The sequence below is a fragment of the Rutilus rutilus genome (assembly GCF_951802725.1).
Source record: "Rutilus rutilus genome assembly, chromosome: 12".
NCBI classification, from domain to species: domain Eukaryota; kingdom Metazoa; phylum Chordata; class Actinopteri; order Cypriniformes; family Leuciscidae; genus Rutilus; species Rutilus rutilus.
In genome coordinates, this window is record NC_140217.1 from 33,731,507 (window position 1) to 33,875,685 (window position 144,179).

A 144,179-nucleotide genomic window follows, 5' to 3' on the forward strand; every position below is an offset into this window, starting at 1 on the left:
TCCTAGTCCTCCCTGATCTTGCACATAGTCCGTCCAAGAAGGCGCACTGGGGGAAATGCATACATTGCGGCCTGGTTTGACAGAAGTCCCGGGTCAGCACTGCCTCGGAGGCGAAGGCGGTCCACAGTGACATAGTGACAGAGAACATACAGACCATGGTCACTGCGCCAACGAGGGCAGTGGGGACTTCGGCAACCCAGTGGTGTCCTGATGCACGTCCGGGAAGAAAGGCACTGGGGGCGAGTGAGAGACGAGAAGAGAACTCATTTCGCTACACGCGCCGTCTGAGATGGTTTCCGAGCGCTGTCTGAGAGACGCAAGCACATGAAGACGCTGTTCATAGAGCGTGTGAGTACTGAATTAAGTTATTTTGCCACCAAATTGGGCTTCAACAAACGTATTTGTTAAAACGCCCGTCTTTGCAAGTATCCTCGTAAACACATTTATGTCTTAAGTGAAAGTAAACAGTTGAGAAAGATAACGCACGTAACAGTATGTTGGATCCGTGCATTTGTTCTTAAAGTGACAGCAGCCTAATATACATGCTGTCATCTGTCATTAATGTTAATTAAACAACAAAAAAGACAACATCTTTCAATGCTCTTGACTGAATCCCTTTTGTCTAATTCTAATAAGAATAAATGTATATTTAATTTAAGTTTTTCAGGTAGGTCTATTTCTTTGTTCTATTGAAGTTTGTGGTCCTATCGCTTGCAATTAGTTTATTTGTTCTTATTTTATCACTATCACTGTTCATTTCTTCAGTAAGCTTGAATTGTTGTTTTTTTACGTAGGCTAGTATTATATTTTGTGATACTGAAACTGGTGACAGGAATTATGAAATTTCAATGGTATAATTTTTTTTAAATATAAAAACCTTATTTAAAGCAAAAATAACTATATTGTGCTATTTATTGTTATCATGAAATAAAATTAATCATGTCGTGACATAAGATTTTGGTCATATTTCCCACCCCTACATATTCGCGGACAAAACTGTAAATTCTGCCTTGAGTTACTCTGTTCAAAAGTTTTGGGTTGGTAAGATTTTTTGTTTTTGATAGGGGGGGAAAAATCTATGAATGTGGCCTATTAGATCTCCCGCTTGTGATGTCATCAGTAATAATCAAACAGCAGAAAAGCAGAAAAAGAGAAAAATCACTCACTGCTCTTGACTGAAAAATATTCAGATACTTAAAGCGCTCTTTGTTTATTGCTTGTAATGTTTCTTTGTTCTTCTTTATTATTTACAATTCGATTGTATGTTTTGAAGCTATATTTAGTCAGTTAGCCAACCTGTAATTGTTTTAAATGAATTTTTTATTTTGTTTTTAAAGTAATTTAAGTAATTAAATAAAAATGTACTGTACAAATACATTTTAAATTTAAAATTGGTAAAAAGAAAAAATATTAGTCCGAAAAAATGTAGATCAAGAATCGCTTTGGAATTGGATTGTGACTCACAGAATCGGATCGGATCGGATCGTGAGATGCCTAAACATTCCCACCATTAGTTTTTGAAAGAAGGGTATTATGTTCACCAATGTCACATTTATTTGAGCAAAAATGAAGTAAAAACAGTAATATTGTGAAATATCTTTACAATTTAACATAACTGTTTTCAATTTTAATGTATCTTTCAAAATGTATTCCTGTGATGGCAAAGCTATATTTTCAGCATCATTATTCCAGTCTTCAGGGTCACATGATCCTTCAGAAATCATTCTAATATGCTCAATTGATGCACAAGAATAATTTCTTAGTATTATCAATTTTGAAAACAGTTGAGCTTCTTAATATTCTGTGGAAACCATGATAATTTTTGATTATTAATCAAAATTTTGATGATAAACTTTGATGAATATGAAGTTCAAAAGAACACCATTTATTTGAAATAGAAATCTTACATGAAATCAGTTTAATGCATTTTTTTCTGAATACAAATATTAATTTCTTTTCAAACTGTGCTTGTTAAAAAGTGCAAAGCTAATATTTCAATATCCTGTATAATATATATCAAAACGCAGTTCAGTTTATCTTTTATCACATTGTGCTATCAGTTGAACATAAGGCATCGACGGCCCTATTTCTGTTTCAACACCTAGGCTATATGACAATGATCAGCAGTGTGTTCCATCAACTTTGCTTGATGTATCACCATCTGTCTGCTTGTCTCTGATGACATGCTTGATAATTAGTAATAAACACGGCTAGATTTAGCATTGGCATTTCGAAGTGCAGACAGTGTGTGACAGTTCCTTTTTTTAGTCTATGGCTATCATAAGCAATTGTTCAAAACTTAGAAGCAAATGAAAGTTGTTTTGATTAGTGACCAATGAAAATCATATCAAATATTTTAAAATGATTACAAAAAAAAGGTCCCTTAATGCGTTTATCTACATATTTAACCAGAGAACATCAATAATCTTTTGGAGTGCATGGAAAGTGGCTCTCATGAGGGTTTAGGTTTCGTGCATGTGATGTTGATCAGTTTCGGCTGAAGCTTTTCTCTGACTGGCCAAATTCTGGCAGCCTGAATGAATCTGAAGTGCTTGTATTTTGCAGATAAGAAGATCAAAGGATGTGGAAATTGTCGCCCACTGACTTGCCGCTGGGGTTTGGGAAGGGTCTCTTTTGTATCTATTGGTCGCATGTGAGATCTTCAGGTGTGTTTTGCTGCATGTTCAACCATTCATCTGTGAGCAGCTTGTTCCTGGCAGCACGTAGTTAATGTTTTTTCACAATGCCGTCGCTAAATTTCTTTACACATCGCTGCTGTCCGTGGTGCTGAAAGATTGATTATATGGCCACCTGACATGCCTGTTACCCAGAGCAATTTATTTCTGGTCGATGGTCCCCATCATCAAGGCGACTGCCGTATTGGACCGTGCCATAACGTAGTGAAATGCTTTGAGCGAGATCTGTACTTTTAAAAAGACATAAAAGAAGTAAAGGATGGGAAACTGGCTTGGAGATAATTACTTTGAACTTGGAGTCGCCAGACAGCTGCAACAAGTAATGTTGAACCACACCAGACTGAGACTTGCATTTAATGAAAAGAAGATTTTGCCACCACCATCTTTCAGTTTCATAATATTTTGGTTTAGCAGCACCTATATGTCTCAATGTTTTTGGCATGACTCATTAAATGTGTGTATCACTGTTCTTTTGCCTCCCTCAGCAGTGTTGCAAGTCAGAAAAAAACTGTAATACAGAGTAAAACCATTTGAGTCAAATAATATCAGGTTCTTTGACAGGATCATTTATAATCCTCACCTCAGGAATATCATGTCAGATTACTTTCAAGGAAGATTTCCCTGATTGCTCTACGAACACTTTTAACCTCCGTTAGCAAATTCACTTTTGTTAACTCAGTTGAAACACCTGACAAGGAAAAAAGGAAGTTGTAAACTTTTTGAAATGGATACCGTTATTGTCTCTGTGTAAACTACAAAAATGTGAATTTGTGAAAATGGTGACGTCATGCGCAGGCGTATTACGTGTTCAGTCTATAGGCATGCGCGAGTACTTAAGAACCAAAACAACAATGGCGAACTACAGGACTGCGTTTGTGTTGCTCAAGAGACCGGGTTTATTCATGCTTCTCCAGCAAGGTGATTATTTATTGGACCACTAGAGCGGAGATGCATTATTTACATATGTCAAATTCTAACATCGTCAACTAATTGTAATTATGACATCGCCAACTACTGGCCAGGCATGCATAATACATGTTACGAGTTGAATACGAGTTTTTAGTTGTTTTAGTGGATCTGTGACAACGGGGATCGCTTTCCCCACATTGTCGTCTGTACACAAAACTTTACAAAAACGTTTACAAAAACTTTTTTTTAACGTTTTTAAGAACATTGTTGTCATGTCAACTTACCCTTAGTCTAGAGATTCTAATGGCACTGGAAGTCAATAAGGTTTTAGAAGAACAAATCAGTTAAACAATCATTTCTATTCATTAAGTCTGTGTCCGCGTCCTTTCTTGTCGAAAAAATTAACATATAAGGGTCTGAAATTGTATACACTACTGTTCAAAAGTTTTGAGTAAGAGTTTATGTTTTAGTTTTTTCCGTAAGAAATTATTACATTCTGCATGCACACATTATAGTAAATACCAGGGTTCGTAAACCTTTTCCAAGGTCAAATTCAAGCACTTTTCAAGCACTTTCAAGGTCCATTTAAAAGCTTTTTCCAGCACCTTACACCACTGTAAATTACATACCAATACATAGTCAAAATTATTATTTCGTGTTATCACATTAAAAGAGATAATGCTATAAACAGCCAAAATTGTGTTTCGTAATAGCAGAAGGATCAGATATTTAAGCAAATCACAAGTTTTATTTTTCAAAATGTATCACTGTCTAAAAGATAATGTCTATGAATGAATAATTCTATTATATTATATTAATGTCCAAATATTGCTTCCCAGATAATGTGATTTTCAGGCTGTAAAACTGAAGTAATTTCAAGGGCTGAAAATATGAAGACAGGATTTGAACAGAAATGTTTTACAGGCCTTGGTTTTGGGACACATTCTTGATATAGACAAGGTTTGAACAAAATCTGAGACAGTGCAACAACACCCTGTAATTCCATTTTAACCCAGAAGACTCTGACAGTGCACAGGCACCTGTCTGATAAATAGCCTATATTAATTGAAATTAAAAAATGTATTTCATTGCCAAGACATATACATTTATATACTGGAATAGAGCAGTGTAAATATTGCATAAGGCCATCCTCAACCTTACAGTAGGCTACTTGTATGATACTCCATCTGACACGATTTCTGTTCAGCAATCAACGATTGTTGGGCTAACGTTTGCAGGTTTTAATTTGCGGGTAGTTAACGTTACAGTTGCTGTGCTTTAACATTGGCTATGTTCACATATTCCACAAATGAACGTGCCATAACGGACATGCAATACTAACATTACATTATCACTGCTGTGCTATGACACCCATTTATTTCAATGGCTTGTGCGCCGCGCGAAGACGTTTTGTTGCTGTGTCGACCAAAGCGACAGAGCTTGCGTGCACGCCGCGGTCAAAGTAAAAAATAGTTCAACTTTTGCCGCTGGCTCTGAGACGATTACCCGCGCGGCCAATAAAAACGGGGCATCCAAAAAAAAAGCGGAAATCCAAATGAAAACTCTGCCTACTTTTGCTCTGGCCAGCGTAGCGCAAATCGCTCTGTATCTGAAGCGCTAGATTTAATTTCTCTTATTAATAAACAAACTATTCAGTCAGATAGGTATTTGTTGTGAAAGAAATACAGTAACAATTTCAAGCATTTTATCCAAAATTTAAGCACTTTTCAAACCTTGAAAACACAACATCAAAATTCAAGCATTTTCAAGGAATTCAAGCACCCGTACGAACCCTGAAATACAGATCAAAAGTAACAGAAAGTTCCAACTAAAAACTTGTATTCAAATCGTAACATGTATTATGCATGCCTGGCCAGTAGTTGGCGATGTCATAATTACAATTCACAAGTTCACACTTACATACAATTTGAGGGGGTAAAGTTTAATGCGTATTTGGCATGCCGTCCGGGGGAAGGGCTCCGAGCTCAGAGTTCGGCCCGAACCCAGAGTACTTGCTCCGTATGTAAGTGTTTAGGACTAGAAGCGTGGAGAAGGGGTGGTGGGGGGATGCTGCAAAACTGTCAATGGATTGAGGTGAGACTACTATACCTCTTACCATAATAGGCGTAATTTGCAGGTGGGACATGTCCCCACCACTTTTTGCCAGGGTCGATATTGTCCCACCACTTTTTGAAACATCTCGCGGCACGAATGTACCAATTCAACAAATAAATAAAACATCTCCAGTTAACTGGCAGAGCATTCATTTAGTTCGTTTTTTAAATAAGAGACGATCTAACGCTGAAATGTGTTTTTTTAAATCAAGTGATCAAAGTGCTCGTTGCCGCTGCGATCAGTGGCGCGGATACAGTGTTTTCTCGTGTGGCTCGCACACACGCCGCACTGTCTTCACTCGGACGCACGCTTCAATCCGTTGTGGATACTCTCTATTCATTCTGGTGAAATCACAAAACATAATGCACACAAACGTGTCCCTGCTTGATATACAACCACTGATGAACATAATAGGTTTTGATGAGAAAAAAAAAAACTATACGAGAAAAAAAACTATACGAGTGCAGATTTGAACCCAGAACCTCTGACACGCTTGACGAAAGTTCTACCACTGGACCATTAAGCAACACGATGGACAAATGGGCGGATCTATGTATTTATTCACACGAAAATTCTCGGCACTCACAACATATACTGGGCTACATCTCATTAAACAACAAATTAAACCCCATGTACTGTAGCCTACTATTTAAATCGATTGCTGGACATCATAATGTTATTGTACATATATCTGATTTAGCATTGTATTAGCAACCCCCACCCCACCTGTCCCACCCAACCTGTCCCACCCACTTTTTAAAACAAAGTTACGCCACTGCTTACCATTGATTGCTGAGTGCTCTCCACTTGTGTTAATTATCTAAATGTGCTCCTCCCAAACTTTGTTTATAAAACATCATTTAGTTGACGATGTTAGAATTTGACATATGTAAATAATGCATCTCCGCTCTAGTGGTCCAATAAATAATCACCTTGCTGGAGAAGCATGAATAAACCCGGTCTCTTGAGCAACACAAACACAGTCCTGTAGTTCGCCATTGTTGTTTTGGTTCTTAAGTACTCGTGCATGCCTATAGACTGAACGCGTAATATGCCTGCGCATGATGTCACCATTTTCACAAATTCACATTTTTGTAGTTTACACAAAGAAATGGTTTCAACAACAATATAAGTTTTCAACATTGACGATGAGAAATAAAATTCAACTGAAAATGCAACTTTTAATGATTTCTGCCATCTCAAAATTATTCAACCCCCTGAATAGTATCCCTCACAAAACCACAAATTTGCAAGGTCTCAAGCACAGCTCATGTAACTAATCAGGGGCTTCAGTGGTTACACTTCCTGGACGGGTCAAAAAAAGGAAGCTATCAATGACTGCAACCAGATTTCTCAGAAGGCAAGTTCAGAAAAACCCTCGAGTGACTGCAAAAGTTCTGCAGCAAAACTTGGTGGCAACAGGCACTGAGGTTTCAGCTTGCATAGGAAGGCGCATACCAAACGCATGCTAGAACACCACTACTGACCCAAAAGCACAAGGAAGTCGGCTCCAATTTGCTCAAAATCATATAAATAAGACACATAAGTTTAGGGATTCTGTTCTGTGGAGTGATGAAACAAAATTGGAACTTTTGGGCCCTATGGATCAGTGGTATGTCTGGAGAAAGAAGAATGAAGCATATGCTAAAAAGAACACTCTGCCTAAAGTTTAAGCATGTTGTGGCTCGGTGATGCTCTGGGGCTGCTTTACATCCTCTGGCACTATAAACCTGCAGCGTGTGGAAGGCAAGATGGATTCATTGAAGTATCAGGAAATCCTAGGAGAAAACATCATGCTATCAGTAAGGAAGCTGAAGCTTGGGCGTCATTGGACCTTCCAACAGGACAATGGTCCGAAGCATACCTCAAATTCTACCAAGGCTTGGTTGCAGAACAAGTCCTGGAAGATTCTACAGTGGTATCATAGTCACCTGACTTAACCGTAGAAGATCTCTGGTGGGATTTGAAGAAGGCGGTAGCAGCATGCAAACCCAAGAATATTACTGAACTGGAGGCCATTTTTCATGAGGAATGAGTGGCTATAAGATTCCTCAGAAACGCTGCCAGAAGATGGTGTCTGGTTATGCATCTCATTTGCAGAAGGTCATAACAGCAAAATTGTCTTCTACTAAGTACTAAAGATGCTTACCATGAAGGGGTTGAATAATTTTGAGACTGCAGAAGTCATTAAAAGTTGAATTTGGGGAAACCACTTGAAACATTAGTTGTGTTGAGCTATTTCAATTACTTTTGTCTGATTTGTTCTTTGCAAATAGCTGAAAGTCACACAATTTTGTCAATAAACCTGATGTGCAATGGGGGTTGAATAATTTTGATTACAACTGTATTAAATATTCCTCTGATTAAATTATAAATTTGTTTTAGATACTTTAGAACTTATTTAATTTTGTGTTCTTTATAATATATAAAGGGACATGGCGAAGAAAAAAATGAGATGGGAGAAAATATGGGAGAATGGGAGAATATTTGGCAATGCTTTTGTTTTCTCTCGCAAATGTTTTGTGTTCCCCGACAAACTTTGCGTTCGCACGCAAAATAATTGACTTTGAAGCATTACATTTTTTTCCACCACTATTTCCTCTTAGGGGCTCAGTATATATCAGTATATTTCACAATACACAGTATGAATGGGTCTTTATATACATTAAATTATATAAAGTAGCTGCATATTTAACAACAGGGTTTGTTACAAGAGGATTGTTATATGTGGAGGTCCTTAGCATTAAAAAGTTGAAAACTGAAAATCCCTGTTTTAACCTCAACCCACTGCAATGGACATTATAATGAATAGTATTTTCTCTTGAGAAATTGTGATATTCTGGAAGATCACGAACATTCATCATTGAACATATTTTGCGCAGTGGGTAGCCGCCTAGCCAAATGAAAAGTGGGGTGTTCCCGGGGTGCTGAGTGGCCCAGTTTACTCGCTTTCCATAATGATAGAGGAAACATTAGTCGAAACATACATCTTGTGTCATATTTTGTAATATTTGCTGTGCTTTATTTATTTACCACCAGTTATTTAGAGTCTTCTCACTCCTCTGAGAAAGCACCTCTCGTTCGGAGAGTTGTAAATGCTGACGGTGCATGTCAATAAAAACAGAAGGTACGCTTAATGACAGTTAATTCAGCCCAGAGTGACAAAGAAACGACCACAAAGAACAAAACGGCTTATAAAATCATTAAACGATGAACGAAAGTGGAGCAAATCATGTTCATGTTTGAAATTCAGGAACATTCGTTTCATATTCAGATTAGGGGCACTGCACAGCCCTCTTAATTACTTACAGCCAGATTCTCTTTTCAAGCCCCATTACCACCAGGGGAATGAAAATCATAACAGGCCTGGAAGTTTATCATCTCACTGCAACCTTGAGTAAGTGAGATGCACAGATAGATGTGACACTCGTAGGGCAAACCTCTACGTCGCATATACCGCGCGCACATCCATCTTTGCTAGCGCTGGTTGCACAAGCGAGTTGCATAGGCAAAAAAAGACAAAAGTTTTTGCAAGAATGTGGTGCATCATTCATGTTTTTTAGAAAGTAGGGCGACCCTGACATGTTCCCTACATTAAGGAGAGATCCTGTGGTTGTCCCACTGACACTCAGGGCAATTTCTTTCTATTTCATGTATGCAGAGTGGAACGAACATAATGAGACTCACTTGAGCTGCCACTATAGAGCGAGTCATGCTTTTTTCTTTTTGTTGTTAGGAGGATTCTCAGCATGCTTTTTGACTTCAAATCTCGCTTTTGCTTTGATGTATTTGCTGTTGCTTTTTCACATACATTTCTCTTTTTAAAGGACCTGATCCTTAAAGGTGCAGTTAATATTTATATATATATATATACACAATATATTCAGCTGCTATTGTGATGAATAGGAATGCTAATGTTATAGCTTTTTCTAGGTATTCCAGACCTCCTTTAGTGAACCGTGAATGTGTAACTCAGTGCACCTTGAAGTTATTGATTTAGTGTTTGTTAAAAGTCAAACAGACTTTGTTTTACTTAATTTAAAACTTATGTTTTATAAGTCATTGCTTGCATCAACTACAAAGTAATGCAACTTTGCAACTGCATACTATCATGAGGAATTAAAGCAATGTTTATTTTCGTAACGTTAATTAAAACTTGTTGCATTGTTATTAACAGTGCTGAGCATATCCGTTTGTATCTGGAGAGTAAACACATTGTTTTGCACCTTGATGTTCTCGCTCCTGAGTCAACAGGAACAAGTCTCACCTCCCTTAAATTGATTTGACTGAACAGACAGAGCAACATGGTGAAAAAAAGAAAAAAAAATCAATGCTGTCACACAAATTAAGAGACTAACTTGACTAAATTGCTATTCAGATTTAACTAAAACATTATTTATAGAATCATAAGACATAAGTATATTCTATTGTAATTAAGTTTTATTTATATATTTTTTTATATATATATATTATTTATTACTCATATATAATATAATGGTGCCATAACTAAATTTTTCTCCATTAATGCCTGGTCAAAAGTAGCATTTTTATTTATTCTTTATTTGATTTAAAATAAAATTGCAAACAATACATACACAGCATATATTTAATGGTATTTAAAAAAATTGGCTGTTATTATTGTTTTTCTTCACTGTGAAAATGACAATTTTCCTGCTTTATCAGAGCTCCGAATAGAAGGTCATGTTTAGTCACATGCCATTTAGGCTCAGCCAATAGAAATGGCATTATGTAGAAGGCTTCTATGATTCTGACTGCGAGCGAAAGTTTTGTTTCATCACAGCGCGCAGTTGGATTGTAATGCAGACGTGGTGGGACGGCATTTGCGTGTCGAATTGACACGTTTAATTAGCATGCAATGAGCAGTCCATGTTCGAAAATATGCAAGAACGCACTTCCTTTAAACAGCTCACTGCACGTGTCTGAGAGATTCAGTATCGCTGATTTACTCACACTATTTGTGAAATTGAAGTCTGAAGGGAAGATTTTAAATTATTATTATTATTTCCAGCATTATAATTGCTGAGCTTAAGGTAAATTAGTATGCACAATACTCACAATCCCAAGCAAAAATCCATGCCCTGAAAAGATTGATACTTGGCGCCCATGTATTGATAAACCTCCCCGCGCAAAATATCCCAATACTATGCTGTATCGATTTTTTTGCCCTCCCCTATAAAACAGGTGACCTGTGAAGAACTGTAGAAGTCCCAAATCTCTGTCTAAAATACAGTTGTTAGAAAACCATTGCAATTGGGCCTACAAATCACAGTGATGCACTGACCGGATTGCAGACAGCGAGTCTTTCCCAAGGCTGGGAATTATGGCTAAAAAGGTTAGGCTAGGTCACAGAAAGTTCTCTCTTGGTCAGCTCTAAAACTGGGTCATGGTTTATTTCACCTCACTTGAGAATCTTCTCCCAGTAGATGCAATTAGGAGAAAAGCAGTGTAGAAAGACTGAACTACTAGCTACTTCAGTAGAAGTATCTGCACCATGCCCTTTGGCCATTATAAATAGCCATTACAACATTTCACCATGGTTAAGTAGTAATGTTAGGCATCTGACGTGAATCCAGTCAGATTTCAGAGTTGGAACTATCTGCTTAATATGTTCAACCTAGCACGTTATTATAATATCCTTTTGAGATTATGGAGCATGAGGCTAGACAAAGTACTTGTGAAAAACTAGACAACCACATAGCCCAAATAACAATCAAAACTCAGCCCTCATGTCATGTAACTTTAAAAGGCCTTTTTGGAAATGATTGGTAAAATAGAGCTTCCTTAAGCTCCTTAAGAGAAGAAAAGGAGCTTCCTTTCTCTCTTGTGTGAGGTGGCATATATAGAGCTGGTTTGACATGTCAGGGGTCCGTCTCGAAGGCATTTACTTTCTCCAAACGGCACTGCTGCGTTCCCCTGTGAAGCAATTTGCAGTGGTAGCTCATAAATTACTGAGCGTGCCAGGGATGTCACTTATTAGCGACGGGTCAGTCTCTGATTGAAAAGTCCAGATGTGAAACGCAAAAGGTCGGTTTGTCTTATTTTTTTTACCGTTCAGAGACACCACTCTGAATGCAATGATTTCCATCTGTCTTTCTTTAGCACGTCTAACTGGAGATCCTGCAGTGCTATTTAGGAGGTATTCACTCCTTCACAGTGCAATTACTCTGTATTGTCCTATTGTAAAAACATTTACTGGTATGACCTATCTTTCTGGAAATATAAGGAAAATGATGGTTGCCAGCTAAATACCTTGATGTGCAGCAACAACAACAAAAACAACAAAAATGCCACAACAGGGGATGTGATTGGATAACTGGACTAACCAGTGGACCAATTTCATTGCACAGCATCTTAAATGTCAGTTTGGTCATTCCTGAGCCAAATGCCTGAGCCAAAGTCTGTCATCAAAATGGTTGGGATTAATTACCTCCCAGAACTGTCTTGAATATTTTCATTCGTAAACACCATCCGCTTCCGCACACAAGATAACATGACAAAAACATAAAAAAAAAAGAGCCAAAGTGGCTTCTCCGATTGTAGAAACGTTCATTTTTATTACCGATATTTTGCACCAATTTCCCACAAACTAAAGATTTTTGGATGCTTTATTTGCAAATGTTTTATGCTATATTCCAATTTTGCGCACAAGTTAAATTTGCAACTGTGGAAGGAAACATAGATATTGTCATTCTTCTCGTTATTTCCCTATAGTGAATTGGAAGTCTTAAAAAAAAAGTACTTCCGTGTAGCAAAATATGACCACTTATATATGGTTATTGTATTGCTGTCAGTGTAACCTGTTCAGTTCACTTTTGACTAGGACAAGTGAAGCGTCCTTTCACTATGCATTCACTTCTTCAATAACATCAAAGAAATGGCTAGAGACAGTAAGCTTTTGTGGTTTTATCTAGGAAGACACGATCACTCTCATGCACTCAAACATAGAAAGACAGGCAGGAACTCAGAATGTGAATTGCTTCTCCTACAATACAGTCCAGTGCATCTCCTACAATATCTCCCTGGCAGCAGGTAAGATGAAAGCAGTGTCTCTAGCAATAAATTTGAACCATGGTCAGACTTTATTTGGAGATGGCAGGCTACTAAAGGCCAGCGGTTCTCAAACTGGACATGACACATGGATATTACAATTTACAAATGTCTGTCCATGTACAAATTACAGTATACTTTATTTAAATTGGCATTTTTATTTTTTCATGTTTTATTTATAATTTCTGATAAATATACAATTTGAATTATACAATGTGTCTTAGACTTTAATACTTTGCACTACATTGCAATGATTTGAATAGGAATCTTAATGCACCACAATTGTATTCTGTATGCACATAAAACCAGCAAAAACTGATGTGATTATACAAAAAAATTGTATTCTACTTTCGCAATTATAAGAAATGTTTTTTTGAGCAGCAAATCAGCATATCAGAATGATTTCTGAAGGATCATGTGACTGAAGACTGGAGTAATGATGCAAATTCAGCTTTCATCACAGGAATAAATTACATTTTAAAATATATATAAATTTTTTTTTAAATAGATTTAAAATAGATTAAAACTGTTCTTTTAAATTGTAATAATATTTCACAATATTACTGTTTATACTGTATTTTTGACATTAAAAAGAATCTTACAGATCAAAAACCTTTGAATGGTAATGTATATTTATTATGTGTTTTAGACTCTAATGCATAGACTAAATTCTTACTTCGGCAATGCAGTTCATTTGAATAGGTCTCAAGATGTCCATGTGACAGTTGTGTCCGCATGCCTATAAAAAAACAGCTCAAATCTGATGTGATCGCCAAAAAGGATAATATTCCACTTACTCTCAAAATAAGCATCTATATGCTCAATTTAATTTCAATTGCTTTTAGAAGGCAGATTTTTAATAAACTACACGGCCCCAAATTATGAAATATATTTAGTGATTATGGGTTTAAATTAAAGAAATTTCAGCCAAAATTGCATATTAACAATGCAGATATTGCAATTATTTCTATTTGGCCACACTAGGACGGATTAGTGTTTTACGCATTCAGTTTAAGAACAGGAATATTGTTTTTATTCAAAATGTCTCTCATACAGTCCATAAGCTTTTGCTTTCAAGTTGAACAATGCTGGACAAAAATAGAGGGACGTTATTGTTACTATTGTTAACACCAATGATCTGAACGTTTGAGAACCACTGCTTTAAAAGTAGTATGCGTATAAAGCTGATGCTCAAAGTCATATCTGGAGCTGTATTATATACTGTGACATTTATACAAGGATGCATCTTGTCACATTAGGCAAAGAAAAGGTCAGTCTTTTTTTTTACTTTTTAACTGAGGCCCTTTTTCTCAGTAGGGAATGATTGTGTCAAGAGTGTGTTTGCCAAGCGACACGTAGGGTAGTTTGATGACAGGACACGTGACTCTATATGTGTCTGTGCTATACTGAGTGTAAATGAGGTACAGGAGAACAAAGGGGTGGTAATATGGCACTTTAAAAAAGTTAATGCACTAATTGGAGTACAGAGGGACAATGCAGTAATGATCGTTGCAAGCCTTAAAAAAAAGGCTTACCCTATAATAAAACCTACACCAAAATGTATTTAAAATACATTTATTTCATACTAAGTATACTACAAGTCCATTAACATTTTTACTGACACATTGCTTGAGGCTTACAGATAAAACAATTTTTTACTTTATTGTACAATGCACATTTCTTAATATTAAGCCTTAAAATGTGTTTAATATCACTATTAGTAAGGATAGTATGATATCTGTCTAATATCAGTCTTTAAATGCAAGATATTTAAAGTGTATACCTAAAGTTTATTTGCAATAGTTCCACTTTAGCACAATCAAATATACTAAAGTATATCTTTAGTTGGACCTCAGCACTATTTCCAGATAACTAAAGTACATTAAGTACAAAATTAGTACTAATTTAAGTATACCAAAAGTACAAGTGCAGGGTATTTATATTAAGTACATGATATGTAAATGTATTTAGTATACTTAGCATAAAATAAATGTATTTCAAATATATTTAGTAAAAAAAATTCACTAGGGTTATGATTTTTTTCTTTTCATCATTAATTGTGGACCAAATTGTGACAATAGTATGGCTTCAGAAGACTTGGCAAAATACACTACTGTTCGAAAGTTTGGGGTCAGTAAGATTTAGTAAAACGTTTTTGAAAATCTCTTATGCTCTCTTTTTAAAATTCTTTGATAAAAAAAGAACACTATTAATTTGAAATGGAAATCTTTTGTAACATTAGAAATGTCTTTACTGTCACTTTTGATCAATTTAATCCATCCTTGCTGAATAAAAGGACTCATTTCTTAAAAATCTTGTTGATAAATCATGGTGTTATATGGCACTATTTAGACATTTATGAGTTGACTATTCAAAATAAAAAGCGTCCATTGCCTCCCAATGGCAATTTGTACAACTCTGTAAACCCAGTGGCGAACAATAAAACGAGTCCCGGGCGGTTATTAAAATGTAGAACTTCGGTCAAAAGCGTTACAAAATCGCCCACTGACCAAAGCCTGTTCATCTCCACCCACCTCCAGCTGTCATTTTTAGTAACAGGCCAGATAGGCGATAAACATCATAGCGAAGTGAAATAATGTGCCTCATCATAGTCTGTGTAAAAGTCACTTTCACCCTCAACCTTCAGAATCATATAACACTCCTGAGCCAGTCATTCATCTGCAAGCTTCAGCAGTATCAGGAAGTTCATTGTGTAACGCTCGGTGTCCCACCGGAATTTGTGGTAATTACATGAAACGAATATCTTAATTGTATGAACGTGTCTGATAGCTGTATATTTGTCCTGGGTGTAGTTTATATTCCTGGAACTCTTGACACTCTCTCTCTTTCTCCCGTCTTTCCCTGTAGATAATGAAATCGAGCTTTGCGGTATCCTTGCCATATCCTTTCTATTTCCGTTGGTGTTTTTTTTCGCTTGGGAACTTGGAGTATTGATATGCGAACAGTCATGGCTCAAGTGATACCCTGCGGAGGACAGTTCTTTGCATACATGTCCCTTCAGGTTATAATCTGTTATGTTAATATTACTTTTATGTGCTTTTATACCTTGCCTTTGTAGCAAACACACTCACAAAAAAAGAATTAGCCAGCCATCTGCTTGCTTCCACACTTTTGGGAGATTGCAAGGGTCCTCATCTGTCTCCAGGAAAGGGTACAGAACCCATCAGAAAAGGTCACAATTACGGTGGAAGAAAGTACAAAAAAAAAAAAAAAAAGAGACAAATTCCCTCATGCCAGCTCTTTTCCTGCTATGAGGATTGAAAAGTACTAAAGAGAAATCTGTTTCTGACTTTGAGAGTGTGTTGCTAATGATGGTTGGGATTGAAAGACAATGAGGAAACCAGACAGCCTTGTAACTTCTTTTCGAGAGAATAAACCATGGAAAGGTAGTTTCATCATCTTGTGGGATGTGAGCAGCAAAGTTAAGACTTCTTTCAAATACAGGCCTATTAGTATATTTATATTAGATAACACTAAAATGAGTGAGTAACATAGGCAATGAACAGATCAGTATAAATACGTTTAATTTAAAATGTAGATTACATTTGAAACAAAATATAGACTAGCCTATATGAATATGCAGTGACCATTGCAGAGTATTTTTTGGATACTTAAGTCAGACCTAATGTCTGAATGTTATTACAATTGATGATAAACCTTTTCACACAACTAACTTTTGCAGTTACTTTTAACCAATGGTCCGAAGGTGATCTTTAGTGGATGTCTAAAGTCAGTTCACACAAGTGAAATGGTTTGCTTGAAAGTGTGTTTGTGCTATTTTTTCTTTAAAATAATTGTCACTTGGTTTGATTATTTTGTTATAAAGGGCAAAGACTTATATTGTATTTAAATATTGTCACCCAGTAAAATTATTATGAGTTATATGATATACTACTACTACTAATAATCTATATTTTTCATATACACATTTGAAAGTTTTGGGTTGGTAATATTTTTTTTTAAGTTTTTTAAGAAGTCTCTTATTGCTTACCAAGGCTGCATTTCTTTGATCAAAAATTCTATTTTAAATTTATACTAAAGTCACATGATCCTTCAGAAATAATGATATGCTGATTTGGTGCCCAAAACATATTTCTTATTATTAGGCTATCAATGTTTTTTTTTCTTCGATGAATATTAAGTTGTTCACCCAAAAATGAAAATTCTGTCTGTAATTACTCGCCCTCATGTTGTTCCAACCCCGTAAGAGTTTCGTTCATCTTCGGAACACAAATTAAGATATTTTTGGTGAAATCTGAGTGCTGTCTCACTCCTTCATAGGCTTCTAGATAATTTCATTCTGCCGGCACAGAAAAGTTAAAAACATCTTTAGTCCAAGTGACTACAGTGGCTCAACCTTAAGTTTATCAAGCGACGAGAATACTTTTTGTGCGCAAACGACTTCTGTGTGGGCCTCTGACGAGAGTTTACGAGAGCGCCATGACGCATGCGCGAGAACTGAGAAGATTGGGGTTGGAACCATAGACAGTATATAAACGGCTGGAACACGAGGGTGAGTAATTACAGTCAGAATTTTCATTTCTGGGTGAACTAACCCTTTAAGCAAACAGATTTTTTTTTTTTTTTTTTTTTTTTTGAAAAAAATCTTATTGACCTCAAACAGTATAGTAATCTGATCAAAAATCTGATCTAATTAAATGTTCACATGTCTAAGGAATTATTACACCTTTAGCAACTGCAAAAAAAATTGTATGGGGGTGTTTGCCAAATAAGAGCCACTTGCTACTTGGGCAAAGTTTATATGCATTTAAGGAGCCACTAATGTACACAGATATTATACAGTTTAACCTGCTATGGCTATGACTGAAATAAACCTCTTTTCAGAAAGATATTTTGTTGCAAAACATTGACCTCGTGAGTCGTGCCATATTTTGACACCGCAGCCCTGACAGATGTAAAAAAATTACATCAGGTTAAGACTAGCAAAACATCTCGACAGCACAGGTAATTCATTTAAGCATGGATTCGGACAAATTAATCCTTTCCCAAATACAATGTAGCTGAAAATATCATGTGTGAAGCAGGGGAGGGGTTTCGTTCAGTTAAGAATAGCTTACATGCGCTTTGAGAGGAGACAGGCAACAGTTCGGACAGCAGACCTCACTGTGTCTCCAGCAGACCACATCTCTCCCCACTGTCTCCGCTCACTGCCTTTACTGGAACCGAGCTTGAGGTAAGGTAAGACGACCCGCTTTCATCGGTGCAATGTGTTTATCCAGAGATAAATGATATGATCAGTACATCTAAATATTAAAAAAAAAGAAAAAAAAAAGCTGATTGGTTATGTTGTATGGTGCGGGAATACGGGGACGCGCCAAAGCACGCCAGGCGTCTTGTGCATTTGTATTAGTTCTCCTGCGAATCACTTACCTGAAGGACACTTATGTTCCTCACCTTACTCTATAGCATTAAATATCGTTGGATCTTGTGAATTATGAATCATGCATGGTCGAGTTTTTCCTAAGTTTTGTTCGATATGGCATTCTAAAATAATGTGACAGTGCTGTGCGCGCGTGTATCCGACATGGGATGCGTCACACACGGCGCATTCTTGCAGCAAGACGGCGCGCAACGTTCACAAGACGGGTTTTTAAAAGTTGAACTGTTTTTTACAGTTCTACTGTCTTAAAGGGACATGCCACCCCAAAATTAGATTTCTATTATCGTTTACTCAATCTCGCGTCGTTCCAAACCAGTATTAGCCTACTTTATTTGGAACACGCGCTGAATTGCATCCTCATTCTACTCACTTTCACAGTATGGTAAAAAAAAAGAATGATGAATTAGCTCCTTAAAAACGTGAATAGCGCGAGACGCGACGCACCTGCCAGAGACGTCTGGCTACATGATTAAAAGTAGAGCAGGTGGAACACGTCCTGTGTGAACGTCAGTATCTTATTTTGGGATATAATGTTCTGCTTTATGAGATCAGGTGGGTTGTTACACTTTGCTATTGAATGTTAGGGTGATTGCAGTGGTTACTTGTAACTCTGACCATAGAGTAACACATCTGTAGCTTGCGTCTATGTAAACATAATCTAAGAACATCACAGATGTGCATGTGTAATCATATTACAAAAGGTTTGTATTCACTGTTCCATTGTGTGAAATCATCAATGTATTGTATGTATTGAAAAGTGCTGCAACTCTCCCCATCAGCTATATTCCTAGTTACGCTTGGATGTTTTGTATCAAATTAAATAAGAGAACCTGCTGATTCGGATGATACCAGCTGTGTTATCCATTAATATGATAAATAAATAAATAAATAAATAAGCCAGATGTGATTTTTATGCTTCTAAAACCTACCCTTCATAGAGCACTTCCTGGCCTCCCTTAAAATGTTAGCTCTGAATACTTCTGAGAGAATACTTGAGATTCCCAGGAGTATAAATACCAGAAGCTGAATAAATAATGAATAGGACAAGGGAGTGTGCGCACTTGCTTTTTCTGTATGTCTGATGTCATTCTGTATGGTAGATTATTGAAGTACAGCAGCTTCCCTTGCCATGTCTCCAGATGGTGTTGAGTGTATAACCTTCTGCTAACATCTGCTAATAAAGCAACTTTCCAGAGAGATAACTCTTAACGTATCAGCCTCCCCCTACCAACGCACACGCTTTCCAAAGCTGTGATTTTAAACTGAGCATGCACTACACTGGGTTCCTTCTGTTGACTATTAGTACTGATATAGTGAACTGATCCTTAATGCCACTCTATAGTCATAAGACAATATACAGTGAAATCGTGATGCACTGAAAATCTAACACCTATTCCAAGGTTGTAGGTTTATACTTTAATATTACAATAACAGTGATCTTTTTTTTTTTATTTAAATTGTTTTTATTTATTGTAATGTCTTTTTATGGCATGGAAATCTTAAATTTAAAAACAAATTGTAATTTCCGATCATTACAGTACAGTGATTTCTGAGGTGAATATACATGTCTCTAGTTATGCTCAGCTGTAAAATATTTTATTAGAAATTGGTTGAGTGTCTTTTTGACTTGGTTATTGTTATCCAATAGCCTGTTCAGTGACGTGAGTGGAAAAGGAAAGTTATTTTAGAAGAAAACGAGTAGGGTTAATTTTGCTATCATGTCCTAAAGGCCTGTTCACACCAAGGACAATATCTATAACAATAACTATGACTATAAAGTTTTAATAATCTTCCTATATGAGAATAGCAAAGTCCACACCACTACTAATAAAAACAACAGAGGAACGATATCTTTTGATTCACTTTCAGAACAATTTTTTGTTTCCAGCTGATGAATGCTAAAAACATAATCAAAAACAAAATATCATTAAAAACACTCATTCAATCAGCACCACCCAACATTAAAGAGCTGGAGCGTTTAAAGCAGCAGACGACATAACTGCAGCGTGCCAGAATGTTATTGTTCATTGTTGTGGAGGCTAATTTAGTTAAAAATCTTTAAAGCTGATGTTCTTGGTGTGAACGATCTGTGAATGAATGACTGGCCTGGAAAGGTCGTAGAAGTTCATTGGTTAAAAGTGTGGAATTAGGATGAGATTTAAGCTCTGTAGTTTTATAAAAAAAAAATTGAAATATATGAAAATATTTGTCCGAAGAGAACTAAATAGTTTCATAATGAAGCAAAGTAGTTTTGGATGGCTGAAATCTTTGACTAAAAGAGTGACATTTAATTAGCGCTTCTCTGATGATGCATTTTGACTGTTTTAAGTGTATATTTCATGCACAAAATGGAGATACAGTAAACTACAACAGGTAGTTCATTAATAAGCCTGTCAGCAGTGTGGACGCACTTCACTGTGACCAAAAATGAAGCTCGTTATGTAAAATTGTTCGTCTGAAATATTGGTAGGCGACTTGCTGCCATATAGACTGGTTTCATTTATCACCTGAGAACCCTGCACAGAATAAAGAATTGAATTACCAAAACTTTATTTTGATTTAGCCTTTTCTGTAAAAATAACAAACAAAAAGAAGTGTTGCATCAATAGTTTTTCTACTCGTCTTTTTTTTTTTCTGTGTAGATTACAAGCCACTCCAGCGGTGGCATTGACTTATCAGGTCTTAGTCTCCAGCAATGTGATAGTCATCTTAGACCGCATTCACATTACATGGTTCAAGTGACCTAATTCCGATTTTTTTTTCCCACCCCTATGTGGCACTGATCGGATATGACCCACAAACGTGTAAACAGCAAAAAAGCACATTGATTCCGATATTCTTAGATCGGTCTCAGTCCTCATTCATATGTGGAAATAAATCTGATATGATTCGGATACATGCAATTGTGTCTTCCATTTAAGCAAAATGTTCCCGTCAATGTGAGTCATACGTCATTGGAAAAAGCGATGGTGGCGAATGACGTCAACTCAGGTGGACACCAACCACGATCACATGACTCTTTTCAATGGCGCAATGGAGAACGAAGGCTCAACCTAATGTTTTGCTGGCCTTTAAAGATGGTGCGGAAGATGGATTATCATTGTGTCTGCATTCATTGCAAATTGCTCCATTTTTACTTCCTTTTCAGCCTAAGCTTTTCCAGGTTAGAACCTGGGTTGTTTCGCCAAGTATATAGTGTAAATGCAGATATCGGACACGGGTCACCTTTTAAATATGTAAGATGGTCGTCAAAAAAATTGGATATAGTCAACAAATCGGAATTGGGCATCAAGACCTGCAGTGTAAATGCGGCCTTAGTGATAGATGACACATGCGCACAATGTTACGTAGGATCCTTAAATGTCAAAATGGGGGAGTCAGTGATTGTGTTTAATACACTGTTTACAATCAGCCAGATGTAGCAGCTGTCTTGAATATATTAACCCTTTAAAGCCTACTGTATTTGATTCACACATTTCTATGGCCTCTAAATGATCAACATCAAAAACCTGTTGTAAAAACTACTAAATGCTTTCTGTCATCTGGTTGATAGTTAATTGTTTTTATAATTCTAAAAACATCTCCCTTCAGGTTGTGGTTTGCTGTAAAATCTTTTAATGATTTTTATAAAGTATGCATAAGAATAACTTTTACATTTTTAGTAATATTTCAAGATGAATATTTCAACACTTAGTGGACTGAAGCAACTTAGGTTTTATTTAATTATGCATACAATTATACAATTAATTTAATTATGGCATTGCATTATATTTGTTACCACTCACAATAAAAACTACAGAACTTTGATTAAAAAAAGCATTTGAATATCAGCTAAGACATTATTCGAAGATATAGAGTTTCAATTGAAATATACGCATTTAAATAAGTAGTCTGCTATAATGTTATAAAGATCTGATTCATATTAAAAGCTATCAGAATTTCACCTTACTTTTTGGGCATTTAAATATCAGCAATTGCACCAAATAAAATCTTATTGCTCGCTTTTGTCCTTTTTTTTTTTTTTTTTTGGAGTATGAGCTCCATATTCTCACTATATCATACCATATGAGCCACAAAAGCCTGATGTATCAAAAATAACAAACATATATTTATTTGTTGTATTTTTTATTTATTTTATATTTTGTCTTAAGGTTAAATAAACTGTTCCATAAAAAAAAAAAAAAAGTATGACTATTATTTCATGTCAGGCGTTACAAGGTTAAGATAATTATGTATTAGATCCAGCATGTGTAGACGTGGACCCAGATATTCATGTTATGTGACATTTAGCAAGCATTTCCCATAGGCACTGATATGATATTCTTAAAGAGAACGTTTGAAGGTAGTTGAGAGGGCATTTGGCTAGTTTTGCAGGAGATGTGCTTCTGCTGTCTCAAAAGCCGAAATATTCAAATACACCTCTGAAAACACAAGTTATTATTGCTTGGTAAACAAGCTCAACATGATGATGAAAGACCTTAATACGGAGCACTTTCTTCAAAGAAAGGCGTTTCTATTTCTGCTACAAAGATTGGCACTCTCCAAAGTGTTTCCCAAGGTGAGTTTTGAAGAGGGAAATGCTTTGGTTCATGTTGAGACAAATAGTTTTTCCAGTAGAGTTATGGAGAGGGTGCATGTGGTGTCCACACCTTGGTTTGATTAGTTTTGAACCTGTAATTTGCTTTCCCCCCCCAACACACACAGACACACACACACACACACATTTCAGTCACATGCTCAGATTTAATGCTTCTTGGCAGTATGCGCAAGGTTCATGAATAAATCAAAGCCCTCACTGTCAATGCTTAGAGCAAGAGGGAATGGAATTATCATGTTCCGTACAGTTTTCATCCGAAAAGTACTTTCATCATTCTCCTCTTCCCTCCATGCTAAAAAATATTGCGAGCGGTTAATGCCACAGTGCGTTAGAGAAACATAGCTTATTGGCAGCTTTATAAATATTAACCCGTGTCATATTTTTATTCATCCAAATAATAGTATTCATTATCCATTAATAATCCAGGCCTTACGGTGAACCGAACACTATAACAGCAACTTTTTTGAGATGTCACACAATTTCTTTCCTTTGAGAAGGCTTTCGAATTGTCCTCTGCTAGTGGTATATTTTCAACTGTACATCCATTGAGATTACTGTGGTATCATCCTTTTCTGAAAAGGAAGGTTTGATTTATGGTCTTGAGGAAGAAAAGGAACTGGATAAAGGCTTGCCATTGTTCTTCCTAAACAATAGTACTACAATAGGACAGGTTTTACATTGCATTTTTAAATGGTTGCAAAATCTTCCCTGATATCTGGGAGTTTAATGCAGAACACAACTATTTAATTGGAATTATCGTGCGTAGAAATGGTCTACTAAATTAGCATGGAACCAGTGAAGTATGGGGAAAGAACCATGGCACCATAATCAAGTTTACAGCTGCGGGCTCGAGTGGATTTACTGTTCCAAAAATGCTTTTGAGGTCTTGCAACAGATTTGGTTTTGAATTTATAACCATATTCGCCATAATTTTGGTTTTGTATGGCCATTAAAGTCGGAAGAACTTGTAACTCCTCTCACACAATGGCCTCTCTTGCTTCAGGGGTCCATAAGTAAAGTTCAAGTTGAAGGATATACCCACAGAATGGTTCTAAGATTTGCATGCAAATTTCTCCCTCAAGCCTAATGATTTCGCTCTAACAACTATTCAGAGGCTTGCGAGGCTCATTTCAACCTTTAAAGAGTTTACCGGCTCATCTTTGGGATGCATAGCCGGCAGTGACAGCCGGAAGTGTGCCTTTGGAATTTTTTAAGAAAGACTTTCTTAATTATTTGTTGTGCACATAATGTTAAGAGGATTATAAAGTTTCCTGTTTAATTTACATTGCATTATCGGTGCATTATGAGTAGAAACGTTTATTTTTGTTATTAAACTTGGCAAATGGAAGTCATGTTGCATACAAATATACTTTAAAAATGTTAAGAAATTAATATATTGCATTTGTTTTATTGCTTCTAAGGAATTTTTTTTAGCAATCAATCTGAAAGGTTCTGTCCGGAAGCAGATACTACAGTATTTTGTGTTTGTTGGAAATGGCTGTTGGTTATACAGTTGACTCTCATCCATGGTGTTGTATGTGATACAGCAGTATGAATCACTCTGTATCTTTATTAAACATGCAAGTTCAACAACATAGACTCATAAATGTTTCAGTCCTCCATTTCTTGCGAATTTACTGGAACATGAAATCTGTTACTGAAATGTCCTTTGTGGCTGGGTTTTCTCTGACCCTTTTTAAACGTTATGCATGTTTTAGATGTATAACAAACAAAGGCCATTCATAATGTAATCCCATCAGAGTGTGCTTGTCACAAACTGCATGACACTGATTTGTATTGTTCTGTTTTTGTTAAGCGTTCTAACAAAGCACAATCCCTATGTCCCTCTGTACAAAAATCAAGTATGTGCCAGTCAAAATGTCATGCCAGTCAAAACGACTCATCGAGCTTAGCCACGTTTCAGGGGATCGGAATGGATATGTGCTATTTTTATGAGTAGGTTAATTCGCCCAACCTTTTTGTAATGCAGTCATCTTCAGCACAGGTATTAACATCACATTAACTCTGAACGAAATTTCTGAGCTTCACTCCACTGCGGAGCGACAGGGATGTAATTGAGAAAAATCCCACAGGAAACGGTTGGAAAACTGCTAGTCTCGTATTAACTTTTTTCATCTCTCGCCGCAAATAGCTTAATGTACCATTGCAAAAGGGAGGCTTCATTCATTTCAGAGATTCCCCCATGTTACCACTCGGCTCCAAATGTCCAAATTAATCAGCGTGGTGTGTGATGAAGACACTGAGCCTCTATTTGACATGCTTTATCGAGATAGAATCCGTATCCGTGGAGGTGAATTCTACCATCATCATGGGTTGAATTACAGAATCCATTCTGCAAAGTAGACTGATGCTAGTCTGGTCATGATTTGCTTTGCTGGTACTTTTTTCTTCTCTTTACTGATAAGTAGCCATTAGGGATGAGCAAACCATGTTTTCAAAATCGATTAGCCAGTGGGTTGCCTTGTCCACACCAATACGTTTTCTTTTAAAAACTCACCTTTTTCTCTCCGTTTTGGCCTTTCGTCCACACCGAGACAGTGTTTTTGTCTTGCGAAAACAACGTTTTTTGAAAACGCTCTCCCAAGTGGATAAATTTGAAAATGCAGTTTTTGCGTTTTAGTGTGGATTGTGAAAATAAAGGTATATGAAACCGATGATGCATGTTTAGTCGTGTGACGCATATTATTCTCTGTTTACACTGATATTGTGCCTGTTATGTGCTATTCACTATTACGATTCTTCATGCTCCCTCCCAACCCTGATGAATCTTGACATTTTCACCCTGGAATATGGCCATTATGTGTCTTCATACGTGGTTGTTTAAGAAATGAAAAGCTACACACTCCATCAATTAGGGTTTGAAGAACGTTTGCCAAATATATAACATGCTAGAAGCATAATAATCACTGCAATAATGATCCAATCATTGACTCTTAAGCATTTGACTATTTGAATCCAAACGGCGATTTTTGCCGGGCAGTGTATACACACACACACACACAATGTAAGATTGCAATGAAAAAGAAATGCATTATATTCCATCAACTTTTGTCTTTCCTTGGCTTATTACAGTTACTGCATTCAGCAAAAAAGCTGTGAACCCAATTAATGTGCATTGATAAGTCAGTTAAATAATGTGATTGAATGGAATGGTATAGACTCCATCTGATAATGCTCAACAGTGAGTGTATGAATTCTAATTACATGACTGTGACTGCTTGTTTTAGTTTTTTTTCTAAAAACCCAAGTTGCAAATAAATGAAACATTACACATGGCTCGAACAAACAGAATGCATTAGAGACACCCGTAAAGTAGGCTAAGCATTCTCGGGCTGTCTATAAGAATTGACGGTTACACTTTAATTTAGGGTCCAATTCTCACCATTAACTAATTGCTTATTAGCATGCATATTATTGCTGTTTATTAGTACTTTCAAAGCACATATGCCTTATTCTGCATGACCTTATTCTACATCCCTTAATCCTACCCAGTATCTAAACTTAACAACTACCTTACTAACGTAATAAGCAGTAATTGGCATTGAGGCAAAAGTCATAGTTAATAATAGTTAGTTAAATGGTGTGACCGAATTGGCATATTTTCTTTTTTCTTGTATTTTTATACTTTTTAAATCATCTTCTGTTTCAGATTTTTGGGAGTGCACATATAGTCAGCACTGTTGCTGTTGGTTTGTTGGGGTAAGATGTACCTCTTAAGCTAAAAATAAAGTAATGTGGTTTTAGGGGCTGTTTACACGACATTTTGAACTTTCAAGGTGAATGTTTTTTTAAAAAGTCTCCATGTAAACAACAAAAACGCGAATCTGAAGACGATGACGTCATGCACATGTGTATTAAGTGTTCAATCTATAGTGTTTCATCGCCATCTAATAGCCTGGCAGCAGAATACAGCATTTTCAGGTAGTTTTCGTGGATCCATGTGAACGGGGATCGTTTTGACAATGGTGTCATACTCAAAGGAAAAACGTCCCCATTTTAAGCATATCATTGTCGTGTAAACGTACCCTTAAAGTCAAAGCTGTTATTTTGTGTAGCATGGTGTGCATTAGATGTATCTGTTTTGCACATTTATTATATAAATCAAATAGCTGAAAGCCCTTAAAAAGCTAAAGCTGGCTTTCTAACTCAAACCTGGACGTAAACAGAAGCAATGTAAAAGTGAACAATGAATGAAAAAATAGAGACATATTTAATCATATTAATATCTACCATTTAACTTTCCAATTACATGTTTTGCAAAAATTATGTCTGGACACCAGACGTTTGAGGGCCTCCTGCTGGCCACAGGTGATTGAATGAATGTCTCTGTGTTCTGCACATCTTACTTAGCCAGCTAATCAGTGCTTATAATAAATCATGTCACAAATCCCTTGGTGGTTTACAGTCTACGGTTACCATATGACAAACAGAAAATACAGCGGAATTGGTTAATTTATTAAGTGAATTGGTGAATTTGAATCCATCTTCCGTCTTTTTGAAAGACGATGCAAATTAGCACTTATAGCGATGGACCGCGCTTATGGATCAATATCCACAGCCATTAAAGAGCCCACAAGAAATGAACTGCACGTATCCCTGTGTACTTAAATCAAAACTTTTGCTTGTGGCATCTGATAATGAGATATCAACAGGATGCTATCAAATTGACTTTTGCATGATATATTACATCATGTTAATTGGATGCTAAAATCTTATCAGTCCTGCCTGTTTAGTAGTGAAAAAAAAATATTAGATGATCTGATCAACTCAAATTTGGTTAGCATACAACATCTCAATCGATAGCTTTGGAAAAAGTCCTGAAACGCATGTTAGAGAGATATTTAAAGAGTCACTCTCATGATTAAAGCTGCACACTAAATAGATTTCTAATGAGCCGTTTCTCTGATAGACTGCTTACATCTGCAATAAACTGATGCCTGTCCCTCTTAGTGCTAATCATTCAATCAGTGAATTTGCACACTGAAACGCAGTAAGAGAGGATGGAGATGTGTGTGTGTGTGTGTGTGTGTGTGTGTGTGTGTGTGTGTGTGTGTGTGTGTGTGTGTGTGTGTGTGTGTGTGTGTGTGTGTGTGTGTGTGTGTGTGTTGGGATATGTGGTTTACACGGACAACACGCCGGACATTTCACCTGGGCTCCCCGGACCTAAGGGTAATACGGGGACTATGCCAAGGTCCTCATAAATCAAAGAGTGTAACTGCATCTGTTAGTGTCTGAACAACATAAATTCTCTTTTTCTTTGAAAGTCCTTATTTACCACTTGACCTGATTTTGAGTGTATCCCAGTGTATAGAACAGCGACCCCACAGCTGGGTTATATATTGCAGTTTCATACACATTTCTGATACACACGGGGCATTTTGGCGGGCCGTCTTGTGATTGGCTGGTTTGCGCACGTGGGCGGTAACAAACGGAAGTCAACGCGAAGCTCCGCCCAGAAGCATGGCCTAGAGCAGTCGCTAATTAAATGCCTAATGGACCACACCTCGGAAGTGTCAGCTCGACGTCATTGGATTTACTGGATTAAATACATACAGGTAATAATTATATTTATACATATAGTTGCATTTTTGCATGAAGTAGTGTTTCCTATTTGCAAGAAATTGTAACTTGTAAGTTACAATTACTGTAAAATGCTATATATTTACCACAATGTTAGCTGAGCTAGCTTGAGTGGCTATCAACATGTCCTGCTCATTAAGCCTCAGGCTAAAGAGGTGGAGGACAGCAGGTAGAGATGAGGACAGAAGTAACATTGCCAGCAGGTCAAATTTGTTAGTTTTGTTTTTAAAATGAAAGCTAGCTAGGTTAAGTTGAGCTGTGGCTACTGCATGGCTTAACGAGCAGGACGAAGCTACGTGGCCTGCTCGTTAAGCCTCGTTTAGCACGTGAAGTGGATGCCTGCAGAGAGGAGAGGAGGACTAGAAAGCAGCTAGTTGACAACTCTGTTTTTTTGGAATTGGAACAATAAAAGAACTAAGAGGATGTATTGATATCATCTTTGGTTTTCCTGGTCTGTAAGTAACTCAATAAGTTGATTAACAAGCTTATGTACTGCCTGTCTGTATCCACTTGTAGCTTTTGTAATTGATAAAGTCTGGACCTTTACTACAGACATTGTGTTTGTTTTATAGAATTAAATATTTTCTTAGTAGCCCAACATTATTGTATTTTTATGAAGTTGCAGTGACACAGGAAGGCTGTGATATCATTAATATGAGTACTTTCAGGCCATTAAATAAATGTAATGTGTTTATGATGTTTTGTTAGTGTACTAAACCTGTAAGATAAATTAATTGGTACCATAGTAACCAACCACAATGATCAATATACAAAACATGAGGGGCAACAGACCTGACAGGTATCTTGTGCAGTGTGTAGAGTGTTATTTAAAAAAAAAAAAAAAAAAAAAACAGTGTTTACTGTTACTGTTTACTGTTAGATCTTTACACTGTTCATTTAGTTAGCTGAGGAGGATAGAGGCAGTAGTATAAGCACCATAGTTTCTATAGCAACCAGCACATGCTTACTGAGCCTCCTGCATTTAGACTACTTTCCAAAGATATGACTATGTTGAATCTAGTAAACTTGTAGAGGGGATGGGACTGCCTTTTCTCTTGTAGTTTTACTTACTTTTGACCAGTCAGTTCAGTTGCATGTTAATTATTTGAGTAATTCTAAAACAGTTCTTATGCCAAAAGCATCAGAGTGATAACATTTCATGTCCTGGTTCTTTTTAATGTCATAATAATCTGTAATTCATACTGACCAAAGAAACCAAATTTAAAAGGACTTAAAAACACAATGTGAGTCCCATTACTGTCACATGAAGAAAGAGAAAAAGTAGAGAGTATGATATAAAGAGAAGAGAATCTGACAGAATATGTAGGCTATCAATTTAAGATTTTATCCTGGAAAACTAAACACAGCTGCTCTTAGTTAAAACTTTTTTTCTTGCTACCTGTCTGTTATTTTTGGATGATAACACTGAGCAAAATGGTCTATGAAGCCTACTAGAGATTCGCTCGATTTGGTTTTTGATTAGAGAAATTATCTTATGTGGTCAGTGACTTTCTAAAATCAGAAAACAAAATCAGTTGGAGGAAGGATGAAATTTAGTCTGAATGTGGTCCAGCACAGCTGTAGATTAAAGCTGTCATCCTCCTGTTATGTAGTACAGACTCCCACCAGCCTGTTACTTTGTGTGAAATATGCTGTTACACTTTTCAATGTATTCTTAAAAGAATCAATATAATATGCATGGTCCAGTTATGAGCACATAATTTGGCTTCTGGCCAGATACATAACTATGTACATTACCCAGACTTTTGTTTTCTGATCATGCTTGTCCCAGTGAACATTGTAATCCTGACAATAACTTTTTGTAATTTAGGCTGACACTTGTAAAGAGTAAACATGAAGCGGCGTAGACGCATTAATCCAAAGGATGATGCAAGATTTTATATTACTGCTGAAAGTGACAAAGTGGGACTTGACATCAAGTACATCAATGCTGAAAAGGGTAAGTTGAATCTTCTGATTGTTTAATCATGATTCGACTTTAATACATATAATTTTTTGCCACTTATTTGTTGTTTTGTCTTTGATGAATTAGGTCGCGGCATCTTCGCCTCTGTTCCATTTGAAAAAGGAGACTTTCTATTGGAATACAGAGGTGATCTAATAAGCAAGCAAGAATGTGAGAGGAGACAGAGAATTTACCATGACCTTCTTAAAGTGTTTATGTTCGAGTTCCATTTTAATGGAAAACTGTGGTGGTACGTATGTCACTGGTTAATCCAATCAGAATTATGACTCTCTTTCTCTTTTCTCACGTCAGGTTAATTTACATTGCATTAGTATAGAAACTGATTGTTTTGAAAATGTTACTTGTGTTTTTGTAGTGTTGATGCAGCAACAGAGAATTCGTCACTAGGCAGACTTGTCAATGATGACCATATTAATCCTAATGCCAAGATTAAGTACCTCACTGTGCAAGGGAAGCCCCATCTCTGTTTGTTTGCAGTTCGAGACATAAGTCCAGGAGAGGAGATCACCTATAATTATGGTGACTCAGACTGGCCATGGAGATCCAAGGTGGGCAAAATTTGACTTTGTGAAATTGATAGTTCTCATATAAGAAATACTTTAACCATAGAACATTTCACATACCAAAATACTGTATGTTTTCCATCAAGCTTCAGGTGGAACATGATTTTTATAGCTTTTGTTAGCAGTTTGTTAGCACCACCTAACCAGCACACCATAGATGATACTGACTATGGTGGATGATACAGACTGGTAGAACAAAAACAATGTTTGACAAGTCATCAAATGCTGTGTTCATCAAGAGTGTAGTTTTCATAGTCCACGGTCTACAATATATATATATATTTTTTTTTTTACAGGGCCTTGATGATGAAATGGCTCCAAAGATGTGTGGTACCACAAATCCCCCATCCACAACTGATGATACTGAAGAGGTATGTCCTCACAAAAGATAGATTTTTATAAATATCTTGCTCTGATTGTTAATATTAAATAAGTTGTCAGTGAGTTTTAAAGCAAGCTCTGTCTTTCTGTCAACAGTAGAAATGGTTAATTTTTTTTATTCAGATGTCAAATGTCCTCTCTAGTGTCACGCTCCCTGGACTTTCTCTTTATTGTCCTTTGTCTCTGTTTCATCTTCTACAGCTGACCACTGAGAGCAAGTGCACCCATACAGCCGTCAGCCACCCGAATCAGACTAGTCCAGAGCTCAGCCCACTCACCAAGGTTGGAGAGGTAAATTAGATCTGATGTACAACTTAGTGAAGTTATTTGTGGCAAAATGTTAAATCTACCAACCTATTTCAATATGTGTGTGTGTGTGTGTGTGTGTGTGTGTGTGGTCGCCTGAGTAGAACATGCTTTATGTGGACAGTCGCCTGAGTAGAACATGCTTTATGTGGACAATGGAATGGAAGGACAGTCAGTATAATATCTGAGTGTGTGTGTGTGTGTGTGGTCGCCTGAGTAGAACATGCTTTATGTGGACAATGGAATGGAAGGACATTTGTCTAAACATGCTTTTTCAAGCTTCAGTCAGTATAATATCTGAGTGTATGTGTATCAAACCCTGAACCCCACCCAAATATGACTTGGGAGGTCCATACAGTTTACAGGGTCCTGTCCCCAGAGGCATCACTTTGGTTTTTAAGACTGCCTGCATTGGATCTGTATGTTGGTTTAATGTGAATGCTAAGTTGTTTGGTTACATGTAATGGATAGGCACCCTATTAGTTATACTGGGCTACATGAAGTCAGCTCCAGACACTGAGGCTAACCACAAATTCCCCATCTACAATTTAAAAATATGAAGAAGGTATATCTTCATATAGGATATGCAAAAACTCAGATAATATCCACAAGGGCTGATTTCTGTACAAACCTTCAATCTCATCCAGTGACTTCCCCTGAATGCTGCAAAGGTTTCCTTTCTCCATTGACAAAAGGAGTTTGGAAATCTTAGCCAGTTGTGTTGTGGGAACTGGTAATCTGTAGAAGTCGTGGTGAACACAAATGTGTTCATCAGAGTGTAGTTTCCATAGTCCACGGTCTACAATATATATTATTATTTTTTTTTCCTTTTTACAGGGCCTTGATGATGAAATGTCTCCAAAGATGTGTTGTACCACAAATCCCCCATCCACAACTGATGATACTGAAGAGGTATGTCCTCACAAAAGATAGATTTTTTTTAAATTAATATCTTGCTCTTGATTGTTAATATCAAAGAAGTTGTCAGTGAGTTTTAAAGCAAGGTTTTCCTCTGTCTTTCTGTCAACAGTAGAAATGGTTAATTTTTTTCATTCAGATGTCAAATGTCCTCTCTAGTGTCACGCTCCCAGGACTTTCTCTTTATTGTCCTTTGTCTCTGTTTCATCTTCTACAGCTGACCACTGAGAGCAAGTGCACCCATACAGCCGTCAGCCACCCGAATCAGACTAGTCCAGAGCTCAGCCCACTCACCAAGGTTGGAGAGGTAAATTAGATCTGATGTACAACTTAGTGAAGTTATTTGTGGCAAAATGTTAAATCTACCAACCTATTTCAATATGTGTGTGTGTGTGTGTGTGGTCGCCTGAGTAGAACATGCTTTATGTGGACAGTCGCCTGAGTAGAACATGCTTTATGTGGACAATGGAATGGAAGGACAGTCAGTATAATATCTGAGTGTGTGTGTGTGTGTGTGGTCGCCTGAGTAGAACATGCTTTATGTGGACAATGGAATGGAAGGACATTTGTCTAAACATGCTTTTTCAAGCTTCAGTCAGTATAATATCTGAGTGTATGTGTATCAAACCCTGAACCCCACCCAAATATGACTTGGGAGGTCCATACAGTTTACAGGGTCCTGTCCCCAGAGGCATCACTTTGGTTTTTAAGACTGCCTGCATTGGATCTGTATGTTGGTTTAATGTGAATGCTAAGTTGTTTGGTTACATGTACTGGAAAGTCACCCATTCAACAGCACTGACGAAAATTCATGACAAGATGTCATTTAAAAAGAATCATAGCAAATCTAAGAACTATAAAAGGACTAACCCCTCACTCCATGTAAAAGCTTACAGTCAATTATTCTAGAAGTGCAATCATTCTAGGAAGTGGGCTGACAATAGATAAACAAGTCATCAAATGCTGTATTCATCAGTGTAGTTTTCATAGTCTACAGACTGTAGTCATGTGGCCTGTTCAGCGACTAAAGAACCGTTTCAGAGATGACATGTTTTCCACAAAACACTCACTGAAATACAGCCATGATATCTTTTCACTGAATGCTACACAGGGAACATCTTGTCTTCAAGATATTTATTATAATTTATCTTTTTTTTTTTTTTTTTTTACAGGGCCTTGATGATGAAATGGCTCCAAAGATGTGTGGTACCACAAATCCCCCTTCCACAACTGATGATACTGAAGAGGTATATCTTCATAAAAGATAGATTTTTATTAATATCTTGCTCTTGATTGTTAATATCAGAAAAGTTGTCTGTGTTTTAATCAAGGTTTTCCTCTATCTTTCTGTCAACAGTAGAATGGTTTATTTTATTTTTTTATTCAGATGTCAAATGTCCTCTCTAGTGTCACGCTCCCAGGACTTTCTCTTTATTGTCCTTTGTCTCTGTTTCATCTTCTACAGCTGACCACTGAGAGCAAGTGCACCCATACAGCCGTCAGCCACCCAAATCAGACTAGTCCAGAGCTCGGCCCACTCACCAAGGTTGGAGAGGTAAATTAAATCTCATGTACAACTTATTTGTGGCAAAATGTTAAATCTGCCAACCTATTTCAATATGTGTGTGTGTGTGTGTGTGTGTGTGTGTAGTCGCCTGAGTAGAACATGCTTTATGTGGACAGTCACCTGAGTAGAACATGCTTTATGTGGACAATGGAATGGAAGGACATTTGTCTAAACATGCTTTTTCAAGCTTCAGTCAGTATAATATCTGAGTGTATGTGTATCAAACCCTGAACCCCACCCAAATATGACATACAGTTTACAGGGTCCTGTCCCCAGAGGCATCACTTTGGTTTTTAAGACTGCCTGCATTGGATCTGTATGTTGGTTTAATGTGAATGCTAAGTTGTTTGGTTACATGTAATGGATAGGCACCCTATTAGTTATACTGGGCTACATGAAGTCAGCTCCAGACACTGAGGCTAACCACAAATTCCCCATCTACAATTTAAAAATATGAAGAACTTGGTATATCTTCATATAGGATATGCAAAAACTCAGATAATATCCACAAGGGCTGATTTCTGTACAAACCTTCAATCTCATCCAGTGACTTCCCCTGAATGCTGCAAAGGTTTCCTTTCTCCATTGACAAAAGGAGTTTGGAAATCTTAGCCAGTTGTGTTGTGGGAACTGGTAATCTGTAGAAGTCGTGGTGAACACGAATGTGTTCATCAGAGTGTAGTTTCCATAGTCCACGGTCTACAATATATATTATTATTTTTTTTTTCCTTTTTACAGGGCCTTGATGATGAAATGTCTCCAAAGATGTGTTGTACCACAAATCCCCCATCCACAACTGATGATACTGAAGAGGTATGTCCTCACAAAAGATAGATTTTTTTTTAATTAATATCTTGCTCTTGATTGTTAATATCAAAGAAGTTGTCAGTGAGTTTTAAAGCAAGGTTTTCCTCTGTCTTTCTGTCAACAGTAGAAATGGTTAATTTTTTTCATTCAGATGTCAAATGTCCTCTCTAGTGTCATGCTCCCAGGACTTTCTCTTTATTGTCCTTTGTCTCTGTTTGATCTTCTACAGCTGACCACTGAGAGCAAGTGCACCCATACAGCCGTCAGCCACCCGAATCAGACTAGTCCAGAGCTCAGCCCACTCACCAAGGTTGGAGAGGTAAATTAAATCTCATGTACAACTTAGTGAAGTTATTTGTGGCAAAATGTTAAATCTACCAACCTATTTCAATATGTGTGTGTGTGTGTGTGTGTGGTCGCCTGAGTAGAACATGCTTTATGTGGACAGTCACCTGAGTAGAACATGCTTTATGTGGACAATGGAATGGAAGGACATTTGTCTAAACATGCTTTTTCAAGCTTCAGTCAGTATAATATCTGAGTGTATGTGTATCAAACCCTGAACCCCACCCAAATATGACATACAGTTTACAGGGTCCTGTCCCCAGAGGCATCACTTTGGTTTTTAAGACTGCCTGCATTGGATCTGTATGTTGGTTTAATGTGAATGCTAAGTTGTTTGGTTACATGTAATGGATAGGCACCCTATTAGTTATACTGGGCTACAAGAAGTCAGCTCCTGGCACTGAGGCTAACTACATATTCCCCATCTACAATTTAAAAATATGAAGAAGGTATATCTTCATATAGGATATGCTTTAAATAAGCTGCATATAAATAAGATACGCTATAGATAACAAAATACAATGCAATAGAAGGGTAATCATATGTATGAGGTAAATTAAATGTCACATAGGTATTGGATTTAAAATGATTGGATATCGACATGTAAATATGAAATATCTTTGTCCAAACTATGTGGTATAAATAAATACTACAATTAAATTTTTCGCCAACAGTGTCAAAAACACCGCCTTGTGTGCGCAACAGTATCCTCCTTGGACAAGTGTGTTCGTTGTGTGGGACCCATATCTTCCTTCAAGTGGCTTGGCTATCGATGCACAGGTTAGATATTTAGTGAATTAGTATAGAGTGTATATGTGTTGTGCTCTAACCACTTAAATAGACCTGCAGTGTTAACATTATTTTATTCAAATGTGTTCCAGTTTGTTCAGGGGTCTGGCATAAATCCTGCCTCAAGCAAATTAAAAGAGATGACTTTAACAGCACAGCACAGGTGAGTATCTACTAAGTGAGTGTTGAACTTGAACTGTCTATAAGATACAATCACCATGTAAAATAATTTTGCTTTCTCACCAATTCAGTTGCAGCAGTCTCCTAAGGCTTCTGATGATGATCTGCTGTCAGATCAGGACAAAATTCCACATCCAGAATTGGACCAAATATCATCTGATGATGCTGAGGACATGTCTGACAAGGAATACATACCTGATTCGGAGTCAGAATATGAAGATGAATATGATTCAGATGCCAGCATACCCTTAATGTCAAGTGAGGCAAGCGCTGCACATATTCAAGTAAAACCAGTAGTACCTGATGTTGGAACATCTTTTGGGTCAGACACAGGCACCCCAGTTGTGCCCAGTATATCAAAATGTTGGCCACCCCTTAAAAATAAGATGATTCCCAATGCTGCTGACACATCTAATTCAGCAAATTCTATCAAAGACTCATCAAAGGAAAAGCTAGAGGATGAAGCTGTGACTCATGAACAAGAATTACCACATCTGTTTATGAGTAAAAAAAATTACTGTTTTGTTTGTGGTAAGCCACAAAGCAAAATTTCCCGCCACTTGAAAACACACAAGACACATACTGAAATTGTCCAAGCATTTTCCCTTCCTGAGGACTCAAAAGAGCGCAAGATATTATTAGAAAAAATGAGGAATAAGGGAAATTTTAAACATAATATTGCAGTTTTGCAAGATGGAACAGGGTCACTGAAAGTGAAGAGAAAGCCAAAAGCTAAAGCACTGGCAGGAAAGTTTATCCACTGTATGTATTGTCAAGGGATGTACATACGTAAGGAGCTTTGGAGACATGTCCGCAGATGCCCCTTTAGGCCAGAAAACGAAGATTTGGGTGAGACACCTGGGAGAACCAAAGTACTGGGCTTGGCTGCAACTCTGGAGTCTACATTCTGTCAGCAGATCTCAAGTGGAGTGTGGAAGCTCCTTAGTGTAATGAAACAAGATGAGGTGGCCTCAGTTGTGCGAAATGACTTCTCTATCATTCAGTTTGCCCAGTCACTCTACAACAAACATGGACAAGACCCTACAAAATATGAATACATTCGACAAAAGCTCCGTGAAGTTGGGCGTTTGTTGTTATGCCTGCGTACAGAATTCTCAGTACATAACCTAGAGGACGCTGTTAAACCTGCTAACTTCCAGAGAGTTGTGCAAGCAGTAAAGAAAGTTTCAGGTTTTGATGAACAAAAACACTCGTACCAGAAACCAAGCCTTGCGCTGAAACTGGGGCATACACTGAAGAAAATCGCGGACATTATTCATTGTAGGGCACTCATGGCAGAAGATGAAGAACTGATCAGGCACACTGACATATTCAAGAAGTTGTACACCTCCAGGTGGTCTGAGTTGGTGTCTCACAGTGCCCTGAACACACTGAGTGATGCCAAATACAATAAACCATCAACATTGCCCTTCACTGAAGATGTTCAGATCCTTCATCAGTACCTAGAGAAATCTGCAGAAAGTGCCTTCTGCAGCTTGAAAGAAGAGGCCACCACTCAGAACTATGCTCAACTTGCAAAACTCACACTTGCACAAATCATTGTCTTCAATCGAAGACGTGCTGGGGAAGTTTCGAAAATGCGCCTCAAAAGTTTTCATGAAAGGGACAACACAAAGCTCCATGAAGATGTTGCACTGGGGTTGTCGAAGACTGAACAGAAGCTTTGTAACTATTTCAGCCGAATTGAAATCATGGGGAAAAGGGGCAGAAAGGTTGCCGTTCTGCTCACACCAAGTCTGGTGGATGCTTTGTCACTACTTGCCAGTAGAAGAACTGAATGTGGCATTTGTGCCACAAATGTCTTCCTGTTTGCAAGACCAACGTCAATGAGCCACTACAGAGGACAGGACTGTTTGCGTGTTCATGCAAGCCAGTGTGGAGCAAAGCACCCTGAGTACCTTAGGTCAACGCAACTCAGGAAACATGTTGCCACACTCTCACAAGTCCTTAATTTAAAACACAATGAACTTGATCAGGTTGCAGATTTCCTGGGTCACGACATTCGTGTTCACCGCGACTTCTACAGATTACCAGTTCCCACAACACAACTGGCTAAGATTTCCAAACTCCTTTTGTCAATGGAGAAAGGAAACCTTTCCAGCATGCAGGGGAAGTCACTGGATGAGATTGAAATTGAAGGTTTGTACAGAAATTAGCCCTTGTAGATATTATCTGAGTTTTAGTTTTTTCCTTTGAATGTTAATTTATAATCATCTAGACTTGGCGTAGTCAGCCTCCTTTTCCAAGAAAAAAAAAAATCACCTTTCATGTCCAAATATGAGTCGAGGACTACTATTCAGAAATATAAACTTAAGTCTACAGTATGGCTGGACAGTAATTCAAAATTATGTTTGTGTAGGTGCAGTCGAATTACGTTAATTATTAACCTAATATCATATTGTGTAATCATTTTATCTTATGTGCTCATGGACCACATTAAACATAAATGGGTATAATAGCTCAAAACTACTCAAGTAAAAATAGTTACTTTGCAAAAAGTGGCAAGTACAAAACCAAGTACTATCTTTTCCCTAGGTCTTTTTATTTGATGTGGCTATTTCAACCACAGATTTTTATGTCCAGCTATTTGAGTGTTTTACCAGAGCTGTAAACTATTTGAATAAATGTAATTAGTAACTGTACTTGAGTATCTTTTTGGCTACTTTGTAGTTGGACTGAGTATCAAAGATATTAGCGACTTTTACTCTACTTGACTACATTTTTGGTTTACGTGTGGCCTTTTTGTGCACTTGAGCTTAACTGAGACTTGAGAGTTTGTAGACGCTTAAATAGATGGTTCACCCAAAAATAAAAATTCTGTCATTTACTCACCCTCAAGTTGTTCCAAACTTGTCTTTGTTCTGCTGTACTAGTCAATGGCTGGCAAGATCTGCTTGGTTACAAAAATATCTAAAATATCTATCTTTGTGTACAGCAGAACAAAGAAATGTATACAGGTTTGGAACAACTTGAGGTTGACTACATGAAGACAGAATTTTCATTTTTGGGTGAACAATCCCTTTAAGAGGCTGTTGTGTCGACCCTGATTTATTGCACTATTGAGGTGTTCAGTTTTATTTAGATTTTAGAAAATAAACATGACTTCTCATTTTACAAATCAATTGTTTCTTATTTTCACCTGCATGTCTCGGGTGTCAAGGACTAGTGCATCTTTGAGCCTTAATTTAGTACAAGTAAAATACTAAAGTACTGTTAAAATCACTTTTACTCAAGTCGTATTGGTATTGGTAACTTGTAATAGAGTAATTTATGCTGCAAGGTATCTGACTTTTTACTCAAGTATGGTTTTCAGGTACTCTTTCCACCTCTGAGTTTTACTAATGCCATTTTCCAGATGAGATTGCGTTAAGTGATGCTGAAGACAGTGGGAGCGAATCTGATGACAGCAACACAGATCTCACCGCATCAGAGCTTGGACCTGTGGAGCCTATGGTTTCTGACTCTACAACCACAGAGCAAGACCATGACATGGGAGACTTTGGTATGTTAACTCAATTCATAGTCACTGCTGATAAAATGTATTTTTTCCTGTGACAAAAGTAACTTGTTAAATTATGTTTTCAACAGGATCAGTGTCATTTGTGTCGTCCACAGTAAGTGAGAGTGTACCTCCCTCTGAAGGTAAGATTCAGATTCAAGAGGTTTATTGTCTATGCACAGAAGAAACACAGTGGTTTATACCCTACAATGAAATTCTTACTTTGCCCAACTCCCTTAAAGGGATACTTCACAATTTTTTCATATTAAACTATGCTATTCCCTTAACTAAAATGAGTTGATACATACCTCTCTTGTCTCAGTGCGTGCACTCAATCGCTCTGGCGCGCAGCGACACTTTGATAGCACTTAGCTTAGCCCAGTTCATTCATTAGGGACCAAACAGAGATGAAGCTGGAAGCGACCAAACACCTCCACGTTTTCCCTATTTAAATACAGTTACACGAGTAGTTACACGACCAAGTATGGTGACACAAAATAAAACGTGGCACTTTTCTAAGCGTTTCTGAGCCACGTTTTATTTTGTGTCACCATACTTGGTCGTGTAACTACTCGTGTAACTGTATTTAAATAGGGAAAATGTGGAGGTGTTTGGTCACTTCTAAATTCATTGCTGTTAGATACCATTGAATATACTGTGCTAAGCTAACTGCTATCAAAGTGTCGCTGCGCGCCAGAGCGAGTGCATGCACTGAGACGAGAGAGGTATGTATCAACTCGTCTTAGTTAAGGGAATAACATAGTTTAATATGAAAAAACGGTGAAGTATCCCTTTAACAGAAGGATTATTATGCACGTCTTTGTGTTGTTTCCTGTCTCTGAAGTTTTCAACCATCAAAATGCAAGAGTAATCTTAAAGAAAGAGATATAAATAAATAGCCCTGAATTTAACTGTACTGCATTTGTACAAAACATCTTGTCTGCAAGGGAGCATATACACTTTATTATCAGGAAATGTATACTGAATTTGAGATAAAAGTAAAGTTACCTCCTCCTCTTCACATGTTTTCTTGATTGCCCATGAGTAGGTTCTATTAATTCTCTTTTTAGCAAGTTGGTTAAAAGACTAAAAATTAATTGGTCTGGATGACAGTCACAACATGCCACAAAATCTGGAAGATTAAGAGGTTAAAAGTAGTATTAGGCTGATTGTTACGTACGGTTTTAATATCAAGACTAAACTTTCAGACCAAGTTCCAACACTATTTAGCTAACCTTATGAAATCAGATTTAAACTGAGAATCAGACCTTAAATCCCATAGTCTTTGTTTCATTTAAAATACGGTGTGTTGAAGTACAATGCCAAAATTACTTAAGACATGTTACTAATTGTAGTATTACTTACTGCAATTAATTCAAATATCAAAAGGTTTGGCCACATAAATAGATGAACAGCAAAGACATTCTAAAAATACACTCCATATTGTCCACACTCTAATGTGGGCTAGTAAAGTTGGTGAAATCACATCGAGTGAGCAACCAACTGATACCCAAAGTGAATTAAGAAAAGTAAACTGCAATTTCTTGTCAACTGTGGCATTAACCCTCTGGGGTCTGAGCTGTTTTCTGGGCCCTGGAGGTGTTCTGACATGCTCTGACATTTGTGCTTATTTCTGTTACTTGTGACATTTTCATGGCTAAAGTCTGATTACACTGTATTCAGCACAAACTCTGCTACAATAATATATCAGCAGCATGTATGTAAAAGTTTGTAGTTTTGAGATAATGACATTTTATGCGTGGTTTGTGAAAATACAAAAAAAAATTGTCACTGAAATAAGGTCATGAAACCCATACTGATTATTTCTTCACAAGACGTTTGAAAATTGTATCACGTAGCCTAGAATATTTGCTCCAAAACTATGTGAAAATCACCCTGACTGCTCATTCAGATAAGACAATATATTGATTTAAAAACTGTAAGACGTGTTTTGTGTGAGAAAGCTTTATGCGGGAGGTGTGATCATGTCATTAATATGTAAGCTTTTCACACCTGAGAAAGACAAAGTGGCCCTAATGGCCCTATGAGGAGCTATCAGGCCCTATCATTCTGAGCAACCTTGCACAAAGAATGAGGAGATTTAAAAAAGAATGGCTTTTTGATTGTTTGGATTTATTTACAACACACATAATCCAAATATACACAACAAATGACAAAAAAAGCACATTATTTAATACACTGAACTAAAGACAGAGACCTTTGTGCCATTCCTAAAAACATTGTACATACCTTTCATTTCCAAGGTGTTTGATTTTCACTTTACCATGTTCATATACAGAGACTCATGTGAATGTTGAAGTCAGCAGGACTCAGTGGCATCTGGGCCCTGAAAGAAAAAAAAAGTGAACATACTGATATCAAGAGAAACTATAGGGAATATAGTTCTAAAATTTATTGGAATAAATTTTAGAATTTTCTGGTTAAAATTGCTTTTTAAAATTCACAGAATACATACACACACAAATGTTTCCAACAATATATAATATAATGAACACCAGGTTTGTTGTGCCTTGTAAGCATAGGCTATGCACAGTGGTGCATAAAATAATAACAATAACCTATATAGCAGCATATAAATCTTCCAAAAGATTTCAGTAACAACTACGCTAGAGAAAAATATATTGATTATCATGTTACTTCAAATGTTTCCATTCGTTATGATGATATGAAATGAGATAATAGTAAAAACATGAAGCCGTTTGGTGCGTTTTGCTTTTCGAATGTATCAAATATGATACATTCAAACGCGATTGCGCTCAAATATAAAACATTATGGTTACCATATACATATCTAAGTTTGAGCAGATATCCACAAACACAGTAACCGTAAACACGGGTCTAAATATTATAATATTCACCATATATCTAGAGACAGTTCAACTGCAATGTGAAATTTATGCAACAATAACAAACTAATATGTAAGAATTTCTTACCTTACATCTTTGTCTTCAAATCGCGTTCTTCTTCTGAGGTAGCCTAAATCCAATGTAAGCTCACGGCGCGTCTTTCAAACTCGACGAAAAGCAGAGACTTGTGAAGTTTGTTGGTGCTTTGTTTTTGAGGTAATGAGCGCGTTCGCGTTCCTTGTGGAGATTTGCATGTGAATGTCTTTTGCGCGAGTAGGCGTGTTCAAATTAAAAATGATTAGGAAGCGTTTGAGAAGCTGGACATCTTGTTGGTTTTATACAAATTACTTAAACAGAGAATATTTGTTTTCAGTTTGAATCCGATCATTTAAAAGTACACACTTAAATGTTTATAAAGGTATATGGCTCATAAATGTGTGACAAGTATTCGCTGAGTTTTGTTTCAGTTTATAGACGTGCTCAAGAAAAAAAAGTTCACTGCGACGGAGAGGCAGAACGCACACCCTGTTTATTTTCTTTATTTTACAAAAGCACAATGTTTTGATTTGATTGTAAGTGGACACATACAAAAGTAGAAATATCACAGATTATTTTTTTATATTTCTTTTTTCTGTATGACCATAAATGACGGAGTAATTTAAGTTTATAGTTCTACAATGTGAAGAAAATCCAGCAAAACGCGGGGGCGCGTTTGCCGACCTCAGAGGGTTAACTGAACTCAAGTTTTGATGGCTTCAGCTGGACAACACATTTTGTGATCTATTCATTTTTGTTTGCCTATCTTCCAGGGAATTATGCTGATGAGGAACATGGATCCAGAAGAGTGGCAAAGAAAGTGTGGTCTAAGGCTGAGGTCGCTGCAGTAATGCGACACTTCAAAGGTCATATAAGCAGGGGAAAACTGGCCACCAAAACTGAATGCAGTCACTGCAAACTGGTGGAAGACCCCGTGTTGGCACAAAGAACAGTGCAAAATATAAGGGACTTTGTTCGAAATAGAGGAATAGCTGCAAAGAGGCAGTCAGAAAAAGAAAAGATTTAAATACACTAACACAAACATAGAAACACCACCACAATTGTCAAAGGAACACGCCGACCTATTGGGACATTAGCTTATTCCCCGTATCCCCCAGAGTTAGACAAGTCCATACATACCCTTTTCATCTCTGTGTGTGCCGTAACTCTGTCTGACGCACCCACCGCTAGCCTAGCTTAGCACAAAGACTGGAGGTAAATGGCTCCAGCTAGCATACTGCTCCCAGTAAGTGACACAATAACGCCAACATTCTCCTATTTACATGTTGTGAATTTATTTATTTTTTTAATAGTCACAGCGTGTACAAATAACAAGGTCACATTAGACACAGCCATCTTCTAACCGTTTACATACAGGGAACAATATTCTCATAGAATGTACTTCTATAGAAGGCGAAGCACTGCTGGCTGGAGTGATTAGCGCAACCCTCTGAGCGAACTCTCTGCCCCTCACCATAGGGCTTCTCAGGCGCTGCGAGCAAATCCCTCCGCAGAATTAGCAGTGCTTCGCCTTCTGAGAATATAGTTCCCAGTATGTATACGGTTAGAAGATGGCTGTGTCTCATGTGACCTTGTTATTTGTACATGCTGTGACTATACAAATCACAACATGTAAATAGGAAAATGTTGGCGTTATTTTGTCACTTATTGGGAGCAGTGTGCTAGCTGGAGCTGTTTACCTCCAGTCTTTGTGCTAAGCTAGGCTAGCGGTGGGTGCGTCAGACAGAGTTACGGCACACACGGAGATGAGAAGGGTATGTATGGACTTGTCTAACTCTGGGGGATACGGGATTAAGCTAATGTCCCAAAAGTCCAAAGTTCCTTTAATGTTTTAAAAAGTGTGGCTCTTGTGTTTTAAGTTGTTGTCTGCCTGTTATAGTTTGTAATGATGTGCAGTACAAAAACAGAAGTTCGAATGACAAAGAGGCCGTCACAAAAGCAAACTGTAAAACAGCTTTTATTTTTTTTACATTTTATTAATTTTTTGTTATGAGCAACCATGGGTCTTTTGAAGTTGGGTAAGAATAACTTTGACCTTTTTTGCTCAATTCTTATTGTCATGGCACTTGTGTTGTGTGACAATCTATTGTTTAGCTCTTACAGGCTGTTATCTGGCTGTTAGTCAGTGTCACCAACTAACACTGGTGATGTTAAGAGTTGTCCAATAAAATAATAATTCAAGTCCCATTAATGCTTGGTGGTGTCAGGTTAATGTGTATTTATGTTAATGTGTATTTATGTTAATGAGCAAGTGACGTCATTGTCCCTTTAAAGTCCCAATAATGTTTGTTTTGGTCCTTATAAGTCACATATTCTTCAAAAAGAGAACTGTCTCTATAAACCACAATAGTTTTAGGGTGGTGTGTATCACGCTCTGAAGGGTGTATCTGAAGTCTAAAGTGTCCTGAATTTTTTTCAAATTTTTTTGAGTGTTTTAATCTAACTCTCATAGCTCTAGGACCTCAGGAAAGGGTAGTCCATCTAAACCACCACCGGGCCTGTTTGGAGAAAAAGTCTGGCTAATCCACATAAACCAGTATGTGTGTGTGTGTGTGTGTGTGTTTGGAGGATTGTTGATTAGACTATTAGTGTCGCAGCAATGGTCTTGTGCTATTTTAACTTGACAGCTGAAAAGGAAACGGAGGAAAATTTCACCAAGAATGCGGTATTCATTTGGACATGCTGTTTGTGTTGTCTTAGCTCCAGATTCACTAAAAGAATTGAGCAAACCATGTTGCAAACACCGCTAAAAATGTACAGCTGATTTTGTTTATGTTGCGATTTAGCAAATGGATTTTGAAGGGGGACGTGTTGCAATAATGAATGACTGACTGTACATTTTGTAACAATGAAATATCAATTTGAGTTGGAAAACGGTTATTTTTCAGAAATATTTGACACTGAATGCCACAATTGACCGATCAGAATCAAGGTTTCCAGAGAACCCTTTCAAAAGTCCAGTTATATTGTTGTTCTTCAACATTTAGTTATGATTTGCATGCCACAATCTCTAGAATGTGTTTTTTGTTATTGTGTTATTTATTGTTATTTATAAATAACAGTTAAGTTAAGTTATAATTTAAGTTATAATTTTTTTATTTATTGCATGCTTTTCATATTTAGGAATTGTACAAGGCTAATTACACACAAAAGAAGCAAATAGTTCTGAAATGTGAGAATAAGGTCAAATCTAAGGGCGTCATTTATAATAAATATCTATAATAAGCCTAATTTACATAAAAAAATGAAGTATGTTTGTGCTAGAAAGAATAAAAGGTATCAAATTTAAAGGGATAGTTCTTCTGGAAATGGAAAAGGGAAATTAAGTCATCGTTTACTCAAAGCCTTTTTTTTTTCTTCTTCTGTGGAATACAAAAGAAAAAAAGAATTTGTGGAAAAAGCTTGTGTTTTTTTGTTGTTGTTGTTTTGTCCATACAATGAAAGCCAGTGGGTCCAGTGTTGTTTTGAACCCCTTTGACTTTCATTATATTCCAAAAATGAATGACATGAGGGTGCGCAAATCATAACATTATTTTCATTTTGTGGTGAACTATCCCTTTAAAATAGTCACTTTACAGCGTGATCTCTTGGTTAGACTGGTACATTCTCAACTTTTTATTGAAGTAAGGCTACATCTCATATGCCATATGGTCTTTGACATTTTCTCAAGTCTATCTCTCGCTGTCGCCTGTGTGTTCCATTCATCAGCACCCTCTTGTTCTATCGTCAAAACGTATCCACTCTTTATTTTCCGAGGCAACACAATGTTCTACCGAAGTGAAAAATAACTCATGGCATCTGTGATTATTCCAAACCTCTAAACTGTCTTTTTCTATTACACTTGCATTGGCGTGATTGATTTAACTTTATCTTCAGGGCCACAACGTGCCTTCGTTTTCTCCGCAGTCGGCTTGTTTATGTTTGTAGCGGTTTGAGAAAGCCTTTTTCTCTCTCTCTGCACTGGAATGGATTCATAATGTGGCCCAAAAGCATGACAGGCTTGGCTTTGCGAAAAGAAAAGGCTTTTCTTTCTCTTTCTGTTGCTGCCAGCACTTCTGGTTCAAGACCTTTGTAGTAGCCTTCATTCCTCTGATTTATGCATTGTGGTTTCATTGAGGTGTAATGAAAAAAAAGATCAACGCAAAGGCTTTGAAAGCTTGCAAAAATTGTTCTCCGGTAGAAACAGGCATATCTTTGGCAAAGCTTTGGGTTAGTAGAAAGTGTCCTGTAAACACGGGTAATTCTAAGGATCTACCGTCCTGCCATCTGCACCTTCACGTACATAAATCACAATCTGATCTTTTTTTGCTTAAGAGATAGTGGCCGTAATGCAGTCCCCAGCTGGTATTGAACCAGAACACAATGTTCTTGGCAAGGGAATCCTGATTTCCCAACATGGACCTACGATTGCAGTCCATAAATCATTTGGAGCGCCTAGTTGGAAGTGCCTCCTCCCTTTATTGGACACATTGGTTATTGTACACCAACTTTGTCATTGGTATTGTCCCTGAGAGAAGATGCACCGGCTTGTGGCGTTGCCTGAATATGTTCAACTATATTAAAGTTCTCTGAACATGGTAGTATGCTATTCGTCTTAGCATTGCACATATTGACTCATAACGTCCGCCCAACCTCTGGAGCTCATTTAGATTTGGCTCTCAAGAATTTTAATAACTGGCTTCTGGGTTGAGATCTTCTAGATCCCTGGTGAGATCCACGGTCTACTCCAGTAATAAAATCTGGGAAAGTTGCTGGATCCAGGATGGATTGTCCGTGAGCACAAGGTCTTGGAGACAATGGGTTCCAGTGGGGTGTAGAGATGATGGCTCATTTTCAGCATGGCTTCACAGAGTAGAAGCTCATTATTTTGTGCTTGAAAGAATATCACAGATGGAGACTCGTTCTCAGGTTTAATGTGGATGTACTAGGACGAGTCTCGTACCCGTGTGAGGGGGAGAAAATTATTAAATGAGGAGTTAAAGTGGCGAAGGGCCAGTGTAGAAACTGAGGCCTGAGGCGACAACACCACTTGTGCACTGATAACTAGATTGAAGATATCTCTAATAATAATCACTAATGAAACACTTACTTTTACCACTCTTCCGTTGTTACATTTCAGATTACTGTGCAATCCTTCCAGTTCTCAGATGGCCATAAACAGGTTTTTAGGACTTAAAATGGTGCTGGCAAATTTGAAAGAACCATAATTCCATCCATAGCAGAAACGTAATGGTAGTGTCCGAATTTCTACTCATCACATTTTATTTTTATAAACATAGAGACATAGAGACATATAATTACTCGACAGTTTTGGAATCAGTCACTGAGGTAAATTATTTATCTGGCAGATAAGTTATTAGTATGACTGCTATTGGATTTGATATTAAAAAAAAAAAAGGACACTTTCAAAAATATTCATAATTACAAAAAGGGTTAAATTAATTTAAAAATCCTAAAATAGACTAAAAATGATTAAATATCTAAAATTTACTTATTCTGATTACATAAAAAGAAATTATAATCACTATAATTGATATGGTGCTGGTAATATTGTGAATTCCTACTGTTTAGCACAAATTATCTTAAAATCCTTAAGCATTTGCTTAAGATTTAGAAGCAGAATGACATAACACAGGGTTTTCTAAACCGAACTCCTAGATGTAAGATACTGTATTTACTTGAAGTACCCCCTGAGATGATAATAATAATTCATATTATAATTAATAATTTGATAATTATAAATAACAATTTTATTTGACACTACAAGTAACAATTATATTATTTATGTCTCAAATTCTTCACTTTCAAACCCTCAAGATTTAAATATTCCAAATCCTCATGCTTTTATTTTGGCAAACTACTGATCTTGTGTTTTTGTGGGCAGGGGTTCGTAAGAAAAAAGTCAGTTCAGATGTTTCTAAGAGCAATTCAAAATGAGTCAGGCAGTAGTAAAACATATATTATTATATAATATAAAATAGTTTGTCACAATACACAGAAATGAGTGATTGTCAATAGAAAAACATGTTCTTCTGCCAGAATGTGTATTTCTGCCATCTACCAGCAGCGGCTAGCGGCTTTTTATAGAGCTGTGACCTGTTTCAATAGGAAATATGTCAATGAAAAGTCTTGGGGTGTACACTACATTGGACAGTCTATATATAGCTGTTTGAAGCTGCTACACTTTTGCCTTTTCAGGATTATGTTCTCAGCTTGAATACCAAGCTTTGAGTGAATCGTTGCTGGACTGTTAGACCCCACTATTAAATATTACAATATTTAAGAATCATGTATTCTTCATTTTCACCATTTTTATTACCAGTTTGAATGTAACTGTGAAAAGCTAATGATAGCTTGAGGGACTTCAGCTGTGAGCTTAGCCTGCTCTAGATTTAACAGTACATACCCTGCTGCTTTTATAAGAGCGGTTACTTTAATTTATTAGCACGAATGTATATTTTGCACTATATGTGTCTGCACATTTTGGGTGTTTAAATATGTATTATGTGATTCACAAAGCACTTAAAATGCTTACGAGCTTACATCGACCCTTCATCTATTGCTTCCTTGTGGGCTGTTACTGACAACAAGATAATTGAGGTTTTTAGCATTGGCTAAACCCCACCACCATTAATGGAGCAGAAATAAAAATGCTGTTTCAATTATATAATTGTCTGCCACCAATAATCCTTCCTCTCTGAGTAAATGAGTCTCATATAATGTTGATTTTAGACCTCATCTAATTCTAAGCGCTAAAATCTCATTCATCTTTTGTTGGTGTAAAACAGCAAGAGGATATGAATTATAAATACTGTCTCGACTTGAGCGAGTGCAATTTCGTCTACACACATATCAGTCCCATGTGCCCCAAACAAATATGCTTGTCACTTTGCATAATGTATAAGTTACAGGGCAGACTGGTTGTGTCTGTTAATGCAATGAGGAGGGTTACCTGAGCTCCCTCCTGCTAGCAGTGCAAAATCTGATGGTGGAAACTCAATCTCGTTGTTTGAGAATAGCAGGGTTAATTTGATTTCGGTTTATTGTCCAGAACCAGTTCATTTCAAGAACTAATTTGAAACCTTTGGAAGTGAAGAGCATGTGGTTTTCACTCGGCACTGTGCTGGTTATGTGTTTTTGAGTGCGCTGGTTTGTTACTTCATATTGTGGCTGATTAACTTTAAATTAAGTATTCAGAGTTGTTGTAGAAAGTCATGGCATGTGTCCAGAGACATTAGAGAGAAGATGGACCACTACTGTTTAAAAGTTTTTTGTTGTTGGTGTTGTTTTAAAGCTACACTGTGTAGGATTATCTCCCATCTAGCGGTGAAATTGTTTATGACTAGCAACTGAATATTACTTTCTAGCCCCTCCCATTCCGAGGCCTTTTTAACTCCTACGGTGGCCGTATTATTTCAAATCTGCCGGCAGTTGCGAGTAATCTCCCCCTCGCATCGCAGTGTCAAAACGCGAAAGGCGAAGCTTGAATTTCCAGGTATGTCCCTCTTTGGCTAATGTATTTTCAAGATGGAGGCGCAACATGGCTGCCGCCATTCGAGCGACTCGCTCGTATGTATTCTAAATTGCAGAATCTACGCTTACGAGAATACTTGATTAGTTGGTAGAAGTAATTACACATTAATGAGCACACATCATTTTGAAAGAACAAAGTGTTTTTTGCTAAGAATCAACTTAAAAAATTACACAGTGTAGCTTTAAAGAAATGAATACAGCAAGGATGCATTAAATTCATGAAAGTGCATTGTTAAAACAACACACAAAAAAAAGTGTACAAGAAGCAATCTCTCTGTTTTTACCATGTTAATCTGGTGCAAACTTGTGTGAATTTATTTGTATTTATTTTTCACACAGTGAAGGTAGTGAATGTAAGTCTGAATGAGTCTAAGAGCTGACCTTGCTGCTCAGATGCAGCCAGATGGTTAAGTGCAGTAAACACAGAGAGGGTCAGAGCACACAGAGTCCTCTGCCACATGGTGCAGTCAACACAGCGGGACTGCACGGATCAAGGCACGCACAGGTCTCTAATGCAGATGGTAATTCGTGTGGAAATTCACATCAGAGTTGAAGTTAAATACTGTCTGATCTGCCTGGCTTTGACAGGTGTTGAAGATTTGCAAACATTCGGTTTGTGCACCAAACAGGACTGAATTGAGAATGCCAATTCGTGAATTTGAGCAATCAGCAAACAGGATTCAGAATAATATTTTGAAAATGAATTTAAAGAATTAAAATTAAGTGCAATTCAAAAGAAATTAATTTCAATCGTGACAACTCTCGGAGTAGTTTTGGAATGTTAATGAATATGGCAATGCTAATGTATTTGGTCTTGGCGGAGTAGGTTTGCTATGATGTGAGCTGTGAGCAATATGCTGCTGCATATATAGAAATACATAAATCCCTGTAGCAGATCTAGACAGGTGGAACTAGGGGAGGTGGAGGGTTTCAGAAAAACTCTGATTGTGCGCTACAGGACTAGCCTGAAGTAAACCCTGAACCAGACTATTTGAATGTTGAGCAAGCAATCTCATTGGCTGCTGAATCAGCAGAGGCCAATCTGCTTGCCATGTGGTAATGTTCTGATTGCTTGTAGATTGCATGTAAATTAATTATCAGTCTGCACCTTCTAGTTTCATGGCTTAACTAGATATTTTATTTCTGTAAGTGTAGCTTTTAATAATGCATTTCTTATTTCATTGTGAATTACTCATGAACATGATGTAATACACACATATGGGGTATGTACAGAAACATTAGTTATGAGATATAAGATGTTTTGGATTAAGTTCTATATGTATATAATGTAATACATTTAATAGAACTTAATATATACTGTATGTTTTTCCTTTATTTGACCAGGTCAGTTTTACCTAAATGGCAGCATAAAACACACCTAAACATAAAACAATATAACATATTAAAACACTGACATTGGCCAGCTTTTATTTTGTAAAATGTATTTTACTTGAGTAAAGTTTATTATAGAGTCTTTTGAAGTGTGTTTGAAGAAAAGGCCAGTCCTGCAAAACTGTCAGTGCATTTTGTGTACACCTCCCCAAATGCAAATTCATTTTACCAGGAGGTGTTTAGAGTTCCGATTTATAGATTTTATATTTTTTCATGACTAGTTTCAGGGCTACCTTGACAACTGAACTGTTCTACAGTCTGGTGAAAATATAATTCAATGGAGCACATGAAGTGGGATTTTCAAGCTACCTGACAAAAAGCAGGTTGTTTTTTGTCATTTGTCATGAACCAAAAAAGTGTGAAACACAGCTCTTGCACATCCAAAGGTCCCGATATGTCACACAACAAGAAGTAAAAATCGTTTTGAGCCTGCTTTGGACCTGTTGCGGGAATAATGATGTTTTGCAGTGTTTTTGATCTCTCTTCACATTTGCATATGCCTGTAGGTATTAATCTGGTGGATGTGGTGATTATCTTAATGTTGACATTAAATTTACTTTCTTAATACGGAACAAGTTCCTGGTCTTTCTATGCACAGTTCATCAGAACACATCTTTTCCAAAGACACACGCTTGTCTTTCGTCATAACTTCCTCTGCCTCTGAAATGACGTCACCCAGACCCCATATGCTTTTAGTTCATGTGTTTTTATTGGAGAGAGTGCAGGTAATGAGACATGACACAGGCCAGATTTGATTAGATTTATGTATTGTGAGCATTTGCACTCTAATCTATTGTGCCAAAGCTCTAATAATCTGTCAATATTTGAAAACGGCATAATTTTTGCAATTCTGTTTGATTTGATTCATATTAGCTTTAAGTTATTACATTTCATTATTATTATTTTGGTTTCAATTTATAATTTTTTTTTTTTTAAGTCATATTTTTAGACACTGTTTAGGCAAATTTAGTTGCTTGATGTGATTTTACTGATCTGATAGCTATCCAAACATGAAAAGTCCAAATGTAAATGCTCTCCACGATACAACGGTAATCTGATTTCCAGATGTAGTTTGAGTGCATGTTGTGCAGGAATACTAGATTTATTCTGTTTTGCAGAGACTCGAGTCTAAATGGGATGTACAGGTATACATAGTAGGAAAGCAGTGTGTAAAATTGGATGACAAAAATGAAAATATGCCTATTATGTTTATTACGCATTGTGTATAAGCATACAATATAACAGCTGGTAATGATAGACCTGCTTAGTTAGCTTGACTATCAAGTCTAGAGTCTGCATTGTGTTATTTTGCATCTTTTTCCAGCTATTGTCACATGATTGCCATCTGCTCCAGCTTTCTCCATTGATCCTCCCATGCTCTCAGTGTCATAACACCGTCTAACAGAGATGTCAACTGGCTCTCCCACTGACATGACCTTGAGTGGAGGGATACCACTCTCTTCAAACTGGAGTTGACAGAGCATGGATTTAGAAATGGCATCTTCTCAAATAATCACCATCTCCTGTTGGACAGGTCTTAGCGGGTCCCCGTAAGGACAGTGTCTCATTCACCTAGAGATAACATTTGACTGGCATTAGCTTTAACAGGAGCCAAGGCGTCCTCATAAAACCTCCAGCCATGGCAGAAGCAACTGTCCTTCAGCCTTTATCTCGTCCAGTCTTGCTGTGTGTTCTGGAATATATTATAAGACCTGGCTTTACATTTGATATATTCAAATGAGCATGACATCCCCAGACCAGCTAAACCTCTGCTATCCTCGCTCAGGCTTATCTTCCTATAGGCAGATGAAACCACATTTGAGATTACTTTTTATGCATTGAAAGTTTTGAAACCCAATTAATATGGAGAATCTCATATTTGCAGAGGTCTCACTCCATGTTTTATTTTTTTTACAAATGCGTTGGACAGTGGTGTACTGCAAGTGACAGCGATCCAAAAGTAATGAAGTCATGCACAGACGTTCAGAAATTAAATCATATATATGTATATATATAAAAGCATATAATGGTTTAAAAATGTTTATAGTGCGATAAGGGCGAGTACTGTAAATGACAGGATTTTACATTTTCCTGAAGAAATGAAGAAACATACAAGTAAATATATTTTCTTTCATCTTTTTAGATGTGGTATAAAATATGTGGTACCATGAACATGCAATTATGATTCCTTTTTGGATACAGTTATACATTTATGCTGTACATTTTTTTGCTTAGATATGGTTTCAGTATAAAGACCCAAATATATAAACCCACTGGTAGGGTGTTCTGTATGCCAGTGAGGTTGGATAGATTACTATTAGCCTCTGTGTCTAGCGTGCGCCGTCAAGGTGATAAGTCCTCCCTATTAAGGGAGATAACTTTGACTAATCATACCGAATTGCTTTCATTAGAGTGACTGAATCGGAGGCATACATATAAAAGACAGTCTCAGCATGTTCTCTTAAACACATTCCACACTGCTCGATTCTTTTGCTAACACCCATGCTGGCTGTTGAAGAGCCAAGCGCTCGGGACATCAAAGGTGGTTGTAAAAGCAAGGTGAAATAGGTCAGTCATTCTGCTCGGCATTCGTGTGATTTCAGTCCAGATGTGGTTACGCAACTCGCCTCAAACTGAGACAAAGTTGTTGTTATTCCTTTGAACTTAATTATACTTGATGATATTAGAATGCTTTCAGCGGCAAGAAATCGTCGGAGAAGGAGAAAGCTACAAGTGAAAGCAATATTAAAGATGAGTTTCTTGAGATGGCCAAAAGCATTTCTCAGGAGTCATTATGAAATAATGTGCCGAAAAAATATGACCGCAATAAGAGACTTTTCTTAAAATAAAATAAAAAAAAACCCTTGCCGTAAACACATTTTGGCTGGCTTACAGTAATAAATTCATTCATTTGACTATGCCAGCACTATTATTTTGTGTCTATACTTATGTCACCCTCTAGCACCGTCCCGTCTCTTTGCATGATAATGACTGTTATAGAAGACTATATATTTGGATAGGAGGCAACTCTTTCATATTCATGTCTGCTCATGCTGAACATGAAGCGTTGGATGAATTTTGGATCCCTTTTCTTTGACTTGGCCAGGCATACCAGACTTGTCAGAAGAAATTCTAAATGATGTCAGTAAAATGAAGCTGCAGGCATTTCTGACTGACTTCCAAGATTGGGTTTTGTATCTAGTTTGTAAGTGTGTTGAATTGTTTGATATTTACCTTGTACTAACAAGCTCTTAGTAGCAGCATTTATAGATCTAAAGGAGATAGGTCACCCAGAATGAAAACTCTCATCATAATGTTTTTGTCAAAACAGCTTTGGGCCCCATCTTTCATTGTAAGGACACTCATGCATTCTTTAAAATGTCATTCTTTTGTGTTTTAAAGAATAAAGAAAGTCACAGAATTTTCATTTTTGACTAAACTCTCCTTTTAAGGTTGTAGGTTTGGACATTCTCTGGCTATGATCAGATGCGCTAAGGACACAGCATGGCCTTTCATGTGTAATTGAAGTTCATTCAAAGGTTCAAATATTCATGTTGAAGAAGGACATGTTTCATTCTTGTATCTGGATTCGTCCAATTGAATATTAATATTCACAGTCACAATTGAGACATTTTAATTATAGTGAAACACATGCTTTGGTTTCTTTGGATTTCAGTCTTAACGACAAATGGTGGGATACCCCAGGGATTTGTCCTTGGAGATTGTGTCTGTGCATATTCTCACGATGAAACGATTTATCCAGAAATGAAGAAAAAAAAAAAGGAAATTGTCATTTTCTCACCCACGTTTTGTTCCAATCCCATATGCTGTTGTTTTTATTCCCGTGCAATATGAAAAACAATTTTTGAAGAGTCTTCACACAGGTCTTTTCCATACAGTGCTGTCAATTACAGCAGAGAGGACGAGTCACATGCACATTTAACTCTTTTCCCGCTAGTGTTTTTTTTAAAAGGTTGCCAGCCACCGCCAGCATTTTTTATAATTTCTACAAAAATGCAGAATATTTTGTTGGATATCTGAACATGCAATATGGAATAGCTTCATGCTGTTCAATGTCAATAAGATTCATAAAAATAGTAACATTTTGGACAAAAAGCCGAGAAAATTGAACTACAGCGTGCACAAGCAATGCTTTTATCGCTTGTTTCTGCTTCTTTATTGCATATGTTTTAATCTTAAGATTTTGTAATCTTTCAGAAGTTGCGTAATAGCGCCCCCTACCTTAGAACAGTGAAAACACGGAAAGCAGGGAAAATTCCGACAATGAGTTAAATGAATAGTTCGCTTAAAAATGAAAATTCTGTCATCAATTACTCACCCCTCAAGTTGTTTCAAACCTGTATGAATTCTTTCTTCTGCTGAACACAAAAGAAGATATTTTGAAGAATGTTGGTAACGAACAGTTAATGGACCCCATTGACTTCAATAGTAGGAAAAAAAAATACTATGGAAGTCAATGGGGTGCATCAACTGTTTGGTTACCGATATTCTTCAAAATATCTTCTTTTGTGTTTAGCAAAAGAAATAAATGAATGTTCTATTCCTTTAACAGGCCCAGTGAGAGTTAACCTGACTATGGTTTGTAAGCTGTGGTATAGAAAAGAGAATTAATTTCTTTAATTCACAATGTCTGTAATGGGTAATCACAAAGCTTTGATATCCAATATAGCACCGTTGCTTGCCAATTGTTTCCTGTGTGAAAGAGGCATCAGGAGAATAACAAGAACGGAATCTTTCCGATGCTTTAAAAGCAAATTAAAAAAGTAAAGTCAAATCAGCGTGCTCTTTCTCTGCGCTCTCAGGTTGCCCTGTATCTCCGGATGAATAGATGTGATTGCTCGTCTGGGCTGAGAGCTCAGACTTCTCCTGATCCAGACTCTTGATATTTATAGTATTTGTAGCTGTGCTGCAGGATGATTGAATATACTGAGGCTGTAAATAATAAAGCTCTTCTAGATGCCAAGCACATAAACAAGAGCAGAGTGCATGTTCTGAACCAAAGAATGAGGTCAGGTTACTCTCATGGGTGGGGAAGGGTTTTTGTCTCTTGAAACAGTCAATAACAGGGGCTCTTTCCTTCCCTCTGGGTTTTATAATATGATGAAGATGAGCTGGATTTATGTTCAGTTTTGTTGAAAGTCTTGAAAGTACTTATACTTGGGTCAAGATATGGTTGTGGTTTCTGAAGCATAAATATTAAAATACACTACCATTTAAAAGTTAGTAAGATTTTTTAGAAATGAATACTTTTATTCAGCAAGGATCCGTTAAATTAATCAAAGAGACAGTAAATACATTTATAATATTTTATAACAAAAGATAAAAAAAAAAAAAAAAAATGCTGTTCTTTTGAATGTACTATTCATCAAAGAACCTTGAAAAAGGGATAATGGGTTTTAAACATTGATAATAAGATGTTTCTAGAGCACCAAATCAGCATATTTGAATGATTTCTGAAGGATCATGTGCCACTGAAGACTGTAGTAAAATTCTGATTTTAGAATATATTAAAATAGAAACAGTTCACTTAAATTAATAATACTTTACAATATGAGTGGTTTTACTGTATTTTCTACGTCGTCTTCTACATCTTTTTTACATCTGTTTTGCATATTGTCGTTTGGGGTATTTTGTCGTGTTTTCACATATTCCAAAATGTCACAGTATCTAATAAATATATGCTGGCAAAGATTATGCAAGGATATGCATAACACTTTGGCTCTTAAATTCAAAAGATGTATCCTTGATCTTAAGAATGCATGAAGACGACGCTCGCCTTTCAGAATTCGGAATTGGTTTAGCGTCCTAACAAACCACTGTTTGAATGAAGCATCTCTTTCAGTGGAGTCCTTGATGTACATTGATGTCCCTCTATCTCTTACACACAGAGGCAGTTTCTGATTCCTCAGAGGAAAAGCTGTTGAAGGACTGTGCTGTCTCAGTTGGAACTGTTCAGTACTAGTAATATCAAACACTAAACTGACAAATGCCCACTTCAAAAAAGAGAATTAAGAAGGCAAATGTTACTAAGACGCTCACACTTCAATCCAAATAAAGTCTGATATATTTAAAAAATCACAATTAGAAGTAGAGATTTATATATTCTGATGTATAAATAGTTTTTAATTAACGTTTTATTTCTATTTGTGCTTTTCCGTGCACAACATTTCTCCCTTTATTCTACAGTATTTTGGGTGGTTGCTTGCTAGCTGTCTGATGGTTAAATGACTGATATATCTGAAATAATATATTATTAATAATATAATTGTACATTATTTTTCCAGAAATAGAAACAATATACACAACATTAAACATCCCAGTTGATATATTCCATATTCACACATTTGTAGCCGACTTCGAAATATGAAGCAATTATAAAATCTTCACAAAGTGGTTCTAAGGCTTTGAAATGAGTAAGTGCTTAGAGGAGCCAGGCAAAGATATCAGTGATTTAAAGCCTGGCGGAGGTTTAATGGCCATTGAAATCCTGATCTTGGTGCATAGCTGTTTATCTCGCTGTCTTTATTTCTTTCTTTCTTTCTCTCAGTCATGCAGACCCTCTGTCTTTGCGGCAGTTTATTTATATCTGTCAGTGTGTACTTAAAATAGGCAAGTATATGCAAAGCACTTCAAATAAAAATATAAACCAGTGATCTTTAAAAAAAGAATGTTGATGATAGAGACTTGGGAGAGGTTGATTTCAATTGTCAGTAAATTTATATATGTTTTTAACAACTACTTTTCCCCAATGTTAGTCACAACCTTCAAAACATGTTAGTATTCCAACTCTATACTCACCCTCATGTTCCATACCTGCATGACTCTTTTTTTTCTGTGGAATCACAATAAGGTGAATTTTTGAGGTGAATCCTGCCAGTTCGTTTCAAAATAATGAAAGTGAATGAGTAATGATGCTGTCAAGCTTTCAAAAGGACGCAAAAGCACCATAAATAAGTATCATAAAACTGATTTATATGACGTATGTGCTATATTCCAAGTCTTCTGAAGTCATATGGTAACTTTTAGAAGATAGAAGTTGTTATTCCCATGAGTGCGGGTAAATAATGACAGAAATTTCCTTTTTGGGTGAACTATAGACCTTATCTGCCCCTTTTCAGTGCTGCACTCATTGTGTTCTGTCTTCCGGTTTGTATTTCCACAGCATGAAGGTAAGATCTTACAGATTTGCGAATGAACCGCTCGTTTTAAAACCGCTCCAAACATTACAATGCTCATGATAACTTTCGTTAACTCTGCAATAAGTAAATCCACTTCACCAGCTAATTACTCTTCGACAGCGATCCTATAGAAATATACAGAGCTACCGCAAAAACAGAATTTCAAACACAAAATTCTGCTGCGTGTTTGTTTCTCTGGCACGGAAAAAGTTGCGAGCATTGCAGTCCTGAGCCATGACAAGATCAACACAGCAACCAGCTAATTTCTTGCCCAGACTTGCTGATATCACACATTCCCTATACCCTACATCCACAATTCAAATTCTTTGACTCTAATTGTGATTTTTCAGAAGCACATGGAGGATTACCTGCCAGCAGCTACAAGGAAGCATGCGTTCAGCATTAGCTGCATTGGGTGGCTGTTGTTCGGCGTGCTTCAGGCACATGATTGGCATCCCTTTAACCAGAAGCGTTTTAGCGCGTTCAGCTTCCCGCGTTCCGTCCCAACGATCTCTGCCTGTAAGCTAATTGGCCTTCGCGTCAGAGCCAGGATAGTGCTGGCAAATCTGTCAGGCTAAAGAAAGTTATGATAATTGTTACAGTTGCATTTCTTTGTGCAGATGGTGGATTCAATGTTTTCTTGTAATGAATAAAATGTGATTCAGAACAGTGCATCAATCTTTTATTTTCATTTCATGTCCTCTTCTTATCGTGCAGTTTTAAAAATTTTGGAAGTCTAAGCTGGAAATGAAACAATATTTTGTACTTTTTAGGACAAAAAAATTTAAAATTTGGAACTTAAAACGTTAGCGCAAAAGGTTGTTTGGGTTTGTGCGGTACCAGTTTAGCATGTAACATGATTGATAATGTTGATAAAATTGATAATGCCAATGAACCAATATGATCAATACTTTTTCCTTTATGTATTGAAAATTTAAACTGCATCACACAAACATATTTTTGCACTTTAACTCCATCCCCACTTGTTGATGTATAACCAGAGAGCCAATCACCTTCTTATATGGTTCTAACTCGTATCTCATTAGAAATGGATTCTCCTTCCTTCTTAATCCCAAGGATTGCTGTGGCGTATTGAAACGCTGCTCCCCAGCAGCAGATAATGGAACCAAGAGCGATGTTGATGCATTATAGAGACCCGTATCAGTCTCAGACTCAGTTAGAATTAGCATAGGAAATCTTTTTCTGCTATGCATTTTCTTTTTGTGAGGGTGCCGTATCATAGGAGAGCTTTGCTTGCTTACAGGGCCTACAGGGTATTTACTGCGTTTACACCCTGCAACTGGATTCAAGAGATTACCAGAAGAATCCAGCAATATGACATGAGCAGGGCACCTGTCATTTTATTCCTAATATTGACATTTATTTTTCCAGCAATATTCTTTCAGTGGATTAATAATGCATTAAGTGATTACACTGAGGTTCTGAGATTTTTGTTTGTTTGTTTGTTTGTTTTGTTTGTTTTTCTTTGTTTTTTGGCTTTCTGATCTTAATTTAATGTAAAGTCAAGTCACTTTTATTTATTTAGCACTTTACATATTGTTCCAAAGCAGCTTTACAGTGATAACAGGAAAATGATTCAATGATGCAAACAGAGTTCATTTTGGCTGTTAAGCAGCTCTAAGAGAAAATAGTGTCATTGTTCTGCTGAAGTCAGTTCAGTGCTGATTCAGTTCCGTTGTAAAGATCATCAATTATTAAATTAATTCATTTCATCAATAAAGCAGTTCTGCAGAAAAGAGCAGTCTCATCGTCCAGCTCAGTTCAGTTCTCATCCAATAGTGTCAGTGCACGTCAAATCAATAATGTTGTTGAATATTAAGTGTCCCCAACTAAGCAAGCAAGCAAGTAAAATATGTATTTATTTTTATGTAATAATTTATTGTGATTATATATTGTAGGGATGACCGTTCCCTTCCACTTCAGTGTGACAAGGTTCTGTACTTTCTCAGAAATATTGTGTAATTTTCTATAATGATCAATATTTACTTGCACAGAAGATATTTAAAAAAAATCTATATATGTATTGATATTGACCAGCTTTGCCATTTTAGACGAATTAGCACAACTGGTTGCAGCAGTGGTGATATACTTTTTTTTTGTTGTTGTTGAAAGGCAGAGCCATACTGTAGTTTGTTCAGTAAACCACTGCTTAATAAAAAAGAAGAAGTAATTTTCTGTTTAGTTTTTTTCCTGTGCTGTTACTGTACTAAAAACATACAGAACCGTGACTTCAAAAGTGAAGCACGTTCCGGACGATTTACTTTTATTTAAGATTTACTCCTCAAAACATCTGTATCTAATGGTTTTAAAGGTGGTTAAATTAATAACATGATATTTACAGTTGTATTGGTCAGAGTCATGCCACACACTTTTCTAGATGTGCACGGTTTCTTATTATATGTGTCATTTTTTTCTATACCTTTTTTCTATACTCTTATAGCGATAGTTCACCCAAAAATTACAATTCTATCATCATTTACTTACACTTAAGTTGTTTCAAACCTGTATGAATTTCTTTCTTCTGCTGAACACAAAATAAGATATTTTAAAGAATGTTGGTAACCAAACAGTTGGGCCCATCAACTGTTTGGTTACCAACATTCTTCAAAATATCTTATTTGACTTCCATAGTATGGAAAAAAAAATACTATGGATGTCAATGGGGCCTATCAACTTTACACATGGCTAAATAGCTCACCTAAAAACCCTTGGTCATGTCATTTGAATATTCATATTCATTGATGATTTACCAGACAATGAATGTGTAGTAACTGGAGCTGCCACTTCAAAAATGGACAAAACAATATATACTAAAAAAAACATAATTATATATATATATATGTATGTATATTTATATAGCCATTGCAGTAAAATAACTGTAGTCCAATGACTGTTTTCCACACAGAGCTGCCATAGAAGACTTGGTATATAATGTCTTATGGGACACATTTATGGTACTTTGTCCTTTTCGGAGCATAGGACAAACCTTTTCATTTTTCATTGACTGACAAAAAAGTAACTTCGGACATTCAGCTAAATAAATCCTTTTTGTTCCATTGAAAAAGAAAAATCTTGAGTCTGGAATGACATGAGGGTGAATAGAGGATGACCGAATTGTCATTTTTCTGTGAACTAACCCTCTAACAAAAGACGGCAGAGAAAAAAGAAGACGAAAGAAAGAAACTAATAGTGTTCCTTGCTCATAGGAGTCAGATATTTGTAATTGAACCTTATTTTTATGTATTAAAAGCTGCAGGCTCATTGTTATTGGCCTGCCGTTTCTTCTTTCCACACTCTGTTCAATTTAGCTGCCTTGTACTGTTCTGGTGTGATCATTCCTGGTTTGTGCAGGGTTGATAAGGGGCGCTGAGGTTCATTACAGTTTGTCACAGGCAGCAGACATCATGTTCACCATCCTACACTCTAATCCTTTGCATGCAAATCTCTGGCCATGCAGGTCTCCAGGCAACAGAGACGACTTTGAGACAGAAAGTGCCCTGTGAGTTTATTTAGTACTGTATAGCTGAGGAGACTTACCTTATAGGAGACTATATATCCACCTGCACAAGTCAAGGTGCCCCAAGTGTTAGTTCACCCTGAAAATTCAGCGCATTATTCACCCTCATGTCGTTCCAAACCCGTATGACGTTCTTTCTTGTGTGAAATCAATAATGAAAAAATAATGCAAATAAACCCGTTTTACAGTGTTGTGCACTATAACTAATTACACACGACTCTGTTGAGTTTATGAATGCAATGGTCCGTGAGAGACGATTAGTCATAAGATTAAATAGAAGAAGATTAGTAATCGCTGAAACACCGGAGTTGTGGTCAGTGCACGAGCTGAAGTCTGAATTCTGACTGAATTCTGCACTCTCGTGAATACTCTCATCATAAACAGATTTGGTGATTGTGCTCTTGAGAGCATCGAAACTAATATAAATAGGTTTTCTATTTACAGCGTATTTTTGCCGTGTTGAGCAATGTAGCCAATCACAAACTTATCTTTCTTGAATGCAGTGGCCAAACAGACTGTGTTTAAGTTGGAATCCCCTCCCCATTCCAGTTTTTGTGCTGTGCTGAGATCTGCACAATCAAATCCTCTCATTATATTTTAACTTGTAAGCTTTATTTTAGTATTATTTAAATTTGACTTTGTTTTGTTTTTTATTTCAAATTAGATTTACTTAAATTTTAGTTTTAGTAATTTTGGTATGCCAACTTTTATATAAAATAAAATAAGATTGGATGTTTAAGTTCCCCTTTCAGTCGGTCACGTTCGACGTGCCGACATAATTGGGACGTAACGTCTCCCGTTCCCTCCTTCAGGGAACGAGGGTTACACACGTAACCAAGACGTTTTTAATCTACCATTTATATTTTATTTTAGCTTTATTACAATTAACAAAAAATATTTATAATAGTTTTAGTTTAACTTACCAATAACAAAACAACACTGGTTTTAGAATGTCTGTCAAAAATCAAGTAGAAGCGTCATAGGTTTTTTGAAGTGCTGTAAGAGTTTGTTTTTTCAGTATCTTTTTTAAGCTCTACACTTCTTGCCATGAAAATAATCTTTGATAAAGAAAAACAATCATCATGGATATTAAGGGCCATATTTACTAACAACTTGTGCCAGCGCAAACCCTCTTTTTGCATAAAAAAAAAAAAAAAAACTACTGTAAGTATTTGCTAAAGAATTAGCACTGATAGGGCATGGACAGTTATTTTTTGCATACAATTGCATACGCATTTGTAGGAGTTTCCCTTTCAGACGCAAAATTTATGGGAGGAGAGTATTTAAATTATTTATGCAAGGTGATTTTTGTGTTAGTCAATTTACTGGTATTTGCCGCATTATTTTACGGCCAAAAAAGCATGTCTAGCCAAACACTAATTTGCACTGCTCTGGGTAGATTGCGTTGGTCATTACTGAAATGATTCGGCTGCGTCTGTGTTCTTTAATTTGCACGTCGTCAGTAGATCACGTGAGTAGATCACGAGCAGAACTTTCCACTCCCATCTGCACTTTTTTGGAATTGCGCTCTCACGCTTATTTGCCCTGTTTAGTAAATCTGACCCTGTGAGTGCTATATTTTTGATTCATCATTCATTGGACCTAACTGTCAAAGATTTTACATAGTTGCTTAACCCTGTATCCACGTTTTTGGATCTGTAAATTATAAAACTGAACAAATATGTTTGCATAAACATATGCTTATTTGTAATTTATACCATTTGGAATTGACACGTAAAGTCAAGTGTTCGAAAATATTAAATTTATTGTGAAGTCAATTGAATTGCATTTGTGTATTTTTTGACAGCCAAGCTCATCTGCTATGAGCTTATAATATCTGTGTGAACTGTGAAGTGTGGCATATAAATAGACTTGATTTTCTTTTCACGTTTTTTTTTTTTTTTTTAACAGTCAGATGTGTGATCAGAGAGCATGTCTCGGTTAATGATCACCTCTGGCTAACTGCAATCAATTAAACCACAATGTGAACGAAGAGTGGTGCTCAGTGCGGGGCGACGTGTAAATGAGGCTTGAGACCTAAAACTGAACTAGTAGCTCCACTTGTGACCGATAGTGTCATCGCAATTAAAGGAATCTTTCACTGAAAAATCACAGCGAGACACACTACAACATAGTGTTTTGGAGACTGAGAACTCCCAGACTCAGTGGTATTGGCTGTAGCCGAAGGCTAGAATCATTGGAGTTGGAGTAAAACTTGTCTCAAAGTGTGGAATTTCTCCAATGATTTTGATTTTTCTAAAACCCTCCTGCCGTTTTTTTCATTGGTCAGACAAACAGTTACAGATAGTGGTGCCTCAACACCCCTGGTTGAACAAATGTTGTAGTGTTGGTTTGAATGCGTGGACTAGAGTGCCATAGTCACAGTGTATACTTTTTTGGGTGGAATCAGCATACAAATGGCTCACTTAAAGTTCCCGTCTTATGCTATTTTAAAGGTTCCTAAAAAAAATTTGGATGGCTCCCACAATAGCTTTAAATGCATCTAAGGTCAATTTTTTTTAAATAAAAATAAAAAAAGATCAAAAAAGATTCTCAAACGACTCATCCGAAGATTCAGTCTCTCTAACCCTACCTTTCTGAGAGCCTACTCTGCTCTGATTGGTCAGACAGCCTAGTCTGTTATGATTGGTCTACAGCTTGCAGCGCGTGTTGGAAACAAAATACCTAATGCCATATCTGAATTTCAGCTTCCTAAATCCTCAACGATTGTACACACAGAAATGCGATTTTACCATATCAATTCGAGCGCAAGTCCAATGATGAAACATTGAAAGAAATAGTTATTCAACCTGAATCACCATCGTTAGGACGACTTGAGCAAGACGTTTCTCAGTGATATGCTACTCAGTTTGTTGTATATTATGCATGAGATGAGATGATGCAACTGTAATTCCTCACCATCAGCATTGTCCATCAACAAACCGATATGTATATTTTTTATTTATTGCTTTGCACATGTGGAAAATGTATCAATAACAGTTCATACGTTAGCCGAGCACTAACGTGAATGACTGATGTAACATTAAAGTTTGTAAAACAAATCTTGCTCCATCCTTTATCATTACTTAAAGTAGTAAGAACAATGTACAATGTGCATTAATTGACAACGTTTTAGGTAATAGTGGGCCCAGAGCTGATTAGCAGAACTATTTCAGCAAGACAGTAATAACGTGATTTAGCCGGAGACCTACACAATATAAAACACAAAAGTATGTATTTTGAACACTCGGTAGAAAATATATACACCAATAAATAATCATACTTACAGGTTTTGATTTTGAGGAGCAAGGAGGCACAAATAAAGTGGTTACTGTCCCATCTTTAATGGATACTGTAAGTGTTTTCTAAATCCCATTTAGTATCGCTGTGATAATTTTAACCACTGACTCATTCACATTCTCATCCTTTGGAAGTGTTTACAAAGAGAATTTGTTTATGCAGTGCAGAAAAAAAGGTATTCTCGACATGTATACACAACAATAATCAGCTACAGTGTTTGAGGGTGGGTCAAAGTAGATATTGTTCAGATGAAGACCATTGCTGGACATTATGCAAATGTTGTTACATTGTTGCATTACGGAAGTAAGACTGGAAATACTGACTCGTGGAAGAGAGAGAGAGAGAGAGAGAGAGAGAGAGAGAGAGAGAGAGAGAGAGAGGCGTAATAGCACGGCCGGCTCCGCAATACTCATTCTCTTATCCCTCAGGGAACCGAGGTTACGTTAGTAACCAAATACATTACCTTTCGAGAACGGTTCGCTCGTATTGCTTAGCTATACGCTATGGGAACCCATTTTAAAATGCTGTGCTATTAGCTGATGACTTCGCTCTGACTACCGCCTGGAGCTGAAAAGCCTGAGACTTATAGTAGAGCTAAAGTCAGAATCCAACAGGGACCTGATGAGTCAGGGCCCTCGAAGGAATATGTAGAGGCTTGGGCCCAATAGGGGCCAACGCCTCCTATATAGAAAGGACTCGTGCCTGCAGGGCCGGTACTTCCAAGTTGTAAAATCGTACAAATGTGGACAGCGAAGACCAGCCGGCCACCGAGAGGCTAGAGAAATAGCATCTACTACCCATCGTGATAATCTCTGCTTCATGACCGGGAATCCTTTGGTGCGGCCACCGAATCATACATAGAGCTGTTCCAATTGCCTGAACGGGGCAGAACGCTCTAAATAGAGAGAGCCCTGACAGGGGAGAGTAGATTCAAGTCTCTATCGTCTTCTGAGGGGGGAAGAGCCGACAGTGAAATAACCTGTGCTCTGAACGGAGTCGAGAGCACCTTGGGTACATAACCATGTCTCGGTTTGAGGACGACTCTGGAGTCGTTGGGCCCAAACCCAAGGCAGGAAGCGTTCATGGAGAGCGCTTGTAAATCGCCTACTCGCTTGACCGAAGCTAGGGCTAGCAGGAGTGCGGTCTTGAGCGAAAGTGGCTTTAAGTCAGCCGACTGAAGCGGCTCGAAAGGAGGTCCCTTAAGAGCCCTGAGGACCTTAGATAGGTCCCAAGCGGGGATAGAGGGAGGTCGAGGCGGGTTAAGCCTCCTGGCCCCTTTGAGGGAGCGTACAATCAGGTCGCTTTTCCCTAAATATTGGCCGGTCACAGGAGCATGAACATCTCCTCGTGGACCTCGGGAAAAAATGTTGCTGGCCGCTGGCGAGGGGCCTGTTGGCGCCCTGGCAGGAACCACTCAGGGTGAACAGTTGAGCCCGACCAATCCTCGCCCTCTGACACAAACTGTCATCAATGTCCTCCACCGATCTGCCAAACGAGATGAGGCTGGCCGCTTCGAGGGAGGGGCGCTGGTCTGTCTTTGTGAAGAGAACCGATAACTCGCTCTCTGGAGTGAGTGAGGCATGCGGAGACTGACCCAGCATGATCTCGCTCTCGCTCCTCCGAGCACTCATTCATCCTCTGACCCCTCCGTTTCTTCCTCCGAGGCTCAAGGGCGGGGTCGCTCTCTGACGTAAAGAGAGCTAGCCGCAAGCGCAGAACGGAGATCGGCATGTTCTCGCAGTTAGAACAGCCGCCCTGAGTGAGTGCATCTTCGGCATGTTCAGCGCAGAGGCAGGAAGCACACTCACTGTCCCCTTCAGTGACATGCAGGGGGACCCCGCATGAAACACAGATCGGATGTGGGATTTGAAACAACGCCGTTTGCTCTTTTTGTGAAAAGGCTTTTATTTTAAAAGGATACTCTGCCGGATGGCCACAGGGAAACGGCGAGCAGCGTTGACGGCGTCGAGTTCAGGAAGCTGAGCAGGAGGCCGCCGGTCGCTAAGCTGCTGCTGAAGATCGCTGCGTTCCGCTGCTGGGCTGTTCATCGGCGAGAGAGGCTTCTTGTCCGGAGAAGTCAGCGAAGAGATGCGTCATTCGCTGAAGGAGATTAAATCTGATTCCTATGGCGAAACGGGCCGCTTATATAGTCAGCAGCCACGCCCATTCTGGCTAGGTTCGCGCCCTCGCTGTTTCACCATAGGCTCGTGCAGTTGCCGCAGCCCAGCCAATCAGTGTGCTTAGACAGCCTGCACTGTCTTCGCTGTGCAGCTGCACTGCATTTTAAAATAAAGGCTTCAATATTCTAGAGAAAAGGCGTTTTTTCCCATAGTGTATAGCTACGCAATACGAGTGAACTGTTCTCGAAAGGGAAATTTATTTATCGTGCACTTTGATGTTTAAAACTTTGCAGACCTTTTACATTCACAAACAGCTACATTATACACTGCACGAAAGGTGCATAATAACTGGAAGAAGAAAAAAACTGAAAAAGCATAATAGGGGCACTTTAAAGTTGTCTGGATTTTAACATCAAAAATAATTCACAGTTTTAACTGATGATAAAGAGATCAAAGGTGTAAAACTTAAAGGGATAGTTCACCCAAAAATGAAAATTCTATCATTGTTTACTCACCCTCAAGTTGTTCCAAACCTGTATGAGTTTCTTTGTTCTGCTGAACACAAAGGAAGATATTTGGAAGAATGTTTGTAACCAAATAGATCTCGGTCCCCATTGACTACCATAGTATATTTTTTTCCTACTATGGAAGTCAATGGGGACCGAGATCTGTTGATTACAAACGTTCTTCCAAATATCTTCCTTTGTGTTCAGCAGAACAAAGAAACTCATACAGGTTTGGAACAACTTGAGGGTGAGTAAATGATGACAGAATTTTCATTTTTGGGTGAACTATCCCTTTAAGCTGCAATAAACATAAAAATGTGTTGTAATTCTGTATAGCAGAGTTTTGCTCTGAGACTCACAGGAAGTGCAAACATTCATCGATATGAGAACAGCGCAGACATATGCATACTCAATCTGCATGCTCAAGCGGTCTGGCCATCTTGCAGTATGAAATTCGACAAGATCTTTCACCCCCTTTATTCTAGGAAAAACTGAGATGAGATGACATTTGTTTTTTGGAGGACATGTTTACGTCTTTTAAGATGATGTTTACCTTCGGTTCTGGTTCTGCATTTACATCAGTATAACAGCAAGAGCCTAGATTGCATTGAGAGATTTTGGATCTTTCATATCCTGCCTGATTAAATAATATGAAAAGCTGTAATACTTTACGGTTTGTATTGTTATACCACATTGTAATAATTCTGTGTAATGTGAAAGTCAACATGAAACAGCATTCGCAACCAATATTTACTCCCGCAATGTGATGCATTTCTGAGCGAAGTGAAGTAAAAAAGTGGAATGGCACTTGATTTTACTGATTAGAAAGAGTAAAACACCACCGACATTCATCTTTAAATCAGACATTGACTCTGTAAGCTCTTTGACTATTGGTTAACATATTGCTTTTCCCCTCCCATGTAGCTTAGGTGACATCAGCAGAAAATGAAAGTTGTTTCACAGGCAGACTAGGAGACATTTCATCCACAGTAAGACCAGGAACGTGTAAATGGGGTCGATTTAGTTTTCTTGGACTCTATGCATCCATTCTGCAGACCAAAAAAATAAAAGCTCAGTTTACTATTTTGGTGATTAATGGTGCTTGTCATTATATAGAGATACTCGACTCAGTCATACTGTGGTTACATGCAGAATCAAGAGAGATAATTGTGGTAGTCTTAAACCCTTGCTGTGTTTTGATTCAAAGCAATGCTACTCCTGTGGTTTGAGCCCGACAGGTGATCTGTATTTACTTCCGCACAAGCGTACACTATTTAATTATGTTACCTTAAATTCAATCAAACAGCACTCAGATTTGACATTTAATCACTTGTTTTATATGTTGCTCAGTGGGAACTATTTGGTTAACATTGATTTTCTCAAGTAAGGTGAGATATATTCAAACAAAATAATGTTGAGAAATGCATGGTAATGGCTGGATTCCTGTAAGGTCAGTGTTCCTATAGGTCTCACAGACCAATGAGGTTTTAAACCAGTTCTAATTGAGACCTCTGAGATAGAAGTATAGCTTCAGTTGGCCGTGTAAAGAGCGGTTTCACATTCAACCCTTTACACATGCAGCTGATAAATATGGATGCGCTCAGAGAGTGTGCAGTGTGCTTTCACAGCTGTAGTATTTGCTTAAATGTTTCAAAGCACCCTCACACTCGCGGGGATTTCGACTAGCCAAGCCATTTGCACGAGCAGCAGCTGGTAAATGAGTTCCATAGCTGTTTATGCATGAGAACAATGTGGGAGGATATTTCATTTGTCTCTACTCTCGACCTTCAAAGCTATCTGATTGTTGAGCATTTTACTACAAACCCTTTAACATCTAATCATGCCACTCTCGACCTTGACATGTTGAAACGAGAGCCTTTTGACTTGAGTATCGAGTGCTTCTAACATTGCCCTTTTGATGCACTGATACGCTAGCTATAGATTCGCCAGGTGGATTTGTACGGGAACAGTGTTTAAGAAAAAGTCAGAATGCAATAATTTGCAACCTTTCAGTTCATTCAGTTTACTGATTTGTAGCTCAATGGAATTCGACAAGAAATATGAACAGAAATATACATTTTCTCTCTTATTTTCTCTCTGTATGTATATAATAAAATGTGTATAATACGTGGTGTTTCTTAATGGAATATTATAATATAATATAATATATAATACATTATAATGCAATATTTGTAAATACTTATTATTAAATAATAAATTTAATTAATAAAAAAAAAAATTATAGGTGGCATTTCAAACTTTGCTGTTCATATCGTCTAATCTCAGTTTAATCCCTTTTTCTATTTCCATCTGGTTTCATGCTATTCCTGTGGTGTTTCTTAGCCTGAAAAATGTATGATGTTTCTTAACATGGGAAAAAAATATATAGCCTAATATTTGGAAATATTTAATGAGTAATAAATCATATTGCAGAAATTATAGGTGGCATTTCAAACATCGGTTATTCATATTTGCTAAATTTAATCCGAGTTTAATCCTTTTTCTATTTCCATCATGGTTTAATGCCATTCCTGCTACTTATGTGGTGTTTCTTAACCTGAAAATAATGCAGAAGATGAAATTCCCCCCTCTCAGTATAGTTCCTTTCTAGAGGAGCAGAAGATCATTCGACACGCTGACCCTCATTTTTTTGCCTGTGCCATATGTCTGCACTTTGTCAAAGGATCCTGTTGTGGGGACCGGTCACAGTTCACATCTAACCTTTAGCAAGATTAGTCTCTGAGTGACCTATCCTGGATGATGGACTTCCTCTACTCTCTGAAATACCAGCAGTGTCTGTGGCATTATTCAGGTGAATGACAGCCCATATTCCCCTGAGGATCCCGCAGCCAGGCTGTGTTGACAGAACCCGGCACCACTTTCATGATATTCCACAATATGATGATGCCTGTTACAGCATGTTGATGTTGTTTTTGCTCTTCTCCTTACAACCCTTCATCTGCACAAATCCTCACAAGGTTTGATATTTGACCCGAGGCAATTAATTATTTGCTGTGTGTCAGCTTCTCACCTTGAATTACTTTTTAAAGTAGCGGGAGATAATGCAATGTGAGTGATAGCATGTGATTTTTCCTTTATCTACTTAAAATTACACATTTAGCTATGCCTGTTGGATTTTATTTTTCACATTTTAGCTCTTGTATATGATTGTTAAGCGCATTTGATGCAGTATGCGGTAGGTGACAACTGACAAGTATGCAATGTCTTTTGTATGTCCCGTTGTTAATAAACAAATGCCTGGTTTCACAGACAGGGCTTAGACTAAGCCATGATTTGGTCTTAGTACAATTAAGGCATTTAAGTAGCTTTAATAAATGTGCTTTAGAAAAAAAATCATCTCTGGTAAGCATTTTGAGACAAAACAATGGCACTGACATCCTATCTGTCCATCTTTGAGCCCCTGCCTGTGAGGAACTCTCTGGACGTCCCTGCATGACATGCTCAAATGCACAAGAACACAATGCCGTGCTTCACTCTGAAATACACTTTTATTTAATCAAATTGCAGCCTTTGCGATAATAATAATCACACTGATGATTCTGATTTTTCATCTCGGCGATTACTATAAATATTTCATGTAGGCGAAATTAAATGAATTCAACTTGTGCAGCTGATTCCTCTTGAACACACAATACATTCACAAAACCTTGCTGCCTGAAGGGTTGTTGATGTATCTCGTGTAGACCTACAAGGATAGTCAGTTGGGGATGGAAGGGCCGGCCATAACTCAGTTGAATATTTCGGGGTGCCATAGTTTGAGCGAAATCAATTATGCATGCGTGCTTGTGTAATGAATGTAAAAAGAGTTGCCCTATCATTCATAATCTGGAGGGAAGGGGAAATATGAGCGGCTGGCTTGGGCACTTAGTGGCGTTTCTAAAGGTCTGGGTGATACTTGAGCCGGGGGTGGGCAGAGGAAGAGATAGAGCCCTTTCCTTTGTGCACGCAGATTACAGCTCCAAATATAACACCTCGGACACTGATAATGCTGCCTCTAATGCAGCTAAAAGTGAGACAGTGACTCGAACTGACAGGGTTTTAGATGGTGCTGCTACCACGAGGATGAAGAGGGAAAGCCAAGGCTCCTGAGTTTGTTAAAGGGTGGTTTATATCACGTAGCCGCTAATTTGTTTTACTACAAAATTGGCAGAGCAAGACTGAAGTGCGGTTGTGTGGGTGTATACATCTGCTGTCACAATACGGTAAATCTATGATCCCGTTTCCTCGTCACGTAACCTTGTAGGGAAGAGAGAAATCCTGATGACCTTCAATCAGAAAAGCTGTAAAATATTACAACCATTAGTATTCAACGACAACATATGAGGGAGAAGATTATACACATATGGGTGGTAACATGTTATTGATGGTGTTTATAAGATCCCATGGGGGGTGTTATGAAATACCCATTCTCTGTCACCAACAGACATTGGGCATTGATTGGAAGAGGATCAAGTGTCCTTCGATCACAAATGGGATTACGCAGTTTCTAGTTATTTGCAGCTCAAGTAAATCGTGTCAATAAAGCATTTTGTCACCTGTCCCTGGTGTCATTGTAAACCTATTAAGACCATTATTCCCGGAAAATGTGATAATTAGCAATAAGCCGCTCAAGGATGTGCGTTAGAGTGATTTTACAATGCATATTAGAGGTAGAGTACCTAACACCCCTTTAAACCAAAGTGTAATTCCATTAACTGTAGTAAATCATTATAATACCCCATTTGCACTGACAACAGTTTTTACAGCTTATAGAGGTCATAAGGTCAGCTGTTTCTACCTATTAACATTAGTAGTGAGTTGTGGCATTAATACTGATCACAGTTGATATGTATTGAATGTAAAAAAAAAAAAAGATAATGATGAGATGAGATGTACATGAGATGTAATCTTATTTTGAAAAAGAATTCATTGCTGCTAAAAAGTCATTTTCATCAGCGCGAAGCTGTTATTTATAAAATGTTTACATGTCTTTTTTTTTTGTTATATTACATATGTATATTTTTTATTATACATGCTTATTCGCACGTTGGCGAAAATAGGTAACTCATTGAGAATCAATGACTTCAGGTTACTTTGATTGCTCTACAATATCTGTGTAAAAATCCCTTAGTGTACACCCTCAAGTGGCTGATTGCTTTAAAAAACTGCAGCAATGTGAACAATGTTCAATTCTGCCAACAAATATTAAAATAAACAAATGAATGTTGTTAGGACAGCATAGCAACATTGTTCATTTACTGTATTTAGAGTTCAACTGATGTGTCATCACAAGTGTGCATACCTTTTTAATTTATTTATTTTGACGTAGCTGGTCCAAAAATAGAACGTATTCATGTTACCATATATTGTTTTATATAAAAAGCTAGAGGCATTGAATTGTGACAGACAAATTGAAAATGTATTATTCATTTTAAAAGTGAAATATTAATTAAAGGGTTACGTACTGTACATGCCCACACCTTCTGTTTTGATATATTAAAGATGCTAAACTCAGTTTGGTGAATTTCACGGTGTTTATAAGGTCAACAAAGAACCGCGCTTGATGAGAATGTTTCTTGACATGGAGTGGGCGTGTACAGTATCTAACCCTTTAATACATATGTTTCTCACTTTTAAAATCAATAATTGTTGTTTTTTTAAATCAATAAACCTAGTTAACTTTTCTGTGGAGAACTGATTCAGAACACTTTGCCTTCATGAATTTGAAAATTGAGGTCACGAACTTACAGTATGTGGGAAAAATATGAGTTTTTTTTTTCCGCAAGCTATTTCGTCACCCCCTGAGAACTAGCTCGTCTTCTTGGTTCCTATGTTAGCACTCACCCTTAACATCCACAGTGTTGATGCTTTTGTTTTATTATTCATAACAAGTCAACAACTACTTGTTTAATGGGTGTTCTCTGAGAGGCTGACGAAACTGCAGACTGCATGTTTTCTTACAAGCTTGCCAGCAGGCCCCTATTATAGTGTGTGTGTGTGTGTGTGTGGAGGGGGTGCTATATGCAGAGTGCTTTTTTATTAGGCAACTGCAGCCTTCTCTTCATCCACCTGCTGAAATGATTTGTCTTTTTTTGATAGCCCTGCTGGAGTCTGCCTGCACAAGGAAACCAAATTGCCGTGAGCAAAGGCCTTGTTGGCGTTAGCCCAGGAATCCAGGTCATGTGTATGTGTAAACGGTGAATCCACCCCTCCAGACATTTTTATCACGTAATCTACCGTCAGAGCCGTGCCTTAGTGGTTAGTGGTTGTTCAGCAACCAGTGTTATTTTTGAAAAATTGTATATACTATTTTGTTTTTATTAATATTTTGAATTAGCTTTTATTTGTATATTTTCAGTTTCAGTTTTTAATTTTAGTTAACTTTTTAGTAATCATTTTTATTATCATAAAAAAAAAATCTTACTATTTAGTTTTTTTAAGTGCTTTAACTTAAACTTATTTCAGTTAGTTGCCAATCAACATTTCTAATTTTCATTAAGTTTAGGTTTTTCTTTAATTTTCTTTAAGCTTTATTTCAATTAAGAAAACTGTTTTTAGTTAATAGTTCTGGTTTGCTTCAGCATAACCAGTGCAGTGTGTGTGTGTGTGTGTGTGTGTGTGTGTGTGTGTGTGTGTGTGTGTGTGTGTGTGTGTGTGTGTGTGTGTGTGTGTGTATGTACACATACACACACACACACACACACACACACACACACACACACACACACACACACACACACACACAAGTAAAAGTACAAAATGAAAAGTACGAAATTGCTCATAACTCCTAAACCGTTAGGCGTAGGCTCAAGTGTCTTATATCGTTGGAATACTTTGCTCAATGCGAACAAAATGCATGTCTCGGATTTGCTCGCCCTTCAGGCGCCAGTTTCGAGTAAATTGAGATTTTTTGAAAAACCTACTTTTGCGAACTACTCCTAGGTTTTTGGCCTGATCGGAACCAAACCACTGCAGAAATATTCTCTGGAGAGTGACTATCAATAATCATATAATCATCCAAAAAAAAAAATCAATTTCAATTCACGGTGGCTAAGAGGAACCAAAATGTTCGATGTGACCGGGGCCACTTTTACTAAAACGGCTATAACTTGTGAACGGAATTTTTTTTTCTCTTTACTTGATGCACTCGACCACACCACTGGGCAATAATCTAAGCAAGAACCATTGTTTGCACAATTTTAGAAATACAGTGTTGTGGTAAAAAGTTTCCACATCTCTTAATAACTGACAAACCTCTTCCCATACCTGTTACCATATTTTCTGTTTTGACCACTTCAGCTTACTATCTAATATAACTCCAAGAAGTCGTATGTACTCTACCTGTTCAATAGGCACTCTCTTTACAGACAAATTTAACTTGTGATGCAATCAGCTTTTGATGCAATTTGATGCAAACACAATGCTTTTGGTTTTTATTAAGTTTAGAACCTTTAGGGCCCTTTTTTAACGATCTGAAACACAAGTGTCAAAGCGCAAAGCGCAAGTAACTTTGTGGGCGGGTCTTGGCGCTGTTGCTATTTTCCCGGCGGGATAAATGACTCTTGCGCCTGGCGCAAATCTCTATATACCTCTATATCGTAATAATGCATGATTTGCAAAAATAACTGCTGCATCTGTGTGTAGATGAGAGAATCAAAGTGTATGCGCGTTGTGCACACGCTACATTGATTAAGGCCAAGCATGCGCCCTTAAAATAGCATATGAATAACATGCGCAACGCGCCACTGACTTTAAACTGTTTTTTTTCCGGTCAGTGGCGGAATTGTTTTCTAAACCTGTAAAATAGCATGAGGGAACGTTTGCGCCGGAACACGCCTCCTCTTTGCGCTGAACCGCCCCGGGGAGCGCAAGTGTATTTCTTAGTTAACCGACGTGCATCTGTGGAGGGAAAAGTCCGCTGTGCACGGGTGCAAAATAGGAATGATACATGCGTCGGTGTACAAAGTCAATTGCGCTGGGTGCAAGATAGGGCCCTTAATCAAGAATTATTCCGTACCTATTTTATGACCAATTGTATTTCCTCATCCAAAGCAGTAGACAACTGCTTAATTGATGTTGCAGGTAAATATAATGTTTTATCATCTGCATACATGACTGTCCATGCACACTTTAAAACAAGAGGAAGATCATTGGTCTTAAGCAACTTCCTTGAGGCACACCACATTGCAACTCTTTCACATCTGAATAACTTCCATTATAAAATACACATAGTCTCATTAGACAGTTAACTTTTAAACCATTGTACAGTATGAGAAGTAAATTTGTAACATTTCAGTTTATCCAGCAATAATTTATGATCCAGTACATCAAAAGCTGAGCTAAAATCTAACAATACTGCTCCTACTAAGTTATTGTCATCAATCTGTGCTCTCTCAACATAAATGCTGAAAATTAGAGAGCAAATTATTCTCCTTAAAGAATAATTGAATTTGCTCACAAACTATAATTTTCAATACTTTGCTAAGAACTGGTAGAAAACGTATTGGTCGACTATTAAGACCATTAAAACCCAGTGCTGCATTTTTCTGTAGATGAATAACCTTTGCATCTTTCCAAGCTAAAGGACAAATCCCTTTTTCAATACTGATATTAAAGATGTGGCAAACAACATTTATTCTCTTAATTTATCAACTTTATTTATGAAAAAATCATTAAAATAATTTCCAATTTCATATGGATTAAAAATTGTTAAAAATGAGTCACCTGTATCAATAAAAGAAGGGATTTGACTTGATTTCCTATCCACTATCTACTGAATCTCTCACATGATCTTTTATAAATTACTTTTGGTTTTCAAAGTTTTCTAAGTGTTTACATGCTTGTTAAATAAAACATAATATCTTTTTACGCATTTGCTTAAAGGCCTTAAACCTCTTGAACCCAGATAAATGCTGCTTGCAGCTTTAATTTGTGTATTTTTTAGAGTATCTAAAACTGTATTATTTAGCATGGCACACAGAATCGAGCAGGTTGTGGGGCAATGAGCTGGCAGATTGTGTATGGTTGAGGCTGATAGCTGGTTGGTTGGTTTGATGGAAGCTGTCTCACTGAAGCCCATGTTGAGATTCTGTTCACATCGGCTAAACCCAGCCGGCGTTTCTGCCTCTGGCTTCTGCAGGCTGGTGCGAAGCTCACAAAGGCTCTTTGAGGACTCAATCCGCAGTCAGAGACTATGTGATTTATCTAATGCTGTAAATGAAGGTGGATGCTGGATTTTTTTTAATCAGGCCAGTGCGAGTTAAGGAAGCATATGTCATGTCTTATTGAGGAGTGCTATTACTCAGGGTTTAGGCAGCGTTTGACATGTCTGGATATTTGGATAGGCTTTTTATTTTTTATTAGGATAAAAAAAATATGTGAATTGCCACCAGTCTATTGAACATTTTCTATAAAAAAATATCTTACATTATTTTCAGATAGTAATAAAAACAGTATGATTGCGAGTGTGATATTGCTATACAACAGTTCAATAAACAAATTTGAATATTGACCAGTATTATTAGACACAATATTCAAGTTGACAATATTAGACACAATATTGCCAGATCCAACTAGTAGGGTTATGCATATTTGTTATGTTTTAATTTAACTTTGCTCAAATGAACAAAATTACTTCAATTAAGATTAGCTCAATTTTAAAGAACCAGGTCACTAAAATGTGATCTTGCCATCAATTATTGTGCATCTCTGTGTTGGCGCTTTGTTTCTGAATAAATCAACATGTTTTGTTTGAGTGAATGATTCAGTGACTCAATCCTAAAGAAAGTCACTTGTTTAATTCCTGATCAATCGCCATGTTGTAATGAATCAGTTGAATGATAAATGACTCACTCAAGACAAGACAATTGTTACCACCTATGTAACCTGCAGAAAGAGCCACTGAAAAATATGTAAATATACACTCACCTAAAGGATTATTAGGAACACCTGTTCAATTTCTCATTAATGCAATTATCTAATCAACCAATCACATGGCAGTTGCTTCAATGCATTTAGGGGTGTGGTCCTGGTCAAGACAATCTCCTGAACTCCAAACTGAATGTCAGAATGGGAAAGAAAGGTGATTTAAGCAATTTTGAGCGTGGCATGGTTGTTGGTGCCAGACGGGCCGGTCTGAGTATTTCACAATCTGCTCAGTTACTGGGATTTTCACGCACAACCATTTCTAGGGTTTACAAAGAATGGTGTGAAAAGGGAAAAACATCCAGTATGCGGCAGTGGATGAAATGCCTTGTTGATGCTAGAGGTCAGAGGAGAATGGGCCGACTGATTCAGGCTGATAGAAGAGCAACTTTGACTGAAATAACCACTCGTTACAACCGAGGTATGCAGCAAAGCATTTGTGAAGCCACAACACGCACAACCTTGAGGCGGATGGGCTACAACAGCAGAAGACCCCACCGGGTACCACTCATCTCCACTACAAATAGGAAAAAGAGGCTACAATTTGCACGAGCTCACCAAAATTGGACAGCTGAAGACTGGAAAAATGTTGCCTGGTCTGATGAGTCTCGATTTCTGTTGAAACATTCAGATGGTAGAGTCAGAATTTGGCGTAAACAGAATGAGAACATGGATCCATCATGCCTTGTTACCACTGTGCAGGCTGGTGGTGGTGGTGTAATGGTGTGGGGGATGTTTTCTTGGCACACTTTAGGCCCCTTAGTGCCAATTGGGCATCGTTTAAATGCCACGGCCTACCTGAGCATTGTTTCTGACCATGTCCATCCCTTTATGACCACCATGTACCCATCCTCTGATGGCTACTTCCAGCAGGATAATGCACCATGTCACAAAGCTCGAATCATTTCAAATTGGTTTCTTGAACATGACAATGAGTTCACTGTACTAAAATGGCCCCCACAGTCACCAGATCTCAACCCAATAGAGCATCTTTGGGATGTGGTGGAACGGGAGCTTCGTGCCCTGGATGTGCATCCCACAAATCTCCATCAACTGCAAGATGCTATCCTATCAATATGGGCCAACATTTCTAAAGAATGCTTTCAGCACCTTGTTGAATCAATGCCACGTAGAATTAAGGCAGTTCTGAAGGCGAAAGGGGGTCAAACACAGTATTAGTATGGTGTTCCTAATAATCCTTTAGGTGAGTGTATATTTGTTTATATAATTGATATATATATATATATATATATACATACACACACCTCTTCCTGTCATTTTATCTTCACCTATTTTCTATTACTACTGCTAATAATTATATGTAAGGCCACTACAGCCTTTAAAAACGAGGTTCATTGTCAGACTTGGCGCAAGTGTTCTTGCAGGGAAGCACAAGTTTGACACCATTGTCAGCCTTTTTTCTCGTACAGCTGTACATTTAGCTACAAAGTCATGAAGTATTCCTTCCAGATCACATTACACTGTGGTGTCCCATCTTTTTCAGCACTCTCACCCACCATATCTCCATTTTCTCAATAAGATTTAAACTAGCTCTGCATTTATCGCTCTGGACACAGGCAGCATAGTCATGATAATTCTCATCCCATTTCATAATGTCTGCTATGCAATCTCTTCATCTGCCGCCAGTGGAAGGGGGAAGCACATTATCTATGGCAGAGTATTATAAGAGATTATCCCTGACAGATCTTTTCCCTTGCAGGCACCATTAACCAGGCTTCGGCCCACTTGATATTTCTACCACCTGTGACCATCATCCGCTGGGCAGAAGAATTATTGCCATTGTATTTTTTCCCTGCTCTATAAATTAATCATGTAAGGAACTACTCTGAATCCGGTAGGACTGTGACCAAGAAACTCCTTCCCTCCTTCCCCAAAGATGCCAGAGACATCATGAATCGTTAAAACGTGGGATGCCTTTTGACACAGAGATAACGCTCGTGGTTGCCCCAGTATGGTTTGATGCATATTATATGCTTTGGACAGAAACAGGAAGCTTTTTTTGTGACTTTGAAATGTACGAGAGCCCCGGATGGATGACAAATAGCGATCTGACCTCTCTCTGAAGTGAGCGGGGACTGCTGACGAGACTGAAACATAAATTAGCATTGATCATTTTTGCTCAACATGCCACCTTAATGATTTGAGCCTTACAGGGCTTGTTAGACATCTTGTGGAAATAGATTATAATGGTCTTACTAGCTGTCCCAGAAGTCCAGCAACTCTCTATTGTTTTGCAAATGGCACATGGTTCTCGGTACATTCAAGGACAACCTTTTTAGAGTCATTAATGTTGTATTCCTCTAGGGACTTTTTTAACGTAAGGAATTAATGCTGGCGGATCTTCAGCCTTTTTTTTCCAGTGCCTTAAAATAGGTGTCATTTGTACGTAAACTTTTACCCTCTTTTCAAATTATGATAAAGCAGAGCAGCATGTATATCAGTTATCTAATTCGAGCATATTAACCACACCTCAAATGACAGCGTTGCAGGGAAGTAGGACTGAATGAATTGATCTGAAGAAGTAGGAAAACAGGTAGCATGCAGGGAATCAAATGTGCAGGTCAAAGTAAGATCTTCCCCCATTGCGCATCTATAGTTTCATTCTTCATTTCGCAAACTCACCGGTTATAGATCACCCTCATGCATCTCATAAGGAAAGACATCAAACAAATATCCGGCTATTGACCTGTCCTCCCAGACTTGATTGAGACTCATAGCGGGTTGCAGGAGCAGAATGACAAACAAAGGAGGCAGGAGGTTAAAAAAATGGAAACCAAATCGATAGAGATGACTGAAATGACGAAGGACTTGAAGGTCAGAGCTCGTGGTTCCTTAGAGTAGATAATACAGGAACATAATCAATCTCATCTAATTTAATCTCTCCCCCCATCTCAGACCTGATCTGCACTCATTTTTTTTTTCCTTCGATTGTCGGGTCTTTTCAGTTTCTGCCCAACAACTGAGCTGCTCTTGATATTACATTAACGTATCAAAGAAGTAGGTTAAATGGGCTAAAGAACAATATCAATACATGAAGATTACTGTTGCTTCACATGTTAATTATTTACAATAATATTGATGCTTTGAAACAATACTGATTCTTTGATGATTCAGTACAATGCTGATGGTTCAGAACTATATTGAAACTTCAGAATGATACTGTCGCTTCTAAGTAGTTCTGATTCTTTAAAGCAATATTGTTTCTAAACAGATTTGATGCTTCAAAGCAATATTGACACTTCAAAGAAATTCTGATTACTCAAAACAACAGTGATCATTCAAAACAGATTTGAAGCTTCAAAGCAATAATGATGCTTCAAATCTATTCTGAAGTCAAAGCAATGTTTATTGTTTTAAAACAATACTGATGTTTCAAACAGATTTGATGCTTCCAAACAATGATGGCATTTCAAAACGATATTGATGCTTCAGTACAATGTTGATGCTTTAAAACTTCAAAATGATATTGACATTTGTAAAAAGTACTGATGCTTCAAAGCAGTATTGTTTCAAAAATACTGCTGCAAAAATACTGGTAATTCAAAACAGATTTGATGCTTTAAAACTCATGGATTAAAACAATGCAGATTCTTCCAAAACAATCCTGATGATTCAAAACAATGCTGATGTTTCAAAGCAGATTTGATTCTTCTAAACAATGGCAATGCTTCAAAGCAATTCAGATGATTTAGTAACAGTTCTGACTAAACAATATTGATCCTTCATGGTTTGGTATTGTGTTCGAAGAAAATGAAGAAAAGTCTGAATGTTAAACACGTTATGCATTACGATGACTTTCATGGCTTATTCGAAATGTGATGTCCCTAGTGTAGATATATCGCTCATAAACCACAAGCTTTTCTGCACTCAGAAATGTCAAAAATATTACTCTCATTTGCAAGACATTTGTTACAGTTTGACACTTAAACCGCACGTCCCACCAGGGCCCGCATTTGTAAAAGCCAAAGCGGTGGCGTTGACCCTTATAAATTAAAGTGGGTATTTGACAACACTGATGTGCTTTAAAGAGTATTGAATTCCTGTGAGGTGGATGAATTGCATGCCGCCGATTCAAAAAGAGGGAGGGCTGATGCCTTATAGCTTACTCCTCTATCATATTCACTGCCCTTTCAAAGTGTATCACCTCCCCTATCGAATCATAATCCTGTTCTGAGATACGGCGCACTGAAAATGAAATATGTTTGCAGGTTTATAAATGTATCACGCTTTTTTTCCCAAGTGTAAGTGTGTAGAACCAATACTTTTAGCACAATCCAAACATTGCCTTTGGCAGCTGAATATGTGTTCAGGTTTTGCTGCCGTAAGCCACTGAGGATTTTTCCATATCTCTCTTGCTCTCCCCGGGTCTGTCTATCTATCTCTCCCTCTCCGATTCCCTCGACTTCTTGGGAGATATATTGAGGGTATGCTCAGTATCCACACTGCAGTTGATCAGCTGTGAGCTGGCCCATAGGCATGGAATCCTGTCTGTCCTTATTTGGATGAATGAATTATTAATATTTCACTGGTTTATCTGAATATACAGTACAGCTCCTCTTGCTTGTGTTGTTTTGTTTTTCTAATCTTTTGTCTCTCTCTCTCTCTCTATCTCTCTCTCTCGACCTGTCCCTTGCTCATTCCACAGCCAACAAAGCTGACTTTACATTGGAAGAACACGGCTTGCTTCTCTTGCAGTTGAATGGAAATCTGTGACCTTGGAAGATGAAGATGTTGTTGCCATGGGAACTCTTAATCCTGCTGTCACTCAAGAGCTGCCTAGCAGGTACGATATCCCCCGAGTTGCCTTTGATAGCTCACCTGTTCTGCATAGTCCCCACTTCAGTAGAGAGAGTGGCTTTTCATGCCTCTGTCTAATCATTTCCACATTCCTCTAGAGACAGATGCATGCTGGGAACAAGCGCTCGTGGTTGCCCCAGCAGGACATTTGTCTTGACACAGTTTCTGATTTTTCTCTTCAGCAATAACTTCTACAGTAACTTATATTAGCATGCTTTATTTGTTCATAATAATAGACTAGCATAGGAAACTTTATTCGTTTATGTAGCTTTGAAGAATGTTCTGAAGCAGTTTGGTTTAAATTTTATATCAGACATTGAGTCATCCAGCCATCCAAAAATGCATTTACAATCAGACATTTACATTTATTGATATTGCATAAATTGGTATTTGTTTACTAGTTACTAGTACTAAAATAAGTGAAAAAATCTGTTGATACAGGAAGAAATATACTCTTGTTAAAGATACATTCTCTGAAAGTCTTAATATTTTATGCAATGTTGGCTCTCAGAAAAATGCATCTTGTTTCAAGGATTTCTGAATCAAGATGCTGAACAAGAACAATGCATTATAGAAATTACACTGGAAAAGAATTCTGAAAATCCTTGAAACAAGATAAATTTACCTAAGAGGCAACAATGCATAAAATATTAATACATTTTTCTTTTCTTTTTTCAGAGATTGTATCTTTAATAATATTATATTCCTTTTTCTTTTTCTGCACTGTTTTTTTTTTTTAAACAAGTGAAAAAAAATCTACTAAACTTAACTATGCACAATTTTATTTTTAGTTGAATTTATCATTTGGATTTAGCATACCGTCCACAATCAGAACAAACCTGCGTCCCACCAGTTGAAGACTACTGTTTTAACAGATTATTGATAAGAGTTAGACATTACTTATAGCTACTTGTAGCTCTTGGCAGACTTGCAATGAGCTATAACTCTCCACCATGTCTAAAACATACAAAATGTTCTTATTATTTCTCCTATGGTTTTTGCAACTCACAGCACATAATGCACCGCTGTAAGGAAGGGGCCATCTGAAGAGGCAGGTGCCCTATTTAAATGAACCAATGTCCCCCACTCAGTGCCAGTGCCCCAGTTATTGCCGTTGTTGTGCTACAGTAACTATGCCAACTCAAATGGGCATTTGCATTCAATCCACAGGTGCTCTTTTGATTGCACAGTTTGATATTCAGAAAGCTTAGCTGGAGAGAAGGAAGTGCATAGGCCAGACAGCATCAGATGGAAGGGCAGAAGCTATTCAGCACGGAGGACCTGAGGAGACCAACCAAACACACACTGTATCTAACAACCTGCCAGATCCTAGCTTTGAAGACTTTTATTTAAGTATTTTAAGTGTTGATGAAACGTGTGCATACAAGCTGTGTGGAAATGAACTGCAGTACATTTAGATCTCTTGTTGATAATTGATAATAACGTCTTGAAATAAAATAAAAAATCTCACGTAGCCTACTACGTATATTTATTTAGGAAATAAGTTATATTGAGTGAATGAATAATAGTGATCTACCAAAGTGAAATAGTTATTCAACATTTGGATACTGAATATGAATGTAGTTAATATTTAAACAGTGAATGGACCTACAGTATAAGGATGTGGTTATAATAATGAGAAGAAGTTATTAAAATAGGTTGAATGTCCCTTTATTCATTGTAAGTGTAAGTGAATTATTAATAACATTATGATTAGAAATAAAATGTACAAAATCATTTAAGTTTCAATAGCATATTGAGGCTATTTTCCAATGTAAAACTCATGTCTCATTACACAGTGGAACAGTCATTCCTGTCGAAACAATTCAGATGTTCAAATGAAATTGTGACGTTAATTTCTTTCGAATTTTTTTTATAAATCAAAATGTTGGGGTCTGTAATTTTTTTTTAATGTTTTTAATCCAAAACACAGTAAAACAGTAATATTGTGTTTTCTATTTTCTATTATTCTTGTGATGGCAAAGCTGAATTGTTTCTCCAGCCATTTCTCCAGGTTCTGAAGCCATTTCTCTAGTCTTCATGACCTTCAGAAATCATTCTAAATTATGCTGATTTGCTGCTTATTTCTTATTATCACAGTTAAAAACTGTTGCATTTACCTGTTTTTGAAATAGATTTTTTTGTAACAATATAAAAGTCTTTACTGTCACTTTTAATCAATTTATTAAATGTGTCAGAGTAAAAGGATTACAAAGGCCCAAAAGGGACATGGTGATGGAAACAATATTGGATGGGAGGAAAAAAAATATATTTCAATGCTTATGCATTTAGTCGCAAATATGAGAAACTTTGTGTTCGCATTCCCTCGCAAAACTTTCACAGGGGAACTCTAAACATTTGCAAGAGAATAACATTGACATACAATTGTTCCTTTAGGAGCTCTAAAAACTTTTAAAAACTTTTAAACAGTGCATATCCAACGTGGGAACACATTTTTTTGCATTTTGTTTTGTGATTATGTCTTGAGATTGTGAAAAGCAGTTTAGAAGTGCAGTGCATGTCTGACAGTGCATGCTAGAGAACATTTATTTCTTTATTTTTAATGTTTACATAAAAAAAAAAAGAAAAAAAAAAAAGATTCCAGATCACCTCTGATTACTTTACCCACTGTAATTAACTACAGTGAATAAATAGTAGGGCAAAATTGTCCAAGACTAAAAGTGATGGGGACATGTCCTCACCGCCAAATGACACCTAAATGTGGAATACTTGTAAGTGTGCTACTCCTCGCTCTAAATGCTTCATTAATTCCCGTCGTTCAAAGGACACACAAAAGGGAAAGTGAAAAAGGTAGCATCTCCCCCAGCGTGAGGAGGCAGGGCCCTCACCCCAGGCAAACACGCCTGGACACTTCCATTAGCTTGATGATGTGGGAGGGTCATTTTTGTGTGTCCTCGTCAAGGTTAGAGACCTGTAAAAAAGAATTTCATTCACTCAAAGAGAACGAGAAAAGTCACAGGCGAGTTCAGTTGGGAAAGGTTGAATGAGGAAGTCTACTAACAGTAGAAAGCACAATTCCTTTCCCTGTGACATGTTTCTGAGAGCTTGTTTATTCATTTAAGAAATGATACATTTCACTAGAGTAATTACCACAACATGGGGTAATTAGGGAGGTGGATTGGTGTCTTGGCAGCAGTCAACCGAAACAACAGACCTAGCCACGCTGCCATGCGTGTTACGGGCCTGCCAAAAGGAGGACGTCATGTTGATACGGTTCCTGCTACAAGAGGGGAAATGAAAGCTGTTCCTCTGGCACGTGTTTACGTTGCAGATTTAATGAGCTCAGTGTGGGAAGTTGCTGAAAATAAGTGAATAGCGCACATTAGAGATAATGTGGACCTGATGTGTTCACACCTGTTTTACAATCCAGATTCATGTTCCAGATTGTGGATTATGAGCTGTTTGTGACTCTTGTTCTTGTTCTTTCTCCTAGAGAGAATTATTCGACATGGCCCAGTGTTCACACAAGAGCCCAGTGACAGTGTTTTCCCTTTAAGTGCAGAGGACAACAAGATATTTATTAACTGCAAAGCTAAGGGAAGTCCAGAGCCACATTACAAGTAATGACTTTTCCTCAATACCTTCTCAATATATAGTGGAATCCAAAAGTCTGACACCATACTGAAAATATATATATATATATTTTTTTTTTCATTAACACCTGGATATAAATTACATTTTAGGATTTTGAAACATTAAAACAAGGAAAATTTGTTATTTTTAGAGCAATTAAATTATATTTGAATGACCAGATTTGAACAAGAAAATATGACAATTATTACATTTTTTATTTCAGCTTTTGACTGAAATTGTACTAGTAAATAAAAAAAAATTAAAAAAAATTAAAAAAAATTATAATGAAACATTTTGTCAAAAGTTCAGACTTTTAGACGGTGTAATTGTTATATTTTTTATATAAAAAAAGAGCCTATTTTTTATTTTTTTATTGCATTTTAAATTTTAGTAATTTTGTTTTGACATTTTTATTGTTTGTTTTATATATTTCCATTTAGTTTTTATACATTTTTATTTCTGTCATTTTAATACTTCAACCTACAACCTCAACTTTTTATTTAAATTTTGTTTCTAATATTTATATTTTATTTCAGGTTTATTTCAATTAACAGACATGTTTTAATCGTTTTTTATAATAGTTTAAAAATGCCACTGAAAGAATTTGTATGCCTACATTTCTTCTCATCATCATTATTCTCTGCTCACTCCACCTGTTTTTACATTTAGGTGGAAATTCAACGGGAAAGATCTTGACATTGACATGGACTTCAACTACAGTCTCGTTGAGGGAAACCTTTTGATCAGTAAACCTCAGGCAACTAAACACCCCGGTATTTACCAGTGTATCGCCACTAATGCATTTGGAACCATTCTGAGCCGAGAGGCTAAAGTTGAGTTTGCATGTAAGTGCCAATTAAACCGAATATTTTGTATATGCGAATGCTTGAAAATAGCTTTTGACAGTCTCCTTCACACTTGATTGCTACTTTGACTATGCTGTCTGTATATGTGCCCTTTGGAAGCTTAAATGCGTAATAGGTAAAATGGCCGCTATGTTATCTTTCATATTTCATGTTGTCATTTGGTCCATTAGTGGGTAAGATATACTGTCTTCCATGGATGTGACAGGCTTTTAAACTGACAACTACATTTTCCCATCTGGAAGATTCCATCAGGAGATGTCCAGTGGTACTAACTGAAATGCAGCCTGTCATTGAAAATTGAAAAAAAGGTCTTAAATCGTCATATAATCAAAACACACAAAGTCTGCCTCGTTCATATTGTGTGTGCATATGACCACATTGTTAATTTGAAATTTCACAAGTAAGATGTGTCTCTTCAGGGCTTGAGTGATGCAGAAAATAGTTGTAGGACTAATTGGTGGCGCTTCACTGGCAAAATTGGCATTCACAGAGTGGGAAAAAGCATTTTCCCAATGATTTACCTTGAGTCTTGAGGAATCTTTTTTCTCTTGACTTATGAAGAAAGCTTTCCATTATGTGATTTTACTTAGTTTTTTTTTTTTTTGTGTGTGTCTTTTTTTCCTGTTTATGCATTTGGCAGACACTTTTATCCATTACAGGTATACAAGGAATCAAATCCCTTACATTCTCAACTGTTTAAGCTCCAAGAATGACTTTGTTACTGGCACAAAACACATTTAATTAATATCTTTAAACCACATATTTTAGTGTTCAAGGGCACATCTTCCTTTAGTTTCATCCATAAACTATAGATCTGACGATACATAATTTACAAACTTACCACGACAACCACATATCTACAAAAATCCACCCATACACCATGTCAGAACGTGTTAATTGCATTTCATTTAGCTAAGTTTAAAATTTATATTTATTTGTTTACCTCACTTTCAAATTCTTACCTAATAAAAAAAAAAAAAAATTGTCTTGATTTATGCATCAACCTCACTAAATTCAAATCTTTGTTTCTTGCCGTTTATCTTTTGGCTACACAAAACTCATTCCACACAGTCATATAGTACATTCATGAGGCTGGAGAACTGACATTTGAATAAACACCACAGCTTTAGCCCAGTGTGGGATGTCATTTTTGCCTGTCCCTTCCTGTGCTATAGAGTGGCATTTCTAAAGGTCCCTGCTCTGCGAGTCGTCTGTTGCACGTCAGAGTGATGACACTGCCTTTAATGAAAAGTTATGGCGATCCCATTATTTTGTTTTTGCAGACCTGCAGAATTTCAGCAGCAAGGCCAGAAGTCCAGTATTAGTGAGGGAAGGACAGGCTGTTGTGCTCCTGTGCGGTCCGCCACCCCACTTTGGAGGTACATTTTATTGTATTCCGTATGAATTTGAATGTTATTTTCTTATGCGCATCAGGGTTTCTTTTGCATACAAATACACAAAGCCCCTATTCTTTGAAATGATCAATTCTTTTCCACTCTCCAATAAGAGACTTTCATATAAAGCAAGAGTGACAGTTGTTTGCAAAACCCGTTGACCTCTTTCCACAGCACAAATTTTTTTTTTTTTTTTTATCAGTTCAAGCACTATGTAGAATAATGCCAAGCAAATCCAAGGTCAGGAATTCACCGCAAGTGGCAATTGACCGTTCGCAAAGACCAGCCCCCTTTAGTTACTGTTGCTATGTCCGACAAGCCACGCCGCTCTCACGCCACACCATGTTCTCACGCAGTGAAAAATGCATTGCAGGGCAGAGAGGACACTGACAACGTGTCAACAGACCAGGTTACTTTTGATATGAAACAAATTCTCACCTTTCAAAATTGGTCATTTCTTAAAGAAATGTAAACAATAAATACCGTTTTGTGGCTCTTTAATGTGTCTGACAGATCGCCGTAGAGCCTCAGTTAAAGGTGCTCGTGAACCGATCATCTCTTCCTTCTAGTTAATTTATAGCATCAAATAAACGTGAATGAATGTAAGAAGGAATGTTTTAACCGTGGAAAGACATCAGTACACACCGTTTTTCAAGTTCAAATCCTCCAACGTTAATCTACTAACTCTCCTGACTGCTTTGTCGGACAAAAATGGCTAATCCAGCGGATGGTGGATTGTGATTGGTCAGATCGCCTGTCAATCAAACTCCCTGCGAAGGGTCAATTTCGTGCTAGCGATGTCAAAGAAAGCCTCATTCCGCTCTGCTCACTTATTATGTATGGTGCGTGTTGGTTCAGATTGTGTCTTAATCATCTCATATTGTGAGCAAATCAAGCTTTCAAATGACCGGAGCACAATGGCTCACTCTGGAGCTCCCGTTCTTGCATTCATGCACCAGCCTCGTGGCATTTAGATCCCCCTCCTCCTCCTTAATGGCACTTGTGCCCTTGTGGTCATTTGGAAAGGTTATTTTCTTAAGCCTTGGCCTTCTGTTGAAAGGTAATAAAGGCATGTGGTGGCTGGTTTAAAGCGACATGTCTCTTTATCCCCCAGTCCAGCTGTGCACCTCTTCTGTGTCTGTATAGAGCTGATTAGCAGTCCCTCAAAGAGCCACGCACACATGCTCCAGAGGTGCAATTTCATGCCACCGCACCGGCGTTCTGTCATTCCACCACATTTCTAGTCGAATCAATGGCCACTCTCCGCCACCACCCTCCATCTTCTATTTTCCTTCCCCTGTTCTCCCGCCACACCACCCTTGACTGTTTGCCAAATTCCGTAATCCGAGGCTCTGTTGTATGGATCATACTTTATTGGACTTTTATGCAATGTTTAGATTAGTCCAGGAAGTGATTTCATGCAGTGCTGGAAGTGATTTTTAGCATCCCCTTTCACCCCAAAGGCAGTTGCTGGGCATGGAGGACCACTCAGAAAGTGTACCATTTGAAACCTGTCTTGGGAACTAATTATTTTTACTCTGGTGCATGAGAAATATGTACGTCATGTATACATTAACATGTATATGGTCACGGCATTTGTATATTGTTGCCCTAATGTTCATTTGACTGCTTCTATTGCTCTCTTCATTTGTAAGTCGCTTTGGATAAAAGCGTCTGCTAAATGATTACATTTAAATATTTACCATTAGTTTGGAGTCTCAAAAGAGAAATCTCTTGTTCTCAAAAATATTATCTTATACTCACCAACAAGGCTGCATTTATTTGATCAAAATTGCACCGCACCGTACAAAATTCACGTGATTTCAGATTATAGTGGCTGTGAATTTGGTTCCTAAGAGAGCAAAAGCCTTAAGCACAGTGCCCAGTAATGACGAGAGGTCGCCCACCTTGTCACTACTCCATTTATGATGGTTTTAATTCACCTTTTTCTATCTGGAAGCCAAATGGTTCTTTTTTCTTGGTGCTGTAGACTTTTAGATATGCTGTTTGAACCTTAAATAGCCATTATCAATCCATATTTCAGCCACTCTAACCCCCTGTCTGCCCTCTAATAAATGCTGCTTAATTTGATACTTTCATACTTTATTTTATACCACAGGCCTTGCTGCGTGCTCTTCCTGTATTCCTTTTATCTCCTCTTCATATTTCCCTGTCTCGTTAAGAAAGAGTGAGAGGTGACATGAAGGAATATAGATAAAGAAAAAAAATGAAAACGCTATCAAGACAAAATGAACTTGCATGACTTTTATTTTAGATGAATGACAGTATGACTTTTGACTGTATGAACTTTTATTTAGTTCATGACAAGATGAATTTAACCTAACAGTAAATTAGGTTTGTGTAAATTAAGAAGGCCTGTCAAATCCTACTTTATTAAAAGATATTCACATGACTGCTGAATTTAGTGTAGTTTTTAATAGTGCGTTTTTATAAAGTTGTCACAAACCAAAGTGTTTGGATGTTTTATGGTGGCTTTGTGCCTTTTTTATGGAACGTTATTAGTTTGCTGTTGCTTGACTGTCAAAATCGAAACTGTATTGCTTTAACTTTGTTATATACAAACTCTTTTCCCACGGCTGAGCTCTAACAAGCTTCATCCACAAATAGTTGAATTTAATAAAAAAAGTTTTTAAAGAGTCTTTTTCATAAGGCATCAAGCTGTACACTAAGTATGTATGGCATGCAGGATATTCACTATCAAGACATTTTTATATACATAAATATACACATACAGTATAAACTGAAAGTGTTTCTTAAAAAGAATTGTAAGAGTTGGCATAAAAATTTAACAATGTCATCTGACAATTTTCTCAGATATCAGATATTCCTGGATATTTAATGGCCGCCCCAGCGTTGCTGTTGGGGACAACCGACGCTTTGTGTCCCAGAGGACTGGAAACTTGTATATCGCTAAGGTAGAGACGTCAGACGTGGGCAACTACACATGTGTGGTGAGGAATGTCATGACCAACACGACGGTCCACAGTTCCCCAACTCCAGTGGTGCTACGTCGGGATGGTGAGTAGCCTGGAGGAACTGCTAACAGTGATGATTCAGTGGATTTGAGCATGACAGTGTTTGCTTTGCTGCCACTCAGAGATGTAGCATTTGTGTATTCATAGTCTCTAAGCCATGCTCAGCCAACTGTGTGAGAGAGAGAGAGAGAGAGAGAGAGAGAGAGAGAGAGAGAGAGAGAGAGAGAGAGAGATGTTGCATTAAGAAACAGAGATGAACTCATACACCCTCTCTCTCACACACATATACCCCGGAAGGCTCAACATCACCAGTCATTAGTGTCTGTTTAATATTCACCCAGACAAGGTATATGAAGTAGGGCGGGGAGGTTTTGAATATTTTGAGTTAATGTGAATATTGAATATTTTTATCTATGAATATTTTGGGCTCAAGACCACTGCCAAACTCTTATTACTTTACTAATTCTTATTTCTTACTTTTCCTTGTGTTTGATCTACATTCCCTGCTGAAAAGACCATTTTAGGCCAGCATAAATTTACATGATTTTCTAGTTGTGGTGCTAGTCAATCAGCTGGTCCACCGTCGTGATATTTTTTGCTAAAGCTGCTTGAATAAGCTTTTGCTAAAACTGGTTGGCTAAGCAATGTTAATCTCAGTAAAAATTTAACAAAATAACTACCAAAAGTGTTACTTGACAAGTTTTATTTATTTTTATAGTATTTAAGAATTCACAATTTATCTAATTCAAGCACTGTTTTCATGTTATATTTCGATTCTCTTTTATATGTTATGTATGTATGATACATTTTTAAATGAATGTTTTTCATAATATATGTGTGAAGTTTCATTTTTCACATTATCATCAACTGATATGTATTTTGTTTATTCAAATTATAAAAATTATATGGGATAATAATTTAACATTTTTCAGAGATTTGAAGTTTGGTCTGTTACAATGTTTTATAATCATGAGTCAGATGGACTAAAAGTAATGAATATAACATACCAAAATATTGGATAAGTACAAAGTACAAAAATACAAAACTATGACTAAAAAAAGTCAACCTAGTTAAAAGCCTAGTGTGAACATCAGCATCCAAAGCACTACATATTCTGGTGACCAGCCATTCTCTTTTCAGCAGGGTTTGTTGGCAAGCTGCATGTTTTTGTAAACTTGTTTATAAGCCTTGTTTGCACTTCAGTTGATATACTATAAATAGTTTGATTTGAATTGGAGTGCATTGCTTTCACCCTAAAAGACTTATGCTTGTTTATCCTTATTTTACAGCCGTGATGGGGGAATATGAGCCGAAGATTGAGGTCCAGTTTGAAAAAATGCTCCACGTTGCCAAAGGATCATCGGTTCGACTGGAGTGTTTCGCTTTAGGAAAGTAGGTCTCTACTTTACTAACAGATGGACTTCTTGCCCCCAGAGGGTTGCCTTGCTTAACTGGGGATTGCCACACTTGGCACATAGTACATCTTAGCAGTTTATTTAAGAGAAATGTCTCCGAAATCTACAGGATCTTTTAATCTTCGTGAAGTACTAGGAAGCAGATGGAGGGTGGCGGCCATTATTTTAAAAACAGCTGCAGACTGTGACCCAGGGGTTGGGCAGGGTTCTGGCTTTGGATTGTCCACGGGTAATGTGTTAAGGGATGCTGGGATACTGGAGGTTGAATAGGTCTAGAACAGAGATGCTGCCATGCCATGCCATGCCATGTATTTTTATATTTTATTTATTTATAAATTGAATAATGCTACAATGTGAATAAAGCTACATTGTGTCAATTCCTGTGATGGCAAAGCTGAATTTTCAGCATCATTACTCCAGTCTTCAGTGACACGTGATCCTTCAGAAATCATTGTAATATGCTGATTTGGTGCTCAAGAAACATAGATGAATAGAAAGTTCAAAAGAACAGCATTTATTTGAAATAGAAATATTTTGTAACATTATAAATCGTTAATGTCACTTTTGATCAATTTAATGCTTCTTGCAAAATAAAAGTACTCAGTTCTTAAAAATATATATTACTGACCCGAAGCTTTTGAATTGTGATGTATTTAACATCTATTTTATTGATGGCTGGAAAGTGTACTTAGCCAAAATGATAAATAAACAAACATGCAAGGGATTGGGAATATGTCATTATATCCATAACTGTGCAGGAACGGATGTTGAATCACATTTTACTCAAAGATGTTGACTAACTAGTAACATGTTCTGCTTTGATGAATCATGTAAAGCCTCCATAGATCATCTCTGCACAGTGTGATGTAAATATGGTCTCTTTTCTCGACTTTCCTCAGTCCAGTGCCTTCTATTTCCTGGAAGAGAGCAGACGGAAACCCTTTCCCTGGAAAAATGAAGATAAATCACTCAAATGGTGTCCTAGAGATCCCATATTTCCGTCCAGAGGATTCTGGACTTTATGAATGTGTGGCCGAAAACTCCAAAGGACGCAGTATTGCAAAAGGACGTCTTGTTTTTCAAAGTAAGGAATGCAAAGTTCTGTCATGAAACTCTAGATGGCACAGGCTGATTGGTCCTCAACTCAACCTGCTTGCAATCACATCATTCTCAATATGGCACAGATGATTGGTTCTTCCTGTTTCGGTAGCCAATGAGCTTGCATGCTCAACCTTCAATTAGCATTTGCCTTAGCAGATTATGCAGCTTTCAAAAAGCCTCCACCTTCCCCAGTTCCACCTGTATAGATATGCTACATGTAATTCATGTACACTATATTGTGCAGCAGCAGCGTAGCAGATCTTTTCCACCAAGACCAAACATACCAACATTGTCATACCCAATACCATGCCAAACACTACATAAATATTTAGACAGCTGTGTCCAAAACATTGTATGCAGAGTATTTTTCTCAATGTTAAAAGACCTTGTTTATCTCTCCTATCCATGCAGCATTTTGTCTGCCATCACGATTACTGCAGGAGAATCAATACGAGAAATTTAAATTTTTAATGAGTCAGATAACGGATCACACGGCAGCCTGTGGTAAATAATAAATAATGAAAGAATAGATTTTATTGTCAAGGCAAGACTAATTAGAATGGCTATAGTAGGTGTTGTTTAGCCTGCCCAGAATACCCACAATATATGCACTGCAACAGTGCTCTTCTACAAGACAGGAAGAATCATCTCGAATTAATGTGCACACAGTAACCTCATTTTTTGATGGTTTATAAAACACAATGCTTTCATTATTCTTGCAATGTATTGCAAGGGAGAAAGTTTAGAGAGACAAACGTTGTGTTAAGGCAGGATGCAGACCTCTGCATTTGTTATATTTTAGTTCATTGCTGTTCACGCAGATGTGGAACACCTGCAGTGGTCGCAGACTCTGTATGACGCAAACATGGCTATTGAGTCTGATCTTCACTGGGAGTGCAAGGCTAATGGAAAACCTCAACCTGTTTACAGATGGCTCACGAATGGACAGCCTTTGGTCTCTCAGGTGATAATACTAACCGCCAGAATAACATCCCTCAACGCATTTTCCCTTTTCCCTGAAATGCTAAGACACTTAATATGCGGGTTGTGTGCTGGAGTGTGTATGTTGAAACGTGTATATATTTGAAATCTGGTTTATTAGTCGTGGTCACAATCTGTACTGACAGTTTTGTTTATGCTCAGGACAGAATTCGTGTTGATGGTGGCAAGTTAACCATCTCCAACATAAACCTGATGGATTCTGGGATGTATCAGTGTTTGGCAGAGAACGATAACGGAGTCATATATGCTAGCGCTGAACTCAAAGTTGTGGGTAAGCACCTTTCAATGTTATACAATTTTCGACAAACATCTGTGATCAAAACTGTTTCAGACCTGGAAAACTCTTGGTATTTAATGGAATTTGGTATGAAGTGAAGATTTTTTTTTCTAGTTATGTTCTGCCCTAAAATATTTAATCAGCTATTTTTAAAGGTACACTATGTAACTTTTTTTTTGTTGTTGTTCAAAGTTAACACATTTAAAATAAAATCAATAAATCATGAATCCATCTTCCAAAACATGTTTTTGTCTTACCCTTATTCACTATGGTAAGCCTATTATAAGTGTCTATATTTTAGACCTAAAAGGATGATTTTCATGGGAAATTGCGTACTGATCATATGTCTCTCGCCCGCGTGTGTCTTATCTGTAAATAGAGAAACGTTGCTTCAGCAACTTTGACTTGTGTATGGTGTGGGAGTGGCATTTTATAAAAATGCTGAACAGAAAAGACTTTGCTGACAAAAAGAGAATGTGACAGAGCTTTTAATAAAACGAGAATCAACACTGGCTTGGCTTTTCGGAGATGGAGAGAACTGAGAGATTTAAAAAAGTTGTAAAAGTGACGCGACAATGGCATTTTTATTACTTAACAGGTGAGTTAGGTTTTGTTGAACAGATTAATTACCATATGTAGCTCTCTCACAGAGTTCATTGTAAAGCATTGTGAAAAGTTATGTAAAGCCATTATGATTGTTGTAGTGCTGTGCTGGAATTCATTTTCATGGAAGTACTGTGTCTATTACTGGGTATATCTATAGTAACATCTTCAGCTAGTCAGTTTGAGATCCTTTCCATCTAAACTGGTTACATCTCTTAAGCCTTGTAGTGATTTTTTTTTATGAGCAATATGTTAACCATATTCATTTCGCACAGTTCTGCAGCAGCTTAAGCTGTTCTGCAGCAAAAAGCATGTAGTTTTGTTTATTAACCGATAAAGGGGCCAAAAGTTGCATAGTGTACCTTTAAAATCATATTAGTAATCATTAAAAGTAGTGATGCACTGAAATTCCGGCAAACAAAAATATTCGGTTTTGATCGAAACAGCCTACCATCCAGTAATCACAATTACTTTTGGTATGAAACAAATTCTGAGCTTTCAAGTTCAGCTAAATTTAAACAATTAATGTCATTTTGGCACTGTTTAATGTGGCTTGACAGTTCAAGTGGCAATGCAGAGCATCGATACGTTGAAATATACAGTACAACGTACTGAAATGGCTTGTGTAATGGCTCAGCATAATTAAAAACTGCCTTATGTGGAATTTAAATGTTTACATACGACTCAGTTTTTATTTGAATGCTGATTATTAAATAAATGTGATTTAATTTATTAATTATGAAATAAACTGTATTTTTGGTTCAGTTTTTGACTAAATGAAAAGGTGTTTTGATAAAGAAAAATTCATTTCGGTGCCATTCAAAATGTGTGGGAACCCTGGTATTCAGAATGTATAATATATCACATATCGCATGTTTTCAGCCTCACCTCCAGACTTCTCAAAAAACGCACTGAAGAAGAGCACACTGATCCAGAGAGGTGGAGAAGCTGTCATCGAATGCCGACCGCACGCGTCCCCCAAAGCTTCGTACTCTTGGAGGAGAGGCAACGAGTTCCTGAAAGACAGCAAGAGGTACGGGTCAGCAGACCGGTCGCTAATGAAAGGTGCCAAATGAGCCACTTGCACTCCTGTTGTCCCCCGAGCCTTGGGGTTTGTTCGCACCGCAGCAGTTCAGGGTTGTGGGGAAACGTCTTTGCGGTCATTCACACAGGGCACTTTCTTGCATGCATCGGCACAGTTTTTTATTCGTTTTCAAATTATTGTTACATTAACACCATGATATAAATGCTGTTGAAAAACTCTCATTTTCCCATGTTGGCAGAAATAGAGTTAATTGGGTTCACTTGCTAATAGTACACTAACACTAGCATAAATACTACCTTTAAAATGTTTGGACTTGGTAAAAAAAACAAACATTTCCAACCAATTTTTTTTTTTTTTTTAAAGAAGTCTCTTATGTTCACCAATGTGGATAAAAAATACAATAAAATAGTAATATTGTGAAATATTATTCAAATGTTTTCTATTTAGATTTTTCTAGTTTTCTATTGTAATATTTTTAACATGTCATCTATTCCTGTGATGGCAAAGCCGAATTATTAGCATCATTCTAATATGCAGATTGGGTGCTCAAGAAACATTTAGAAACAACTTATTATTATTATCATGGTTAAAAATAGTTGTTCTGCTTAATATTTTTGTGACCACCATGATCATGTGTTGTTGTTTTTTAGGATTCTTTGATTATTTAAAGATGAAAAGAACAGGATTAACTTGGTCTTAACTGTCACTTTTGAATTGCTGAATGAAGTTAATTAAAAAAAATTATCTTTTAAAAAATTACTGACCCAAAAAGTTTGAACAGTAGTGTTGGTGGCCTCAGAGCTAATGGACAAGGACAAAACTCCCAATTTTGATTTTATGGGATTTAAAATGGCAAAATAATACAAGAATACATTTGAGTGGAACTTCAGTGGAATCGAGTTGTGCTCATTACAAGTATGTTGCAGATAAAAATGGGGTGGAGGTGGGGGGCGCAAAATTAATATTACTTCCCATAAAAATAACACTAACATTTTATTACATTTTATAATGAGAATACATTTTTCAACTTCCTTTTTCTTTCTTTTCCTCCTTCAGCAGTCATTATTTGCAAAGCATCATCCCATTACTGTGTGATATTTGTCCATATTTTTATTCAAACATAATTGCCTTTTGTTGTCCATATTGAACACACATTGCTGAGGCACAGATGTTGCACATTCAAAACCAACAACATCCTTCCTGATGGCACTTTTCACACAAGAGTGAGTGCCTAGTGGAACACTAATTAATACACCCCTGGTTCTGAGTCTTTCCTGTGGGGTTTCAACAGGACAGAATCATTCTAGCATGGCCATGTCAGAACAGGTGGCAGGAGGGACGAGTGTATGATCTCCAGTAATGGATGGGGATGGAGCGATAACCAATGGGAGCTCATTCTGTGCACTGTGGTCCATCTGGACCTCAGAGAGAACACACATGCCATGACTCACTGATGCTGCCCAGGGTCTCTGTGGAACTATGTGATTATTGGATGTGGGAGAGAGGGAGTGATGGAAAGGGGGAGAGCCAGTGGAAGTTAGAACGAACTGAGGAAGTGAGACAAGAGGTGCAAGACTGTGTATCAGATACTGTCTATCGGAGGGTAAAGGTAAGCCTCGGAGTGTCTGAAATGGAGTTCTAACACACTCCTAACTGAATACTGCACAGTATGTACTAAAGTTTTGTAGCGTATATGGAGCAATATGCAAAAATAAACAGTTCAGTAAAGAGTTCATGTTTAATTCAGAAAGCGAAATCCAGTTATCATTTTGGAAATGGTTATTTTGCAGTATTTTCAGGTTTGGAGTGGAATTGGCCACTCAAATGTGTCAGGAAGCAAATGGACGGTCGAGTGCACTGCATTGTGGGATACACTATTGTGCATGCTGCATACTGTTTTGGAAATAGTAGCCTATTTAAAGCAATATGCACTAATGAACATGTTTAATTCAGGAAGTGGCATCTAGTTGTCATTTTGCAAGTAGTTATTTTATGGTTATGTTTTAATGTCTTAAAGCTACAATATGCAATAATTTTTTGCCGCTAGAGGGCGCTACATTCCAAACAACAACAACGGCGTAGCTTGATGACGATGTGAAGGAGCGTGGAATGATGGGAACTGTCGTTTTAAACTCCACCGTGGATGTAAATCAGTCAGACGGGAATCGAAAAATCATGTTCATGGATGAGGTTAAGTTTTATTTTTATAATGACATGCTTTTTGTGGCGAGGGGGGCGTGGTTCAGCACGGTCTGTAATGGGAGAGAGAAGAGACGAGCAAGTAGGTCAAGTGCAAATGACGAACTCCTGTGTCTTATTGCAGTGATCCGAGTGGAGAGACCGCTTTTAAGCCGCGCGCTGGAACGAGAGAGAGACTGAAGAGAAAATTGGACGCAGAGAAAGAAAACCGGTGGATCCGAGCTCTCATTTTTGAACTGTTTTGTGCCGTCGCGGTTGCCACGGTGAATGCGCGTTGTGCACGACTTTTGTTTATTTTAATAAAGTACGAGTCCCAGTCACGCCGACCCCTGTCTTCTTCCTTCCTGACTCTTGAACCTCATCACACTTTTATTTCATTAAAATGAATTAACCGCAGGAAAAGTAAGGTTTAATACTAAATTGGTTATCATAGATGTTACTGTATGTCGAATTCATTGTTGTGATAACGCGGCGCAGTTTTACGTGTTCTAAACAATTGTTGTAAAAGTACATTCGAACATACCCACATCATTTGCCAAAATACTGATTAATCTTTATGTATAACACATGCTATATTTATTTACATGGCCATAAACACCAGACGTGATAAACAATGTCAATAAACTAAACACAAATCTAAAGCAATAATACTTCCCTTACATAAACATAACTATTACCGAATGCTACATTTGGAAAATATAAAATTAAGCATGCTTTGTCGACAGAACCAGCTGCAATCGGTAAAGAATAATTGTGTTCCATAACGACTGCACGAAACAAGCTAACGTTTGTTGCTTGATAGACGCTACAACTACAACTTCCGCATTTGTCCAGGACTCCACGCAGTACGAGCGGAAACCGAGGGTAACGCGGATATTACGCATTTGACTGGCGACTCCCAGCTCCCCCCTGCTCTAACGCCCCGTTTCCTTGGTTAAAATCGCAATTTTCTCACGATTTAAAAATAGTTGGAAACATTTGGGATATTGTAAGTAATCAGCTTAATAAAATATATAACACTGGCCTTGAGATTATGGGATATTTTAATGCAAAGTTCTTGCATATTGTACCTTTAACTTTTGACAATCCACTCAAATGCATTGTGGGATACACTATGGCACATTGTCCACTCTGCATAAATATATTTTTACAAATAGGAAATGTGAAATATAATGCAATATGCAACAATCAACATTTCAGCAAACAGTCCATGTTTTTATCAGCGAGAGGCATTCAGTTGTCATTTTTTAAATAGAATTTTGAGTAAAATATTTTGACACTTCGCTCAAACAATGAAAGGAAATGGTGTCAAGTGGAGTGCATTGTATTGTGGGATTTGCTATTACACTCTATTAGTTGTGTTTGAAATGGAATACTAGTGTACTGCATATTGCACACTGTACACTGCATACTGTTTAAAATATATATTATGTCAAACTGAAAATATTATGCAGACAAAATGTTTTTATTGCAATATTATTATTAAACATGTAATATACAATATTATTATTGAATATTATGTTTAATTCAGCAATTGGTATCTAGTTTAAAATTAAATGTAAAAATAAAAATTATTACAAGAAAGAAAGAGATTAAAATCATGGCTGATATATTTGTTGCTTTGGAAAATGAATTTCAAGGTGCATTGCATTGTGGGATACAGTTTTCCACGCAGTGTTCTCTGTAGTAGTACTAGGTTCATCTATGTATTCCATAGATAGTGAAAATGAGTATACTATGCACACTGCAATTCAAATATTTGGGGTCGGTAAGATTTTTGAAAGAAATTGATAGTTCTATTCAACAAGGGCACATTAAATTCATCAAACGTGACTGTGAATAGATGATAAAATGATTTCTTGAAAACCGGAGTAATGGCTGCTAAAAATCCAGCTTCACAGGAATAAATTACATTTTAAAATATGTAAAAATAGAAAGCAGTTATTTTAAACGTTTACTGCATTTTTGATCAAATAAATGCAGCCTTGGTGAGCAGAAGAGACCAACCCCAAACATTTGAACAATAGTGTAGGTATTGTTCCCTTCTGAACCTACTGACACCTTCATTAGTCACGAGTAAAGGAACAGATTGATGCTTTGTTTTAGTGGGTAAATATGCGTGATTTAGTTTGAAGAGGTGCAAGCATGAACGTGTCAATCTAATGTTGGATCTCACACTCCTGAGTTTGTATCAAGTCAATGTGTTGCAGCCTCACCGTAGTGATTCTCTGGACGTGCCCCAACTTGTGAGGAGAAGCATCGATTAGTCATCATATTCCACAGGAAGGCTCAGAGACTGATTACAAAGCCATCATGTCTTGACGCAAATATAAATGTGGCTCTGTGTGGTCAGAAGTTTTGTTCCGTAAGCAGATAGTTCTTGCCTTTTTTTCTATTGGTTTTGCAGCTCATTGCTCACGGGTCGTCTGGTCGGCACGCTTCTATCGCTCAGTGTTTGATATTTTTGTCAATAAATCAGATGAAAGCTCTCGGCGTAAAGCATGTTCTCTGAGCCATAGTAAATACATATTTATTTTTAAAAGCTGCGGCTGAAATTGTTTGATTTCTGAGCTGGCAGGTCTGCTGCGCTCATGTTTGATTTGTTCTGGGAGAAGGTCACAGCGGATCTCAGCGTCATATATTTACATTGCTGTATTTATTTATCTATCATTCCTTCCAATCCCTTCCTAGTTATTAAAAACAAAGCAGCATTGCTTGTTGATGCACATCAAGGTAGATGAAGCGCTTCTGAGAACCGTTTCCTCCAGTTATATGAAATATACATGTAAGAAATAAATCAGAATTGAATTTTGAGTGGTACAAAAGTCTACTCGAGTGGTACAAAAGTGGTGAGTGGTACAAAAGTTTAGGTGATGTAAATAGTTGCTAGATTGTTCTGAGTATTTTTAACATGTTGCTAGGCAGGTGCTAAGGTGGTCTTGGTGTTGGCTAGATGGCTACTTCCTGTTCCTAATCAAAAGATCCAAGTCTGCCCATTTGCATAAACTTAGCCTCAATGTTAAGAACTGGTCTGACCAACTAGCAGTTAACCAAGGGGTAACCAGTCTCATTTTTCAGATTCAAATGAGAACCATCTATGTTCTTATGAAAGTAACACTTTCCAATAAGGTTCATTAGTTAAGATTAGTTAATGTATTAACTAGCATGAAATAACCATGAGCAATCCATTTGTTACTGTATTTGTTAATCTTTGTTAATGTTAGTTAATGAAAATACAGCTGTTCAATGTTAGTTCACAGTGCATTAACTAATGTTAACAAGATTTTGATAGAGTATTAGTAAATGTTGAAATTAACATTAACAAAGATTAATAAATGCTGTATACGTGCAGTTCATTATTAGTCCATGCTAATTAATGTAGTTAACTAATGTTTGTAAAGTGTTACCAAAAAGTTATGATCAGTCTTAAAGAACCAATAAGATGACTAAGACTAGATGACTACTTGTAAGACTAGTCTAAGCATTTTATGTCTCTGGTCCCTCCTTCAATGCAAGTCTATGGAATTTTATTAGCATGTTTTATTCTTGATTTAGTTTTATTGTTGATGTTTTTTAAATTTACATTTTACAATGCATAAATTATCACTTACAATGCACATATCATCTCACACCCCACTCCTACACAACACATAATTTTAGCTGCCACTCGTATACGCCAAAATATGTGTTTAATACTGAGGGTTAGGGGTTGTGAAAAATCCATAACCTGTATATGAACAACCACCACTAATAAAAACCTGTCTGAAGAGAGTGCGAGTTTCTGTTTTGTTTGTGCTGTTGCAGCTCTATCGTGAAGGTTAGCATTTCAGGCACATGATCCAGACATTTTTGGAAACGCCTTTTAATGTGTCGATAGCATCTTTCATATGTTGGACAATGATAAGACCGCAGGTGCGAATTCAACCCTGAACGAATCAGCTTCTCCTTTACATACTCTTCCCTCTCTCTTTATTCTTGGTCTTAATATAGCAGTATTTACCCATGAATGTAGAGGTTTAATCTTTAAGAATCCAGTTGGCTGACTGTATCATTTTGAAAAAATCTGGCTGTGGTTATTTAATCTAAATGATTTCCTACAGTTTTCATACTTTTTAAAAAGAAACACAAGCATACAGAGACAAATACGGGGTTGTTTTTCAGTATGGAATAGTTGGGCTGAGTCTGACTCTTTAAGAATTTATTTTGGGAAGGCAAGACGAAAGGAAAGAAGGTTGCTGTATCTTTGAACATTAAAGCTGTGTGTCAGAGACACTCTCTGGGTTAAAGACCATCTTTTATTATTCTTTGATCTATTCCAGTAGACATGTCAATTTCATCGCCAAAATACTTTTACTATACCTAACACAGTTCTATTATACATTAGTTGAAGATTTTGAATGTAATTTTGCATCAGTGAAAATGTCTTTACTGTCACTTTTGATCCATTTAATGGATCCGTGCTGGATAAAACTTTCAATTTCAGCAATTGGGGCAGTCACTCTCTATTGGTTTGAGAGTTAGACTGGTAACCTGGAAGTTGCGGGTTCGAGTCTCAATATCGGCAGGAAATTAGCAAGGCATCTAAACCCCAATCGCTCCCCAGGCACCGGAGCTAAAATGAGCTGCGGCTCCACTGCTTCGTGTGTGTGTGTGTGTGTGTGTGTGTTCATTACTCACATTAAATGCAGAGGACAAATTCAGAGAATGGGTTACCATACTTGGCCTTCATGTCATGTCACTGTCATTTCTTTAAAATAAAAACATTTAAACCAAACATTTGAATGGTAGTATGTGTGGATATAATTTATTTATTGTAAGTTATAGCAAGATGTCATTGGTTGTTCAATTTGGTTGTTTACAATTTTAGGCGAACCATTTTAGAGGATGGCACCCTCAGGATCACCAACGTTACAAAGTCTGACGCAGGGAGGTACACTTGCATTGCCAGAAACCCCTTCGGTACATCCAGCAGTTCTGGGACTTTAGTGGTCAAAGGTAAAACACCTTTCACATTTCACAAACAGCACATTTCTCTTGCTTCTAAGCGGACGCCTTAAACCGGATGAGAACCATGGAAAAACAGTGAGCAACCCAAGCATGAAATTGATAATGAAATATATAGTTGTTTTATGTTCCTGCCGGTTTGACAGAGGTATAACTCATCCAAGCTTTTGTCATGTGTGAGTTATTGGTCCAGCCGTTGGTGTGAAAAAATCCTTTGCCGTCCACAGCACCGGGAGCGGATTTTCTCCTCGTTTCCCAGTCACTTTCTACATGTTTAATTAAAAATATGCTGCTGTTGCAAGCTTTGTTTGTTTTTTTTCTCAATTTACTCCTTTAATAACTTTAGGCATTACATATGCATGTTTTCAGACACTTTGATGGCTTCAAGAAGGGTTATTTAAATTCAGGACATGAAAATATATATTTTTTATATATATCATTTTGTTTGATTAAATTAATTTTAAAATGAGGCAGTCTCCCCTTTTTTATGGCTACAGTCATTGCATTAACATGTACATCCTGACAAAAAAAAAGTCATCTATGATTTTAGCTGGTTTAAGGTGGTTTAAGCTGGTCTAGCTGCTCTCCCAACCGAGAAACCATGCAGGTTTCAGCTGGTTAAGCTAATTCAGTCTCCAAGACTGACAGGCTGAAAATTGCCCAAAAAATTCTCTAAAGCAGTGGAGTCAAACTCAGTTCCTGGAGGGCCACTGTCTTGCAGAGTTCAGCTCCAACCCTAATTAAACACTCCTGAACCTTAAAAGTTTTTGGAGCTGGTTGGAGCTACACTCTGCAGGACAATGGCCCTCAACGAGTGGAGTTTGACACATGTACTCCATAAGCATCATGCCCCCCATGATCTGAACCCCCGAGAGGAACGCAATGGAACCGAACATGATTTCATCTGAGGGGGACCATAACACCCCCCCACCACTACCTCTCCGGGATATGATTTCAACCGCAAGCCCCCCTTAGAACTATAAAAGCCCCCCCCCCAAGTCCTGTGTCCTGGCGCCAGAACATTTGGACTGTAGATTTCTTTTTACAACAAATCTAAAGTATTTTGAAGTAATGCATGTGAAAGTTTCTCATAGTCCTTTTTTCCCTTTGTCTCACTCAAAACTTTTTCTTTCTTTTTTTACAGAACCAACCAAGATTACAGTCCCCCCTTTGAGTATGGATGGCACGGTAGGGGAGAGCATTGTCTTGCCTTGTGAAGTATCTAAAGACTCCACTCTACACCCCGTCTTCAAGTGGTTCTTCAACGGGAAACTCATTGATTTCAGCAGACATGATCACTTCTGGATGATTGGAGGGGTGCGTTTCTGTCCGTCATAATTCAAAGCTACAAATGCTGTATTTCTGAATTACTGTAGCCTCGGATTCCTCTTTGAAAGAACTAGGGGTAGTGGAATGCGAGTGAGGAATGATTGAGATTTCTTGCCGTTTTATCTCTTTTTTTTTTTTTAGCTCAGCTAGCAATGGAGGGAACCTGAGTATACAAGCCCTTACGAAAATTAACCATGGTTTTACTACAAATAAAACCAAAAAAACGTGGTTATTATAGTTAAACCATGGTAACTACGAATGAACCATGGTTTTGCTACACTAACCATAGTTTAACCATGGTATTTGTTGTAAAACTGTGGTTATACAAATGGTACTCAATCAGCAAAAAAAACTATGGTTACTACACTTTTACTATAATAAAACCATGGTTGATTTTCGCTGCTCTCTGAACATAGAGGCACAAATCTGTCTGATTAAAGGATTTTTATCGCACACTGTTTAACACACAGTGAACGTCAAATAGCTATCCACAGGACCCACTCTCTGACTATGTAGATCATCCAGCTTCTCAGGTTGTCAAGTATTGCTTTTGAGAACCTGGAGAGACCAATGATCAAATGCACAAATGGCTGACTCTCACTAACAACAGTAGGGTTGCTTGTTAAAGTGAGATAAAGGATCCTTATCTGAACTGAAGAGCCAATCAAATATGAGAGCAGAGGGTCCTTTGCTACTTAATTGGCATGTGTTCCCTGATGTTCTTCAAATGTGTCATAACTACAGAAATGAAAATATATCTGACTTCTGAGACCTAAAAAAGTACCACAGTATTACCATAACACTAGCGTTCAAAAGTTTGGGGTCAGTTAGAACAAATTAATACTTTTATTCAGCAAGAATGCTTTTAAATAGTTCAAAAGTCTTAGTAAAGGCATCTATAATTTTCAAATAAATCCTGTTCTTTGAACTTTCTATTCATTGGTATCCTGAAAAATCATGGTTTCCACAAAAATATTAAGCAGCACAACTGTTGTCAACATCGGTAATAATAAGAAATGTTTCTTGAGCACCAAATCAGCATATTAGAATGATTTCTGAAGGATCATATGACCCTAAAGATTGGAGTAATGATGCTGAAAATGGAATAAATAACATTTCAAAATATATTAAAATATAAAATGTAAAATTAAAAATGTAATTATATTGATCAAATAAATGCAGCCTTGGTGAGCATAAGATATGTACAGTATGTTTTAAAAACATTAAAAAATCCTCAAACCTTTGAACAGTAGTGTACCTTACAGCCTACTATTTGTAATTGTCAGTTCAATTATTTATTCATCTGCAGAATAACGTATTTGAATTATCTTCATTAATGAATTACCTTAAAAATATACCACTGTAATACTATAGTTTTTTTGAAGCACCTTAGTGTAGCATTTACATTCAATAATACATGAATAAAGTGATGGATAGTAACTTTTTTATATGGTGCTCTTTTTTTTATATAGGGATCTTCTGGTGATCTCATGATCAGAAACGTGCAGCTGAAGCACTCTGGGAAGTACGTCTGCATGGTGCATACAGCAGTGGACAGTGTGTCTGCAGCGGCAGACTTAATTGTCAGAGGTATGTGCTTCTTGCCTCGAGTAGGCTGTTTAGTATTCTACACTTTTCTGAGCATTTATCAAATCTAAATTAAAAAGGCCTTACAATTTTCCCTGCTATTTCTGTTGTATTCCGTGATTCAGCTCTTGAAGTAATGACTACAGGAGTATCTGAAATCAATGCATTAATTCCCTGCTTCGTGCTCTTTAGAACCTTTTGTATTTCCATCATCAAGTGAACGATCACTCTCCCTGGTTCTGAATATTAAACATGTCGGCTTTTGTGGGCAGACTTGTCTCACATCGCAAGGTACTTGGTCACCTTGCTGTGCCCTTCTCTGATGAGAATACACAGCAAGTTTGAGTCCTTTTTGTCTCTTTGACGGCGGTGTTGTCAGGGCCCCCTGGTGCTCCAGTGGGTGTGTTGGTGGGGGACGTTACAGACAGGACTGCTCAGCTCTCGTGGGGTCCCGGACCTGACAACCACAGTCCCGTTACCCTCTACATCGTGCAAGCCAGGACCCCTTTCTCTATCGGATGGCAGGCAGTCAAAACCGGTATAGAAATCTGCAGTTCTTTCTCGTAGAATCAGTGTATACACTGCCCGGCAAAAATATTTCGCTGATTGGATTTAAATAGGCAAATGCTTAAGAGTCAATGATTGGATCATTATTGCAGTGATCTAGCATGTTATATGTTTGGCAACTGTTCTTCTAACCCTAACTGATGGAGTGTGTAGCTTTTCATTTCTTAAACAACCATGTAGGAAGACATCATAGCCATATTCCAGGTTGACAATGTCAAGATTCATCAGGCTCAAATTGTGAAAGAATGGTTAACAGGGAGCATGAAGAACAATTTTCACACATGAATTGGTACCTCTGAGTCCAGACCTTAAATTCATTGAAAGTCTTTGGGATGTGCTGGAGGAGACTTGGCTTGAGAGAGTGCTGGACTCTTGCATTGTCAATTCAAGATCTTGACCAAAAATGTATGAATGGAAATGCTCTTGATGGAAATAACATCACAACATTTATTTATAAACATAATAATCACTGCAATTATGATCTAGTCATTTAAATCCAAACAGTACTTTTTTTTTTTTTGTCCGGACAGTGTATAATAGAAATATAAGCAACTGTTCATATGGTTTTTTTTTTTTTTTTTTTGGAGTGAGTCACTTAAATGTGATTCATGCAAATGCTTTTTTTAAATGCACTGCAGAGTGGCAATTGCCAAGATAGACCAAAATAATTATGCTAGGCTACTCATTTGTGCAGATGGGCATTGATGTGTTTTTCAATTCCAAATTTTCTTTAATCCTAGTTCCTGATTCTGTGCCTGGACAGATGATTCACGCGACGGCAGTGAATCTAAATCCGTGGGTAGATTATGAATTTAGAGTTGTGGCTATCAACGGCGTGGGGGTTGGGGAACCCAGTGTGCCATCCAAACCCGTTCGCACCAAAGCTGCAGGTATGCGCCCATCCCTCCTGATACCATATCTGTCATCTCTAATACATCAGGAAGGAGAAATGTAATTTAATTCTATAATTAGTTTAAATCACCGGGAGTGACTCCTCGTAATAGAGATCAGCCATGAGAAATAAACACTCGAGCATTCACAGAGGTTTTCCTGGGAACAACCAAATTGCAAAATAATTAGGTCACAAATTAAGTGTGCAGAAATCGGACTGGCATCACAGAAGGTTCACTCATTTAAAACTGCAAGAAAATGTAGTTGCATGGAAATTTAGGACAAAAATAAAATGTAGCTATATTATTTAAGGCAAGGCCCAAACCTGCTGCACCCTGGTCATTAGCGATCAGGAAATACAGCTATCAATAATTCATGTCAACACCAACAAAAATTGTGTGGACTTCTCCCGAATTCAACGAGGCAGTAACACACGAAAGGTGCTATTTTAAACTCAGGCACCGTGTGCATCTGCTTCGATCACTGACATGCAAACAGCTGTTTCCTTCAGATCCCAACCATTCAGCAAATAAAACTTAGTTCACAAAGCATCTACATCTGCCAGGATTGTACACTATTTAACAGCAATGTCTTAGAATAAAATACTGTAGAAACTGTGAAAATCAAGGATATAGGTCATTTTCTGCCGTAATTACTGAAAAAAGTTACTATATTGCATTACGGGAAGATAGTGTAAATAGTTATGTAGTGTAAATGGGTATAATTAGAGTTATTAATTTTCCCTTTGGCTGGAGAATTGTCCATTATTTACTTTTAATTAATTTGCTCCCAGCCAGAGTAAATGTGTTACAATAGAACACAATTGTCTTTCCTGTTTACACTGAGATAATATGAAATATTTAGTGACTGACTCTTAATTTAACTCGCACGCTACACTATATGCATACATATAGATACATCATATTATAAATTATAGAAAAAATATAGACAATAAAAGAAACATATCAACATATGTCACCAAAGATCTAAACTTGGATTATTATATTGCAGAGCAAGTATCATAAAGTGACATAAACAACAACCAGCACATAGTAAAATCTTAATTAACATTTTAAACCAGCCTGAACCAGAACTGGTTTGGTTTGCTAGTCTTGTCTGGTTTAAGCAGGTCTAACTGGTCTCCTAGCCAGGCCAGCTGGTTGGACCAGCTATAAAAGTGCAAAAAATGAGAGAAAAGAAACCTGGCTGGGAGACATGCTAAGACCATCTTTCAGCAGGAAACTAAAAATTCAACAGGTTATTACATTCTACCTCATCCAAAATCTTTGAAGCATTTTGAAAAGAGCCTTGAGCCGCTGCTCAGGAAGAGGAAGTGTTCGGATTTGCAGCCAATCCCACAGGTATAAAACCCGTTTCTTCTGTTATGCTGTCTGTTCTCTGTTCTGGCTCGTAGATCCTGAAGTCGCCCCAGCTAACGTGAGTGGAGGTGGAGGCAACCGAGGCGAACTCGTGATTGTTTGGGAGGTGAGCTCAGCGTCTTTATTGTGACAGGAGCATTTTCAAATAAGTCTTGTCTGATGAATCGGATTCTGAGGGAATTCTCCACGGTGACGTGGTTTAAATTAGACAAGGTTTAATTAAAAGGCAGTGCTGTCGTCTTTGCTCTTTGCCTCGGTGGGATTGCTCCCTCTGGTATGTAAATCATAATGAAGACGCAGATATGAGACAGCTTTCACACCAGTAAATCTGAAATGACAATGTTTATCAATGGCTTTCTTGTAATCTTACCGGCTGTCACGACAGATATTCAGCGGCGTGTTTAAATACAGTATTACTTTCCAAATACAGCACATTTTTCACTAAGTCCAGGGGTTTCTTGACTGACACAGTAGTGCTTAAATCTGTCAACTAAATTTACTTGCATTCAATGGATTTTTTAGATTATGTTGGCAACAATGTAAACCTACCACGTAAAATTGCTTGTCAACTTGCTGTAATGTAACGTCATGTCAGCTGAATGATTTTGCTTTAATGCATTTTAATGCATTAATGCATTATTGCTCATACTTTGAACAACCCCCTAACCCTGTGAAACGTTGCCTTTGTAAATCATCCCGCACCGTTTGTTTAATGAGTGACACAACGGGACTTGTTGAGGAGAGCAGTGCGCTTTTTTTTTCTTTTTTTTTTTTGCTTATAATGCTAAAATTACTCTGTTAGCTTTGGAGTTTGAATTTGAGTGGTTCAGCGGCGCTACAAGAATGCTAACAGAATGAAACAGTCAGGTACCGGACTCAAAAATACCATTAATTTTCTCCATGGAGGAACTGGCTTTGAACGATAACTTAAACCTTTAAAGACAAACATACTGTGAGCTACAAGGTTGTTAATTGAAGTTAAGCAATTTGGAGAAAAACTAGCAATCAAAAAATCAAAAAATCAAAGCAAGCAAATAGCATCAAAAGAACTCTTTAGCGCCCACCCGCTTCCACACTCTTAGACAAAAAGGTACAAAAGCTGTCACTGTGGCGGTACCTTTTCAAAAGGTACACCTTTGTACCTAAAGAGTGCATTTAAGTCCCTCAAAGGTACATATTGGTACCAAACGTGTACATATTAGTACCTAAATGGTACATATTAGAACCCTTTTGAAGGGTACTGTCCCAGTGACAGCTTTTGTATCTTTTTTTCTGAGAGTGCATGAAGCATTGATAATGATGTATATATGAGCAATATCACACACTAGTACCCATGCGATATGGCTGTATATCAGCATGGTTGTGATTTGGCCGTAGACACGGCTACGAGATCTAAATAAATACATTCTCGCCTAAAAACGTTTGTAAATTTATGATGGTCGTCCGCCATGACACTCTCTGTGAGAAATGTTGCAAGGGGAGTGATACAAAAGGTTAAACGGTTGCAGTGCTGATACTGGGGGAATATCGCACGGCTGGAAAAGGCTCTCGGCCAATCAGATTCGAGAACCAAAATGAACTGTTTCACAAACTGTGTGTGTGTGTGTGTGTGTGTGTGTGTATTTGTGTGCGTGTGCGTGTGTGTGTGTATATATATATATGTGTATATGTGTATATATTTCTTATGTATAAACACTGAGTGATTTAGGAACAAAACAAGTAACTTTCTTTATGAGCGAGTCATTTAATCGTGTGACATTATGTTTGATTCTCAACTTCTTTTCTCACAGTCTTTGCCGGAGGAGCTACAGAATGGAGAAAAGTTTGGTTATGTGGTGGCATTTCGTCCGCTTGGCACTACCACATGGAAACAGAGCGTGCTGGCCTCGGCTGATGCATCACGATATGTTTATAAAAATGACACTTTTCCACCACTCACACGGTTTGAAGTAAAAGTCGGCGTCTACAACGACATCGGAGAGGGACCGTTTAGCCCGGTGGTTGTTGTATATTCAGCAGATGAAGGTTAATATGCTTGTATTCTGTGCTGATTGTATGCAAATTGTGCAAGGACATTATTGGACATCATTTAAGAATGACAAAGTTGATGGATGCATTGCAATTTTTAATTACACTCCCTCTACAGCTGTGTTAGTGCACTTTGATGGTAATTTCTTTATTCGCAAGTGTGCTAACACCGCAATTAGTTCTTGCAAACAGGTGGTACATTTAAGCACTAAAATCCTGTAAACTGTCTGTTCTCATTAGCTGTTGTTTTTTCCATTCCTTTCCACTTGTTTTTGATATGGCTGACCTCACTTACAGAACCCTCTGTAGCTCCTCCAAGAGTCTGGGCCCGCACTCTGTCCGCGTCTGAGATCGAGGTATTCTGGGAACCGGTCCACCAAAGCGGCAGCAAAGGACGGATAACAGGCTATGAGGTACGTAATCACCATAAATGGAGGAAGGGAAAAAAGAGACTCTGACCTCAGTCTGCATCACCTCAATCAGATTCCGTAATGTATGCACTGTGCTGATGGCAGGGTGTGCAATTTCCTGTTCCCCAACAAGAGTCTGCGATCCCCCGGCCACATTTTTCATAATCTCATCTGCAGAATGAAGAGGTCTTCTCACAGCTGGTCCTGTCTCCCGGGGAGCGCCAATACCCAGGCTTTCTGGGCACTTCTATAAATCACCTTTCAGATGTGTGGACATCATACATCAATTCCCCCTCCTGCAAACACTTCAGCTGCTAGGTCGTTTCTCACTGCGTGAGAAACCCACAGGATTCTGCCCATTTCTCTCCTTCCAACCCGAACGAGCCTTCCGCGAGAAATCCCAGGTCACGCGGTGGCTCCGTGGTGAAACCACAAAGTCGTTCACAGCTTCGGGTAGTAAAAAGAGCACATGAAAATCCACAAATACTTTTCAGAGTCCCTTGCTGCAGTCTGCAGATGTTTATTGAACGCAGTAAAAAAAGAAACTGAGTCACAGTGACTTTGTCACCGTTCATAGTGTATTGAACCCTAATGCAGGAACAGAAATGACATTCCTCTCAAGTCGATTTCTTAGCTGTGAGGTTGGAAGCACACTTACCCAAGCAGAAACATAACGCTCATTCAATTCATTAAAAAGATTGTGTGTATATACAGTATTTTTCGGATAAGTCATAAAATATAAATGTAAATTTTTCGGATCAATTTAAGTCTTTTTTTTTTTTATCATCTGAAACGTGATGTGATTTTTATAATGCAATTAACATACCGCAAACCATGCGTAAAGCGCACTTTGGGATTTCTGCCGATTGAGAGAAGTACGTTTGCCTGAGTTTATTTTTAAAGCGCATTTCCAACACGCCGGTAGTTTCAGTTTAAATAAATTGTTGTTTATAATGAGTGCAACTTTAATTAGTTTGTTTTATACTTATATTTTTCACTACTGTTCTGAATTCAGTAAAAAAAAAAAAGGATTTGTTGTGAAGTGAGGGGGAACTAAAACACATGTATACAGTATTTCTGACTTTTGCACCAATGTGACTTTTTTATTTGTACATTTTTATTGTGTTTGTGTGTAATTTAGTGTCATTTAATTTGAAAGAAAATAACGCAACAAAACAATAACATAACTAATCATGCCCCTGTCCTGCACATGCATTTCATAAGCATCATTTCCCAATCATATGAGCACTTCAAGTACCAACGGCTGGATGGAGAACTTTGTACATAATTTGTAATCAATTCAAAGCCCAGATTTTTAAGTTGTGTTGTAAATAGTGAAATGATTTAGAGGACGTCACACTGAATGCGCTATTTTTCCATTGTTTTCCAATGTAAAAACACTAGACTAGTTAAAAAAAAAAAAGCATCTCTAGACTTTGCGCAACATTCCGCTGATCTGCGTCTCTGTGTGAACCGGCCCTTACTGTCTCTTTAAATATAACCTTTACTATTGCAGGTGCAGTGGTTGGAGGATGGGTCACCAGAAAGCGATGCAGAGAGGGTAAGGGTCATGGAAAGCTCAGTCAATATCACAGGTCTGAAGGGAAGCACAATCTATCTGATGTCAGTCAGAGCACACAACAGCGCTGGCACCGGGCCCTCCAGCGCCCCCATCAGCATCACCACCAAGAAGCCACGTAAGTCATATAGTTGTTAAACGATTGATTTCTACTGAAACAAAGTAAATGAGTAGTTGACAAAACGCATTTGTTTCCTGCGTTGTGGAATGAGTCCTGTATTTGTTATGCATGTAGCTTTTCTGACATACTAGTATAGAAACTAAAAACAAAGTATTGAGTATAGACATCAGAAGCAGTAGGGCCAGTGCCCTGGGGCCTCAGACTTCCAGGGGCCTCCAAACTGGGTGCCCAAGACTGGCAAAGGAAGCTGTACGGCAGGCACCTTACCACATATAGTGCAAGTCAAGGCCCTCAGGCTGCACATACAGCGTACACTGACAGCTAGAGCACGCCAGATAGTATGTATTTATGGATATATACTGTATATACCATTATCAATTAATGTAGAATAAGGGGTCTGCCACTAAATGAGTAGCGTGGAACTTCAAAGATGTGAGATTAGAGGCCTGACAGGATCATAATCCGACCCTGTTAAACTCTTAGTGGGGTGTTTTCAACACTATGAGAGATTAAGGTGGGCTCTGTTAAACTACCGTTGCTAAATAGGCTCATTATCTGATGCCAATAATCAAGAACAAAACACTGTGTTTAACTGAGCCAGAAACTGATCAGATAAACTATGACATTACTATGGAGGGAGTCTTATGGCTATTTTCAGCTAATAGACTGAGCGTACAATTAAAGGCCGCTTTAAAATAAAGAGCTTAACAGATCTCTTTCTTTGTGTTGGAGCAGATAGGCGATTGTTCTTTTTCCTTTTTTACGGTAGATTCTCTGAATAAGCATTCTGTGATAGCACAGACCACTGTTATGATCGAGTATAGTTATCATAATAACATGTATTGTAGACTCGGTGGGCTGAGTATCATTAGTTAAATTGCTTCAAATTACAATATCTATTATCCTCAATTTTTTAAAGCATGAATGCCGGGTGCACAACGTCCTAGCCATGAAATTTTATGAGAAAGGAGATCAGATTTTCCCTGGTTCGGTGTTCTATTGTTCTATTTAAACTGTTTAAATTCCTCAATTACTGTGAAAAGTCGTTCAGTGAAAGATGTTTTCTGAATTGTTTGAGTGAGCACATGACCGGGCAGTGGCAAACACAACATTTATACAATTGCCCCTAAGCAACCCTACATCAGGGGCAGCTATTTTACTGTTAGGGAGTTTGGGAAATAAAGGATAAAAAGGACACACTGACATTCAAACAGTCTGTCACGTCAGAAGATTGAAAATTGCAATATTACATCATATTACAACAATATTACAAGTTTTTAAAAATGTTTCTTTTTTTATTCTATTTGAACATCTCTGCTAAGTCGCATAAAATGGATTAAATCTAATTTCTTTTGTGTCACAATTCTGATGTTGGCCTTAAAGGGGTAATTTACCCTAAAAAGAAATTTCTGGTATTATTTACTCAACCTCATGTTGTGCCAAACTTATATTACTTTTTTTCTTGTGTGGAACAAAAAATAACGTCTACTCAGATTTGTTGTCTTACTATGAAAGTGGATGGGGACCAGGTCCTGTCAAGCTCCTAAGAGATGAAAGCATAATAGTAGTAGTCCATACAGCTCATTTACCATTCAAAAAAATCTTTGCTCTGTATGATTAATAAACAAACATTTAAGTTGTGTTTTCACTTAAAAAAAAAAATCTTAACAGCCGTGGCCACCATTCACTTTCATTGTATGGAAAAGAGCAGCTTGCCTTGGACATTCTGTTACAGGTTTCGAAAGACTTGAGTGTGAATGAATGATCACAGAATTGACAGTTTTGTTTGATATATTCCTTTTAATGTTCTGCATAATGTTTCATAGCAGTTGTTTTTTTGCTGCTTGCTACATAAAAATTACTCTTGAGGTTCCATTTATAGTCCAGCTAATTTAAAGTGAGAGCTAAGCTGTATTGAATCCGTGCCACTGAGCTTTCTTAAATTTAAGTGATACCTCAGCTGCTGATTGTAAAGATTGCAAAATCTAACCAGGAGATGTTGTTCGCTTATATTACACAGGTTGGAAGTAAATCAGAATATGATTTATGTCTTTTAGCTCCAAGTCAAGCCCCAGGGAACATTGAGTGGAACCTGACCAACTCAAAGGTCTTTCTGAACTGGGAACATGTGAAGGCGATGGACAATGAATCAGAAGTAACAGGCTACAAGGTAATCTGTTTTTTTCCCGCTCTCGCTCTTCTGTTTCTCTGCTGATAAACATGCTGTATCAGTGTGCCACATAAGCTGGTGTTTCACATAAAACAACTTAGAGATAAATGACTGAGAACATTACCTTTGAAAGCTGCATTATACTTTATTTCACTTTTTTATTTTGAGGTGCTAGTGAAGCCTTTCCAGATACGCTCCTGCAACTTCCTTTGAACTTCTTATTTGAAGTGCAAGCCATTTTGCATGACGTTGTATTTAATACCAGGTTTAAGTGACAACTGGTTACGTGCAGCATTTTTAGTTACTAAAGACATTTTGCATACCATTACATATCATATGAAACCTTAACATCTTGAAAAGCTTGTAAAATTGCCAAATTTTTTGGCAAATAGAATGACCTCCAAAAACATTGTCTTTTGACTTCACACAAGTCACACTCTTGACATTATACCACAGGGGTAGAATTGCATGATCTGTTCAACTCAGGATGTGAGCGATTTTACCAGAGGTGGCCAGCATCATGAGGAGATGACCTATGCAAAAAAAATATTTTTGTCCAAAAATAACTTCGGCAATTATTTTAGGAAGGTGACGATGGTTACCGGCCTTTTTGCACTGTTCATTTCAGAGTTGAGTTGAGCTGTTGAAATGTCATCTTGGGTGAGATTGGTCAAAACAGATCAAATTAGCATAAGCAGTAGCCTATAGTAAAAGCCAGCAGAGGCCATTCTCTCTCCTTTTTGCTAGCAAAACTTTTAGTAAAATGATGAAAAACTCAAGGTTTGCTTTTCGTAAGACCCTTTAGCAAATAGTATAAACTATAAATGGTAAAAGTGAATGGATTAAAGCAAATATCTGGCTTTTTTTGGTCTGGATTTGATTTCCCCTTTAGTATAATCTTTTTATTTTTTTCTAATTTAATTTCCTCAATAAAGCACTCAAGGTCATAGATACAGTTCAGAAACATCTTAGTCTTTAGAACAAGCTTCTTCAAACTCCTGCTGCGCTCAAAACCGTAGTCATCTGTAGCAGTAGTTCATTCAGAATGTTCAGAAAGAGGATTAAAAATTGTCCGATGTGATTCATTTCTTTTGAGCAAATTAATTTGCTCCAGCGTTCTGCCAGCTAATTGACGACGGCCTCTCTGAAATGTAGACTAGAGGTTTGTCGGGTCGGCGAACAGCTGGACGGCTCTGATGCTATCCTCCATCTGGAGCTACGAGCTTAGCGACTCCTCACCAAAGACACTATTCATTTGCAATCCTAACCGTCCGCTGTGAGGCACCAGCAGAATAATGCAATCAATAATCATAAATTCTCTAGTCTGTGTGAGCAAGAAAGAATATCAGTTTGGTGGCTATTTGTTTTGCTCTGTCAATCTAAAAAAAAAAAAGAAATTTAAATGAAAAATGGATTGTAAAACCTATTTTTTTCACAGCGAGATATGTCAGCAAACATTCTAATCCTCCCACTAGAAATCAATTTGAAATTTGAAATTGATAACGATTTTTTAATTTGTATTCCCTCTTTTACCTGGGTTTTGGAGATTGCATGGAGACGGTGGGAAATATTAATAACAGACTTTCATGCACTTTTCAGTGCTGCTGTTGGCTTTTTTTAGGGAAAATGTAAAAACCCAATTAAAAAATATATTTTAAATATGAGGGAAGAACACTAATGTTTAATAAAAAATACATTTAAAAAGGCAAACTACAGCTACAGGATATATGTTACTATGCAAAGGAAAAAGCACAAGTTCACTAATCAGTTGGTCAAAACCTGGCTAAAAAAGATTTCCAAATGATTGCATTCTCAAATAAAACAACTGACTCTAAGCATAACTATGCAATATGCTTTCAAAATCAACAACTTTTTAATAATATTTCAATAAAAGGTGAAGATGTCACTTTAGGCCACTACTGTACTGCTCTCCAAAAGTGAGCGTTTTATAATTTGTTTTCTATTGCAAAAAAAATAGTTTTATAAATGTACAAACATGACCTATTTTTGTGAAATGTTAAGTGTGCTCGTGCTATTTTTCTTCGCAATAAATGCTACTTTCACGTCATCATATTTCAGCATTTTTTGTGTTCAAATACGTTTTGTGGCCGCTGTACGGCATGAAATATCCTTCTTGTGACTTATTTGTTTATTTTTGAATATTTTTAACTAATATCTGCATCTCACTGACCCACTTTCTCCCGCGTAGGTTGAATATCGTCAAAACTGGCACAGGGGAAGCAGCGTAGTGGAGACCAACAGGACGTCCGTGGAGCTTCAGGTGCCGTCAGAAGAAGACCTGCTCGTTCAGATCAAAGCCCTGAGTGACGGAGGAGACGGCAGCAGCAGCAGCCCTATACGGATACCTAAGATGTCAAGTAAGGCTTCACGTGAGCTCATTAAATATAGTGCATGCTGATATTTGAGCTTGTACACATAATCAAACTGCTAACCTTGCAATATCTTGACATTTGTAGCTGCCTAATTCATATAATCCTGTCTGTGATGTCTTTGTGTTCGTCTCCATCACAGGCCTGAACTCAAGGGGATACTTCAGTTCAGACGCAAGCAAGATGGCCCATGTTCACGGAGTAGTGTTTCTGATGTTGTCATTGGTGTTTTCATAGAACTTTGCCTTTATTTAAAGCTGAAGTGTGTCATTTCCGTGCCACTAATATCACCGAGTGGAATTGCAAAAAAATGACTGTTGTTTCCCAAACACTGTTTGCTAGAGTGTAGAGAAATCAGCCTAAAAATGACTTGCTTAAAATTGTTGCATAAATGGGAACAAGTATTTTAACATTTGAAAAAAAAATTATTACACACGTCAGCTTTAACACTGCAAAAAAAATACATTTCTTTCCCATTATTTTTGACCTGTTCCAGTACAAATATCTAAACAATCTTAAATCAAGATACATTTATTTGAGAAGCAAAATGAGTAAAGATATTAATGACAAAAATTGATCAAAATTATACTTAAACAAGAACAATTATCTGCCAGTGGGGTCAGAAAAAGAATCCTGGTTTCCCTTTGAATTAACTTTACTTTTCTGAACACGTCGGCAGATATTTTTTCTTAAATATCTTTAAATATTAAAGGTATAGCGGAGGATTTTCCCGAATTTTAGAAAAGAACCGCCCTCTCCACTTTTTGAAAAAATGCACATGCGCAACACTCTACCTGCTCCCGAGAGGGAATGCCTATTAAACGTGTGCACGAGAGAGCATGCACGAGCTAATCATAGCTTACATTAACTTTTACTAGCAGTGATTTTAAATGGATTTCTCCAATAGCATACCAAACTTTACCTGTCAAGTAGAAACTTCGCGACTGAGGCATCAGTGGGAAGCCCAACCTGTGTTTTGAGCGCACGCCATCGTGTGAATCGTGTGCACGAGCACGTACGACGGCCTTACGTAAACATATCACCAGAATGATTGACACTTAGGAGGACCAATAGTCTTGATGATCCACCCGGAAAAAGAAAATCCTCCGCTATACCTTTAAGAAATTTGCTTCATTTAGATACCTTTTTTTTTTTTTTTTTAAACAAGACTTCAAATTAAACAAGATCATCAAGTACCTTGATTTAAAAATGTTTAGGTATTTGTACTGGAAAACAAGACAAAAAGACTAAGGAAGAAAACAGACTTTAAAAGTGTTTGATTGGTTGGTTATAGTTACATTTTATTTTACTTTTTTTTTTACTTTTTTTTTTAAGAAGATAAAAATTCCTGAGTCAGCTCCATTGCCTTATATTGTGATGGTTTTTTACCTCTTTGTCAAACTATTTGTCTTTTGTATGTAGATTTTATGCAAAAAAAAGCAGGCTTTCTCTTCTAGCTAATACTTTTGCTTAGGTGTTCAGAACTGAGATTCAAATTGAGCACAATATTAAGTCGAGTAATGCAGTAGTGACCTGGAATGTTGGATCTCCAAGATAAATCCTTGAATTATGAATTATACCCATGCTGTTTTTCCTCATACACACGTCAGTCAAGTCAATGACGTGTCTGTTTATGTAAAAAAGGCCTTTAGATAGATGAGATATATTGTGTTGTTTTGCATAAGCCTGAGAGATATTACTGTTTTGATGAATAGCAACAGTTTGGTTTAATACATAGTTTCTGGATAATTACACTGATTCATTGCTGCTAGTTAGTTTTGAATTATTATTCTGGAAAATTACTTTGACAGTCAAGCATTTAATGGTTTGAAATGAGACATATATCTTGTTCCTTTAAATTCAACCCATTGTTTATCAATTCATTTATGATTGCTTCTGTCATTCATATTTTCCTATGGGAGTCAGTTAAACAGTAGGTTTCATTCCTGACATGTTTCAAAGATGGTTCATCATGTTTGTTCCTGTGATTAATCTTTCTTTCAAACATCTGCTGAGTTTGTACGCTTGAAGATGAGACCAAAGTGTGTCATCAGAACTGTGCGCTTAACAGATATTCCCTCTGCCAGTTTAATGTTTTCTAAATATTTTTGTCGAAAAGAAATGTTTTATATCCTCTCGTTTTTTTTATTTAATAATTTTTATTTGTTTCAAAATTTGTATTTATTAGTAATGACCATGTAAACGTAAAACCATTATTTATTATTACTTTTTTATTTTATTTTATTTACTATTATTTTTATCAAATCTATGTTGTTTATTGTATTTGTATGTTTGTTTTATTCTTATGTGTCAATCACCTGATAGTATCCATATTTTTTGCCTTATTTTGAGATTTTGCATTTTATAAATGTAACATATTCGCCTGGTGTTTTCTTTTGCTGTTATGTAAGCATATTGAGCTATTTAATACCTTTGTATTAATCCTGTACAATCTCTGAGAGATAAAATAAATGCAATTTCATATTGAAATATATGTAGAGCAAATATGTGATTAGCTTCAGTATCAGTAATAGCCTCCAACTGGCACTACAGCATTTTTGATCTGGGAGGAGACATTTCATTCTAATTTGATGAATGGAAGAGAGCTTATTGGCTGATCTATATGGTTGCCTAGAGACGATTCCTTCAAAGACTTGCATACTGATTGGTAATTACCAATAGACTGAGATTAGTCTCTGCTGGATGAGAGCGTAAAGATGGCAGGCATACTTGCAGTTATTTAAATTACAGAAAAATATACAGTGGATCCAGAAGTCTGAGCGTACTAGTTAAAATGCTTCTATTTTGCATTTTTCTAAATAAGTACAACTTTCTTTTCAGTACAAATTATATTATCAGCATATTAATTTGATTGAAATGTTGAAGTGAAAAATAGCATGCATTTCATTGCATTCACATTAACTTGAATGCACTTAAACTGACATGAACTCTAAAAGTTTGTGTAAAACCTGTAGTGTTGATCATTTTATCCAGCATGATTTGAGAAAGATCTAAAAAGCATCTTGTGGTTTAATTGGAATTGAAGCATCTCTTAACTGACAACCTTTCTACAGAGCCCCTAAAGGCACATGGTGATGGAAAACGATATGAGATGGGAGAAAAAATATATTTCAATGCTTGCGCTCTCTTGCATAAGGAACCCTAAAAGTGACATGGTGATGGAAGAAAATATATGAAATGGGAGGACAAATTATATGTCAACGCTTTGGCATCTCTCGCAAATGTTTTTTGCATTCTTTGCATTCACTCACAAAATGTTTGCGTTTTCCAGAGAAACTGCTTGTATAGAGTGATATGATTATTCATACATGTGAAATTCAAAAATATAAACATACATATATAAAAATCTATGTGTCTGAATTGAGTTCAGAAATGACAACCAATCGGAGCGCTGGGTTGTTAGCCCCGCCCCCTTGCCTACCGATCGGGTTGTGCAGTGCAGGTTTGAAGACAGATGCAGAGTGATGGAGAAATGTGATCTTATGTGAAAGTAGGGATGGGCAAATGAAGCCTCATGAAGCACTGAGGCTTTCCCTTGATTGTTCCAGGAAAAGATTCGAAGCATCATGAGTGTCGAAAACAGCGCCATCTTGTGGCAGGTCAAATTTATAGCAGCCATATGCCCCAGTGGCAGCGCCGTTGTTTTATCTATTAAAGGAGAACTCCGGTCAGTTTTAACATTGAGCTCATTTTTTTGTACATTTGGAGTGCTGTCAGTACAGAGAACAACGACAAAAATCGGTGTTGCCTACAACGTGTTATCCTCTTTTTAAAATTTGCACCCTGTTGACTTCAATGGGGCAAGTTTTAAACCTGCTTTTAGGCTCTTAACATCCTTGATGTGTCATTACAAGTGCACAGGTCATGTGAGTGATTCCTTCGGAGTGAACGCGGGTGAATCTAACTGCAGTAGATGTGAAAGATATTAATAAAAATTATGTTTATTCAGCCAGCGCACATACCTGTATTTACATCCTGTTTTCGGTCGAAGTCCACAGTAGTCGATTGTCGAGTTCACGCGCGTGATCATAGGTACTAAACCTATGCGCGTGAACTCGACAATCGATTACTGTGGACTTCGACCGAAAACAGGATGTAAATACAGGTATGTGCGCTGGCTGAATAAACATCATTTTTTATATATTTCTTTCACATCTACTGCAGTCAGATTCACCCGCGTTCACTCCGAAGGAATCACTCACATGACCTGTGCACTTGTAATGACACATCAAGGATGTTAAGAGCCTAAAAGCAGGTTTAAAACTTGCCCCATTGAAGTCAACAGGGTGCACATTTTAAAACGAGGATAACACGGTGTAGGAAACACCGATTTTTGTCGTTGTTCTCTGTACTGACAGCACTCCAAATGTACAAAAAAATGGAGTTCTCCTTTAAGCACAAATAAAAGCCTGACAAAGCTAAATGTTCAGTTTTCTGATAATAGCCTAATTCACGTATTAAAGTGAGGCAATAAGTTAAATGTAACAATTACATTAATATCTTAATTAAAAAAAAAAAAAAGAGTTGCTTGATGCAAGTGAATGGTGGTCTAATTATTTTATGTTTTCTATGCTGTTTATGGCAGAATATATGAGAATGTAACATAGGCTATAGGCTTTTTTATAAAAAATAAAATAAAAATGTTAGTAAATGGACTTAAACTTCCAAAAACCTTCAGAGTAGTGTTCTGGGTTCAAACATTCCGACATGCAAAGTGAAGCATTCACGTGACTGGAAAGGCTTCGTTTTTTGGTGATCACGTGTTTCTCTGAAAACAATACGCTCCGGCACGGAGCTTCATGAGAAATTGTGCTGTGGATACGTGCTTTGAGGCTTCAGTGTCATTATGTAGCATCACTAGTTCAAAGTTCACATAAACTGAACGAATCGGAGTGTAACATCAAGGTATTGGGTGATCCAGTTTGATTGTGTCGATCGGGTAGAGAGTTTACATTTTGACCAATGATATAATTAGCCTTAAAAACGAATGACAACACATTGGATGTGATAGCGGGTTCTTTGTTTTATGCAAATGAGACAAAATGGTGTTATATCATGATGTTGTATGGGTTCGATTGTTCATTTGCAGTGTGGTTATGTCAGACCGCATGGTGTATTGAGTGTTCACTGCCGTTCGCTGACGCTATTTTGGTTGCGCGTGCCTGTGGAAAAAAGAAAGAAAGACGTAATAGGCTCTATGCACGATCGCTTCCGCGTTTTGTCTTAGCCCGCCCAGTTAAATCCGGTGCTGTGTCCGTTTTTGCATTCGGTGGAGATAATGGTAAATTACACTTGCTGTTTACAAGAACTTCCAGCGGTTAACGTGAATGATGTTAACAATATTGTGAGGCAGTTAGCTGTCACACCTAAGAGTAAGAAAGAGAAGGGTTTTAAAGTTAAATTATATATTTCGAGTTACATCGACAACTTTGAGGGTGAGTATTCTCTCATATCATGCGAAATCTGTCTAGCGAATCGGCATAGGCGTAATTTGCGGGTGGGACGGGTGGGACTGGTGGGACATGTCCCCACCACTTTTTGCCAGGGTCGATATTGTCCCCACCACTTTTTAAAACATCTCGCGGCACGAATGTACCAATTCTACAAATAAATAAAACATCTCCAGTTAACTGGCAGAGCATTCATTTCAATCGTTTTTTAAATAAGAGACGATCTAGAGCTGAAATGTGTTTTTTAAATCAAGTGATCAAAGTGCTCGTTGCCGCTGCGATCAGTGGCGCGGATACAGTGTTTTCTCGTGTGGCTCGCGCACACGCCGCACTGTCTTCACTCGGACGCACGCTTCAATCCGTTGCGGATACTCTCTATTCATTCTGGTGAAATCACAAAACATAATGCACACAAACGTGTCCCTGCTTGATATACAACCACTGATGAACATAATCGGTTTTGATGAGATACGAGAAAAAAAAAAACATACAAGTGCAGATTAGAACCCAGAACCTCTCACACGCTTGGCGAAAGTTCTACCACTGGACCATTAAGGTACACATTGTTCAAATAGGCGGATCTATGTATTTATTCTCACGAAGATTCTCGGCACTGACAACATATATTAGGCTACATCTCATTAAATGACAAATTAAACCCCATGTACTGTAGCCTACTATTTAAATCAATTGCTGGACATCGTAATGTTATTGTACATACAGTATATCTGATTTAGCATTGTATTAGCAACCCCCACCCCACCTGTCCCACCCACTTTTTAAAACAAAGTTACGCCACTGCGAATCGGTTTCTAAAATCGTTGTCTCCGTTTCTGAGAAAATAAATTTTATGAAAGTTTTGCTGCTAGTACACTTCGCTATAGAACGCGCTATGCAGAAGTAAAGACGCTGACTGAGATTCTACCGGAAATACGTCAGCAGCGTTCGTGCATAGAGCGTATTGAATATAATGTCACTTACTATGATGATGGCATACATGTATTGTATTTGTTTCCTGTGTTATATATTGTAACTCATTATTGATATACAATATTGAATGCATATTCTGGTCTGTGATCAGGCCAGGTTTTTTTTTCTCTGTGTGAGCATTCTTCCAAGTTGGATTTCCATAATTGATGGCGAGCCTCCCACTTCGACCCTGAAAGCATCACGAACCAAGAGGAAAGGATCATTTTCCATTCTATTATTTTTCTTCGGACAAGTAAGAGAACATATTCCCAGAGACTTTTTTTCTTTTCTTTTTTTCTTTATGGGACTAAAAACATCTCAGGAGCACAATTAGAAAATTCAAGACTGATCAATCTTCCGATTGACACAGAGTTGAACTTGAAAAAAAACTTAGCATGTGATATCACTGGTATTTGTTTTCATTTGTGATCACTTACATTGATTGTGATTGTGATTACTGTTAAATGAAAAGTAATTTCTGATATATACCCTGGGGTGCACCCAGGGTATATATCGTTTTTTCCCCCCCGTTTTTATTATGTACTTTGTTTATGTGATCAAGGTAAAAAGAAAACACTGAAGGAAAAAAATCACTAAACTCAAAGTAAAGTTGTTATTGGTTCAACTTACCTTCTGTCTCTGCCTGTTGCTCAGTATCACCGCCGCCTCCCCTTACGTACCGTGCAGTCTTCTGGTTTTATTTGTCTGGTCCATTAGTAAGCGAGTTAATACCCGCTACATTTGCGTTCGCTCTCAAGATATTTGCGTTTTCCTGAAAACTTTGCGCTCGCTCACAAAATATTTGCAGTTTCCCGAGAAACTTTGCATCTGCTCTCAAAATATTTGCTCGCAAAATGTTTGCATTTTCCCGACAAACTTTGTGTTCGCTTGCAAAATGTTTGTTTCTCAGAGAAAAGCAAAACATTTGGGAGAGAACGCAATGTTTCTTGGGGGAACCCAAAACTTTTACGAGATAATGCAAAAAACAATTAAATAAAAAAAATTTCTCCACATCTCATATTTTTTTACATCACCATGTCCCTTTAGGGGCTCTGTACTTTTCCTTGGTTTACCTTTTTCAATTCCAAAAACTTGCTGTTTATTTCTAAGTATAAATGATGAAAAAAGACCAGATTTGGTTCTTTGGATCTGTATACCTCTCTATATCATGATAAATAAACTGTCCTTTAAGGTGCTAATATTATACTTAATCAATGCATATTTAAGTATTATATTGTTGCCCTTTACAATGGCAAAAAGTGTGACCTTGGTCAAGAAATAAATATTTGACACAACCCTCCTACAAAACTAGTAGTCAAATGTTTCTATTTGTTTTGGAAGGACTTAAATGTTCACTCAATAAGCAGCATCCTACATGTTTATTTACCAACATTTGACATTAAGTTATGAAACCGAGCTACAGTTGAGGTGTGAAATGGAGTTTGCTAAAGTAGATTTCACAGTGAAGGTGTAGGAGTTTATTTCAAGAGCTCAGAGGAATGAGCTTGTCAGGAACACTGACAGGTAAGTGTGCGAACATGGATGTAATCTCCTGAGAATTGCTTCGACTTGTTGGGCTACCAGGGGATTTAACCGTAAATACCGTAAGTCCAGCTGAAATGGAAGCATTCGTAGGCAGTCACAGAGCCTTTTGGAAGTCCTCCTTGCATGTCATTTGGTGCCCTTCAATAGTGCCTGTGAGTCTGACCAAATTTTGGTGGAGACTGGTATTTCTTGCACTGATCCTTCTAAATTAATGGCTTCACTGGAGCTGTAAAGACCCATATGGAAGCGAGACATGGGAAGGCTGCTTCCTAATCACTACTTTTGCCAAGCCAATGTGTCTGCATAATCTCACAAAATGGTTGTAATAAACCCTTGTTCAATTTTGAAGGCAGTTTTACGTTATCTGATAGCAGTTCCATCCCATAAGTCGGACACTTTGCTGCCCAGAACAAAGGCTTCAGTGCCCTGAAATAAAGAAAAGATGTGATTTCTTCGGTTTTGGATTCTGTCTGTTTTACTTGAAGTCGCCATGAAATCAGAATTGATCATTCTTTATGGAATATTCCAGTATTTATGATAAATGATTTATCCGTGCACATACACTCACCTAAAGGATTATTAGGAACACCTGTTCAATTTCTCATTAATGCAATTATCTAATCAACCAATCACATGGCAGTTGTTTCAATGCATTTAGGGGTGTGGTCCTGGTCAAGACAATCTCCTGAACTCCAAACTGAATGTCAGAATGGGAAAGAAAGGTGATTTAAGCAATTTTGAGCGTGGCATGGTTGTTGGTGCCAGACGGGCCGGTCTGAGTATTTCACAATCTGCTCAGTTACTGGGATTTTCACGCACAACCATTTCTAGGGTTTACAAAGAATGGTGTGAAAAGGGAAAAACATCCAGTATGCGGCAGTCCTGTGGGCGAAAATGCCTTGTTGATGCTAGAGGTCAGAGGAGAATGGGCCGACTGATTCAAGCTGATAGAAGAGCAACTTTGACTGAAATAACCACTCGTTACAACCGAGGTATGCAGCAAAGCATTTGTGAAGCCACAACACGCACAACCTTGAGGCGGATGGGCTACAACAGCAGAAGACCCCACCGGGTACCACTCATCTCCACTACAAATAGGAAAAAGAGGCTACAATTTGCACAAGCTCACCAAAATTGGACAGTTGAAGACTGGAAAAATGTTGCCTGGTCTGATGAGTCTCGATTTCTGTTGAGACATTCAGATGGTAGAGTCAGAATTTGGCGTAAACAGAATGAGAACATGGATCCATCATGCCTTGTTACCACTGTGCAGGCTGGTGGTGGTGGTGTAATGGTGTGGGGAATGTTTTCTTGGCACACTTTAGGCCCCTTAGTGCCAATTGGGCATCGTTTAAATGCCACGGCCTACCTGAGCATTGTTTCTGACCATGTCCATCCCTTTATGACCACCATGTACCCATCCTCTGATGGCTACTTCCAGCAGGATAATGCACCATGTCACAAAGCTCGAATCATTTCAAATTGGTTTCTTGAACATGACAATGAGTTCACTGTACTAAAATGGCCCCCACAGTCACCAGATCTCAACCCAATAGAGCATCTTTGGAATGTGGTGGAACGGGAGCTTCGTGCCCTGGATGTGCATCCCACAAATCTCCATCAACTGCAAGATGCTATCCTATCAATATGGGCCAACATTTCTAAAGAATGCTTTCAGCACCTTGTTGAATCAATGCCACGTAGAATTAAGGCAGTTATGAAGGCGAAAGGGGGTCAAACACAGTATTAGTGTGGTGTTCCTAATAATCCTTTAGGTGAGTGTATATATATAAATTTTTTTTTAAATCAAAATAACTTCCCCTCCCACTTGCAGCTATATCTTTTCCTTGTTGACGTTTTTTTTTTTTTTTTTTACTGCGAGGGCGGGACAAACTGTCAATCACATGAGATCACAGCAATAGCAAACCATGTCCTGCCCTACATTTTTTCTTGTTCGAGAAGCCATTTCACTCTCATATATACATCACAATAGGGGAGAAAAGATTATCGCAACTTCCGTTTAATACTGACTTAAAAAAATCTATTTTGGACCAACTATAGATATGTTACCAGGGCTTCTCGGTCCCTTATTATCAAAACTGGCACTGATAAATAATAACCACCTTCCTTTTTGACAATATTTTCAAGGTAGGCAGAGATGTGCTTATTGAAGTGGGGCAGATTAAAAATTCTACCCTGCAGCGATGTAATGGATCTTATGCAAAAATGAATGGAGAAAATGTGGCCCAGATTTTTCATAGATAGCCATAGCGGTTTATAAAGGCCCTCGGATATATAAATGGAGAAATAATTGTGAGGAAACCTTTGGCTATTCAAATTAATCATTTCAATGATAGAATAGTGCTGTCATAGTTCACTTGTTAGTAGTGCAGCGGCACAGGGGGGAAACTGGTAAGATAATGAATGGTTTAAAAGTTTGGCATGTTCGAGGGAAAGGTTGAGAAGAAGGTTGTAGTATTGAAGGGGGTATGAGAGACCTGGCGGCCTATTTAGCTGGTTTCAAGTACAAGCAGGTGAGGGCCATAAAACAAATTTCACCTCCAGGGAGACAAAGACAGAACTTCATTTGAATCAGTGGGAAAACCTTATTGAGAAAGAGTTCTAATTCAAGTGAGAACTAATGCATCACTCTTAAAGGTATAGTACAACCAAGTCTGTAATTCACAGTAAAACATATTCAAACTCGCATCACGTCTTTGACGTCTGTTGACAAACATCATCGGTTCTCACATTTTATGTAATCACAATGCATTGCATATGCAAAAGAATAACATTTATTTATTTATTTGTTCTGTTCCTTCTAAAGCTGTTGAAGGCTTCAGAAGACTTGTGCGAAGGTAATAAGACTACATTGAACTCTGAATGAAATGGAAATGGCAACTGACTTAATTTCTTAAATTATAAAATAAAACACTGATTACATACTGTTCAAAAGGTTTTTTAATATTGTCTATTTCAAATAAATGCATATTTCAAATAAATGCTTTTCTACTCAAAGAATCCTGAAAAAATCATGGTTTTCACATAAATATTAAGCAGCACTGCTGTTTTCAGCATTGATAATAAAAAAAGTGGTTCTTGAGCACCAAACCAGAATGATTTCTGAAGGATCATGTGACACTGAAGATTCAGAAAATTCAGCTTTGATATCACAGTAATAAAGTGCAAGTTGAAATATATTAAAATAGAAAACTGTTATTTTAAATTGTAATAATTTTTCATAATATTGCTTTTTTACCATATCTTTAATCACATAAAATCATCCAAGAGACTGCATTACAATATTGCAATACTCCTTATAAAGTAGTTAATTGTGTTACTTAGTTACTTTTTATGGAGACTAATATGTTGCGTTGCTTTTGCGCTACTTTTTCTCATCTGGGCTGGATCACAGAAGAATGGGACGCAAGAAAAGAAAGTTGAACACTCATATTTCAGCAATAAAAACAAAAAATGAAATACAAATGTGGTTTATCTAAAGTCATTTTTGCTTATTAGTATGGCTGAATTGGATCGTCAGCAGCAAAGACGTTAGTAAATAAAGTGAGATTAAATGCATAAAGTATATTTGTATTATTTAACATTTCATTTTTGCAGGTTTGTGTAATATTCTGAGTTTGCATTTCATAGATTTTATTCATTTTGAGGAATACTGAGCAAGTTTCATGAGTAAATGCATGCTCACATTTTGTCTAGAACTACAATAACTATCATGTTCACACAGCGCACACAACACCTCTGCACTCATGATTTCTCTCAACATGAGGACAGGAGAGCTGTCAGTCATTACATGGGAAAACAAAGTCACTTGCGTTACTTACTTGTAATGCGTTACCCCCAACACTGTATAATATTTGCATGTAACAATAACACAAGTAACATGCATTAAGAAAATAAATAGGGTTGATTTTGATTTCATGCTGACTGTTTTTTGGGGTTTTTTTTTCAGAAGATTTGTTTGTTAGAAGCTTGTGATTATATGGTTTTGTAAATAAAAGATTAGTGTGAACATATTGCAGAACATACTTTTGTGTTTAATGGAACATTCATAAGACACGAGGGTGTAAATGATGACTGAAATGATGAATTGAGCTTTATTTTAGTTTTACATCAACTGCATCTACAAAATAAATGCAACCTGAGTGCCTGCAATAGTTTGTAAGTGCAATCTTCTGTAATCGCTGTAATGTATTCACACAGAAGGTTCCCACACTCTGCCTTATCAATTAAACACACCGATGCAAGTGGCACCTGATCTAAAAGAGCTTGCCATGATTTGCTAATTTGCTGCATTACTTACTTGTCATGCTGCAGTTTAAAGACGTGCCTGCATGCCAAGAAGAAACTGTCCTTTTTATTGCCCTGTGCCTTAGAATTTCACTTCATTTGTTCAACCACTTCAATCAAACTGATCACGACCTTATTTGGTATGCAAAACGAATCATTTAATTTGACAATTGCACACCAGTAGAATGTGATGACATGGCAGCATATCAAGAAGAGCTCTCTGTGTTTCATGGAGCCGATGAGGTCATGATGTTTATGCATGTAAATTCACACGAAAGTGACACACGTAAAGGGGGAGGGTTAGAAAATGTGGTCCGAAGAAGATAAACCAGACGAAATTACCAAGAGGTTTGGAAAGCCAGGTTAAAGCATTCATAATCTGCAAAGTAGAGCCTTGGGCTGTTAGGCCTGTAAATTGGCGTGAATAGAGAAGGTTGTGTGTTTACAAAGCTTGTCCCCAGACTCCAAGCTGAGGAAAAGCAGCATCCGAGGAAGAAGAGTAAACAGGATTAGAAGTTAGAGGAAAGATGGGCCATTACTTCACCTGTCAGCTGAACAGAAGGAAACTGCTCAGAGAGACTCTTACTTTACACATGATGGTGAATATTAAGTACAGGTGCACAAAACCTGATCAAAGAGCATAGACTTGTTTGCACTATATTCTGTTGAGCTGTATAACGGTAGATTCTCTGAAGTGTAAAATATGTTGCCAAAATTAAATGGATGGACCAGTTTTAAAACTCAGTTTGCCTGTGTAATTTGAAACAATGGCAAATCTAATCAATCGCAAACATATTCTTTGCTCCCTAAAAAGACATGGCAACGCTTTACAGTAAGGATTCATTGGTTAACATTAGGTAATGCATTAGTAGCATTAACTAACAATGAGCAATGCATTTGTTACAGTTTGTGTCAATCTTTGTTGATAAAAAATACTGTTCATTGTTAGTTCATGTTAGCTCAGGTCCAACTCTTTCCCCGCCATTGACGGAATTTTCCGATCCACGTTTTCACTGTTATACTGTAGGGGTCGCTATTACGCATCATCTGAGAGAGTACAGAATCTCTGGATCAAAACACAGACGAAGAAGGAGCAGAAACAAGCAATAAAAGCGTTACATTATGTACCTGTAAAATAGGGTGATCATCAAACATTAAACAGCATATAAATCAAAACCGCCCATTGCCTCTTTTTTACGAAACTTATCCACATTCAAGTGTTGATAAATAAAAATGCATGAAGTTTGAATAAAATGTTTTTTAGCAGAGGCTCTCTTCAGATATGTTCAGATATTCATACAACAAAATATTCTTATATAGGGCCATGCACGTTTTGTGAAAATTGTCAAAAAAAATGCTGGTGCTGGCTGGCAATTTTTATTTAATTTTTTACAACATTTGTATTTACATCTGTACTGCCATAAGGGGGAAATTTGACAACAGAGGTGCTGTTTCGTGTTTTTCACCTGCCATCAGTGATTGTGAGCCTGTCCCAGGGAATTCAATGCAATGTGTGGATATATTCACCCCAAGAAGAAGTATACTGGTTCAATCATTTTGTTTGGTGTTTTTAGCCTGTTGTGAGCAGGTTGTTAGCCCCGCTTGACATTTGCGATAATTAAAACGGCTAATCCAAGTAGGGTGCTGTCAAAGCCCTAGAAAATGGTCATGGTTCATTTTAGGTCAAATTAAAACCTCCACATGAATTGCCTACCTGCAGCTTCCAGCCAAGAGCCTAATCCATAATAATGTTCCGGGTTTATTAAAAGACTAAAATTAGGTTAAACATAACAAAAAGCTTCAAAGCCAATGTGTTAGAGCTACTCATTTTTCCATGTAGCCTTAAATTTGAATCTCAGACAGAAAAAAAAAAGTCTGCATTCTATAGTTTGAATTAGAATTTTTATTAAATATATAGATATATTTAAGTTAAAAAAAATGTGTTAAGAATTATTCAGTGGCAGTACAAAGTAAAAAGTGAACTTGTATGGAGTCTATCTGTGAGTTTCCTCTTTCTCCTGAGAAGAGTCGGGTGGATTCTTTCCCTTTTTTCCTGACAGTTTATGATGTCTCTCCATGCATAGGTGTAGTTTGTCAGGAAAGTGACAGTGCGTGAGTCAGAGCCAAGCTCTAAAGCAGGGATAAAGCGTGGTGATGGACAGAAGATTCACAGAGAATTAAAAAGACAGGGAGCCCCCTCTCCCCACAAAGAACTGGAAAAGATGACTGGCAGTCTATGGGGTTATCTCTCTCTCTCTCTCGCTCTCTCTCTCTTTTCTCCATTTGGGACTTTCAAACGGTCCTTGTGATTTTGCAAAGACGAATATTTGAAAGCTATTCATCTAGTCTTATGAAAACATGCCATCTGTCTGCTTGTGTTCTCCTTTTGCCTCATTATTTATCCCTTCATTTTGGGTTACTTCTAAAGAGTGTTGAATATACTATGATATGATCATATGTGTTTTTTCGTGATCGACATTTTTAAGTATGAGATGCGTCTGCCACTAAACTGTATATGTGTGTATGTGTGTATATACTGTATATATATATAGAGAGAGAGAGAGACTATATACTGTATGTGTGTGTATATGTAAATATATGAAGACCTGTGATGCAAAAGCCTCTAAAAGCCACCTCTGTCAAAAATTTGATTATAATATAAAGTGAATGCTCTCCGCACATGTACAGTATACGTTCATCAAATTCTTTTACTTTAAACTCACTACAACTCAGCCCATATATATATAAATATATATACATATATATTTATATTTGCAGGCCAATATGGCTCATTTCAAACGTATTTATTGAATGAATATATATATTGGCCATATTGGCCTGCCATTTTCTGATCCCCAATCCCCAATGCTTGCCAGGGAATAACATATCATAGATCATGGCTGTGATGAAAACCAAAGGCTATTGGTTATTATATTAAGTAGGCGAGCACTTTTCTTCGTCCCTCCCCAAACTTCCAGCTTCACTAGGAAGTCAGTACAAGAAAGAAAATAATTTAGGAGGTTAAGGGGTATTAGGAAATGGGTTGTGCAATCTTGACCCATACTCCTAACCAGCAGGTGGCGGTAATGCACCTTAAAGTTGTTAAAAAAAAAACAAGAAGATGAAGAAGAAGAAGCAAAACTCATCAAGTAGATTCTAAAGTTGTACCAGTATCCAACTATTGAAATCTGCTATGATTGTTACGGGTGAACACAAATAGCGATAGATATATGTATACTTGATTCAAAAGTGCTACCTGGAAGAAGTTTAAAATTGTTTGTATTTACATAAAGGATAAAGGCGACCTTTTAAACGTAAAAGTTCTTTCCAAGAGTAGCTCTCAATATATTCTCGTATCTTTGATCTCCATGAACGCTCTTTAAGGTAAGCGCAACCCTCAGCTGAACCTGAAGCCATGAACTCAATTTGAACCAAAGACTGTGAACACTGCTGTTCATCATTTACTCTCTGCTTGTGAATGAAAGAGCCCACCAAATGTGAGTGGATAGGTTTGTTTTCTTATTTTCAGGTCATGGACATTCTCAGTTTAAAAAAGTCTTCTACAGAATTTAGCCTGTTTCTTTCATCTCCTCAAAAAGATGTTCAAAATAACAGAGAATGAGAGACATGTTTAAGAATGCTGAATTTTGGTCTTTGATAATGAACTGTCCTGTGTTTTATCAATATTTGTCACTACTACAGAAGATGTAATGAATATTACCCTTTGGCTTATTTTTTGCCATAACATCATTGATTTACGTCAAATTGCCGTCTAATTATTGGCTGCGATCCATCACATTGACATTTAGAAATACATGAATCAGATTCAACCCTGCATCAGCACTGGGAAGTAACGTGAAAATAAATGTTTTTTCCAACGGTTAGTTACAGCTGCAATGCGACCTTGCTGTTTTTAATGTCTTTGTATTATGCATGCTGTTTTACTGCAGAGAGCGCTGAGAGAATAAACGCTCCTCGCTCTCATGATGTGTGGTGTTGGACAGTCGGTCATTTCATTTTCAAACGCCCATTTGTAGCGTTGGCAAGGCCAGTTCATTCTAATGAACTCTTAAGTTTGGTTGGATAGTTCGATTCATTCCAGGAAATTGGTTCATTCAGAAAGAACGATTTGTTGTAATGAATTCAAATTCATGAAGTCAGATTCATTCTAATGAATCAGTTTTTCCTATATTGTCCTCTCTCATATGCAGCGTTGGAAAGTCTGATTCATATTAAAGATGTTGGTTAGTTTATAATGATCCTATGGATAGCTTCAGCTCCTCTTCCCTCCAAGGCGTGATGTACCCCAATCTCCAAGCAGAAAGAACTGGATGAAACATTCTAAATGATATCAATCCCCAATTCTGACTCGTGTTGCAGCCTGGAATTAAACCACACCATGTTTGTTTGTTTGTTTGGCCAGAGGAGAACTGGCCCGATGTCTCCCGTCTGTTTTTCCTGCATTTCTATTACATATGGAGTTTGGGTTTCTTGCCAATGTCGCCTTTTGGGTTGCTTATTTGGACGGAGACACTAAATACACTGCAATATTATTGACTTGACTGCACTGACACTATTGGATGAGACCTGAACTGAACCAGATGATGATGACATCACCTGATCAACTGATTCAACACTGAATGGAATTGATCTGAATAATTATTGTTTGCTATTGTCTTTCTTGAGCTTGAATTGAATTCTGTTAGAATTGTTGAATCATTATTTTCCTGTTTAAAACTAATTATCTGATATATAATTTATATGATTTGTGAATTCCACACATCTCTGCATGGTGAAAACGACATATCCCATCATTCCACTCTCCATCATAGTGTCATCAATCTTCGTCTTTGTTATTGTATTGAAAATGCGACCTCTGGCAGCGAAAAAATTACAGATTGTACCTTTAAAGTTAGATGTGATGTTTTATTGTGTGCGTGCGTGCGTGTATGTGTATTTGTGACTGCATTCTTGACACACGTTTTTATAGGCCTATGTGTACAGTATGTGTAGGTGTGCAATTTATCAGTCAGAAAAATTACTTAATACTTGATGAAGGGAAACATAAGCCTTATTGATGGAGCTGTAGTATTCAAGTGGTGCTCACTGCAGAACCAAATGATGTCCAGCTCCCCATCTCTGGATGCAATGGGTGGAGCCGTACATAGTCCAGCTCCGCCTCTGTGGACCTAATAGGTGTAGCTTCTCCTTATCAGGTTTAGGGATATGGGATAGGGTAAGGTTAGGGTGTGGCGGGACCTTCAAGTTCCACCAATTACGTCCAAAGAGGGGGAGCTGGACATCATTTGGTTCAGTGAGCAGCCTCTCGTAGTATTACATGAGGGGAAGAAAAAGTCTGGGAACATTGACAGAACTTTCAGTTCCTTGCTTTTTCCAAAAAGTAGTATGTAGTGTTAATGGTAATTTTCATCAAGCATCAAGCGGATTTAAAGATTTGCATTGCATGACGAGGGACATGTCATAAGCCCTGATGGGAACTGACAGAGACACAGTATTACAGTTATATAAAGCACCTTAGTGTACTCCAGATTATAGCCTACTGCATTTCACAACAACTGGTGCATGAGGCGGCATTATATATTGTCATATTTGTGAATAGGGTAAAGAATATTGTATTTATTGCATAATAGCATAAAACATGTTTTTCATTATATTCAAAGCTTTTGGTAAAACTAGATCAAAGCTTTTACATTTGTTTTCCTTGTTTCTTTCCAGACACTTAAAAGAGGAAATTTTTGATGCAACAGTAGTATTTGTTATGATGAATGTCAAAGCATATCTTTTCAAGATGATAAAATTATCATGAAAAAAAAACCCACCTAAACATGAAAATAGGCATAAATCAGGCTTCAGTATTTTCATTTTCAGTGACTCCAATTATCTCCGTAATACATTTTGACATCCCAGCCCTTAACGTATCGGTTCATATCCATATTTATGGGTTCTTTATGGAGATTAATGTATGGAAGTTGTAAGAATGCCTCCTAATCTGTAAATTTCGAAAGCCGCAGCGGAAAACCAGAGAAGTGACGAGGTTGAGATAGTAAAATATTCCAGCTACGACACTTGATTAAAAGTAATCCTGTTTGTGCAACAAGAACAGAAAAGGTCTGAGCCCTATCTCCTCTGTGCAGCTGCCGGCTCTTCAGCAAAATCCACGTCTTATGTTGGAATCAAACGCTATTGAGAACAAACTGATTGCACTGAGCATCAATAACGTGGAATCATTTAGTTGAAATGAAGCGTGGTTTATGCACTTTGTCATCATTGTGACACCTAGGCATGACGGGTTCTTGACTGGAAATGATTGTTTACAAAATAACACCTAGCTAGTAATGGAAATGAAATTTGTGTGTGTTTCATATTAATTAGGAAGCTGAATAAGCCTCATTTACATATCAGATTTGTTATAAAGCAGTTCATCTGACTCTCGCTGATCCTACAAAATTGATTCCCTTTCGATTCATGAGTTGGAATTTAAATTGAATTAGTTAAAAGGATAGTTATATGAATTTCTGTGAGCTCAATTAAAAGCTGTGTGTGTATACTAATTCTTTGTTTGAAATTGAATTATATGGATTTACTGTACATGCTAATTGTGGTCAAATTTATGTGACATCTTCTGTCCTCAGGGCCCATGTAAGACAGGATTGATAGGCCAGTCTTTTACAACTCTTGTAAAGAAACTAGCGGCATAAAATAAAATGGAATTTTCCAAAGACTTTATCATATAACCAATAGGCCACGCTAATGCCTACTGAATCATATTGGTCGTGTTTCTGACTTTTTGCCTTGACCCCATTGAAGGGATCACTGCTGTACAATATCGCCTGCAGAGATTTATGAGCGCGGGCTTCATTCATTAGCTTCCGGTTGTTAGCGCTATAGCTTGTTAGAAACTCTTAAACTCTAAAAGCTCTGCTTTATCACCGTTAATACAATAACACCAAGAAACATCCAGATCAAATGCTACACGTTCTTTATTATTTCAGTACAGTCCGGAATCATTCAACCAATCATGGACACTGAAGCAAACAAGTGTTGCGTGCAGTGAAACATGGTGATGTATGGCTCCTCAAAGCTGCTTTGCTCTGTAAATTAAAGCGCTTAATTGCTGCCTTATTGCTCGGTGAAGATGAATAATAGTCAAGAGGCTTATCATTGGCAGCAGACCGTGAACCAGCCTCCTCACACTGAGCCCGGCATCCCCCCTCAGATGCTCGCTTTCAGAGAAACTAGCGCTGATAAAGACTTGGCCGAGTAGTTGGTAATTATGTGAAGCATCCGCTTCCTGGAATGCTGGTTTGTGTATAAAGTTAGGAATGACTTGATGTCATGATGATTTCATCTTTTGGTTACTCATTTACATTTACATTTAGTCATTTAGCAGACGCTTTTGTCCAAAGCGACTTACAATTTAGGGCTAAGTTAAGCGAGTCGTCGTGAAGAGGCAAACACAACGCAAGAAGTGCTCAAAATACAAAGTTCAGGCATTGTTCAGAGTAGCATAAGCCCGAGAAGGGAGGATTATAGGAAAGGATTTTTTTATTTTTTTTTATGAGGTTAAGTGCTCACGGAAGAGATGAGTTTTCAGTTGTCTTTTGAATGTTGTCAGGGATTCTGCATTCCGGATGAGGGTGGAGAGATCATTCCACCAGCATGGAACCGTGAATGAGAATGTTCTGGAAAGGGATTTTGTGGCTCTCTGTGATGGAACCACGAGCCGTCGCTCATTGACCGATCGTAGACTTCTGGTAGGGATGTAGACTCGTAGGAGCGAGTGAAAGTAGGAGGGAGCTGACCCTGTGATAGATCTGTAAGCAAGCGTCAATGCCTTGAGCTTGATGCGAGCAGCGAGAGGTAGCCAGTGCAGAGAGATGAACAGAGGAGTGACGTGGGCCCTTTTTGGCTCGTTGAAGACAAGACGAGCTGCAGCATTCTGAATCATTTTTAGAGGTTTAGTTGCACATGATGGAAGTCATCATGCCAGAAGAGCATTGCAGTAATCAAGCCTAGATATGACCAGGGCCTGGACGAGAAGTTGTGTTGAATGCTCAGTTAGGAAAGGCCTGATCTTCTTGATGTTGTGCAGTGCAAACCTGCATGATCGAGCTGTCGTTGTAATGTGGTCTGTGAAGGTCAGCTGGTCATCAAATATTACTCAACTCTAGCATAGTTGCTTGCTATAGAATATTTGGTTCGTTGCATTAATATCAATAATGTCAAACAACTGGCATATGTCAGATATTGGCCCCTAGTACACCTCTGATCACCACATCTGCTTAAATTGTAAAAAATGACTAGGGCCCAAAGTGCTTTGCCTCTCAACCTCTCAGAGCAATTATCTGACAAAGTTTTGAGTCTTTGCTGTATCGTGTCTACATCCCGCTACCAGTCAGAATGGCCAACTCCTGGGAGACTTCTCCAACAACATGATTGAATGAGAGTAAATTATGAGTGAACGGTGCCATCTCCCTTATGGGCCCTTCTGTTTCAATTTGGCAGATCTCTGGACAAGGATGGAGAGTGATAATGCTGAGCAGTCTCGTTGGTCTCAAACTAAGCTCATCATTTTGTCAAGAACCAAGTCCAGCCATTTTTTTATTTTTTTTATTTTTCAATGAATTTGCTGCATGCATATGCCTAGTTTTTCAAATCATTGATTTTAAAACTAAATCAAAGTTTAAATGAATGTTTAAATGGTGAACATGAGATGAGAATTTTTAGGCTGTTCCCAACCGGATCTCGTGAGAAAATGTAAATAAGAGGTGCCAATTTCATATCAATTCACAAGATGAAGTGCAGTGTTATTTTAGTATCATTAAAATATTAATTTAGTTTTTGTTAATAATTTAGATTTTATTTTTATATTCTGTTTTCATTTTCATTTTTAGTTAAATGTTTTTTTTATGTAGTTTTTATTCATTTTTAATATTAGTTATTTTAGTACTTCAGCTTTAAATAAAAATGAGAAATATTGCTTTGGTAAGCTGAGATAAAATAAGTTTGATTTTTAAATATTGAATTTTATTTCAGTATTTTTATGTTTGTTTCAAGTAATGTGGGATGTAAGCGGATCATCTGAAAAGGAATGAATCGGGTACGAATTAGGCACCAGTTTGTAAAAGCGTAAAAAAAATAGTTTTCCAATATTTACCTTTGCATTTTCTTAATTTATTTAGATTTTGTTACCTGTATGAAATTGAATGATTTTTAATATGAGCACGTTGTAGTTTCAACAAATGCCAAATAATCCCTTAAATCATGAACGCCTGATGAATATTTGATAAACAAATATTAAATTATTTGGTTCACTGCTTTAACACTGGACTATCCTCATCTGTAACCTAGAGAAATGTTGCCTAAAAAAAATTAAGTAATCATAATACGGTTCACATAGCATTATGGAGACAAATAGTATAACCTCATTATATCATGGTGGAAAAGAATATCCTGTTGGTCTTTGTTTTACAGATGTGCACTGGTCTGGGTCTAAAGAAAAACTGCATTACTTGCATAAATGTCTGCTTGTGGTAAACAATAGGATGGAAATTAATGCTATTTCTCCCATGGCTACTATCTTTTCTACTCACGTTGCAATAAAATTACCTTTCAAAAAGTTGACAAACTGCAATCTGGGCACTTTTAAACAGAAGTTATCACACGCACAAAAAAGGAAAGGAATTAATATACCTTTGTTATGCCTGTGGCAAGAACAGCAAGCATTCATTGTGCCATGCAACATGTCCGTCAGTGCATCTGTTACTTCTAAGATGGGATGTCAAGGGGGCGTGTTGTGTAGTCACGCTGATTACAGAGTTAAGGCTACAATCGTAATATCAATCTTCGCTCCTGTGAGAAAAAGACATTGATTGGGTGAAACCCACCCAAAGATTAATGACACCACGTTCGTAACGTGGCATTTAGTCTTTATTATTGCCAGCAGGCATGGAAGCGTCACACACAAATGTTCTCGCACACACTCAGCCGAAGACACGCAGCATGTGCTAACACTCCTCTAATCCAATATAGCGATCTCCCTGCTCTTGCATCCCAGGGAAAACTGCCTGGCATGACAGGCTCATTTCAAGCAGCCTTTCACCAGTTCCTGAGGGTGTGCGGCCAGTTCAGGGCAGGTCTTACTTGGGGAAATTGTGTTAAATGGACTGTGAGGCCCGGCATTTTGACCTCAATTAATACTGTTCTCCTCAGTGTCTGAAAAGAGCACAACCTCCACCGTCTACGAGCAGGATTTAATCTGTTGTATGTCTCGTTACCTTTGCCAGATCATAACATAATTTTTTTTTTTTTTTTTTTTTTACTTTCAGTTCTTCTATTTCTAATTATGAGCTCTGTGGACTGTGAGCAACTCAGCTCAACATTATCCACAATTCTGTTAAAAGATGTGAAATCAGTCCCAGCGGGTGTCCAGGGTGTTAATCATTCTCTGTAGGCATTTCAAGATCGTTGGAGACTGTCATAAATCCAGTGTGGTGTTGATTGCTATCCATTATAGAATATTCCCTGAAATGAACATTCCCTTTTAAGGGAAACTCCTGTTGTCATTTACTCACCCTAATGTAGTTCCAGGCTCCAAAATTTCCTCTTTTACTGTATGTACCACAGAAGAAAGTAAGTCATAAGGGTGAGCGAATGATGACTGATACTCTCTACTAGTTATTAGGGGTTCAAGCATGAAATGCTGAAACCCTATTGTAATTGTAAGGATTTGTAAAACGCATCGTGCAGGCCAAACCGTAAGGCCTAGAGATGTGAAATCTGGCCAGATGGTAGGCCTCAATTTGGGGACAACCTATCAGAGTATGACCCCGATTGGCCCATAGGTGGCGCTACAGCGACCAAAAGTACAAAATAGCTCATAACTCTTAGACCGTTTGACCTAGACTCAAGTGTCTTACAAAATGGCTATCTCCAAATTCGATTTAGGCAGGAAAAACTTTCTGCTATGTCGCATTTTGTCCAAAACCTACTTTTGCGAGCTAGTCCCTGGTTTTTGGCCCGATCGGAACCAGACCAGTCTAGGACAATTCTCTGGACTCTCTAGATCAAAAGTTATCGAAAAAAAGTTGAACTTTTGCATTTAGGTGGCTGTAATAGGGTAATTTAGAAAAGGGGCGTGGCAAAATACACTCAAAAGCCTATAAATCCCAAATGAAAACTCAGAACTTCACCAAAATTGATGAGCATATGTAACATAACATTCTAAACAAGCATGCAAAATTTCATGTAGATCGGATGATAGATGGCGCTATAACTGTTAAAAAGCTTTGAAAAACATATATTTCCTATGGTAAATTGCCTGTATTGGCTGTAAATTGACTTTTCCATCTATTATTTCAGTGGTTAAAAGCTTTCTAAATAAATCTTAATGTCTTAAATGCTTATGTGCTTAAAGGCCTTAAATGCTTGAACCCCGATAAATGCTGCTTGCAGCTTTAATATTATATTGCTTTTATACTACGAATAATGATGGCTCTGGGACAAATTACTTATGTTCTTCTATTGCAAGACGCTTTGGATGAAAACGTCTGCTAAATGGATAATTTAAATATATAATTTTCATTATTTGGTGCACTATCCCTTTAAATTTCAAAGAAACATTTGTATAAACTTATCAAAGTTAAATATATAGAGATAGATATGCGTGTGTGTGTGTGTGTGTGTGCCTACTTTACTATATTTTGGGGACAAATTTGTACCCAGAAGTGACCAAAATCTCCAAAAACCTCCCTCTAGGGCCGTCCTCATAGTAAATATCATATAAAGTTATTGTTTTTTAAATATGTAAAAATGCAGAAAGTTTTGTGTGATGGGTCGGTTTAGTGGTAGGGTTAGTGTAAGGGGATAAAATATACAGTTTGTACAGTATTAAAACCATTATGTCTATGGAATGTCCCCGTTTAGATAGCTAAGTAAACGTGTGTGTGTGTGTGTGTGTGTGTGTGTGTGTGTGTGTGTACTTGTACAACTATCTTTATGAGGACCAGTTTGAGTTTTAGACCATTGGAGTGAGGACAAAGAGAGTAAAGTGAGGACATTTTGGCCGGTCCTCACTATCTGAGACCCCTTTAAAGGCCTGTTTGAGGGTCAAGACTTGGTTTTAGGGATAAGGTTATAATTAGGTTAAGGGTTGGTTTAGGGTAAGGGTTCGGGTTAGGCACTTAGTTGTGATGGGTAAGGTTAGGGTAAGCGGCTAGAGATTGCATTGTGTCAATGAATGTCCTCATAAAGATAGATGTACAAGAATGTGTGTGTGTGAGAAACCGTTAAGCCTGGGGCTCTTATGTTGTGCCCTGAATCATGACTAACACTTAACACGTCTGGCATTAGTGCCATAGTAAGAAGCCATGACCACCATTTGAAATTTTCCAAATGACTAACCAGAATTCCGGCAAACATTCATCTCTTCAAATCCTCTTTATACAGGGGCAAATGCAGAGATGTGCGCAAGAGCATTCTGTAGCCAACTTGTCAACAGCTTTAGTACATTAGCACAGAGAAATAGCCTTCTGTATGTGAGAGAGACGTGTGACAGAGAAATGTATAAAACATGGTGAGTGTATTGTCATTTCCCAGCTTATCATTTCAGAGACCAAATGTGTTTTTCATCACTATTGAGAGGAAAACAATTCAGCATTTTTTCACTGCTCATTTTCAGTATATCCTCAAATTATGTAGTGATAGTATATAGTACAAAATGTATTTTATTCCTGCGATGACAAAGCTGAATTTTCAGCATCATTACTCCAGTCTTCAGTGTCCCATGATCCTTCAGAAATCATTCTGATGCTGATTTGGTGCCCAAGAAACATTTCTTCTCTCAGTATTATTACGGATTATGAAAATGGTTGTGCTCTGTTCAATATTTTTT

At 37.4% G+C, this 144,179-nt stretch overlaps 2 protein-coding genes across 5 annotated transcripts; both read left to right on the forward strand.

Annotated features, from left to right (window-relative positions):
- The first annotated feature begins 17,758 nt into the window (after positions 1-17,758).
- On the forward strand, positions 17,759-119,596 carry cntn6 (contactin 6). 2 transcript variants are annotated; one of them, XM_084426801.1, is made up of 23 exons: positions 17,759-18,008; positions 82,875-83,012; positions 86,481-86,607; positions 87,290-87,465; positions 88,770-88,865; positions 91,716-91,919; positions 93,166-93,268; positions 94,191-94,375; positions 95,214-95,356; positions 95,536-95,665; positions 97,157-97,307; positions 104,386-104,513; positions 105,667-105,839; positions 107,324-107,441; positions 107,818-107,976; positions 108,746-108,895; positions 110,311-110,381; positions 112,066-112,300; positions 112,601-112,716; positions 114,230-114,410; positions 116,471-116,583; positions 118,793-118,961; positions 119,116-119,596. In XM_084426801.1, the coding sequence occupies exons 2-23, from the start codon at positions 82,952-82,954 to the stop codon at positions 119,208-119,210; spliced, it is 3,084 nt and encodes a 1,027-aa protein (XP_084282927.1). In that variant the 5' UTR covers positions 17,759-18,008; positions 82,875-82,951; the 3' UTR covers positions 119,211-119,596. The 2 variants fall into 2 exon arrangements, with proteins under 2 accessions (XP_084282927.1, XP_084282928.1); XM_084426802.1 differs by having other exon boundaries at positions 17,946-18,003.
- LOC311301477 (uncharacterized protein) lies at positions 27,900-43,810 on the forward strand. Of its 3 annotated transcripts, XM_084426619.1 has the most exons (18): positions 27,900-28,383; positions 30,240-30,368; positions 30,462-30,624; positions 30,751-30,943; positions 31,255-31,329; positions 31,541-31,630; positions 32,483-32,557; positions 32,781-32,870; positions 33,736-33,810; positions 34,029-34,118; positions 34,869-34,943; positions 35,167-35,256; positions 35,957-36,062; positions 36,164-36,234; positions 36,323-38,411; positions 39,628-39,774; positions 39,861-39,914; positions 43,449-43,810. In XM_084426619.1, exons 2-18 carry the CDS (start codon positions 30,263-30,265, stop codon positions 43,700-43,702), a joined length of 3,843 nt encoding a protein of 1,280 aa, XP_084282745.1. In that variant the 5' UTR covers positions 27,900-28,383; positions 30,240-30,262; the 3' UTR covers positions 43,703-43,810. The 3 variants fall into 3 exon arrangements, with proteins under 3 accessions (XP_084282745.1, XP_084282747.1, XP_084282746.1); XM_084426620.1 differs by lacking the exon at positions 27,900-28,383 and having other exon boundaries at positions 28,473-30,368; XM_084426621.1 differs by lacking the exons at positions 33,736-33,810; positions 34,029-34,118.
- Positions 119,597-144,179: the final 24,583 nt, after the last annotated feature.

Bases quoted from the DNA above. Each gene is read 5' to 3' on its own strand.
- LOC311301477 (XM_084426619.1), top strand. From the start codon at position 30,263: ATGAAGCGGCGTAGACGCATTAATCCAAAGGATGATGCAAGATTTTAT. The intron at 31,330-31,540 runs GTATGTCCTCAC...CATCTTCTACAG, and splicing joins CAACTGATGATACTGAAGAG to CTGACCACTGAGAGCAAGTG. The intron at 31,631-32,482 runs GTAAATTAGATC...TCCTTTTTACAG, and splicing joins CACTCACCAAGGTTGGAGAG to GGCCTTGATGATGAAATGTC.
- cntn6 (XM_084426801.1), top strand. From the start codon at position 82,952: ATGAAGATGTTGTTGCCATGGGAACTCTTAATCCTGCTGTCACTCAAG. The intron at 87,466-88,769 runs GTAAGTGCCAAT...TTGTTTTTGCAG, and splicing joins GGCTAAAGTTGAGTTTGCAT to ACCTGCAGAATTTCAGCAGC. The intron at 93,269-94,190 runs GTAGGTCTCTAC...GACTTTCCTCAG, and splicing joins GAGTGTTTCGCTTTAGGAAA to TCCAGTGCCTTCTATTTCCT.